The sequence below is a fragment of the Monodon monoceros genome, unplaced genomic scaffold, assembly GCF_005190385.1.
Source record: "Monodon monoceros isolate NGI ecotype Baffin Bay Population unplaced genomic scaffold, NGI_Narwhal_1 Super_Scaffold_18, whole genome shotgun sequence".
NCBI classification, from domain to species: domain Eukaryota; kingdom Metazoa; phylum Chordata; class Mammalia; order Artiodactyla; family Monodontidae; genus Monodon; species Monodon monoceros.
In genome coordinates this window covers 21,410,411-21,554,589 of record NW_021703774.1, presented here as the reverse complement: position 1 = coordinate 21,554,589, position 144,179 = coordinate 21,410,411, and the positions used below count along the sequence as shown (strand labels likewise).

Here is a 144,179-nt window from a genome sequence, read left to right as displayed (position 1 = left end):
CAAGGGAAAAAAATACAATGCAGAGCTTCTCATGTTTTTTCTTCGCTTACATTTAATTACTTAAAATTGGATTGTGCGTTGCATCGTTGGGTGACAACTAAGACTAGAAGGTCCCTCGAGAGTAGAGTTGTAGCCCACACGCCTTCTAGAGTGCTAGGTTCAACGACCATTTATTGGCCTGGAAAATACAGTATGAATACTGTAGCAGGAACAGCGATACAAAATGCCGAAGTTTTAAACATGGGTCGACACAGAAAAGTGTAAAAGCTGATAAACGACTGAGAACTAAATTACGTGTATAGTTACTGAATTTACAGGTCTGCAACCGACGGGAGCAACCGAAATAATCAGCTGCAGCTGGTTTCTAAAACAAACCCTTCCCAACGCTCCCTACAAAAAGGCATCGCGAAGGAAACACTTCACCCGTTTTTGAAATGACTCAACTCCTGGACGTGAAAGGTCGCTACAAGTTCCAACACCCGCGAGAACAAAGGGGAGGGCAGCGGGGGTGTTGCCCAGAGAATGACAAGAGGCGCCAAATCGCCTCCGCCGAGCTCAGCGCGGGACAGACCACTAGCGACCACCCCTGGGACGTGAGCCGTCGTTCTCGGGACCCCCAGCATCCGGCGAAGGGCCCGGCCTAAGGGAGCTGCAAGAAAAACCACAACCCTGATCTCTCCAGGACCCAAAAGGAGGAAAACCGCGACCCCTCTCTCCTGAGGACCACAAGGGGAGGCCAAGTGCCAGCCCCCGTGCAGGGCAGAGCGGGTCCGGGCGTCACAGGGGCGAGCGGCGGCGGGCAGGCCGGGCCGGGGCGCTTCAAGAGAAAGGCCCGCTCGGACCCCCGGGTGAGGGGCGAAGTTGGGCAGCCGGGGTCCTCCTCCCGCCCGGGCTCGCCACATCGGTCCGGCGGGCCGGGCCAGCGCCCACGGTACCCGCGCCGGCCGCCGGCCGCCTGCCTTGCTCCCTCGCACCTGCCCTGGCCCCCACCCAGGCCCACCCCCAGCCTGCTCCCTCGGGTGGAGGGCCCCAGGTCGGCCTCCGCCCGCCTCAGGCAAGGATACGAAGTACACTGAGAGGAAGATAAGCGCGCAACAGTCAAGGAGAGAGAAGACGAACACCACCGCCTCCATTCTACTCCGCCACCGCCGCGCCGCTCCTTCCGTCTAACTGGCTGTGGTGCCCGGACCAGCCCCGCCCCGCCCCCTGATAGGCCCTTACCCCTGCTTGTTGGAGCAACACAGTCCACTCCGCCGGGACGCGGCATGCCGGGAGTTGTAGTCTTTTATTTTCCAAAAAACTCTACCGCCGTGAGTCTGATGCATGCTGGGAAATGTAGTTCAGTAGTACGAATACCTATCAAAGCGGTGGGCCGAGTCTCTATCCTAAATCTGATTGATTATTTCCAAAAATGTGACAAGCAATTAGTCAACGAGTATTTACTGATCGCTTGTAATCTTCTGGATACGCAGTAGAACTTCTTTGCCATGTGCTAAATTTTCTTTCGATTCCGCACTGGACCCACTGGATCCCTGACTTGGGAATGGTAAGAGGTTTTCAAGCCACTCCACGCGGCTTCTGGGATCTTAGTTGTGGCTCATGGGCTTAGTTGCTCTGAGGCATGTGGGATCTTCCCGGCAGGGATCGAACCTGTGTCCCCTGAATTGGCAGGTGTATTCTTAACCACTGCACCACCAGGGAAGTCCATTATCCCTCTGTTCTTGCACGTTGTCTACTTTTTCCAGTAGTTCCTTAGCTTATTAATCATAGTTGTTTTAAATTCATAGTCTGATAATTATAACATCCCTGCCACAACTGAGTCTGGATCTGGTTCTTGCTCTGTCTCTTCAGACTGTGTTTTTTTGCCTGTTAGTATGCTTTGTACTAGAGCCATCTGATGGAAAAAACCAAATGAACCTTTTGGACGACCCAATGCATCTTTCTCCATCCCTATCCCCTTGCTTTTTTTTCCCTCTAATTTTATGAGATATAATTGACATATAACATTGTGTAAGTTTAAGGTTTACAGTGTGATGATTTGATGCACATATATACTGCAACATAATTACCACAATAAGGTTAGTGAACACATCCTTTGCTTCACATAATTACCATTTTGTTGTTGTTATAGTGAGAACATTAAAGCTCTAATGTCATAGCAACCATGCCTTTACTTTTCATCTATATGTGTTTTTATATTGAAAGTGGGTTTCTTGTAGATGATATATAGTTGGGTTGTATTTTTGGGGAATTCCCTGGTGGTCCAGTGGTTAGGACCCTGCGCTTTCACTGCTGAGGGCATGGGTTCAATCCCTGGTCAGGGAACTAAAATCCCACAAGCTGTGCTTTGCGGCCAAAAAAAAATTTTTTAAGTGATTATTGATATAGTTGGACCAATATTATATGGGACTCATATTTGTTACTGTTTTATTTTCATATATATATAAATTTATTTATTTATTTATTTATTGGCTGCATTGGGTCTTCATTGCTGTGCTCAGGCTTTCTCTAGTACAGCAGTGGGGGCTACTCTTCACTGTGGTGCACGGGCTTCTCACTGCTGTGGCTTCTCTTGTTGTGGAGCACTTTTAAATAACATTATACCATTTTGTGGCTAATGCAAGTATCTTATAATAAATTATTCCTAACTCCTCTCTCCTGTCCCTTGTATCATTTTCTTTTTTTGAGTCTTTTTTAATTTTTATTGAATGAAACAATAGTGCTTTACAATTTTCAAAAGTTTCACACACGTGATTTCATATAATCCCATAATAACCCTTTTTTAATCCCATAACCCTTTATTGCCCCTCCCCCCTTCCATACCCACTGATAACCCCTAGTTTGTGCTCTGTATCTGTGAGTCTGCTTTTTTGTTTGCTTTCCTTTTCCTTTTTTTTAACATCTTTATTGGAGTATAATTGCTTTACAATGGTGTGTTAGTTTCTGCTTTATAACAAAGTGAATCAGCTATACATATACATATATCTGCATATCCCCGCCCTCTTGCTTCTCCCTCCCACCCTCCCTATCCCACTCCTCTAGGTGGTCACAAAGCACCGAGCTGATCTCCCTGTGCTTAGCTGCTTCCCACTAGCTATCTACTTTACATTTGGTAGTGTATATATGTCCATGCCACTCTCTCTCTTAGTCCCAGCTTGTCCTTCCCCCTCCCCACGTACTCAGGTCCATTCTCTACATCTGCATCTTTATTGCTGTCCTGCCCCTAGGTTTTTCGGAACCTTTTTTTTTTTTAGATTCCATATATATGTATTAACATAGAGTATTTGTTTTTCTCTTTCTGATTTACTTCACTCTGTATGACAGACTCTAGGTCCATCCACCTCACTACAAATAACTCAATTTCGATTCTTTTTATGGCTCAGTAATATTCCATTGTATATATGTGCCACATCTTCTTTTATCCATTCATGTGTCAAAGGACACTTAGGTTGCTTCCATGTTCTGGCTATCGTAAATAGAGCTGCAATGAAAATTGTGATACATGACTCTTTGAATTATGGTTTTCTCAGGGTATATGCCCAGTAGTGGGATTGCTGGCTTATACGGTAGTTCTATTTTTAGTTTTTTAAGGAACCTCCACACTGTTCTCCATAGTGGCTGTATCAATTTGTACACCCACCAACAGTGCAAGAGGGTTCCCTTTACTCCACACCCTCTCCAGCATTTATTGTTTGTAGATTTTTTGATGATGGCCATTCTGACAGGTGTGAGGTGATATCTCATTGTAGTTTTGATTTGCATTTCTCTAATGATTAGTAATGTTGAGCATCCCTTCATGTGTTTGTTGCAATCTGTATGTCTTCTTTGGAGAAATGTCTATTTAGGTCTTCTGCCCATTTTTGGATTGGGTTGTTTGTTTTTCTGTTATTGAGCTGCATGAGCTGCTTGTAAATTCTGGAGATTAATCCACTGTCAGTTGCTTCATTTGCAAATATTTTCTCCCATTCTGAAGGTTGTCTTTTGGTCTTGTTTATGACCTTGCTGTGCAAAAGCTTTGAAGTTTCATTAGGTCCCATTTGTTTATTTTTGTTTTTCTTTCCATTTCTCTAGGAGGTGGGTCAAAAAGGATCTTGCTGTGATTTATGTCATAGAGTGTTGTGCCTATGTTTTCCTCTAAGAGTTTGATAGTTTCTGGCCTTACATTTAGGTCTTTAATCCATTTTGAGCTTATTTTTGTGTATGGTGTTAGGGAGTGATCTAATCGCATACTTTTACATGTACCTGTCCAGTTTTCCCAGCACCACTTATTGAAGAGGCTGTCCTTTCTCCACTGTACATTCCTGCCTCGTTCACCGAAGATAAGGTGACCATATGTGTGTGGGTTTATCTCTGGGCTTTCTATCCTGTTCCACTGATCTATATTTCTGTTTCTGTGCCAGTACCATACTGTCTTGATTACTGTAGCTTTGTAGTATAGTCTGAAGTCCAGGAGCCTGATTCCTCCAGCTCCATTTTTCTTTCTCAGGACTGCTTTAGCTATTAGGGGTCTTTTGTGTTTCCATACAAAATGTGAAATTTTTTGTTCTAGTTCTGTGAAAAATGCCATTGGTAGTTTGATAGGGATTGCCTTGAATCTGTTGATTGCTTTGGGTAGTATAGTCATTTTCACAATGTTGATTCTTCCAATCCAAAAACATGGTATATCTCTCCATCTGTTTGTATCATCTTTAATATCTTTCATGAAAGTCTTATAGTTTTCTGCATACAGGTCTTTTGTCTCCTTAGGTAGGTTGATTCCTAGGTATTTTATTCTTTTTGTTGCAATGGTAAATGGGAGTGTTTCCTTAATTTCTCTTTCAGATTTTTCATCATTAGTGTATAGGAATGCCAGAGATTTCTGTGCATTAATTTTGTATCCTGCTACTTTACCAACTTCATTGATTAGCTCTAGTAGTTTTCTGATAGCATCTTTAGGATGCTTTGTGTATAGTATCAGTCATCTGCAAACAGTGACAGCTTTACTTCTTCTTTTCTGATTTGGATTCCTTTTATTTCTTTTTCTTCTCTGATTGCTGTGGCTAAAACTTCAAAAACTATGTTGAATAACAGAAGTGAGAGTGGACAACCTTGTCTTGTTCCTGATCTTAGAGGATATGGTTTCAGTTTTTCACCATTGAGAACAATGTTGGCTGTGGGCTTGTCATATATGGCCTTTATTATGTTCAGGTAAGTTCCCTCTATGCCTACTTTCTAGAGGGTTTTTATCATCAATGCGTGTTGAATTTTGTCAAAAGATTTTTCTCCATCTATTGAGATGATTATATGGCTTTTCTACTTCAATTTGTTAAGATGGTTTATCACATTGATTGATTTGCGTATATTGAAGAATCCTTGTATTCCTGGAATAAACCCCACTTGATCATGATGTATGATCCTTTTAATGGGCTGTAGGTTTCTGTTTGCTAGTATTTTGGTGAGGATTTTTGCATCTATGTTCATCAGTGATATTGGCCTGTAGTTTTCCTTTTCTGTGGCATCTGGTTTTGGTATCAGGGTTATGGTGGCTTCGTAGAATGAGTTTGGGTGTATTCCTCCCTCTGCTATATTTTGGAAGAGTTTGAGAAGGATAGGTGTTAGCTCTTTTCTAAATGTTTGATAGAATTCACCTGTGAAGCCATCTGGTCCTGGGCTTTTGTTTGTTGGAAGATTTTTAATCATAGTCTCAATTTCAGTGCTTGTGACTGGTCTGTTTAAATTTTCTATTTCTTCCTGGTTCAGTCTTGGAAGGTTGTGCTTTTCTAAGAATTTGTCCATTTCTTCCAGATTGTCCATTTTATTGGCATAGAGTTGCTTGTAGTAATCTCTCATGATCCTTTGTATTTCTGCAATGTCAGTTGTTACTTCTCCTTTTCATTTCTAACTGTTGATTTGAGTCTTCTCCCTATTTTTCTTGATGAGTCTGGCTAATGATTTATCAATTTTGTTCACCTTCTCAAAGAACCAGCTTTTAGTTTTATTGATCTTTGCTATCGTTTCCTTCATTTCTTTTTCATATATTTCTGATCTGATCCTTATGATTTCTTTCCTTCTGCTAACTTCGGGAGTTTTTTTGTTCTTCTTTCTCTAATTGCTTTAGGTGTAAGGTTAGGTTGTTTATTTGAGATATTTCTTGTTTCTTGAGGTAGGATTCTATTGCTATAAACTTCCCTCTTAGAAGAGCTTTTTCTGAATCCCATAGGTTTTGTGTCTTCGTGTTTTCATTGTCATTTGTTTCTAGGTAATTTTTGATTTCCTTTTTGATTTCTTCAGTGATGTCTTGGTTATTTAGTAGTGTACTGTTTAGCCTCCATGTGTTTGTATGTTTTACAGATTTTTCCTGTAATTGATATCTACTCTCATAGCATTGTGGTCAGAAAAGATACTTGATACGATTTCAATTTTCTTAAATTTACCATGATTTGATTTGTGACCCAAGATATGATCTATCCTGGAGAATGTTCCATGAGCACTTGAGAAGAAAGTGTATTCTGTTGTTTTTGGATGGAATGTCCGATAAATATCAATTAAGTCCATCTTGTTTAATATATCATTCATTTAAAGCTTGTGTTTCCTTATTTATTTTCATTTTGGATGATCTGTCCATTGGTGAAAGTGGGGTGTTAAAGTCCCCTACTATGATTGTGTTACTGTCGATTTCCCCATTTATGGCTGTTAGCATTTGCCTTATGTATTGAGGTGCTCCTATGTTGGGTGCATAAATATGTACAATTGTTATATCTTCTTCTTGGATCAATCCCTTGATCATTATGTAGTGTTCTTCTTTGTCTCTTGTAATAGTCTTTATTTTAAAGTCTATTTTGTCTGATATGAGAATTGCTATTCCAGCTTTCTTTTGATTTCCATTTGCATGGAATATCTTTTTCCATCCCTTCACTTTCAGTCTGTATGTGTCCCTAGGTCTGAAGGGGGTCTCTTGTAGACAGCATGTATACGTGTCTTGTTTTTGTATCCATTCAGCCAGTCTATATCTTTTGGATGGAGCATTTAATCCATTTACATTTAAGGTAATTATTGATATGTGTGACCCTATTACCATTTTCTTAATTGTTTTGGGTTTGTTATTGTAGGTCTTTTCCTTCTCTTGTGTTTCCTGCCTGGAGAAGTTCCTTTAGCATTTGTTGTAAAGCTAGTTTGGTGGTGCTGAATTCTCTTAGCTTTTGCTTGTCTGTAAAGGTTTTAATTTCTCCATCAACTCTGAATGAGATCCTTGCTGGGTAGAGTAATCTTGGTTGTAGGTTTTTCCCTTTCATCACTTTAAATATGTCCTGCCACTCCCTCCTGGCTTGCAGAGTTCCTGCTGAAAGGTCAGCTGTTAACCTTATGGGGATTCCCTTTTATGTTATTTGTTGTTTTTCCCTTGCTGCTTTCAATATTTTTTCTTTGTATTTAATTTTTGATAGTTTGAGTAATATGTGTCTTGGCATGTTTCTCCTTGGATTTATACTGTATGGGACTCTCTGCACTTCCTGGACTTGATTGACTATTTCCTTTCCCATATTAGGGAAGTTTTCAACTATAATCTCTTTAAATATTTTCTCAGTCCCTTTGTTTTTCTCTTCTTCTTCTGGGACCCCTATAATTTGAATGTTCGTGCATTTAATGTTGTCCCAGAGGTCTCTAAGTCTGTCCTAAATTCTTTTCATTCTTTTTCTTTATTCTGCTCTGTGGTAGTTATTTCCATTATTTTATCTTCCAGATCACTTATCCATTCTTCTGCCTAAGTTATTCTGCTATTAATTCTTTCTAGAGAATTTTTAGTTTCATTTATTGTGCTGTTCATCATTTCTTGTTTGCTCTTTAGTTCTTCTAGGTCCTTGTTAAACATTTTTGTATTTTCTCCATTGTATTTCCAAGATTTTGGATCATCTTTCCTGTAATTACTCTGAATTCTTCTTCAGGTAGACTGCCTATTTCCTCTTCATTTGTTTGGTCTGGTAGATTTTTACCTTGCTCCTTCATCTGCTGTATATTTCTCTGTCTTCTCATTTTGCTTCACTTACTGTGTTTGCGATCTCCTTTTCTCAGGCTGCAGGTTCGTAGGTCCCATTGTTTTTGGTGTCTGTCCCCAGTGGCTAAGGTTGGTTCAGTGGGTTGTGTAGGCTTCCTGGTGGAGGGGACTAGTGCCTGTGTTCTGGTGGATGAGGCAGGTCCACGTCTGGTGGTGTGTTTTGGGGTGTCTGTGGACTTATTATGATTTTAGGCAGCCTCTCTGCTAATGGGTGGGGCTGTGTTCCTGTCTTGCTAGTTGTTTGGGATAGGGTGTCAAGCCCTGTACCTTGCTGGTCGTTGAGTGGAGCTGGGTCTTAGCGTTGAGATGGAGACCTCTGGGAGAGCTTTTGCTGTTTGATATTACATGGAGCTGGGAGGTCTCTGGTGGACCAATGTCCTGAACTCGGCTCTCGCACCTCAGAGGCACAGGCCTGACACCCAGCCACAGCACCAAGACTCTGTCAGCCACACGGCCAGGTATGTGGGAAGTTTCTTGCCTTTTGGGAAGTCTCAGGTCTTCTGCCAGCATTCAGTAGGTGTTCTGTAGGAGTTGTTCCACAAGTAGATGTATTTCTGATGTATTTGTGGGGAGTAAGGTGATCTCCATGTCTTACTCCTCCACCATCTTGAAGGTCTCTCCTCCCTTGTATCATTCTTGTCATTCATTTCACTTATACATAAGCATGTATGTATGTGTATATACTCATATATATGTATATATATATTTGAATACATTGTTGCTATTATTAGAACAAATCAAACTTAGAACAATCAAGAATAAGAAAAAGGTTTTATTTTCCTTCATTTATTCCTTCTCTAAAGATCTTCCTTTCTTTATATGCATCTGAGTTTCTGACTTATACTGGCTTCCTTCTCCCCGAAAAACTTCTTTTAACATTTCTTCCAAGGCAAGTCAACTGGCAACAAATTCTCTGTTTCTGTTTGTCTGAGAAAGTGTTTATTTCTCCCTCACATTTGAAGGATAATTTTGCAGGATACAGAATTCTAGGTTGGTGGTATTTTTCTCTCAACACTATTACTATGCTAACACTAATCAAAAGAAAGCAGGAGAAGCTATATTAATTTCAGACAGAGCAGGCTTCAGAGCAAGAAAAATTATCAGATATAAGAAAGAGCATTGCATGATGATAAAAGATCAAATCTCCAAGAAGACACAACAATATTTAATGTGTATGCACCTAACAACAGAGAATCAAAATATGTGAGCCAGAAATTGACAGAACTGCAAGGAGAAATACATGAATCTACTATTACAGTTGGAGACCTCAACAGCTCTCTAACGGAAATAGGTACAGCAGGCAGAAAATCAGTAAGGACATAGCTGATCCCAACAATACCATCAATCAACTGGATGTAATTGATATCTAAGATCACTTCAAGAGCAGAATATACATTTGCTTCTCAAATTGAACTGTTCCCTCACTTGCTGGATGGCTTCTTTCAGTAGATTCTGGAGAAAGGATACATGGATGTAAGGATACATAGAGGCATAGTATGTCTAAGGATAGCTTCGTTCTACTCCTACCTTGATTGATAGCTTGAATTAGTACAGAATTATAGGTTGAAAATTATTTTCCAGAATAATTTTGACACCATTGCTCTACTGTTTTCTAGTTTGTATTAGTGCACACATTGAAAATTTTGTGCCGTTCTAAAATTCTTGATACTATGGATGTATCCTATTTGTTTTCCCTGGAAGATTTAGGATCTTCTCTTAGGCCTGACCTTCTGAAATGTCATGATAACATGTCTTCTTCATTCTGCAAGGCACTCAGTAGGCTTGTTGAATATAAATACTCATGCCTTCCAGTTTTGATACATTTCAAGGGTTGCTTCTTTAATTATTTTTTTAAATAGTTCATTTGTTTTCTTTTTTAATAAATTTATTTATTTTATTTATTTATTTTTGGGTCTTCGTTGCTGCACATGGGCTTTTTCTAGTTGTGACGAGCAGGGGTACTCTTCGTTGTGGTGCGCAGGCTTCTCCTTGCAGTGGCTTCTCTTGTCGCAGAGCACAGGCTCTAGGTGTGTGGGCTTCGGTAGTTGTGGCATGAGGGCTTAGTAGTTGTGGCTCGTGGGCTGTAGAGTGCAGGCTCAGTAGTTGTGGCTTACGGGCTTAGTTGCTCCGTGGCATGTGGGATTTTCCTGGACCAAGACTCGAACCCATGTCCCCTGCATTGGCAAGCAGATTCTTCACCACTGTACCACCAGGGAAGTCCGTACTTCTTTGATTATTATTTTTTATTTCTGCTTTCTCCCTTCTAGCTTCATAAAACTTCTTTTAATTATAATTGAGACCTCCTAGCCTGAGGCTATTTCCTCTCCTCTTTCCATCCCTGCTGTATTTTGTGTTTTGTCCTCTGATTGCTCTTTTTTATAGCATCCTCTTCTTATTTCAGTGATACAGAATCTTCTCATTTCTATGAGGGTATAAATTTTAGTATACTTTAAATATTTTGCTCTGTGCTTTGCCTGTTTCCTCTCTTCTCTTCCCCCATTACTTTGTTTTGGTCTGTTCAGTTCATGTTGCTGATTACTGGCAAGCACACTTTGATCCTTGACAGTCTTTGCATATGCTAAAAAAAAACCCAAACACTAAAAAGGTGGTTGGGGGAATTCCCTGGCAGTCCAGTGGTTAGGACTCCATGCCTTCACTGCTGAGGGCCCAGGTTCGAGCCCTGGTCAGGGAACTAAGATCCCACAAGACATGCGGCATGGCCAAAAGAAAAAAAAAGGTGGTTGGAAGCTCAGTGTGGCTGGGCAGGGCTGGTTGATTAATGGTTTCATGTGTGTTGATCAGTCATGACCTAGTTGATCAGTGATTGACTCTCACCTCCTCAAATGTGGATCTTTTCCCTAGGGCCCTGCAGTTATTCCAGAAAACAATCCAAGCTCTTGACTATAGTAGTATAAGCCAGGCTGCTAGTGTTCTGAGAGACAAATGGGGAAATGGAACTGTGGTTTCATATTTGAAGATTTTCACTTAATCTTCTTGTTTTCAGTGTTGTGCCTCCTTTCTGTTCTCTGCTATGTCTAGTCAGTACAATAAGGGAAGAAAAAATACTTATGGGCTGGAAAGGAGGATATTAATTTTGTCTGTGTAGATTGTTTTATTAACAAGGTTGGAGGACACAAAGTTAATACACAAGAACCAAGTGCATTTTTATATACTACCAATTAACAGTTAGAAATGAAAATTTTAAAACAGTACCACTTATAATATCACCAGAAAAGCATGAGATATTTAGGGATAAATCTAATAAATTACCTCCAGGATCTTTTTGTGATAATTACAAAACATTCATGAAATAAATCAAACATTAAATGAATAGAGAGATAAAGCATGTTGTGGATTAGAATACTCAAAATGGTTAAAATGTCAATTCCTCCAAAACTGGTCTATAGGTTCAATGAAATTCTAATCAAAAGCATAGCAGAGGGACTTCCCTGGTGGCACAGTGGTTAAGAATCTGCCTGCCAATGCAGGAGACACAGGTTCAATCCCTGGTCGGGGAAGATCCCACATGCCATGGAGCAACTAAGCCCGTGTGCCACAACTACTGAGCCTGTGTGCCACAACTACTGAGCCCGCATGCCTAGAGCCCATGCTCCGCAACAAGAGAAGCCACCGCAATAAGAAGCCTGCGCACTGCAATGGAGAGTAGCCCCCGCTCGCCACAACTAGAGAAAGCCTGTGTGTAGCAATGAAGACCCAATGCAGCCAAAAATAAAATTAAAATTAAAAAGAAAAAATAGCAGGATTTCTTTTATAGAAATATCAACCTTATACTAAAATGTATGTGAAAATGCAAAGGAAATATAATAGCCAAGACAATTTTGAAAAACAAAAACAAAGTTGAAGAATTCACATTACCTGATTTCAAGATATGTTAAAATCTATAGCAATCAAGACTTTGTGGGACTTCCTAGTGGCACAGTGTTAAGAATCTGCCTGCCAATGCAGGGGACATGGGTTCGAGCCCTGGTCCGGGAAGATCCCACATGCTGCGGAGCAACTAAGCCCATGCACCACAACTACTGAGCCTGAATGCTGCAACTACTGAAGCCCATGTGCCTAGAGCCTGTGCTCTGCAACAAGAGAAGCCACTGCAATGAGAAGCCCACGCACCGCAACAAAGAGTAGCCTCTGCTTGCCGCAACTAGAAAAACCTGCATGCAGCAACAAAGACCCAACACAGCCAAAAATAAATAAATAAATAGATAAAATTTTTAAAAAGGACATTGTGATATTAATAAAAATAGAGACACATAGGTAAATGGAACAAAATAGAATATTCATAAAAAGACACACATATATGTGGTCAATATATCTTTTTTGATAAAGATGCAAAGACAATTCAATAACCTTTTCCAGAACATGTTATTCTGTAACTATTGGATATCCATAGGCAAAAAATGAACCTTGGCCCATAATCCTCACCTCATTCACAAATTAACTCAAAATGGAACCAGACCTAACTATAAAACCTAAAAGACTGTGATGAAACTTTTCATTGGTGACCCCATACGCAGTAAAGCAGGAACGCAACATCCTCAATCTTCTAAGGGAAAAATTCAATTGATATTGATTGAACATTATATCAATTAACCAGGCTGACACATAACTTACATGTCTTCCATCTAGTGCCAAACACAAAGAAATGTCACAGAAAATGAAGCATAAAAAATAAACACTAAGGTAATAAATTAAAAGGTGGGATTACCCTAGTTTCATAAACCCAAATCAGAGTAAAGCACTAAAACAGGGCTGAAAATTTCATGAGAGAATTTTAGCTATGTATAGACTGCAATCATCGCAAGCTGAGACTTCAATGTCCAACTAGGAAAGTAAATCTAAGACCAAAACCTCATATGCAGGAGAGGAATGGCATAAATTACAGGAATCCTATAGAACAGCTCCATTTATAAGCAGAGTTGAGGATTAATAGAGACATAAAAAGCATATAGAAGTATCAAGGAAGCTTTACTTTGGATAGAAAAAAGAGTCACCCAAAAGGAATCAGAATTCCCATTCAGGGCCATGCTTGTATTTGATCTCATTCACACTCACATTTACATTACACACACAGGATAGATTTCTAAGGTCTGAACTTAATAGGGAAAAAATTTGTTCATGAATGAGGGAAGCACTGACAGAAGCAAACTACCAACTGAACAAAATAAAATATAAAGAAAAGACATTCGAATATCTGAGGTAATGTAATATTAAAAAGGTGCACTTTAAAATAGTGGAGAGGGACTTCCCTGGTGGTGCAGTTGTTAAGAATCCACCTACCAAGGCAGGGGACACGGGTTCCAGCCCGTCCGGGAAGATCCCACATGCCGCGGAGCAGCTAAGCCCGTGAGCCACGACTACTGAGCCTGCGCTCTAGAGCCCATGAGCCACAACTTTTGAGCCAATGTGCCACAACTACTGAAGCCCACACACCTAGAGCCTGTGCTCCGCAACAAGAGAAGCCACCGCAATGAGAAGCCCGCGCACCGCAACAAAGAGCAGCCTCCACTTGCCGCAACTAGAGAAGGCCCACGTGCAGCAACAAAGACCCAATGCAGCCAAAAATAAAAATAAATAAATAAATAATAAATTTAATAAATAAATAAATAAATAAATATAAAATAGTGGAGAAAGTCAAAAAAATAGAAATCACCCAACAATTGTGAATAGACAAATGGGTAAGAAAAAATTGTGGTGTAAACATACGATGGAATACTACCCAGCAATAAAAACAACAAACTACTGATATTATGCAAAACATGGATAAATCTCAAAGATATTACACTGAGCAAAAGAAATCAGAAACAAAAGAATACGTACTATATGATTCCATTATATGAAACTTGACAAATTAAAATCTAATATAAAGTAACAGAAAACATTTCACTGGTGGCCTATATCTAGGGGACAGTGGATTGACTGGGATGAGGCATAAGGTAACATTTCAGGGTTGATAGAAATGATCTCTATCTTTGTACTGATTATACAGGTCCACATATTGTCAATACCAATCGAATTTGAGTGACATCAGTAAAGCTGGCGGAGTAAGGAACTCCAAAAATATCTCTCTCCACAAAATATCCAAAAATAAACTGGCAAAAACTGTCAGAATCAACTTATCAAAACCTCAGAAACTAGTCAGAAGGTTACAGCACTGAGACAAAAACAACAAGAAAAAAACAGCTAAATTTTGGCAGTTAAGAAAATCTCTGTTGAATCACTAGCTGGCCACTAAACTAAAGGAACAGAGACCTTAGTTGCCACACACAACAAAGAATACAGACTTAATAAAATTAGTTCAGAAAAGTACTAAACAAGCAAATAACAATTACAGTAAGCTGCAACAATAAAACCTGGGGAGGGAGTTGTCATATTATAACATCCAAAATGTCCAGTTTTCAACAACAACAACAAAAAAAACGAGGCATGCAAAGAAATAAGAAAGTAGGCCAATACACAAGATGCAAAGAAATTAACAGAAACTGTCTCTGAGGAAGCCCAGACACTGGATTTAATAAACAAAGACTTTAGGGACTTGCCTGTGTGGCGCAGTGGTTAAGAATCTGCCTGCCAATGCAGGGGACACAGGTTCGAGCCCTGGTCCGGGAAGATCCCATATGCCGCAGAGCAACTAAGCCCGTGTGCCACAACTACTGAGCTTGTACTCTAGAGCCTGTGAGCCACAACTACTGAGCCCACGTTACAAATACTGAAGCCCACGTGCCACAACTACTGAAGCCTGCGTGCCTAGAGCCCGTGCTCCGAAACAAGAGAAGCCACCGCAATGAGAAGCCTGCACATCACAACCAAGAGTAGCCCCTGCTAGCCGTAACTAGAAAAAGCCTGCGCACAGCAATGAAGACCCAATGCAGTCAAAAGTAACTAAAATAAAATAAATAAATTCTTTAAAATAAAAAAAGATTTTAAATAAACTATTTAAAACATGCTCAAAAATCTAAAGAAAACCATTTACAAAAACACTAAAGGACACTGTGAGAATGATGGCTCACCAAATACAAAAATTAATAAAGAGATAGAAATTATGAAAAAGAATCAAATGGAAATTAAGGAGTTGAAAAGTAAAATAACTGAAATGAAAAATTCACTGGAGGGTTTTAACAGCAGATTTAGGTAGGCAGAAAAAAAAATCTGCAAACTTAAAAAAAAGTCAGTTGAAATTACCTACTTTGAGAGGCAGAAAGAAATATGAATAAAGGAAACTAGTCAGCTTATATGAAACATGTGGGACATTATCAAAGGTACTTAGCATGTATAATGGTAGTTCCAGAAGAGGAGAGAGAGAAAAGAATAGGAAGTATATTTCAAAAAATACTGACCGGGCTTCCCTGGTGGTGCAGTGGTTGAGAGTCCGCCTGCTGATGCAGGGGACATGGGTTTGTGCCCTGGTCTGGGAAGAGCCCACATGCCGCGGAGCGGCTGGGCCCGTGAGCCATGGCCGCTGAGCCTGCGCGTCTGGAGCCTGTGCTCCACAACGGGAGAGGCCACAACAGTGAGAGGCCCGTGTACCACAAAAAAAAAAAAAAAATACTGACCAATGACTTCTCTACTTTGACAAAAGACATGAATCTACACATCCAGGGACTTCCCTGGTGGTGCAGTGGTTAAGAATCTGCCTAACAATGCAGGGGACACAGGCTCGATCCCTGGTCCAGGAAGATCCCATGTGCCGCGGAGCAACTAAGCCCATGTGCCACAACTACTGAGCCTGCACTCTAGAGCCCACAAGCCACAACTACTGAGCTCACGCACCACAACTACTGAAGCCCACGCGCCCTAGAGCCTGCACGCCACAACTATTGAGCCCACACGCTGCAACTACTGAATCCTGCGTGCTCTAGGTCCCACGTGCTGCACCTACTGAGCCCGGGTGCTGCAACTACTGAAGCCATGCACCTAGAGCCCGTGATCTGCAACAAGAGAAGCCACCACAGCAAGAAGCCTGTGCAACACAACGAAGAGCATCCCTCACTCACTGCAGCTACAGAAAACCCACATGCAGCAACGAAGACCCAACACAGCCAAAAAAAAATACACATTCAACAAGCGCATCAAATACCAAGTAGAAACTCTGAAAGAAAACTCAAAGAGATTCACACCAAGACACATTGTAATCAAATTATTTAAAGCCAAAGGTGGAATTCCAAAATCAGCAAGAGAGAAGTGACTAGTCTTGTACAAGGGAGCCTCAATAAGATGAACAGCTGATTTCTGATCAAAAAAATCACAGACACCAAAAGACACTGGGATAACATAATTAAAGTACTGAAAGAAAAGAAACAAAACACAACAAAATTCTAAATGAAGAATTCTAGATCCAACAAAACTATCCTTAAAAAGTAAAACATAAGACCTAAAAATATAAAATGCCTAGAAGAAAACATATAGGAAAGCTTCATGACATTGGATTTGGCAAAGATTTCTTGCATATGACACCAAAAGCACAGGGGAAAAAAGCAAAAAAATAAACAAATGGAACTATATCAAACTTTAAAACTTTTGTGTTTTAAAGGAAACACAGTGCATCAAAGGAAACAACAGAGTGAAAAGGTAACCAATGGAATGGAAGAAAATATTTGAAATCATATATCTGATAAGGGATTAACATCGAGAATATATAAAGAACTGCAAATCAACAACACAAAACCAAATAACCCAATTACAAAATAGGCAAGAACTCAAATAGACATTTCTCCAAAGAAGATATACAAATAGCCAACAAGCATATGAAAGGATACTCGACATCATTAATAATCAGTATATGGTAAATCAAAACCATAATGAGATATTTCTTCACACCCACTAGGTTGACCACTGTCAAAAAAAAAAGGGAAAAAAACAGAAAATACCAAGTATTGGTGAAGATATGGAGAAAATGGAACTCTTGTGTACTGTTGATGAGAATGTAAAATGGTGCAGCCCTTATAAAAAATAGAATGGTGGTTTCTTAAAAAATTCAAAATAGAATTACCATATGATCCAGCAATTTCACTTCTGGGTATATATACAAAAGAATTGAAAGCAAAATCTTGAAGGGATATTTGCACACCACTGCAGTATTTTTCACAGTAGCAAAGAGGTGACAACAACCCAAATGTCCCTTGACAGATAAATGGATAAAGAAAATGTGGTATACAATAGAACATTATTCAGCCTTTCAAAAGAAGGATACCCTGTCACATGCTATGACATGGATAAACCTTTAGGATATTATGCTAAATTGAAATAAGCCACCACAAAAAGACAAATACTGATTGATTCCACTTATATGAGATACTCTAGTAGTCAAACTCATAGAAACAGAGAGTAGAATGGTGGTTTCCAGCGGCTGGGTTGAAGAGGAAATGGGGACTTTTTGTTCAATGCATACAGAGTTTCAGTTTTGCAAGAGGAAAAAGTTCTAGAGATGTGTTGCCCAACAATGTTAATATGACTAACACTACTAAAATATACACTTAGAAATGGTTAAGATGGTAAACTCTGTTACACGTTTTTTACTGAAATTTTAAATGTTTTTAAATGAAGCAAGAATAAAGACATTCCCAGATAAACAAAAACTGAGAGATTTCTTTGCCAGTAGACCTGCCCTACAAAAAAGGTAAATGGTGTCAGTCCTTTAGGCTGAAATGAAGGACATTAACTTGAAACCATATGAGGAAATAAAGAATTCCAGTAAAAGTAACTACATAAGTAAATTTAAAAGTCGGTATTAATTTAATTTTGGTTTGTAATTCTTCTTTCTTTCCTATATGATTTAAAATACAACTACATAAAACTATAATTATAAAGCTATTGATGGGCACACAATGTATAAATATGTAACATGTGACAAGGTAATGAGGGGGACAAAGCTATATATATAGTAGCAGCAAAGTTTATTCAAAGTAAATTGTTATAAATTAACATGTTTAATTGTACTTTCCAGGGCAGCCATTAAGAAATTAACTTTAGGGAAATGCAAATCAAAATCACAATGAGATTATCATTTCACACCCACTAGGATGGCTGTAATTAAGAAAATAAAAAGACAGAAAAAAGGTTTGGGCAGGATATGGAGAAACTGGAACCTTCATACACTGCTGGTGGGAATGTAAAATAGTGCAGCTCCTGTGGAAAACAGTTTGGTTGTTTTTCAAAAAGATAAACATTGAATGCCCACATGACCTAGCAATCCCAATCTTAGGTATATACCCAAAAAAACTGAAACCAGGTATTCAAAGAAAAATTTGTATACAAATGCTCATAGCAGCATTATTCTTACAAGCTAAAAAGATGAAATAATCCTAAATGTCAACCAACTGATTAACTGATAAGTAAAATGTGACATATCTATACAATGAAATCTTATTCAACCACAAAAAGGAATGAAAAAAAAAAAAAAGGAATGAAGTACCAGTACATGCTACAACCTGGATAAACCTTGGAAAGAAACTGCTGAGTGAAAGAAGCCAGACACAAAAAGTCACATATTGTATGATTCCATGCATATGAAATGTCCATAATAGGCAAATCCATAGAGATAAAAAGTAGCTCAGGGCTTCCCTGGTGGTGTAGTGGTTAAGAATCCGCCTGCCAATGCAGGGGACACAGGTTCAAGCCCTGGTCCGGGAAGATCCCACATGCTGCAGAGCAACTAAGCCCGTGCGCCACAACTACTGAGCCTGTGCGCCACAACTACTGAGCCCATGTGCCACAACTACTGAAGCCTGTGCGCCTAGAGCCCGTGCTCCACAAGAAGAGAAGCCACTGCAATGAGAAGCCCGCGCACCGCAATGAAGAGTAGCCCCCACTCGCCACAACTAGAGAAAGCCCGCGCACAGCAACGAAGACCAAACACAGCCAAAATAAATAAATAAAATAAACAAGTTTATTAAAAAAAAAAAAAAGTAGCTTAGTGTTTTCCAGGGGCTGGGGAAAGGGAGGAACTGGGAGTGATGGGTTAAGGTATATGGAGCTTCTTTTGGGGATGATGAAAATGTTCTCGAACTGTGTATTCATGATACTGGCCCAACACTGTAAATATACTAAAAGCCACTAAATTTTATCTGTGATATAGTTTAAATGGTGAATTTTATGTTAATTTTACCTCAATTTTTAAAATATTGAACAATACACTAAAATGGACACATTTTATTATAGATAAAAGATACATCAATAGAGTTTTTTTTAAAAAAAGAGTAATGATATTGAATTCTTATTCAAGAATCTTTTGCTCTTCTTGACCATTTGTTCTTTCACATTAATCTTAGACTCAACTTTTGAAATTCCTCCAAATTACCCATATCCACTCAAATTAATGTTGGTTGTGAATGACATAAACCTCAAATACTGGTGATTTAAACAAGAAAGAAGTATATTTTCTCTCTTTCTCTTCCTAGAACAGGTCAACATCTTTCCTGCTTTAGGGACTTTGCACACTCTCTCTATCTGAAATTCTCTTTCAGCAACCATTCTGCTATCCTTAAGGTTCTCACATGTCACATTTTCAGAAATTCTTCTGCTAACTACTGAGACTGAGGTAGGCTGCTTTTGCTATTCTTTATCACAGTATCCTGATTATTTATGTCACAATTTTCATTCATTTACTTAGCAATCATTCACTGAAAACCTTCTATATAAAAGGTACAGTTCCAAGGGCTATGAAATCCTCATTATTTGTCATTTTTGTAATTATATGTTAATTGTTTTGCCAGCTCACCGCTTGACCCTCTCACTAGAACATTAAGTTCCCAGACCATATCTGTTTGATCATCACTGTATCCTCTGACTTTAGCATAGTAACTGCTATATAGTAGACAAACATTTGTAGATCGAATGCATAAAATGCCAGCTCAGATATTATTTTTATTCTATTCAAGATTAGAGACATGAATGAGGCATTCATCTCAAAGGAGAACAAACTTGATTAGAAATCGGAATTATTGGCCTTTACAAAATAAATCAAATCAACGATTTTTTTTCTTAACCTCAGGAAACATGGATACAGACTCAGTCTCCAGCTCCCAGCAAGCAGGCAACCTCCTTTTTGAACCTTGGTAAGGAACCTCGGTCATGCACACTCTCACCATTTTTCTCCATGTTCCTACTATACATTGATGACCATATAATTAATTGTCCAAACTGGAACCCTTATGAGAGATAAAGATGAGAAACTGAATATACAAATAAACAATGGCCAGACCCTGTAAAAAAAATAAAAAACAAAACAATACTCTGACTTATAATCTGTAGCAACCAGTCCAGGAAACCAACCTACTATCTGCAGGTACCAAACCAGGAAGCCAGCCTGCTATCTACAGGGTGGACTTGTAGGAAGTCGGAACAATATCTCTAGCAAACAATCCGGGAAGCCAAACAATAAACCCTGTAGCATTGGCCCCAAATGTCCAGAACTCCATTGACAGCTTCTCTAATTTTCGTCCCTGCTTCAAACTTAGGACTCACCAGAGAAAGCCAAATATACTCCCCTAACTAGTCACATAGGATGCCCTGCTTTTAGTTAGCTCTCCTACAGCTTCCCCATACCAACAGTCTTCAATCAGGGCATATCTGAAACCTTCCTTTTTCAGCTATAAAGCTTTCCCAATCCTTTACCTGCCTTTGAGTCTCTGCCAAAATGCAAGTGATGGTGGCCAACTCCCTTGCTTTTATTGCAAGCTCTGAATAGTCTTTGCCTGTTCTCATTTGGGTGACTTTCATTTATTTCCACAAAAGGAATACTGTTAATAATTGTGCTTGATCAAGAGGCAAAAATCGGGACTGTCTTGAGTAAATCAGGACATAGATCACCCTAATTAAGAAGCACAATTAGACAAGAGGCTGTTTGCTAGTGAGATACAAAATTTGGGAGGGCAAAGGTATGATGAACAGAAGGTGAAATGTGCCACTACCACTAGGTGGGGTTGCACCATTAAAGAATGGAGGACAATTCAATTACTGCAGGAAGTTCTTGAGATGTATATGCACTCACGTTACTATTCAGTAATGTTTTTGGTTTAGGTGTATGGTACTGTAAAATCTAAACACTGGAATTAAGGTAAAATTGTCTTCAGGGCAATGATTACTGGAAATAATTCCAATGGAAAATGTTCTAGCCTACAGTTATTGATGCCTAGTATTAACTTACTTTCAGTTATCGCCTACTGCACCTGATGCAGTAAATAGGTGAAAAACACACTGCTTGCCCTCAACAAGTTTGCATTCTAGAGTACTTAAGGTCCAAATGAGTTACATAATTTTCAGGGCCCAATGCAAAATTAAAATAAGGGGCCACTTGTTCAAACAGTATTAAGAATTTCAAGATAGCAACTGCAGAGCATTAAACCAAGCGTGGAGCCCTTCTGAGCACAAAGCCCTTTGCGGCTGCACAGATCACACATCCATGAAGCTGACCCTAAGTGTAGAATGGTACACTCTCCAACAAATTATAGACTAATACACTATGCTGCTTGGTATATGTTGTAATGCTGCTGGGCCCTTTAGCCTGTTTTATTCTATGTGGTACATTTGGTATGCACAGAATAAAATTACATTTAAAAAGTTACTGGGCAACGAGTATATGTGTGCTATTTGCTGTAAGGAATCTTCACTAAAGTTTAATCAAGCACGTAAATACTTAATCTAATTTAAAATATTATAAAAGTTACAATTATTTTGCTTTTCCCCACAAGACTCAAGGGCAGGGCAGGGACTTATACTGGTAGGTATTCAGTAAATATTTGTTGAATGAATGAAAGGAGGCTTCACTGGGTGGAGATTTTAATAAAAGGAAACATCAGGAAAGGCTGTAAGGGAATGGTTAGCTAGGATGCTGAAACTCATAGGCTGGCCAGGAAGGACATTGTAGAAAAGAGGAAATGTCAGTGAAAGCAAAGTGCTGTGTATAATTTATTTATCTGTTTATCATTATTACCTTCCAACAGAACTATAAGTCCCATAGAAGCAGGAATCTTTTCTGTTTCTTCATAGCTGTACTCAGTGTCTGTGACATAGTAGGTCTTCAATAAATATTCATTGGCTGAATAAATGCAGGCAATGCTGCTTAGCTAAAAGCAGAGTACCTATATAGTGAAGAAGTAGGAAATGAAGTTGGAGCCACATTGCCCAATGTTTTGAATATCAGAGTGAGAATCTATACTTCATCCAGTGTACAGATAACAACCATTAAAAGGAACAGTGTTATACTCTAAACTCTGAACAGAAAGTAAGTCAGTGGTACCCTGGCTAGAAGATTATCTGTTGTCGACTGAAAAAATGCATACCCTAAAAGTTGAGGATTATGTTTTATTTGGCAGACTTACTGAGGACTATACCCCTGGGAACCAGCCTCTGCGATAGCTGTGTGATCCAAAGAGGTAAGGGAGGAGCCAGGATGCATAGGAAGTTTTGCTGAAAAAAGAAACAAAAACCTTTAGTTGAACATCAAAAGATTACCGCTAATCACAAAAAACAGACACCTCAAGTCAATGATTTTAGTGCTTTTTTACGTACGGGAAGATGCAAGAGTCTGGCCTTATTGAAATTATGCCTTTGATATGCACCTTAACTATCTAGGGTCAGTATCCTGTTTTTCTCCATCCTGAATTCCTCTCAGGGTGCACCACTGGGGGCAGCAAGAGTGGCTGATGGCTTTATGGCCACAATATCCTTTGTTTACTAAAATGGCAGGCAACATGCTTTATCCACACTGTCAACATCTCACCATCTTCTCTTAATTCCATCACTACTTAGGCCACACTTAATATTGTCATAAGCCAAGTAAGACCTCAAATAAGAATACTGAAAACACGATTAAAACAAGCAAACAAACAGAAACTAAAGCCAGTAAATTTTTTGATAATGGTTCCTTTATTTGTGTCTCCTTCGCTGCAAGATGAACTTCTTGCGGGCAAACACATACGTTTAATAAAATTCTGGGCAGTTTCTAAGCCAAGATGGAGTCTGCCACTGGATGTGCTCAATGAATTATCTGTCGAAAATACCATAATAGCAAGGGATTTCCAAATGTAACAGATGGTTTGGTTATCTGCGTAAGCTAATCTTTCCTTCTCTTTTGACACCAAGCCCCTTTGTCGGGTCTCAGTAATGCGCGTCACTGGGTGGGAAAGAAAGCAGGGTGGCGGTGTGTTTTTATCCTGATCTAATCGTCCCAAGTATCTAGTTTTTGTTTTGTTAAGATTCTAAGTCAAGATTAACTTTACATTCGCAAACGGTGCGCCTGGAACGCCTAGAATCTGACAACCGAAACCGGCTACAAACAGATGCGTGGGACCAGGAGCCCGCACTAACCTCCCCGCAGCCGCCTATGCGCTTCACCTCACAGTTGGGAACAATAAAGTTGAGCGTGTTCAAACGGGTCCTTGTCTTCCAGGGCCTCTCGGACAAGCCTGTAAGATAAGACTCCTAGAAACTCCCTACTGCTTTCAAGTCTTCTCCGTGTGTTTTCGGTAGTTTTTTTTCCTCACTCATACAAAACTCCTGAGGGGAACGGCACGGGCTAGGCCGGCTTGGGGAGCATTTCTGGGGGAAGCCGGCCCGGCGTTCGCCGCGGGCAGCCTCGGGGAGGCCCTCGGTTCACGTGAAGCCCAGGCTGCGGCGACGGAAGCAGAAGCTATGAAGCCCAGGCCCGCGAGGTTTGTGGATAATAAGCTGAAGCAGCGCGTCGTCCAGGTGTGTATCCCGAACGGCCAGGCCTCACAGTGGTCCGCGTTCGGTGCCCAGCGTCACCGCAGGCCCCTTCTCGGGGGGCTCCCAGCTCGAACCCGATTAGCCGCCTGCTCTAGTCTGGGTGCGGGCGTGGGGCTGTTGACAACTCCGCTTCTTTGCGAGCGGTTCGAGGCCTTCCCTTCTCACTGTGGGTCGGGGTTTCACGGAGCAGCCCGAGACCGTGGGAGGCTGCGGCTTGATGGGGCCCAGCCCGGATCTGCTTGACCTCAGTGCAGATCAGCAAGGAGAGTGCAGATGGCCTTTGAGTTTAAATCTTCCTGTCTTGTGAAGTAGGGACGGAAACATTCTTCGAAAGCCAGTGTGGGCGAAGCGCTTTGGGGGCCATGAAGAATACGTTAATTTCCATTCTCAGGAAATTTGGGGTCAGGTTGGGACACAGTAAAAACAGGTACTCTGGATCTGACTTTATAATGGGCACTTTACCTACGGTTTTTTTTTTCATTTTCATAATCACCAGTGGAATGCATTGTGTGGTAAATGTCTTGGAATGGTATAGTCAGCACGCAATCTTAGTTAGAAAGAGAGACAGATACTTTAAGAGCTATATACTCTCCTGTCTCTTTTACTTTTCCGGCCACTGTACAGTCTCCTTTTTGGATCTGTCTCTTCCTACCATCTGTAGGAAGTGCCTTTGAGCACCTGTGCTCTTATCTTCTCTTTCGTTATCCTCGTACTTCTCTCTTATCCATCCACACTTCTAGGTGATCTCATGCAGTCTAGTACCTTTAAATACTATTTACACATTCATGACTTCTAAATTTATATTATAATCCAATGCAGATTTTATCTTGAATTCCAGATTGATACGTCTAGCTGCCTACTCAACATCTCCTCTCGAGTGTCTGATAGATATTTCAACTTAACGTATCCAAACTAAACTTTTGATATTCTCCTCCAAACCTGTCCTTTCGTAGTGTTCTTTGTCTCAGTAAATAACATCCATTTGTTAAGGCCAAAAACCTTAAGACTCATTCTGACTTTTGCTTCCTGTAACCAGTTAATCAGCAACCTATTTGGCTTTACCTTCAAAACATACTTCAAACCTGACCACTTTTTACCATCTCCTCCAACATGCTAGTCCATACCACACTCCCTATTAGAGTATTGCAGTAGCTTCCTAATTGATCTCTCTGATTCTGGTTTTACTTAAAGTCTGTTCCCCACAGAGCAGCCAGGAAGATCCTTTTAGAGGGAAAATTGGAGTTTGCCAGGGCCCTGCTCAAAACCCTGTGGTGGACTTTCAGACGTTTGGAGTAAAATCCATCTGAAATAGCCCTATGTACTTTGGCCCCATCTACCTTTTTGTCCCTTTTGATCTCTCCCTTGATTACATTGTCTTACATACACGGACCTTCTCAAACATGCCAAGCACAGGACTTTCGCTGTTGTAGTTCACTCCATCTCAATTACTCTTCCGCTGGATGTTTGCACAACTTGCTCCTTCACTTTATTCAGGTCTCTGAGCAGTGACTCCTAATGGCTAAATCCAGTGGCCTCTTCTCAGTCCTTGCCACACTTGACTGCTCTTCAGCGTTTAACATTAGCAGTTTTCCTCTCTTGCTTTTACTTTGGTTCATTATAAAAGTAGTAGGTTCTTATGGTTTAAAATAAAACCATAAGAGGGAGGGTATAAAATGAAAAGAAAGAATTCCTTTCATCTCCACTCCATTTCTCCACAGGTAATCAGGGAGAATTTCTGTTGTATCTTTCTTAAAATTTTGTATGCATATATGCACTTATAGATGTATTAATTTTTTTTAATCACACACATGGGCTCATCTGCATCTGTTCTGCTGCCTGCTTGTTTCACTTAGCAGTAGTACACAAGCAGTACACTTGCCTCCTTTTAACTAGCATATTAGTTACCTATTGCTGTATAACAAATTACTCTAAGACTTAGCAGATTAAAGTGGTTTTAGTTCTGTTGCGTTTTGGTTTGCAGTGGGTATGAGATATACATGTATATGTATAATTCAAGATTAACTGTGGTAAATGACAGCATGTTATAGAAGTTCAGAGAAGGGGTAGATTAACAAGAACGGTCCAGCTGTGGATACCTAGTCTCTTGTCATTGGAGGCATTTATGCAGAGACTGTTCTTATGTGTTAGGGATCCTTGAGAAGAAATTGCTGTATGAAATGGGGAACCTAGACTGGATAACTAGCAAGTAGTGAAACTTGAGAGTTGATGGTTAGACATTCCAGGTTTGAAATCTGGCCGTGTAACTTATGTGCTGGTGAGCAAGTAACTAACCTTTTAAAGCCTCCTATAAGATGGGGGGATTGACATCTACCTCATAGCATTGTGAGTACTAAAAGAGATAATGTGTAAAAGGCCCCTAGAACAGGTTTACCAGGCCCTTAGTTTCTTAGTAATTTTTTTCACGATGCTCCTAGGCCCAAAGTAATACCTAATGGGTTTGTTTATTAAGTAGTTAGGTTCAAGCAACTTAATAACTATTTAGTCCAAATAACTTATTAGCTTTTTGAACAAATAATACAAAAAGTGCAAGGAAAGTTAATGCATTTGTATTTCATTCTTAAAATAACCACACTTATTTACTAGTGGGATTTGTGAGTCCATTGGGCACAGCACAACTTCTCATACCTTCGGATCAGATTGACACTGTTCCTCTCATTTCGTGTTCCACCTTGATTTTTTCTTTTCTTTTTTAAAATTAATTAATTTATTTATTTATTTACTTTTGGCCGCATCGGGTGTTCGTTGCTGAGCATGGGCTTTCTCTAGTTGCGGCGAGCGGGGGCCACTCTTCGTTGCGGTGCGCGGGCTTCTCATTGCGGTGGCTTCTCTTGTTGCGGAGCACGGCCACTTTGATTTTTATTACAGCAAATGCTTAAAAAGCCAGTTTTGCAAAGATATGACATCATCAAAAGGTGATTTAATATTGCAGCTGTGAATTGTGTCAGGCTGGTACAGTGGACCCTGGAACAATCCGGGGGTGTGGTGCTGACCACCTCCCCCCACCCCCACCCCTACTCAGTTGAAAATCTGTGTATAAGTGTACAGTTGGCCCTCCATGTGTGGTTCTGCGTTGACATATTCAACCAGCCCTGGGTCACCCAGTACTGTAATACGTATTTATTAAAAAAAATCTGCTGTAAGTGGACTGGTGCAGTTCAAACCCGTGCTGTTCAAGGGGCAACTGTAGTTCCTGCACTGTTGGACAGATACCGAATATTACTGTGTTCCCTCAAATTTAAATTATCCCTCGGTGCTCTCACAAGTTGAGTGCTTTGTTCTGGTATATTTGGGAACCTAGGGTATAAGAAGCCCTCACCTACTTACTGCCTTATAGCTATCCTAGTTATTATTGTTGTGTTGTCATAGTGATTAATAATGTTAATTAAATTCTTTGATTCATATTTGATAATTATTTGGTGATTTTTATTTATATTTCCAGTATACTTTATTAATGGAGAGTTTACATTAACATATGACATGTTTGAGTAGCTCAGTCGCTTACTTGTTGATTAAAGTCACTGAGTTTGAACTATTGTCTTGTATTTATCATGTTTTCTGTTTTAGTACCTCACCAGTAACCGATGTGGCAAATATGTGGACACTGGAGTCTTAGCATTCGATTTACAAAGAATGTACAGGTAAAGAAATGTAGTCTCCAGATTCTTGCTTTTCTTTCCTACCATTTTTAAAGTTTACATCCTACCTAAATTCAGATGGCTGTCTTCTCCCTGTGTCTTTACATGGTCTTTCCTCTGTGTGTGTCTGTATCCTAATCTCTTATTCTTATAAAGACACCAGTCATGTTGGATTAGGGCCCACCCATATGACTTCATTTTACGTTATTTACCTCTTAAAAGGCCATGTCTCTGAATGCAGTCACATCCTGAGGTGTTGGGGGTTAGGACTTAAAACATATGAATTTTGGAGGGACACAGTTCAGCCCATAACACTCTGCGCTCTTGCCCCCCACATTCATGTCTTTATTGTTTGCACATATACTCCCTCCATCCCAGCGGCCCTGGAAGTCTTAACCAATTTCAACATCAACTCTAAATCCACAGTCTCATCTGAATATCATCTAACTCAGGTATGAGTGTGACTGGAAGTACGATTCCTCCTGAGGCGAAATTCCTCTCCAGCTGTGAACTTGTGAAGTCAGGCAACAAGTTATCTGTTCCCAAAATATGATGATGGGACAGGCATACGATAGACATTCTCATTCCAGAGCGGGGAAATTGGGAAGAAGAAAGGGGTCATGGTCTCAAGGAAGTCCGAAACCTAGCAGGGGAAATTCCACTAAACTTTAAGAATAATCCTCTTTGACTCAGTGCTCTGTCCTGTGGGCTCACTGGGATGACTGCCCTGCCATTTGGAACCGAGTGGGAGACTGTGCCTCTCCCTGGACCTGTGTCGTCTGGGCGCATGGTATCAGTGGCAACCCTGACACCTTCGGAGCCTCCTTTGTAGTCATTCTTTCCTTTTTTTGAAGGATAAATGTGTTCACAGCTGCATTCCTCTTTTGGCCTGCCCTGTGGAATCCAAGAAGTCCAATGGCCTTCCTTCATTTCATCCCTTCTCTGTCTTCTTCAGTACAAGCTGGCAATGTTGCTGCTGCTATAACCCTATTTCTAATCTAGAAAAATTACAGTTGTAAAAATATAAACTCAGAAGTTGTTTGAAAATAGGTTTATGGTCAGTGTGAATACAGTGACATAATTATATATTCATGCAAATTTATGTTCTCAATTTAGATTGAGCTTAACAGGAAAATATTGGTGGAGACCACTGTACTAAACTTCTGGTTATGTTTTTCAGTATAGACTATGGTCGAAGAAAAAGAAATGCTTTTAGGATTCAGGTAGAAAAAGGTGAGTCTTTTAGTGTTAGAGCTGCATTATTAATAAAGTCATAGAAAGAATTGTTTTAGCTCATGGCATTTTTCTTTTCGTTTCAGTATTTAGCATAATTAGTAGTGAGAAGGAACTTAAGGATCTACCAGAATTAGAAGATGAACATCTGGCTAAAAGAGCAAGACACGGTGAAGAGGATAATGAGTAAGGATTATAGAACGGAGACATTTTTCCTAAAACATGAACCTGATCACGTTACATTCCTACTTGTAAAACTTCAGTGGCTCTTCATTGCCAGTGAGGCCCAGCATAATACTTACCTGTCCAGACTTTTACCTCAGACCACTGAATGCTCACTGTTCCCCAGAGAGGTCAGCTTCTTTCTTTGTGCCTTTGTGTGGGTGGTTTTCTGTAGCTGGAGTGTTCATTACCCCTTTTTGAACTTTCATTCAGCCTTCAAGAGTTAGCTTGCTTTTTTGGGGTGGGGGGGTTATAACATCTTTATCGGAGTATAATTGCTTTACAATGGTGTGTTAGTTTCTGCAGGAGTCAGCTTTCAAAAGGCTATGTTATTGCTTTTTCATGCCTTTTTGGACTCCTCCTTTCTCAGCATTTCCTTAACTCCTAGTTATATAGTGTAGCATGTCTATCATATTATATTGAGAGTATTTGTTTACGTGTTTGCGTTACTAACAGAACTGTCTCATTAGCTCTCTTTTTCTCTGCCCTGATACAATGCCACGTACATAAAAAGGTGCCAATTAATTTTGTGTTTAAGAAGTAATATTATTGGGGCTTCCCTGGTGGTGCAGTGGTTGGGGGTCCGCCTGCCGATGCAGGGGACATGGGTTCGTGCCCCGGTCTGGGAGGATCCCACGTGCCGTGGAGCGGCTGGGCCCGTGAGCCATGGCTGCTGGGCCTGTGCGTCCGGAGCCTGTTGCTCCGCAACGGGAGAGGCCGTGACGGTGAGAGGCCTGCGTACTGCAAAAAAAAAAAAAAAAAAGAAGTGATATTGTTGAGTTTTTTATGACTATGTTGCAGTAAAATTGACATACAGTAAGCTGTACTTTTTTTTTTAAGTTCCTTTACTCTTTTTTTAAATTAACCTATTTATTTTTCGCTGCGCTGGGTCTTGGTTGCTGTGTGTGGGCTTTCTCTAGTTGCAGCAAGCAGGGCTACTCTTTGTTGTGGTGCGCGGGCTTCTCATTGCGGTGGCTTCTCTTGTTGCGGAGCACGGGCTGTAGGCACGTGAGCTTCAGTAGTTGTGGCTCGCGGGCTCTAGGGCGCAGGCTCAGTAGTTGTGGCACACGGGCTTAGTTGCTCCGAGGCATGTGGGATCTTCCCAGACCAGGCCTCGAACCCGTGTCCCCTGCATTGGCAGGCAGATTCTTAACCACTGCACCACCAGGGAAGTCCTAAGCTGTACATTTTTAAAATGTACAATTTGTTGGGTTTTGACATGAGTATATACTCATTAAACCATCACCATAAGCAAGTTACTGAACATATCCAGCCTCACAGGTTTTTTTTGCCCACTTGCAATTTGTTTCTCCTTGCATCCCTGTTCCGAGACAGCCGTTGATTTGCTTTCTGTCACTATATGTTTACATTTTCTAGAATTTTATATAAATGGAATCATAGAGTATGTACTTTAAAAATTTGGATTCTTTCAGGATAATGATTTTGAGGTTTATCAATGTTGTGTGTATCAATATTTCATTGCTTTTTATTGCTCTGTATGTATGTATATGCCACTATTTTTTTACCCGTCTACCTGCTGTTGGACAGTTGGGTTGTTTCTACTTTTTGGTTATTACAGATAAAGCTACTGTGATAACTTATGTCCAGGAATTTGTGTGGAAAGTGTTTTCATTTCCCTTCGTAAATACCTGAGAGTGGAATAGCTGAGTCACCTGGTAACTGCATATTTAACTTTATAAGAAACTGCCAGACTGTTTCCAAAGTGTTTGTGCCATTTTACCTTTATATCAGCAGTATGTGAGAGTTCCACTAGTTCCACATATTACCAACATTTGGTATGGTCAGTTTTTGACTTTAGATAGTCTGTAAGTATAATGTTGGCTGTAGGTTTTTTAAATAGGTACCCTTTATCGGATTGAGAAAATTTCCTAATATTCCTAGTTTGCTCAGAGTTTTTATCATGAATGGGTATAACATTTGTCTAATGCTTTTTATGCAGGTATTGAAAGATTTTATTATTGGCTTTCTCCCCTTATTAATTTGGTGAATTACATTGATTTTTGAGTGTTAAGCCAGTCTTGCCTTCTTGGGATAAACCCTACTTGGTTCTAATATAGTATTCTTTTTATATATTTAAATTTTTTTTAAAAAATTTATTTATTTATTTTTTGGCTGCATTGGGTCTTCATTGCTGTGCGTGGGCTTTCTCTAGTTGCGGCAGGCAGGGCCTACTCTTCGTCGTGGTGCGCGTGCTTCTCTTTGCGGTGGCTTCTCTTATTGCGGAGCATGGGCTCTAGGCACAGGCTTCAGTAGTTGTGGCACGCGGGCTCAGTAGTTGTGGCGCAGGGGCTTAGTTGCTCCACAGCATGTGGGATCTTCCCAGACCAGGGATCAAACCTGAGCCCCCTGCATTGGGAGCGTGAAGTCTTATCCACTGTACCACCAGGGAAGTCCCGATTTTTGCCAGTTTTATGGGCAAAAAAATTGATTGTATTATTTTTATTTGTAATTTTTTGAAAACTAATGAGGTTAAGTTTTTTCATGTTTCCTTTGTGAATTTCTTGTTTATGGGTTTTATCTCTCATCTGAGAGCTATTTGAATTTTCCTTATTAGTTGTCAGAGCTCTTTGTATAAAATAGCACCTCTTTTTATATGTATTACAAATGCTTGTCACAGTTTGCCATTTGCCTTTTATTTTTGTTTATGGCATCTTTTAATTAGAGGAGTTTTGCATCTTTACCTAGTCAAGTCTTTCTACCTATTTCTTTATGGTTTGTTTATGCTGATGTACTTAGAAAGACCTCTGTCACAAGAGTGTATAGAATAATTATACATTTTTCTTGTGTCTTTATGGTATTTCATTTAACTCTTTATAATTAATTTTGTTAACTTATAATTAATTTTATTTGTAGGGCATGAATTGTAGAGCAAAACATTTTTTTTCCAAGTATTTGAATAATCCACCTTTTTTAACTTGATTAGAAATGCCCCAGATTATACTAATTGAATTTAATGAATAACAAAAGAATTCATGTCTTAATTATAAAGGTGGGCATAGAATTTATATAAATCTTTTTACTTAGGAAAGGTCCATTTCTTGTTTATTTTCTAAAGAAACTATATTAAATGGTAACAGAGTCCTGTAGTTACTTGAAGCTATTAGATATCAGCTGTTATAATGAACTGAGATTGCAACTTCAGTTTGTAGTTACTAGGATTTATAGTTGTTTTTGGCCGTATTATATGAAAAACTCTTTGTACCTTCATTTCTCATGAATGGACTTGGAGAAGTTGCATTTGGTTACATGGCTTGGTCCTGTTGAATTTGTTGCTCAAACTGCTTTATCATGGCTTGCTGGAATATTTCTTCTACTGGCATCTCACGTTCCTAAATGAGACCCTCGGATCTGATGGGAATTTGTATGTCACTTTGCTAGAATAAAGATAACCACAATTTATTAGGCGTTTACTATGTGCTAAGGACTTTGCAAGCTTTCATTTAATCCTCTGTTAAGCCAGTGAGATAGACATTATTTATTATCTCCATTTTATAGATAAGGAAGCTGAGGCTCAGAGAGGTTAAGTAGAAGCTAGTAACTTCTAGAAGCTGGAAGCTAGTAAAGCTGGATTTTGAATCCAGATTTCTCTAATTCCAAAGCCTGGACTCTCACTACCATAGTATTTTGCCTCAGTATATTTTCTTGTTTTGGGAAGTAATTTTTTGGGGATGTGGGAGAAAAGCCTTTACAATGTTTCTTTTCTTCTTTTTACTGAGGTATAATGAAAGCTATTCTGATGATGATTCAAATATAGAAGATTACCCAGATCCACAGGTAAGTCAGATATTTAATGGACCAGCTTTGATTTTTAAAAAATCATTATGAATCCTTCTTAGAAAAGATCAATAAGGAATAGAATAAGAGACTTTGAACATCTTCACCAGTAAATAATTGAATATTTCTGTGTACAGCCTTGATGAACCCTTGGATTGGCCATCCTTCCAGTATTTGTGTGTATAGCCTATTATATAGTGGACAGAAGGGAAGAGAATGGCCAGAAATATGGGCAGACAAGAAAAGGACAGGCAATTAATAGTAAAAATGGAGGAAAGAATACCTTTTCTGCCAAAGAGCTGGCATTGCCAATAAATAGGCTTGGATTAAAGGGAAGTATGGGAATAATATGTGAAATTATTTATAATTTTCTTTTTTTTTCCATTGATAATTAAGCTTTTGAATTTATTAACTAAGTCATGATGATACTGTTATATTTGATCCAGTTTTGAATTGATATTTGATCCAACTCATTTTCATTATATTTCATTCTATTATATTTTTTAAAAACAACCATTCTTATTTGGTTTTATTTAACTGCTAATTATGAATTTGTACATTAACTTGGAGTGGAGGGGGTACATCTTTTTGAATAGTAAATGTTTGTGAATTATCCTATTGTAAACACCTGTATTTTCTGACTGTAGTTGTTTTGAGAAGAGGTGTTGAGAGGAAAAAGTAGAAAGCTTCTTAATATAGGTAATCAAACTTTCATGAGTGCCTATTGAGTAATTTATGCTAAAATCATGTTCCTACAGTCAGCAAATCAGATGAACAGTTCCCTGCTCTCCTTATATCGGAAAGGAAATCCTGATTCTGTTTCAAGTACTCCTGACATGGAGCGAAGAGAAACCACGATTTCAACACCACGGATAACTTCCAAAACAGGCTCCATTCCTTTGAAGACCCCTGCCAGAGGTTCTGAAGGAGGATGGTTTATTGACAAAACCCCGGGTGGGAAGAAAGACAGTTTTTTCTCAGACCTATCAGATGAGAAAAGTAATGATAAGAAGCCGATCTCTGAGATAGAGGTATTTTTATAGTGGAATTTTAGCCCCACGTAGTTCGAGCACATTACACCCTTTTCATTAAACATAATATCAGGCAGATTCTTTTGTTTTGTAAAAGACTTAGGAACTTTGAGATACATGTAGAATTTGATCACTTCCCACTACCGTCATCATTTTCATCCTAGTCCAAGCCTCTACTCTTTCTTTCCTTAACTATTGAAATAACCTTCCAACTGGAGTCTGCTTCCATTCTTGTTCCCCTAGTTTATTCTTCACACAGAGATAACTTTTTTACAAGTTAAGTCCGATCATTGTCATTCTTTTATTAAAAACTCTCCAGTGGCTTCATTCATTCTACGGTCAGAGATCTTGCAGTTGCCAGGAAAGCCCTGTATGATTTGGCTGCCCTGCTGCCCTCCTCCCCCACCTCCCAGCGTTGCTTCAACCACAGCTGGGCTGTTTCTAGAATATACCAACCAGGGGACTTCCCTGGTGGCGCAGTGGTTAAGAATCCGCCTGCCAATGCAGGGGACACGGGTTTGAGCCCTGCTCCGGGAAGATCCCACATGCCACGGAGCAGCTAAGCCCGTGTGCCACAACTACTGAGCTTGTGCTCTAGAGCCCACAAGCCACAACTACTGAAGCCCGTGTGCCTAGAGCCTGTGCTCTGCAGCAAGAGAAGCCCACAACAAAGAGTAGCCCCCGCTTGCCACAGTTAGAGAAAGCCCGCGCACGGCGACAGAGACCCAACGCAGCCGTAAATAAATAAATAAATTTATTTATTTATTTTTTAAAAAAGAAAGAATATACCAAACCTTCTCTCACTTGGGGCATTCATACTTGTACTTTCTGTTTAGAACATCTTTCCTGAGATTCCTGTGGCTCACTCCATCATTTCTTCACATCTCTTTTCACATGTAATCTTCGCAGAAAGGCCTTCCCTGACATGTAAACTAGCACATCATTGGATACTCTGTTTCCTAACCCTGCTTTATTTCTTTAATTTTAAAGTACTTAAAAAATTACTTATTAATCCCTTGAGGGATTAATGACATAAATGGATACACTATGAAAATGGACAAAATAAGTAGACACTTTTTTTAATCTTTTTAAATTGAAATATACCATATATAAAGAAAAGTAAACCTTGATGGATTATCACAAAGCTAGCATAATTGGACATAATTCTTTTTTTTTAAATTTATTTATTTTGGCTGCACCGGGTCTTAGTTACAGTATGTGGGATCTTTAGTTGTGGCATGCGGACTTCTTAGTTGCGGCATGCAGCCTCTTAGTTGTGGCATGTGTGCGGGATCTAGTTCCCCGACCAGGGATTGAACCCGGGCTCCCTGCACTGGGAGTGTGGAGTCTTACCCACTGGACCACCAGGGAAGTCCCCTGGACATCATTCCTACCTGATTCTTTTAATGCATGGCAAAGAGGGGGTTTAAGGTAATCTGTCTCCCGGTAGAGTGGCTGTCTGTGCTCTGGGGCTTGCTGTCCAGTGTGGGAGATATTAGCTACATGTGACTGTTGAGCCTTTGAAATGCGGTTAGTGCAAATGAGGAACTGAGTTTTTAATTTAAATTTAAAAACTAATAGTTCAGTTATTAGAAAACTTCTAAGTATACTTAGAATAACTTCTACTTTTTCAGCTGTAAATTTTATAAAATCTAAATACAAAGTATTTCCCATGAAAATTTAGTGTCTGACTTGAGATGTGCAGTAAGCATGAAGTATCCATTGGACTTTGACGACTTACTACAATGTTTTACAAAAACAATGTAAAACATCTCAATTTTTATACTGACTATATGTTGAAATAATGTTTTGAATATATTTGGTTAAATAAAATAGATTATTAATTTCCCCCCAAAATTATTTTCCCTTGTTTCTTTTTTCCTTTTTTAAATGTGGCTACTAGAATATTTAAAATTACATATGTGGATGGTATTATATTTCTGTTGGATGATGCTGCTCTAAGTGGTTTTCAAGCACCAAGCCCTTTGATTTGGCAAAACCTCTCCCCTCCCCTTTTGAATTATTAGTGGGCCTTTTCCAAATCTATTTACTTTAGTCATTTGTCTCTAAAGAACATTATTATCGTTGGCAAGGTCAAGGGAAAAACTTGACCCTTATGTTGAATTATACTGTTTTATGGCTGTCAGAGCAGCTCTGTCATCATATTTAATTTAGTGATTGATCAGACATCAAATGAACACCAACTGTGTAAAAGGCTCAGTGAGAAATAAAAGATGAACGTTAGTGTCTTAACTTCAACTCCAGAAGCACACAATTCAGTGACGGAGACATAGACAGGTGAGTCACTCAAATACAAGGCCGACTGTGGTAGGCTGTACTACAGTTGCAAATTTAGTGTTCTGAGTGTGAAGAAGAGATTAATTCTAATTAGAAGAATCAGGAAAGGAGGTTTTCAAATGTTAGGATATAAAATGAGAATTAAGGCTATGGAAAAGGACATCCCCAGCAGAGATCAGCCTTAAGCAAATAGGTTGGGAATAGCTAACAGGTGAAAGTGCTAGGGCAGGAATGATTTTTTTAATAATGCCCATCTTTTAAAAAAATATATTGGCATTATAATTCCAAGCATGGCACATTTAAATTTCCTTCTCCCCCCCACCCCACCCGCAGAATTCAAAAGATTCTTCTCTTCTGGAGAGTAATAAAAAAAGAAAAGGTAGGCTAAACAGCAAAAGAGGCAAAAGGAAGAAAGAAGATCTTCAGGAAGTAGATGGAGAAATAGAGGCTGTCCTGCAAAAGAAAGGTGAGACGCCAGTCTTGTGGGTGGCGGCAGCTGTGTTTGCTCTGAGAGAGGCATCATGATTCCAAGCTATTTTGCATGGGGGACCTTCTGTGTGCAGAGACATTTACTAGAATTGTTTACATAAAGATTATTCAATATAGTTCTCATTTGCTACTGAATCACTAATCTTTTCACCTCCTTTTTTGTTTACCAGCTAAAGCCAGAGGGCTAGAATTGCAGATCTCCAAGGTGAAGTTTGAAGATGTTGGAGGCAATGATACGACATTAAAAGTTAGTTCAAATTCAGAATTTCTACCTTAGATGGATATGGCCAGTCAGTTATTCAAACAAAGCCTTTCTCTTTTTATCTAATAGGAACTGAGTATAGAAAAGGAAGCCAGGAAGGTGAGAAGGGCAAGCCTGGCTGTACTCTGCAGGGTAGTGAGGGATAAAAGAAACATGTCTTCAACTTTTTTCACCATTTTAATTATAGTGTACATAAGATACATGCTTTATAAGGAGTATTACTTTAACAGTTGTAAAAGTTACTATTTTTTGGTGTTTGTTTCAGTTACAATCTAGTTACTATTCATTGTAGTTGCAAGGTAGATATTATTACAGCTTAGGAAATGGAAGCTCAGAGAGGGTATTGCAAAAGTCACAGGACAGGTACTAGAGCTGGGATTCAGTCTCAGGTGTAAGCCTAACGCCTGTTCTCTGTCTGCTGTACTTTGCTGCTCCAAAGAACAGGTCCTTTCATTCCACATTGATCCTTTCTCTTTGGGGCTGTGAAGATCATCGTTCCTATTTATTCCCTAACAGGAGGTCTGCAAGATGCTCATACACATGCGTCACCCAGAGGTGTACCACCACCTGGGCGTCATACCCCCGCGCGGAGTTCTTCTTCATGGACCACCCGGCTGTGGGAAGACGTTGCTTGCACATGCAATTGCTGGGGTGAGGTTTGCTGACACTTGGTTGCTTTTGTAATTTTTGTTGTTACTTGTTTTTATTTTTTCTCTTTGGTCACCTTGAACCACACTTGGCATATTCTCAGGAGGACTGATCCTTTCTTCATTTTTTTATCTCTTTTCATGCTGCTATGTGTGAGATGCTGTTTTAACGTATCCAATTATTTATATGGCAGGGGTTGGGTGGGAAGCAAAATAATACAGCTGTAAACAACTCTTTTTTTAACCACATAGTTTACATTTTAGTCACTTCTCTTTCTCTTTAAGCCAGTGGTTCTCAAGAGCAGTAAAATAAGAAAACTGAAGATTGTATTGTCCATAGAACTAAATATTCAGAATTTCCATTCAGAGTCATGTTTTTATCCTTTTTAGTGTTAAAATATCTTTTCTAAAATGGTGATAATAGGTACTCACTTGGCAAAATAAAAAGCAATCTTAATTTTAGTCCCATCAGATTTCTTGGAAACTGTGTTGGATGGTAAAATGCAAAATGTCCAAGTAACTTCAGTTTGAAGAATAGCATACTATGCCAATCATTAACAGATAGTGCTCTATGAAAGCAAATTATTTTTATAGGAGAACTTGATTGATTTGCCTCATTTATTCATTTACTGAATAAATCTTTTGTGTGACTGCTGCATGCCGGACATTGAAATAGAGTGATAAGTAAAACAAACTCGGTTGTTATCTTTAAGGAGTTTTTCGATCAAATATGAGAGACGGACGTTAAACAGTCTTTCACACAAATAAATGTTGCTCATGATTACAATTACAGTGAGTGAGTGGGAGACAGAAGTGCAGAATGCTATGTGGTATGTTGTTGGGATGTTGTCTTGAGCCAAGTTAAGAGTTAGGATCAAAGAGAATATCATTGAGGAAGTGAAATTTCAAGATAGCCAGAAGAATAGTAGGGGTTAGGCAGGGTTGCTGCCATTTGTATTGGTGGGACAGTGGTAGTTTCTCTTCCTTTACTTTAAGAACCTGCCTCCTCTGACTAGTAACTGGCTATTTCTGTGGGTTCAGGGAGGGAGAAACGCTGGTGGGGTGTGTGGGAGACCACTGTGTCACACCCCCCTGCTATTTCCTTTCCAGCAGATAAATAACAGATGAAGTTGTTTTGGCTCAGCTCTAAGTGGGGGCAAACATATTTCTTAAGATTCAAGATCCTTTATTCAGAAGAGATAATAACAGTTTTATAGTGGTATCTACAGAGTAAAAACAAGTAGAAGGTATCCAGTCATAAAGAAGATGTGGCACATATATACAATGGAATATTACTCAGCCATAAAAAGAAACGAAATTGAGCTATTTGTAATGAGGTGGATAGACCTAGAGCCTGTCATACAGAGTGAAGTAAGTCAGAAAGAGAAAGACAAATACTGTATGCTAACACATATATATGGAATTTAAGAAAAAAAAAATGTCATGAAGAACCTAGGGGTAAGACAGGAATAAAGACACAGGCCTACTAGAGAATGGACTTGAGGATATGGGGAGGGGGAAGGGTAAGCTGGGACAAAGTGAGAGAGTGGCATGGACATACATACACTACCAAACGTAAAATAGATAGCTAGTGGGAAGCAGCCGTATAGCACAGGGAGATCATCTCGGTGCTTTGTGACCACCTGGAGGGGTGGGATAGGGAGGGTGGGAGGGAGGGAGACGCAAGAGGGAAGAGATGTGGGAACATATGTATATGTATAACTGATTCACTTTGTTATAAAGCAGAAACTAACGCACCATTGTAAAAAAAAAAAGAATAAACCATTTCTCTATCATCAAAAAAAAAAGGTATCCAGTCAAAGTGTTTGGATTAAATTTTAGATTTTTAGGTAATGTTTTTCATTGGACCAACACAAGATGAGGTTCCTCAGAAAATTGGTCATTTAAAAAATGTAATTTTGAGAGAGGGACTGAGTGAGGAAAAAGTAGGGAAGTGAAAATTTGACAATTTGGTCATTCTTTTATATATCTGTGCATAGGAACTTGACCTTCCAATATTGAAAGTAGCTGCTACAGAGGTTGTATCTGGAGTATCTGGAGAATCGGAACAGAAGCTGAGAGAGCTATTTGAACAAGCTGTGGTGAGTCAGCTAATGGCTCTAATTTTAGGTGTTCAAATATAAGGCTACGTGGAAGATCCTGTTTTCTCTAACGCTGGTATTTGTTAACCTGTTCACTGGCTATTCTTTTCTTTTTTCTTTTTTTTTCTTTTGCGGTACGTGGGCCTCTCACTGTTGTGGCCTCTCCCGTTGCGGAACACAGGCTCCGGACGTGCAGGCTCAGCGGCCATGGCTCACGGGTCCAGCCGCTCCGCGGCATGTGGGATCTTCCCAGGCCGGGGCACGAACCCGTGTCCCCTGCATCGGCAGGCGGACTCTCAACCACTGCGCCACCAGGGAAGCCCACTGGCCATTCTTTTCTAAACATGGTAGTTTGTTACTCATGGTGGCTAAATGTTTAAAGTAGATTAACTAACAGACTGTTGGATAAAATAATCTGTTTAATCTGAAAATAACGTAATTGGTGAGAAGTTCTGGGCTGTCATACCCAATAGCGATACGCTGAAAGGAGATTATCTTTGTGATACTTTTTTCACTTTTACTTTCCTTAACATAGGTTTGACCGAACAACCTGTAAGCAGTGTGAACATTTTTAACATTTAAGGATTATCACATTATAAAAGCACCCATGGACATGCCAGGATAAACTCTTCTCTATTGATATAATTGAAGCTGTGAAAAGAAAATTCTGTTACCAGAGAAATTACAGATTGGATTTTATTCTGATTATAATTCATGTTATCAAAATTTGGAAGCTTAAGAACTTATGAGGAAGATGACATTTGTATCTCATGAAAGTTTTATCTTCAGTGTAGTGTTATGGTTAAATGTACTTTCAAGTCAGAAACATGGGTTCAGTTCCTTATGCCACCACATACTAATTGTGTAATCTTGGGCAAGAGATTTAACCACTCTAACCCTTAGTTTCCTCACTAATAAACTGTTAATAATACTACTTAAATCTCATGAGGTTGTTGATTGTATTAAATGAGAGGGTTCATATAAAATCTTTAATGTAGTGTTTAGCACACAGCAAAAGCCAAAAATGTTAGCTATGACATGCTCACTTGAGCAGTCACTAGTCATCACTGGTTGAAAACTAAAAAATAGCAAAAAGTTTAAATTTATGTTGTCATCATTTGCACCGCAATTATATAGGGCCTGGTGAACATGGCCAGTGCATCTGAAATGCAAAGCTGATGGGAAATTAGAAGAGAAAGTGTATTTTATCAGTACTTGAAAATGTTTTTTAAATGGCAAGAATGTAGCAAAATTCGTTACCTAGTCCAAGCTAGTATTGTTTGCTGCCGTAGGCCAGTAAATGGGGAGACAAGTTGTTGGAGCAAGGAATAGAGACTTTATTTGGAAAGCCAGCCAACGAAGAAGAAGGCTTCTTTTATTCTAAAATGGGGAAGAGGTAAAGTCCTGATTCTGGTCAGACCCCAGAAGGGATGTGTTGATTTTTTCCTTCCTGCAGTTATTCACACAGGTGAGCCTGGTCAGGATGTTTCCTGTGACTTAAACATAGACTGTCATTGGAAAAGCTGTGGATGCACAAGGAAGGTGCAGAGGAAAGGTGGGAAGGGTACTGTGCAGAGCAAAGCTAAATTCTTTCAGGTGTTACCTGTTTTCCAAAATGAGCTTGATTTGATTGTTAATTGGCATACAGCTGGAAGACAAGTAATAACTTTCGTGTTTATGGTAAACACAATGATGAATGAGGATAAAAGAGACAAAGGGCAAAATTAGGTTGTTAGTTGTGTGTTTATATCTCTCTCGAACCAGTACTGAGCTGGTACTGTGCCTAACAGCAGATGCTCAGTAAATGTATGGTCTAGCTCCCCTCTTTCCTGGACCCCCTGTTTCCTAATGAAAGTCAGTACAATAAGGTATGTGTGAATCAGAGAACAAAAAGGTAAAATCAGATCAAATCGTTCTTTGTTGAAAACTACATGCTTGCTTTAGGCTAAATTCTGATGACCATCATTTATTCTTTTTTCCTTTTTTTCTCATTCAGTTTTCCAGAACATTGACAAATACTATTGCCCTTGCTTTCTGAGACCTTTGCTGTCTGTAACTTTACTCTTTTGTAACTGGGTAATGTGTCGAGCAGTCAGAGGTTCTCCTTTGCAAACATTATCATGAAGAGGATTGGAAAGAGAGGCAGCTAGTGGCAGGCCAAATTTCTTTCCCTTTAAAATGCAGTGGTTCACACACTTTTTAGATATCTTAGCCAGGCTGACAGTCTGACTCTTAGCATAATCAGTGTCGCTCCTAACTAAATAACTAAGGATGAGCTGTGCTTTAGATTGTAAATCTACATCTTTTTATTTAAATTCCTCATTTTAACTGATTCTTAATCTGTGTGTTTTTTATTGTGGTAAAATATATTTAACATAAAACGTGCCATTTTAAACATTTTTACAGTTTGGTGGCATTAAGCACACTCATATTGTTATGTGACCATCACCCCCATCCATCTCCAGAACTTTCCATCTTCCCAAGCTGAAACTCTGTACCCAGTGATCACTAACTTTTCATTTTCCCCTGCCCCTAGCCCCTGGCAACTGCTGTGCTACTTTCCGCCTCTGTGAATTTGACTATTCCAGGTAGTTGTTGCTTATATTGTATCTTAACTTAACTCTCTCTGAACTCTATCTAGTTTATGTTTAAAAAAAGACTGAAGGTGATCGTTGTCCACACTGAATGTATTGGAACTTTATCCTCCTTTCTTACTCAATGTAGTCTTCAAACTAAGCCTCTGGTAGTTTCAGTTGGGGATGATGAAAACAACGTAAACGTATTTAATGCCACTAAACCATACACTTAAAATGGTTAAGATGGTACCACAATAAAAAAAATAAAAGCAAAGCCTCTGGTGCTTCTTAAATTCCTCTTATAGCAGATTCTAGGGAAAAGCTTGGATGTTTTTATGTTGGTAGGAACATTCATGAAACGTTTGTAGTGAACTTAGTTTTTCTAGTTTAAAATTTATAAACTTACTATTTTTAAATTTCAGAACATAGCAAATGTGCCTAATTTACAAAAGAATTTCAGTAGTTTTATCATCACAGAACATGGATTGATGAGAAGACTATAACATGGATTGATAAGAAGACTATAAATGTGTTATCCTATATGTAGTCTCTTACTGTTCTCTTTTAATCCTTTCAGTTCTCCTAAGTCAGATAAAAATCAGAAGTAAATCACTGTGAACTGCCTTCTTTAGGGTTATTCTTTTGGTGAATGATCCTTGAACTTTAAGATTGAAAAAAATGTATATACTTAACCATGCTGCAGTACAGGGAATACATTTATGATTGTCTTTTTGTGATATTCTTATTTCTAGTCAAATGCACCATGTATCCTTTTTATTGATGAAATTGATGCTATTACCCCCAAAAGAGAAGTTGCTTCAAAAGATATGGAACGAAGAATTGTAGCCCAGCTCCTAACCTGCATGGACGGTCAGTTTGAAATAATGAATTCATTTTAAGAAAATGAATTTTCTTTTTTTAGTGTAAGATGTGAAGATATGAAACATTCAAGTAGCATAAAAGAGTAAAAACAGAAATCTTTTTCTTTTCATAAAAGATTGCATCGTTAATTTTTGGAGTATATCTTACAGTTATTTTTAATGCATTTACACACATGTATAAATACAGTAACATTGTTTTGCTTTTTACAACTCTGATTGCACCATACACACTATTCTATAACCTGCTCTTTGTATCTTAATATTTCTTGGAAATGTTGCCACTTTAATGCATTTGTACTCTTTTTAATTGCTGCTTGGTATCCTTTAGGATAAATTTATCACATTGTACTTAAATATTTCCATTTTGATGGATATTCAAGTTGTTTTGGTTTTTGCTTTACAACAAGTTGTAGGGAATATCCTTAAATGGTCCTTTTTGATACACATGTATTTTTCTAAGACGAAGCAATGGTTAAAGAGTGTACATTTAAAATTTTTATAGGAAATGGCAAATTGCCTTCCAAAAAGACTTTGCCATTTACATCTTTACCGGCGCCATACGAGAATCACTCTTTCTCCAGATCCTTCACAACATTGAATTGTTTTAATTTTTGCCAGTCTGAGGGATGAAAATTGGTATCTTTGTTGTAATTTGCATTTCCCTGATTACCATTGATGTAGATCATCTTTCCATACTTTTTTGGCTATTCATATTATTTCCAAAGTCCCTTTTCTCATCCTTTTCCCATTGTTTTATTGAATTTAAAAAGAAATTTGAGTGAATATTATATTTTAATATATTATGGAAACAAATCTTTTGTTAAATATACTGCAATTACTTCCTATCTGTAATTTGTTTTTCAATTTTGTTTAATGGTTTTCGGATACAAATTTGGAGGAAAGGACTCAGCACGAGTAGAACTTTTGGAACTAAATCTTACCTACTGTGAAATAGCATGTTTTATGTACATAAGAAAATTTGAAGTAATACATATTTTGCATTCCTTGGGATGCTAGGTTGTAGATTGCTTATTCTGCTGTTTTATTTTTATGTAAAATTTTCTTGACATGTTTTAAGGACTGTGTTCTTTTTTTTAAATATCTGCATCAATTCTTTTTTTTAAATTAATTTATTCATTTATTTATTTTTGGCTGCATTGGGTCTTCATTGCTGCATGCGGGCTTTCTCTAGTTGTGGCGAGCGGGGGCTACTCATCGTTGTGGGGCGCAGGCTTCTCATTGCGGTGGCTTCTCTTGTTGTGGAGCACGGGTTCTAGGCAAGTGGGCTTTGGTAGTTGTGGCACGTGGGCTCAGTAGTTGTGGCTTGCAGGCTCTAGAGCGCAGGCTCAGTCGTTGTGGCACACGGGCTTACTTGCTCCGCGGCATGTGGGATCTTCCTGGACCAGGACTCGAACCCTTGTCCCCTGCACTGGCAGGCGGATTCTTAACCACTGCACCACCAGGGAAGTCCCAGGACTGTGTTCTGAATTATCATTATTTTATTGAAGCTAATTTGTTATCAGTTATAAGATACACCATTATTTTATGTACCTCTGAGAAGGAAAATGGCAAAACACCAATCAAAGTATGACATAACGCTTATCACATTGATAGTATAAGCATTCTGATTTCAGAGATATTAAAATGTGGAAAAATGAACAAGTACAGGAATTAAGCAGACTACTTATTACTAGAACATTACTGAAAGCCCTGTTAGTTGGGATTTTTGGTGTGTCTTTGTGTGTGTTTTAAGTTTTCCCTTTATAAACCAAAGTAAGGAAAACAGTAAATAATTCAACTTACATAGTCATCCTTTTACTGAACTGAACTTGGATCCAGTTGCCCAATGCCCAGCAAAGCCAATTTACTGACACTGGGTTGTGGTGAAGGAAAGCACAGTGTTTATTGCAGGGCACCAAGCAAGGAGAGTAGGCAGCTAATGCTTAAAAGACCTGAAGTCCTGATGCTTTCAGGCAAGGTTTTTTTTTAAACATCTTTATTGGGGTATAATTGCTTTACAGTGGTGTGTTAGTTTCTGCTTTATAACAAAGTGAATCAGTTATACATATACATGTGTTCCCATATGTCTTCCCTCTTGCGTCTCCCTCCCTCCCTCAGGCAAGGTTTTTTAAAGGCGATATTAGGAGAGGGTCTCAGGGTACCTCATCAGCTCCTGGGCATTTTTCTGATTGGTTGGTGGAAAGGTAACAGGGTGATGTTTCGGGAATTTTAATCGCCAGCCAGTCTGGGGGCTCTGTGCTTGTGGTCAGCATGTAGTTACCATCCTCCACTGGGTGGAGGGTCTTAGTTTCTGTAGAACCACTGAAAGGTATGCGTCAGATTGTTATCTATATATCCCTTCTGGAGGAACTGCAAGTCCTGTGACTCTGTTGTTGTAATTGTTAGCTGCTTGGGTTCACTTTTTAGAACTCTGCAAAGGCCAAACAAGAAGCAGAGGACACAGAGGGGCTTGTACGCAGGAGGGCTCTGCAGAGTCCTGCTCGGTCTCAGTTCTCCCTTTTCTTTGATACTCCTTAATCCTGAGGGGAACAGGGGTGGGACAAGAAAGGGAATAAAGTTTTGCATAGAGATGTCAATCATAAACTCAGTGGAGGAACTCGGTTTTACGGGGACTTGTTTCTTTCTCTCTCCCCAAATAGCCTGTACCATGTGGTCATTTTTTTCCCTACAGTTTGAGAATTTTGTAAAACCTTATTATTAAATCAGAGTTTATAAATCTGAAATTGTAAGAAGTTAACACTTTTAGGTAAATTAATATGAACAAGATAATTAAGGAGACCACTTAAAAAAAACTAATTTCACCTAATTTTAAAAACTTAAACTCAGACATAATTCTAATTATTAAGAGCTGCGAAGGATCTTAAAATATCATCATTTGTTTATGAGGAAACTGATGCACAGAGAGCTAAGGGCCAGATACATACAGTGAGTCATTAGCAAAGCATAGGCCAGAATCCAGATGTTTATTTATACATATGCAATTAATGAGCTACCACAAGTGCTTTATTTATGAGAGCTATTATCCCAGAAACACGTTAACTAGTTTTTGTTTTTGTTTTTTTTACTCTTGTGTAAAAACAAGTAAGACTTCATTTTTTTAATAATCAGAAATTCATACTTTTGACTAATGTAACTTCAATTTAAAATGATCAGATCCTCTAAAAGTGAGAAAAAGAATGGGATTTATCTTGTAGTAAGTGGCCAATCGTAGCTAGGGTCTGATTTTTATCTTTCTAGCTTTTGAAACAGCACTTGTGTTACTAAGTATTGACTTCCTGTGGAAGGATATTTTCATTACTGAAGATTTAACAGATTTCCATGATTGTTCTTGTTGAATTCTGTTATTAACCCTTGCTATGTTCAGAGCATATCACCAAGACTGTAGTGTCTGAGCAATGTGAACTAGAAAAAGGAAGCAGACTCCTACCCTTGGTCATTGTTTTAGCTGTGAGACGGAAAGCATCCCTGAATCAGCAGTGGAACGGCTTTGGCTCTATACCAGCATTAGTGCAGGGAGGGTTCAGCATAGGAACATCTTCCTGGGACTGCAAGTTTGTAGCCCGTGGTGCTATGTCAATTCTAAGGTGTCACCTCATTTTCTGTAAAGTAGTTCTGCTTGTTCAGGGATCTCCTTTTGTAGTGTGAGTCTCTTTTTTAGCTGATTCCTTTTATTCAGTTTTCAAAAAGTATTAAAGAGCTTTTTGTGTCGCTCAAACGTATACCTTATGCCTCTTTTCTTTTCAATTCAACTTTATCCAAAGAGTAGTCACTGCCAATTAAATATGTTTCTATTTCAGTTCTATTCTGTAACCCCACCCCTAGTTGTCTCTCTGCCTCTACCATTCCACTGAAACAGTCATAGAAAACCCGTTGATGATCACCGTTGGCCACATCTTTTGGTTTGCTCTTAGCCCTCACCCCTCTGAACCCACTTCTTACAGTTGTTATCTGGGGGTAGCGATTGTACCTAGAGTAGTTCCTGGCACAGGGTGAGCACCCAGTGAGTGTTACTGGTGGTGGTTGAGAGCATTTGATACTGTGATCGCCTTGTCCTTGTTGTTGTTATCACACTTGGCTTGAGTAACACTCTCTGTCCTTCTGTTCTCTGACAACTCCCTACTGCTTTCCTTTACTTACTTGCCTCCTTTTCTCCATCCCTTAAAGAAAGATATCCCATAAGGATTTACACTTGATCTTCTTTTCTTCTTGCCCTCCCCACTTCCCAACTATCTCCTGTTCAGTGCATTGAAAAACTGTCAAATTACATCTCTAACCTTCATTTCTGGTAGGCTTGCAACCCATCTTCGCAGCTGCCTGTCAGATACTTGCAGGTGACTGTCCCACGTCCCCTCACACTCGGTGTGTCCAGAGCTCCACTGGCTTCCCCTGTGGCCCTTTCTGCATGTCTGACCTCCCTCCTGTATTTCATATTTAAGTTAACAGCATCCAAACTGAGTTGTCTTTGTCTCTTCCTTCTCTTCCGCCTTCACATTGAATCATTTGCTTAGTGCTTTTGATTCTATCTACAACTTGGACCTTAAACTGGGCTTTTCGTTTCCATCTCCTATGTTCCTCCCTTCACTCATCTCTCACCTGATTATTGCATTCAAATCACAACAAACTCTTTTTGCATTTATTCCTCTTTACTCGATTCAAAATTATTATTAGAGTTATCTTTCTAAAATACAAATCTTACCAGAGGAACCTTTCATGGCTTCCTGTTGGCAAAAGAATATACTCTAAATTCCTCACGACTTGGCTGATAGAGGACTTAGTTACCTGTGAGGGGGTGTAACCTCAGACTCTCTGCTAGTCACCCCTGGTTCAGTTGAGAGAAATAATACTTGTGGAAAATACACTTTAGGCCCTGCATTCTGTCCATTAATAAAAATCTGTATCTGGATTAGGCCAGAGCAACTGGAGACTATATTGTATTCCCCGATCTCAGTGCCGTGAGTCTGTTTTGAGATACATACTACTCCGTCTTGCCAAGGCTCCCTATTGGTGGACCACTCACCTTGTCTTAACATGCCACACCTGTTTGTACCTCTGTGCTTTTCACTCATTCCATTTCTTCCATGTAAAATTTCATTAACCTATGTTTCAGCTTATCAATATCCTATTTACCCTTCAAGCCTTTTCTAGAATGTTACCTCCTCCCTAAGTTCTCCCTGATTCCTCAGTCTGAATTCATATCTTCCATCGTATCACTGTGGTGCTTTGTTTATGCTTACTGTGCTTCAAATAGATTGAGCTGCTTGAGGACAAAGTTTGTATTTTCCTTACATCTTTCCCATACTAGACATTTAGTGAATGTTAGTTTTATATACATATATATATATTGCTATCAGTGTGTAATACTCTCTCTCTAACCACGTAAATGACTTGTGTAAGCATTATTATCCTTAATGTCAAGTGTCTTGTTCACCACTCATCCTGTGTCTGGTTCTTACTAGATCTGAATGACATGGCCGCTACAGCTCGGGTCCTAGTCATCGGAGCTACTAACCGACCAGACTCCTTAGACCCTGCTTTGAGACGTGCAGGAAGGTTCGACCGAGAGATATGCCTAGGTATCCCAGATGAAGCATCCAGGGAAAGGTATACTCTTAGAGAATGAAGTTTATATGCCACTACATCATCTGAACTGAATGCTTTGAAAATGAGGGTTGAGAAATATGATGTAGCCTTTTCTTTCTCTCTCTCTTTATGTGTCAGTGAAATTGATTTGGAAAGGAAAAAGCCCACATTAAATTAATGCTTAAGAAAACAATTTACGCATTAATACGGCAGTTGTTTCAGGCTGCTTTTTTCAATAGTGATATTGGACTTATGTATCCATACTCATTTATCTGGTCTTATTAACAGTGTCTTGTGTTTTTTAGGTGGCCGATCAGCCTAGGGAGAGTGTCTAGAGCTATGGAATAGTGCTCACTGGTCCACATGCAGGCTAAATCTGAGTTTAACAAGTATTTTAACTTGTTGCACTAATCTGCCTAAGGTCACAGGTTCCCTGACAAATAATTAAATGGTAGCCAGAGAGTTGAAAGCTGTCTGTTTGCTCTAGGACCAACCTTTCCTAGTAATTGGGGTTGAATGTCCATAGAGCAAAGAAACATCCACCAATATCTCAGTAACAAAAATATCTCGGGAGGCACTGTTCAGGCAATGGAGTAAAGAAAATCTAGTAATGTGCTGAAGTACCGTATTTTTTTTTTTAGCTGAGTTGGGTCTTCGTTGCTGCGCGCGGACTTTTTCTAGTTGCGGTGAGCAGGGGCTGCTCTCCATTGTGGTGCGCAGGCTTCTAATCGTGGTGGCGTCTCGGATTCTTAATCACTGTGCCACCAGGGAAGCCCTGAAATACCGCATTTACAATGACTTTCGGCTTAAGTTAGACACTGAATTGCTGTACACGATCGCCAGTGGCTTTTAGAGAAAGTGGTATGTAGTGAAAGGATAGTTAAGGGGACAGTGGAGAAGGGAAGAGGTGAAGGACAGGAGACTTCATGAATGCAGGACATAAAAGTGATCAGAAGACACTTTGGACAGGAGAAAGCATTCAAAAGGAACAGGTCATCCTTACTTTCTTCCCAGTGATTAATGTGACTTCAACTTTTCATTCATTGACATTTTCTTCTTAAGCTGTTGTATTCAGTGTCATCTATAGGTATGCTCATTGCATTCTCACATATATAATCTTTAAATAGTTACTCAACCATTCAGGTTTCTTTACTAACATGTTTATACCCACAGCAAAATAATATTATTTAGTATTTAAGTTGTTTGTATTTATTCAGCAAACATGTATTGAGCATATAGTATATGTATATACCACTGGGGTAGGTAATATGAGGAATACAAAAAATTGTAAGTCCTTGCTTTCAGGATGCTTACAGTACAGAAAGAGAAATAAGGCCTGTATCCTTTATCAAGCCTTTTTTTGATTAAGTGCCAAACTTAATGGTAGAGACATAGACACAGTGGAGCCCATCATCCCTGCTAGATAAAATCCTTTGTCCATTGATCACTATTCCATCATCAACAAAGTTCGTAAAGGGCTTTCCTAGATAGCCATATTTTGAAAATTTTCAAGCCTACGGAAAAGTTGAAAAAATAATACAATAAATATGTGTCCTTTAGCTGAATTTACCACTTGTTAACATTTTACCATATTTACTTTCACTCTGTATATAAAAACGTCAGGGCTTCCCTGGTGGCGCAGTGGTTGAGAGTCCGCCTGCCGATGCAGGGGACACGGGTTTGTGCCCCGGTCCGGGAGGATCCCACATGCCGCTGAGCCTGCACGTCTGGCGCCTGTGCTCCGCAACGGGAGAGGCCACAACAGTGAGAGGCCCGCATACTGCAAAAAGAAAACAAAAAAACACAAAATGTCATATATTTGTGTGTGTGTGTATATTTTATTTAATTTTTATTTTATTTATTTATTTTTTTTTTTGCGGTACACGGGCCTCTCACTGTTGTGGCCTCTCCCGTTGCGGAGCACAGGCTCCGGATGCGCAGGCTCAGTGGCAATGGCTCACAGGCCTAGCCGCTTCGCGGCATGTGGGATCCTCCCGGACCGGGGCACGAACCCATGTCCCCTGCATTGGCAGGCGGACTCTCAACTGCTGCGCCACCAGGGAAGCCCTATTTTATTTTTTTGGCCAGCCCATTTGAAGGATAGTTGAAGACATCGTGACACTTTAGCTGTAAATACTTCTCCTGTGTAACTATCATACCATTTTCCATACTAAAGCAATTTAACACTGACAGTAGTATTATTTAATACACAATCTATTCTAATTTTCCCAGTTGCCCCAAAACTGTCCGTTGTACCTTTAATCTTTCATTTTGTTTAGCTTTTTTTTTTTTACCCTAGATTCAATAAAGAGCAAACCTGCTGTGTAGTTGGCATGTCCCTTTAATCTCCTTGAATCTGCCTTTTTGGGGGAGAGAGTACTTTCATGACATCGACGTTTTTGAATTGTCTAGATAAGTCTTTTGTAGATCACTCTACAACTTAAATTTATCTGATTGCTTTTTCACGATTAGATTCGGGTTAAATATTTTGAGCAAGAATGCTACATTTGTGGTGAGGTGTCTCAGAACATATCAGGAAGTTCGTAGTGTCAGTTTGTATCGTTGTTGATGTTAAGCTTGATCACTTGAAAAATTTGTCAGAGTTCTCTCCTCTAAAGGTACCTTTTCTTTTGTACTTAATAAATAAAATCCATCTGTTTCTGGTATCTACAGTTATTTATGATTGCCTTTTGTTGGTTTGTTCAAACTCCATTTTAGATTCAGGAAGTAAATTCTATAGGCATACATTGGTGTTTTATGTAGGCTGTAATCGTCTAGCTAAGTCTTAGACGGCTAGGGGAAGAATTTTTCTGAGACTAAAGAGGGGTATTAAATGTTTACTATGTTTAAGGCCAATTGGGAAGAGCAAGGTCAAGCCTGAAAGAAGATAGCTCTTGAATATAATTATGAGGTAGAATTTTTTAAGGAAGAAGTTTTGGGTTTTTTTTAAATTTTTTGTGGTAAAAAAACACAAACTTTGCTATCTTAACCTTTTTTTTTTTTTTTTTTTGCGGTACGCGGGCCTCTCACAGCTGTGGCCCCTCCCACTGCGGAGCACAGGCTCCGGACGCCCAGGCCCAGCAGCCATGGCTCACGGGCCCAGCCGCTCCTCGGCATGTGGGATCCTCCCAGACCAGGGCACGAACCTGCGCCCCCTGCATTGGCAGGCGGACTCTCAGCCACTGCGCCACCAGGGAAGCCCTTAACCATTTTTAAGAGTACAGTTTGGTAGTGTTATGTATACTCACATTGTAGTGAATCTCTAGAACTTTTTCTGTCTTACAAAACTGAAACTCCATACCCATTAAACACTAATTTCCCCTCCTAAGGAAGTGTATCTCTCTTTTTCTTTCTTTTTTTTAATAGTTTTAAAAAATTAATTTATTTATTTTGGCTGCGCTGGGTCTTTGTTGGGGCTCTCGGGCTCTTTGTTGCAGTGCACAGGCTTCTCTAGTTGCAGTGCGCGGGCTCAGTAGTTGTGGTGTGTGGGCTTAGTTGCCATATGTGGGATCTTAGTTTGCCGACCAGGAATCGAACCTGGGCCCGCTGCATTGGGAGCGCAGAGTCTAAACCACTGGACCACCAGGGAAGTCCCGGAATAGTATTTCTGATTGAGTCTTTGACAAAGGCAGAATACAGTTTTCTTATTTTTATACTTTTGTCGAGCTCTGAAGGCAGAAGCAAACTAGTTATATTACTATATGCAGATGTTAATGAGTTAAATTCTAAGATGGGGAAATTATATAAATAGAATTAATATATTAATAGAATTACATCAGTGTTTATCAATAATTCTTAGAAATAATAATTCTTAGGAAGTCATTAATTGAAGAAATATTTAAGCACCTGTTGTTTACCAAGGAGATACAATGGTTGGCACTTCAGTCACCACTTTAAACAATCAGAAGTGTGATGAGTACAAAAAGACAAAGACAGGGTCTTAGGGAGGATATATATATCAGGCAAAGCTAACATGGTCTGGAGGTTCTCTTTTTTTTTAATTTAATTTAATTTAATGTTTTTTAAATTTATTTGTTGTTTATTTGGCTGCACCTGGTCTTAGTTGTGGCATGCAGAATCTAGTTTCCTGACCAGGGATCGAACCCAGGCCCCCTGCATTGGGAGGGCGGAGTCTTAGCCACTTGACCACCAGGGAAGTCGCGGTCTGGCGGTTCTTAGGTTCTTAAAGGCGTCTCTGAGGAAGCTGAGATTCAAAGAATAAATAGCAATTAACTGATCACATGGTGAGAGTGATGAGAGTATTGGTAGGAATAGCATGTGTAAAGGCCCTAAGGTGACTGAGAGCTCAGTATGTCCAGGGAACTAGAAGAAGAATATGGCTATAGAAGTAGAGATAGGATGTGGAAAGGCTGCAGAGGTGTACAGAATCCAGCTCACAGATACCTTGGTAAGGGTTTTGGACTTATTCTGTAAGTGGTAGGAAGCAATTAAATTAAGCAGGACAGTGATAGAAACAGATTTTTGTTTTGAGAAGGTCGCTGTAGCTGCAGTGTGAATAAGGAATGACAGGAGAGCAAGATGGGTTGTGGTAGCCCAGTGAGGGAGCTGTTATGATATCCAGAGGCAATGGTGGGTGGGCTTAAAGAGGTTGGAGTGCAAATCGAGATAACTGGAGACATTTAGGAAGTAGAATCAATAAGTTATGTTTATCAATAGAATATATGTGTGGAGAGGTGGGGGCTATGAACAAGAGGGAAATATTCCCAGATTTCTCGCTTAAGCACCTGATGGTTTTCAGGTGCTTAAGGGGTGGGAAATACTGGAGGATAAGCAGATTTTGGAAGAGGATTTAGGGATAGATGGAGTTTAGAGGCAATTGCAGGATGTCCAAGTAGAGATGTCAAGTTGGCAATTGGACAAATGAGTCTGGATCTCCAGAGAAGCCAACATTTAGGAATCATCAATGTATTGATGGCAGTTGGAGTTAAGAAAGTAGATGAGATTGTCCAGAGAGAGTGTGAAGAGAACATGTCAGAGGTTCTGGGACAGGCCTGAAGAGGCTAACAGGCTCAGGATGTAGGAAGATCAGCCAGAAGCATTGGGAAAATGAAGAGAAAGTTGTGTAATGGAAGCCAAGAGAAGTCTGTGTTTCCAGAGGGAGGAATGAGAGGTCCAGGGAGGGAGGGCTGAAAAAGTGTCTTTGAATTGAGCAGCCTAGAGGTCACCAGTGACCTTAACAAAAAGCTGTTTGAGTGGAATGGTAGAGGTAAACTCCAGGTTGGAATGGTTGAGGAGTAAAGGGAAACTGAAAAAGCGAGAGCAGCAGACTTCCACGGTTCACTCAGGAGAGTCTGCAGCGAGGGAGAAGGCAGAAGGTTGTGGTGGCTTCATGAGGTGGTAATGGGGTGTCTAGAGAGGACTTTTCTAAGGTGGGAGAAGCTTGAGTGGTGTCCTTACGGGTTGATGGGAAGGAGAAATGGGAGGAGCAGGGAGTCAGAGCTTATGTATCGGTGCTGGCCTTAGAACGAGGGTTAATTTGTTGACATGATAGTAAAGGGAGAAAGAATGGATATGCAGGCAAGAAGGATTATCAGTTTGGTACTAGAAAATTGAGGGCGTTGTCTCTATGAATTAAAAAGCGAGATCTTCAGATGAAAGTGAGGCTCATGATGGATAGGTTAGAGGTTTGAGGAGGATGAAGATCTGAAATTACTTCTTTGGCTAATTTGAGATGACCTGGCTGGGGTAACAGGATTTTCAGGTAGTGTTTAGGATTGGGGTATGGAATGGTACCAGTAGGGCTGGTTTAATGATTTTTTTTTCCCATAGCAATGCTCAACGTTCTAGGTTCAGGCACGGAGAAAGCAGAGATTTAGAATTTAGATTAAGAAAGAAAAAAAGAGACTATGGACTCTTAAATTGTAAAAATAGGACTATTTGATGAGGTGAATCCGAGAACCTACTGAGGTTTGAAAACAGGTGTGTGGGAGACTGAGCGAAGAGGAGATGCTGGAGCTAGTGATTTCAGAGGTGGGACAGATCCAGGTGCTGATAAGGTCCAGGGCATGACGGTCCATGAAGTGGAGAAGAGGGCAGAGGCAGGTGAGACGGGGGTGCAGAGGCCTTCAGTAGGTGCTGGAACTTTGAGTCATTGAAGGAAATTATCTGGGAATCCAAGCGCTGTCCGTATGTCCTGTGCTTTTTTCTAGATGTTTAACATTTCCCAGCTTTAGTTTATTTATCTGAAATACAGTAATAGTAATAATAACAAGACCTTACGTGATCTGTAAAACGATAATAATACTTTAACTTGAAGGCTTCTCGTAAGAATTAAATCAGTGGACCTAGCATAACATTTGGCACATAGCAAGAAAAGAAGTTTTTGAGGTAGTTATTGGTATTTTTCTGAACTTTAAAAGCATTTTATTATGTAAAATGTGTACACAGAAGGAGTCTAATATAATTGTTTCGGTTTCTATTCTTGCAAAACAAAGCACCCCCAAGTTTATTTTTATTGTTTCTCACCATTTCTGTGGATAAAGAATTCAGAGAGGCTCAGCCAGCTGGTTATGTCTCAGGGTCTCCCGTGGCTGCAGAGACTCTATCTGGAGCTAGAACATGTGGAGGATTGGGGCAGCGGGGCTGTGCTTGTCTGCCTACTTAGCTATCTGTATACCTATCATTTGATCTTGTCTGTTCCTTGCCTCCTGCCCCCCCAACGCCTTTCTCGTCTTGTCCGCTGAAGGCCTCTCACATGGCACCCTTTACAGGGTAGTGTGGGCTTGCTCAGAGTCGGGCAGCCTCAGGGTGGAAGGGTTCTTCCATGGCAGGTTAGGGCTGCAGCATGAGGATTGCAGGGAACAGGCTGAAGTGACACTGCTGTTCATTTTATGTTATGTTATGTTATAGTTGTGCTGGGTCTTAGTTGCAGTTCGTGGGCTCCTTAGTTGCAGCTCACCGGTTCCTTAGTCATGGCATGCAAACTCTTAGTTGCAGCATGCATGTGGGATCTAGTTCCCTGATCAGGGATGGAACCCGGGCCCCCTGCATTGGGAGCTTGGGCAGCACTGCTGTTCTTGACCTCAGGATTTGTAAAACATTACATCAAAGGGAGGAAAAAACAGCAGTCAAAACCAGCCACTCTTAACACACCCCAGCTCTGTCACCTGGGCGTGTGACTCTCCCCCAGGAGGCCGGGGGAGAGGCAGGTCCTGGGAGCAAGGATCTGCATCCTCCGGTCACCAGTCCACCCGGGGCCATGCTGGAGGGGGTGGCCTGGACTTGGACACTGAGGTCTAAGCTCTTTCTACAGCATATCTTCTAGCCTTGGAAGTGAGGTCACATAGCGTCAATTCCACTATTCTCTGTTGGTTGATTGCTCACTCAGGTCAGCCCAGATTTGAGAAGAGGAGTCATACATAGCCCCACCTCCCACTGAGAGGAGGGTTGAGAATTTACAAACATGCTTTTTAGAACGGTCACAATAATGAAACCCCATGTTTTTATCACCCAGTTTCAATAATTATCAACATTTTCACAGTTTTATTTATCCCCCACTTTTTTTTTCTTGGAGTGTTTTAATGCAAATCCCAGGCATTATATCATTTCAGCTATAAATACGTCCATATCTAATGAATAAAGACTTTTTATTTAGCATTACACAATGCCTTTATATACCTAACAAATAATAATTTATCTGATATCCAAACGTGTTCATATATTTGTAGTATGTAGTTGTATTATGATGTTTGACTATATCCATATTTAGCATTTTCATTTCTCATCTTTATAAATATTGTTCCTATATGAGGATCACATGTCATTTATTCACCTTTGTAACTTTTCTGAAATTCATGATTGCCAAATTTTTTTCATTTGCTAGCCCTCTTACAATTTTTTCTGCACTGTTTCCTCCAAGTTTTTTTTTTTTTCCTTTGTGTATGTATATGTGTGTATATGTGTTTGTTTGGGTCTGTATGTTATACTGCACTGAGAAATGCTATCTTTATAAAGTCATAATAACAGGACCTGGCATGTGGTAAGTCTTGACAGTTGAGAGCTGTTACTATTACTATTTCATGCTGGCAGCTTAAGAGTGAGGCTAATTGCATGTGTACAATACAGGCTACTTTGTTGAAGTGTGAGTGCCATTGTAAAGCAGTCATATGACCAGCTAAATTTTGAGCTAGAAAACTCCAAATATCTATTTCTGTAGATTCTTTTTGTTGAACCAATTCAGATTTTTCAGAAAAAGATCTTCAGACAACACCATGGGGCTGTCTGTCTAGCTGCTGGTCTTCTGACAGGGGCAGGGGCAGGGGCAGGGGCAGGAGGTTGAGCGACTGGACACAGACTTTGACCTTTTTTTCTGATGGAGTTGATCTTAACTGTTGTCTACAAACCTGGGGCTTCCCTCTCCTGGTTCAGTTTCACCAGAGGGTACATTGCTGGTCTCCTGCTGGTTGACAGGGTGGAGGGTATGTGGCGTTTTCGGACTTCTTATGCAGATTTTCAGATAATTTCTGTGTTTTGGCTCCCTGCTGTGGCCCTAATTTCTGTAGTTCAACACTTTGGTGCCTCTGGTTCATGGTCTTTGAGGTTCCACCAGACAAATATACTTCCTTCTCAATAGTGCACCTTTCTGCAAAACGTTAATTTTGACTTTGTGCCCTCTGCAGGGTCATTTACCATTCTCCACAAGTTTCTTCATAAATTTTGGTTCAAGATTACAGATAGTCAAGTATTTGTTAGCCTATACTGATAGAAATAAATGATTGAATAAATAAATGGGTGAGAATAGGCAACTCTCTGATGCAAAAGAATTTCAAATAATTTATGTGGTTGCATTGCCCTTAAGGAGGTGGAGTATAGCTCCCTATTTCTTAAATGTGAGCCAGACGTAAGTGACTTACTTCCAGAGAGTGTAGTATGGAAAGGGAGGGAAGAGTAACTTCAAAGTGAAAACCCTTTCAAACACCGTCTCAAACCTGGTAGTCAAGGTTCACTACAAGGTTCATCTACAACAATAAGTTGTGTTGACAGTATGTATCCTTGATAATGATATGATGAGAATGACACTTTACCTCTGTGGCCTTCTTCCCAAAAATGCTTTACTCTAGTCTAATTGTGACAAAAATATCAGACCAATCCCAGTTGAAGGACATTCTACAAAATACTGGGCCAGTAATCCTGAAAATTTTCCTTAATGACAGGAGAGGTGTATGAGGTGTACAGAGTTCTCGGAACTATCTTCGCACTAATTCTATAAATCTAAAACTTTATAAAATAAAAGGTTTATTTTTTAAAACTCACCCCATTTACAGTCAGCTATATTATTAAACCTGAGTTTTTATTCTGGGAATTCCTAATACTTGAATCTTTATAGGGATTTGTAGTTCTTAGGGCACCAGCTAGAGCTGACACGGAGAGACCCATGTTGGGTGGCCTTTGTCTTCTCTGGTAGTAAAATATGCATATATCAGCACCCCCCCCTCCACAAATATCTGTTTCCTTCAGTATCTCATATCAGTGTAGATACCTGTCTTTATTATAGAGCCATACTGAAGCCTATAGCCTAAGACAAGTGTTGATAGCTTTTTAAAGACCTCACGGAGATAAAGACTGATCCTCTTGTTGCAAATTCTTTGCCGTACTTCCAGGATAGGATGGGGGGGTTTGGGGTGAGGGAGTAGAGTACAGATAATTTCCTAGGTTCTTTGACCATGGAGTTTGTGTTCCTGTTTGTTGTTCTTGTTTTGTTTGTTTGTTTTTGTTTTGGAGGTGGGGTGGGGAGGAAATATTGCTGAAACACTTTTACTCAACTGTGTTGAAACTGGAAATCTCTTAATGGTTATTTTCTCCTCCTGTGGAGTTATAGTATGATGACCAAAATTACATTTTTTCACGAGTAGACTGTAACTGAAAAAAAGGATGATATTTATTTTATCTTAGCTAGTTTTCTTAACATTCTAAATTTCTTAGTATTCTTATGCATAGCAGCAAATCAGGTCTGTATCTTTAGGAAGTAGTTCTATAATGGGACTTCTTCTTGGCTCCCATTGTTTACAGTATCAAAGTGAATTATTTTTCATTTGTCAGAAATGTTTATCTGCTTCTATTCTATTCACTTACATGATCCCAAATGACATTTGTATAGTAACTTATTCTCCAGTAACTTGACATTTGAAAATATTAGTCTCCTACAAATTTGGAAATTTCAAAATATATTTTCTTGTCCAAGTTAATTTATAATATCACAATATGTAACTAATAATAATAACAAACATTTATTGGGCACTTATTGTGGATCAGTCACTGTTCTAGGAGCTTTGCATGTATTCACTTAACAGCCCTACTATTAAGTGCTACTGCAATATATATTTAACAAATGGAAAAACTGGAGCACAAAAACGAAATAACAGAGAGTGACAGAGCTGGCATTCAGACTCAAGTGGTCTGGCGTCAGACCTTTTTTTTTTTTTTTCCGCTGCCTTGGATCTTAGTTGTGGCATGCGGGATCTTTCGTTGCAGCGTGTGGGCTTCTCTTTAGTTGTGGCACATAGGCTTCTCTCTGGTTGTGGCACGTGGGCTCTGTAGTTGCGGCATGCGGGCTCTCTAGTTGTGGTGCATGGGCTTAGTTGCCCCACGGCATGTGGGATCTTAGTTCCCTGACCAGGGATCGAACTGGCGTCCTCTGCATTGCAAGATGGATTCTTAACCACTGGACCACCAGGGAAGTCCCTGGCATCAGACCTTTTGTCCTGAATATCTTTACTGCTTTTAAGTTTTATTCAGTAAATCTTACCAGAAATTGTTTAAGGTATTCCTTTAATAATAATAATTATCCAGAGTCCATATTTCATTGACACATACCATGTTGCCAGTTCAGTTGAGCAAAATTTTTCACACATAAGTACAAAGGATGAGCAGTAAATAAAGATGAAGTTGGAGAAATAACTGTCCTAATATAAAATCGGATATTAAAGTTTGTATCAGCATAACTTTTCGTGATGAATAAAATTAATGGTTGATTTTGAGTTTAGAGACTTTTTTATTGCTGGCAGATGTCCATTTAAACTACTCTAAAAGTAGAATTTACCTTATATCCTCATAAATCATTTGTCTTATTTTCCTCTATAATACTGTAAAATTCTTAAAGGCAGAATATTTTTTAAAAACCAATATTTTATTCTTCACAGAATTTAATAACGTTTCTAAAAAAGCAGATATGTGTATGTATTAACCCCTATTGGAATAAGGTAGGATATATTATAGCGATTTAGCATTTGCTGAATGAGTGAGCTATTTGATCTTACTACCTATTATGATACCACTGACAGAGAGGAAAGGCTTCAAATAAATATATTCCGTGACTTGTTTTTACTAGTAGGTTAGGAATCTGAATTTCTTTTCCTTGTCTTTTCTACAGAATACTTCAAACTTTGTGCAGAAAAGTAAGACTTCCCGAAACTTTTCATTTTCGTCACTTAGCACACCTAACACCGGGCTTTGTTGGTGCTGACCTGATGGCACTCTGCCGAGAGGCAGCCATGTGTGCAGTCAACAGGGTCTTAATGAAGCTGCAGGAGCAGCAGCAGAAGAATCCTGAGATTGAAGGTTTGCCCTCTGAAGGAGGCCAGGAAGAAAGGATTGGAACTGAACCCACTTCTAAAACACAGGTGCTTTCTCTATAGGTACCTTAAACTGTCATTTAAACATTTTTAATATGTGTTATCTTACAAGCAGGCAAGTGTCAATATAGTTGAGGTTTATGATTTTTTGTTTCATTGGCATTGTATCTTTAGAGTAATTATCAGTTACACCCAGAGTGTCTATAATTTCAAAAGTACAAGTTGTTTTACTTTTTTCAGTTGATTCTGAATAAATTCCTTTTACAATAATGATTATGAAATCTACAGCAGGTGTTGGCAAACTATGGCCCACCTGCTCACTGCCTGTTTTTGTAAACTAAAGTTATATTGGAGCACAGCCATGCTCCTTTATTTTTTATTTTATTTTTTAATACTTTTTTTTTTTCTTTTTGGTTGCGCCAGGTCTTAATTGCGGCTCGCGGGCTCCTCAGTTGTGGCATGTGAACTCTTAGTTGTGGCAGGCATGTGGGATCTAGTTCCCTGACCAGGATCCAACCTGGGCCCCCTGTGTTGAAGCGCAGAGTCTTAACCACTGTGCCACCAGGGAGGTCCCCATGCACCTTTATTGACGCGGAGTCTTTTTCTACTTTCACACTTCACAGCTGAATTCGCATAGACATCCATACAGCAGAAACCGCATGGCCCATAAAGCCTTTGGTGTTTACTCTAATACTTTACACAAAATGTTTTCCAGCTCTTATGAGAACACTGGCATTTTGTTATATTTCCAGGTTACCTTTTGGTTTGATATACTAAGATAGTCTGCTGATGCAACCATATCCTTGTCCCTAGCTGCAAATGGTGCTGGAGGACAGTGCTGAGAATGTGAGAGGGACATTTATTATCCAAGATCTGTTAAAATTTTGAGTTTTGTGAGTCATGAATACTCAGTATAACATTTATATAGCATTTTATAGCTGGCACAGGGCACTTTTACATATTATATAACTTGCTCCATATAACTTTGTTAAGTAAATATCATTACTTTTCCCATTTCATAATCAAAGAAACTAAGCTTAAGAGATTGTGACTTGCCCGAGGCCACACGACCTCTACTTTCCAGAGCAGGAACTTAGATCTAAGTCTTTTGTTTTCAAATCATTTGTTTGTTCCGTACTCATTTGGAACCACAATGATATCTGTTAAAAATAATAGTAAACTCATTCCTTTTATAATATTGCATATAAATTAGGCTTTTATAAGTTGAATTATTCAGAGTTACTTTCTACACCTGTTCTTTCATATTCCTCGCAAAGCAAGAAATCTGCCTTTGAAGTTCAAGATTCATTCGTACTAGGAAAATTGCCTGCTTTCTGTTTAGTTGATAAACTGTCACAGAGCCATATTATTAAATTAAACTGCCGCCAGAGTAACTTTGTTTTAATTTCGTCAAAATTCAGCTGTTTCATGAATATTTGTAAATGAAGAATGGAAGTAACATGATTGTTGAAATGAATATTTGCCAACTGCTTATGTTTGCTATAGCTAGCCCTAGTAGAGTAAATAAAAATCATTCTTCTATAGTTGATGATAGTCGATGTATTTTTGCTTGACTAAATCAAATAATCCATTTGGAGCAAAATAAGTGACCTCTGTCAATAGAGAAAATTATTTTAATGCATAGAAGTTCGTGTAGTTTACAGAAATATTGGAGTAATAATTTTTTAAAGTACAAACAATAACGTTTTCAACAAACTTTGTGGTTTTTCATTTTTTCCCCCTCATTTGTTCCCTTTCAGGATGAATTGCAAAGGCTCTTGGGGTTGCTGAGGAACCAAGATCCCCTCTCAGAGGAGCAGCTGCAAGGGCTGTGCCTTGAGTTGAATGATTTCATTGTTGCTCTATCCTCTGTCCAACCCTCTGCTAAAAGGGAAGGCTTTGTCACTGTCCCTAATGTGACATGGGCAGATATTGGTGCCCTGGAAGACATTAGAGAGGAGCTCACCATGGCAATATTGGTAGGTATATCTGCCGCTAACTGTTGTTGGCGTGTGTGATGGGTAAACGACCATGCGTGTGTACTAGGTTGTATGTCTAAATTGGCTTAACTGTATATTTTCTTTTATCTGTTGTATTATTATTAAGCCCCCAATGATGGTTTTTCATTCTTCTGAGATCTGCTTTAGATTTTTTCTTTTAGTTGTGCTTGAATTCTATGGCAGTGAGTTTAAAGAAGAAAAGAAAAGATTTTAGGTTTTAACCGAGAATAAATTATTTGAGAAATACTTTCTGAACTTGATCACGCTCATAAGGGTCAAAGCAGTTCTAATGCCCGTGAAACTTTGGATTTTCATTTACTCTTACTTTTCCACTTCCCTGATCATTTCATGGTTCATTAATGATGTATGATCCCTTTAGAGGTGTGTAACTACTGAAAGAGAAAATTCGTGGAGATGATAGTGAACAGGTGTCTCTTGCTTTTGATTACATAGAGTACCACTGCTTCTGATTTCTTAAAGGGGGCCATTGCTTAAAATCTTTATAACCTAGAAATCTAGGTTATAGATTTAGATTATAGATTTAGAAAATCTACGTTTTCTAATAATTGAGTTTAAAATGTTGAAATACTGTATCTAAAATGTTTTCAGAACTTACATTTAAGTATGAATTTTTCAAGAGCAGGGATTTTAAATTTATCACCACTTACCTCATGGTTGAAACAGAGGCAAGCAGTCTGTGCCAGGCACTGTTCTTATCTTCAGGCCTCACAATCAGTGTTGAAAATAGGCATCTAGAGATGATGTGAATATGCAGTAGGAAGTGGACATTTGTAACACATTGATGTTGGGATTGTTTTTTCCAGGCACCAGTACGTAACCCAGATCAGTTCAAAGCTCTTGGGTTGGAGACTCCAGCTGGAGTCCTCCTTGCTGGTCCCCCTGGCTGTGGGAAAACTCTGCTGGCAAAGGTATGGAATAATTCAACTGCATGTATTTTATTTCTTACTATCAGTTAGGATAACATGGATTTAACTTTAAATGTTACAGTGAGATATTTTTGCATATTTTCATATTATTAGAATTTCATTTTGGAAAGACTGACAATTTTCTTCAGGAAAGTTTCCCACTTTAATTTTAATTACACAAGGTATATCATTGCAAATTTGGAAAAGAAAATTTTAAATCTACCATAACCCCATTGATTTTAACACAGAAATTTTCATGTTTTCCGTGTATTATATTCTGAGTTTTTAATGAACATTATTGCATAGTTGTAGTTTATAGCTGACCTTGTTTCCTGCTTTGATATGGTTATTATTTATAAGTTAAGTATTTTACATTCCTTATTACAAATGTTATTTTGAAAAATTAGTTTTTTACAATAGAAAATATATATAAGCAAAAGGGAAAAGCATCACTTATAATCCTCTCACTATTGCCTGCTAGTAACCACTGTTTCATTTTGTTCTTAGTCCTTCCAGATGTTCTTTTGTACATATATATCAAGATAATATGAATAACTTTTATACATATATTTACAACTATAAGGTTTTTAAACATGCATTTCTCACTTATCAATATTTCTTGAACATCTTCCCATGTCAGTATATACAGATACACATCGGTATTTTTAATGCCTGTGTAGTATTCTGCCATAAAGATGCTCTATAATTGGGCTCCCCTGGTGGCGCAGTGGTTGAGAGTCCGCCTGCCAATGCAGGGGACACGGGTTCATGCCCTGGTCTGGGAAGATCCCACATGCCGCGGAGCAGCTGGGCCTGTGAGCCATGGCCACTGAGCCTGTGCGTCCAGAGCCTGTGCTCCGCAACGGGAGAGGCCACGACAGTGAGAGGCCCGCGTACCACAAAAAAAAAAAGATGCTCTATAATTTATGGAAATGATTCCCCTATTAAAACAACACTGCATGAAACAGTCGTGTGCTTACATTTTTGTACCTCGACGGGTAATTTTAATAGAATGCATTCCTAAATAATTTTTTAATAAAAAGAATGCATGTATTTAAAGCTTTTGATCCATTACCACTCGATCAAAATGATCCATTACCCAGTTACACTTGATCTGTTACCAAAGTGTCTTCCAAAAAGTCTGTACCAGTTTCATCCATATAGGGTATGAGTATCCATTTCCCCAACACCCCAGATTAGCAATAGCCATTAACATTGTTTTTAATATTTGACTAATAGGTAAAAATGGTTACCTTACAGTTTTTAAGTTATGTTTTAAAAGCTACTAGTGGGCTTTTAAAAATAATATGTGTTTATTGGCTTTTTTCTTTATGAATTGTCTGTTTGTATCCTTTGTTTTCTTAACATGCTTGTGATTTTCTTATTTATAATCACTCTTCATATAGTAAGATCTGTTACATTTGTAGTTTGTCAGTGTTTTTGGCATTCTTACTTTATTGATCATAGTTTTGACACTTTTGTTTTGGGGTTTTTTTCATATTTATGTGGGCGAATTTCTTAGTCTTTTGTGATTTTTTTCCTTTGGAATCATGCTTACTAGAACCATTTTTCTTGTCTGTATCTTATATTAGTCATCATTTTTAATGTCTGTATAATATTCCATCTATAATTTACTTAACCCTTATCAACTTTTAAAAATATTTGGATTGTGCTTCCCTGGTGGCGCAGTGGTTGAGAGTCCGCCTGCCGATGCAGGGGACATGGGTTCGTGCCCCGGACCAGGAAGATCCCACATACCGCGGAGCGGCTGGGCCCGTGAGTCATGGCTGCTGAGCCTGCGCGTCCGGAGCCTGTGCTCCGCAATGGGAGAGGCCACAACAGTGAGAGGCCCGCATACCGCAAAAAAAAAAAAATTTGGATTACTTGTAAATAAGAAATCAAAATTAATGGCATTTTTAATAAGTTTCACAGCAGCCGAATAATCTGCGGCTCCTCAGTAAATACCAAATATCCACAGTGCCATTTGCCCTATATAATATACATGTACATTTTAAAAAACATTTTTACTTATATTACTAAATTTCCTTGCTTAATGCTTTCAGTACTCTCACAAGGCATTGCTGTAAAGGAGTTTGGAAACAAAGGAGGGAAAGGAGAACACCACAGTTGCTGGTCTATGTTTTTTCACAACAGTTTTAGAAAATCGTAGCCAGAAAGAAGGTCCTGCAAGCTAATATGTGAATTCACTGGGTGGATGCAGTTCCCTTGCCTGAGTGCCTTGTAATGTTTGTTTGTGTTTTAATTATATCTGCCTTTGACTATTTCTGCTCACAGCAGAAAGGAGTTAGCTTAGATCATTTGAAATCCCTAAATAATGTTAAGGCATCATAGATCACATTTTTCCTCTTCTTCCCACCCGCCGCCTCCCCAAATTGCCAACATTTTGGTCCCTCTCTGTTCAGTCAGATTTCTGGTATCTGACCATTTAGAGCAGGGAATCTTACCTAGGACTCCATGGATGGACTTCAACAGCTCACTGGATCCATGAGCCCAGGCAATATATTATGAGTATATGTATTTTTTCTAGGGAGAGAGTTCACACTTTTATTAGATGCTTCAAGAGATTCATGACTACATGCCCTAGAATCTAGAAGTAATAGAAAATGTCCTGGAATGGCAGAAGCAAAGTGTTACTGGAGTAAAGTTATGGAACCACTTATGAGTCAGAACCTGGCAACCTAGAATTGGTTATAAAATTAAGATTTTGGATGACCTTGGTTGTTTTGTTTACTCATGATAACAATAACATAATGAAAAATTTCTAAGCACTAGCACATATTATATAAATAGCATCAAGTAAAGGCATGTGATTGCTGGGGGGCCAACACACTGAAAATTGGTGACTAATAAGAAGGAAACTGGAAAGAGAACAGTAAAAATCATTTAGTCATCTGCAACTATATAGTATGGAAGCAAACAGCTCCTAACACTGAGTACAAGATTCATGATGATATCCATGAAAAAATTAAATTATATTCACCGTATTTCATTTATCAATAGAAGACAAAAGATTTCTGATAATTTCAGGAACTCTGTTGGGTGTTTTAATGGGTGAAATCTTAGTTATCTCACATATGGATGTTGAAAACCTAATGTAGATGAATCATGCTTTATTAGATGTGTATCCTGACTCTACTTAGAACGTGAGAGGTAGGAAAGTTAAGAAATTGGCAGCCGGAAAGACAGAGATTTCGAGATGTGGATAAGCTACATGTTGAGCAGTTTTTGCCTGGCAGCGCCTGCATGCATTCATTTATTCAACCAGTATTTGTTGAGCTACATACACTTTGCCAGAACTTGTGCAAGGTGCTAGGGATAAACTAGCGAACATGACACCTACTCTAATGGAATTTATTGTCTGTCTTGAAGAGGCAGGCAGTAAACAAAACAATAAAATTGCAGATTCAGCTAAGTTATGATGGAAATAAACTGTTGTGGCTATTTTAGGTTTGGTATTCAGGGGATGGTGATATTTAACAGAGTCCTGAAGGACTAGATAGCCACATGAAGAGGCAGAGAAAGAAGGGGAAGAGTCTTCCAGATAGAGGGAACAGCAGTTGCAAAATCCCGGAGTGGGAAAGGGCTTGGTGAATTCGAGAACCAGAGAAAGATCTAGTGGCTGGACTAAGAAGAAACTGTCATGTCACAAAATACAGGCTTGCAAGCCATGGTGAATATTTCAATTTGTACTTGAAAATAAATGAGAAACATAGTAAAACTAGATGATCTCATTTACATTTAAAAAAAATCTTTTATTGGATTATAGTTGATTTACAGTGTTGTGTTAGTTTTAGGTGTCAGCAGAGTGAATCAGTTATACATATATATATATCCACTCTTTTTTTTTAGATTCTTTTCCCATATAGGCCATTACAGAGTATTCAGTAGAGTTCCCTGTGCTATACAGCAGGTTCTTATTAGTTATCTATTTTATATATAGTAATGTGTATATGTCAGCCCCAATCTCCCAGTTTATCCCTCCCCCCTTCATTTACATTTTTGAGTTAAGTGGAGAATGGATTGGAGGAAAGCAAAGAGAGAGAGGAAGCCAGTTAGGGTTTTTTTGGTTTGGTTTGGTTTGGTTTTTTTACATCTCCAGACAGTAGGTGATGATGATCTGGATGAGGATTGTGGTATAGTGGAGAAATAGGAAGTATCAGACTCACCTACATTTTAGCATTAGAGCTAATAGAACTTACAGATGGATTGGCTGACCTGACAAGACAAGAGATCAAGGGGAGACACCGTGGTTTTGGCTTAGAAAATATATTTACTGGGATAGGGAGAAAAAGAGTTTGGGGTGTGGGATTTGGGGAGAGTTGGGAGAAATTCAGGAGTCCTGCTTTGGAAACAACAGATTTTAAAATCCTATGAGATCCAAATGTGAAATGAAAAAAAGAAAAAAAAAAATCCAAGGGGAGATGCTGAGGAATGTGTTGAACATAAATCTTGAGCTCAGATATCAGGTTCTAAGAATAGGAAAGAACTTTATTCCCTGATCATTTTGAAGTTGTGAGTGATTTTATTCGGGTTTCATCTCTACATTCTCAGTGTAATTTTTGTATTCTTCTACACATATAACCATATATTTCTCCTTTGTTATTTTCTTTGGCTTTCAGCCATGCAGTTTAATCTTTCTTTATTAAACAAAATAACCTGTAAATACTGTAAAGACTGATACCGATGCTTTTGACTTCTGGTTTATGAATGAATGAATGAATGATTGCTTTCATTGGGCACAGCATTTGTTTATACAGAGATTATGATTTCACTAGGATTCTAAGCTAAGGCTACAAATATACTTACCTATACCATGTTTATGTAAACAAAACATTTACATAAATGTTTCAAGTCATTTCCATCTGATTTCTAGTCTGATTTCTAGTCTGTGGAAAGTTTTACGTTCACATTTACTTCCTTTGATTTTCTTTTTATTCCCATTTGTCTCCTCTCCTTGAGAAAGAGGCAGCTATAAAAAGGGGGAACTAGAGTATAAACCACAAAAAGTTCTTGTATTATCACAAATTATTGTTATTATTATTTTATTATATGTTTGTCTTGTGTCTTTTTTCTCTTACTAGGCTGTTGCAAATGAGTCTGGGTTAAATTTTATATCTGTCAAGGGGCCTGAGTTACTAAATATGGTAAGTTGTTGTGGCATTAGCCATTATTTTTGATTAGGAAAAGTAATGGTCATTCAAATTACAGGGTCCTCAGATCATTGAAACAGTCGAGTTTTTTGGTAAAATCACTGCAATAGGAGTGAAGAGATTGAGCTTTGCTCTGCTGTACTATTTACTGTGTATAAATGCTTTCTTAATTAAGTCTGTTAACCTCTGAGCCTAAGTTTTCTCACCAGCAAAATGGAAATAATCAAAATAGTCAACATTTAAAGTGTTAACTCTGAATTTGTCAAGCCCTTTATATATATTATTCTTCAACACCCTGTGAGATACAAATTGTTTTTTTCTCTGATTCACAGATGAGGAAACTTAAGTTTGGAGGGGTCGTATAACTTGGCCAATGTCCAACAGCTTGGGGATAGTGGAGGTGACATTTGATCTGCTTTCCTTGTCCTGTTGTTGTATAACTCAAATGAGTTAAGGATTAATAAATAAAAATACTTGGGAAAGAAATCACTAAACTACTATATAATATCTTCTTTCTGCATTTAAGCAGCTTATATCTTAAATTTAAGAGACTTTGAATTTCTTGTTTCTTGTTCATGCCTATGAAGAGTAAAATGCCATTCCATAATATTCAAACAAAGGAGAAATGAAAGTGTTATCATTTGTTTTAAAAGGCTTTTTCAATTTATCCCCCCTCTAATTTTTTTTGTTTCCTATTAAATATGTTAGTTTGCTCCTAAAATAAGGATTTGTACTTTTATCTTGACTCTTCTTACACTTCATTTTGGCTTTCTAGTGGAGGAGGTACTCAAAATAAGCGCTGAGGGGAAGGGATTGATGGGGGGTGAAGGGTGAGGCTGGAAAAAAAGTAATAGCCAGGCAGTGCAGGGCCTTCATACCAAGCTAGAGTCAAAATGTTACCTTTAGCATATTAGAGAGCTAACAGAATGTAACTTTTTTTTTAAGAGTGTAATATTTTTAAAATTTTACTATGAAATATTTCAAGCATATAACAAGTTATAAAGAGTAATATAATGACCCCTCCATGTATCTAACATCCAGCCTTAAAAAAAAAACCCAATATATACTCAAAGCCCCCTGCAAACCTTCCCTAATCATGTCCTCCATTCTCTTTCCCATAGAATTTACTATAATCCTGAATTTGGTGTTTATTAATTCTGTACACTTCTTTCTACATTTACTGTAAATGTTATATATTTATCCCTAAATAACATGTAGTATTATTTTACATGTTTCAAAAAATAAGTTTATGAGAATTGGAAATGTGAACACCTACCGGACAGTTTATATTAAGAAAATAACTTTTAAGTGTGATAATGATGTAGTTAGGTTAAAACCATTATCTTTGGACTTCCCTGGTGGCTCAGTGGTTAAGAATCCGCCTGCCAATGCAGGGGACACAGATGCGAGCCCTGGTCCGGGAAGATCCCACGTGCCACAGAGCAACTAAGCCCCGTGTGCCACAACTACTGAGCCCACGTGCCACAACTACTGCAGCCCATGCACCTAGAGCCCGTGCTCTGCAACAAGAGAAGCCACCACAATGAGAAGCCCACGCACCACAACAAAGAGTAGCCCCCGCTCGCCGCAACTAGAGAAAGCCTGCACACAGCAACGAAGACCCAACACAGCCATAAATAAATAAATAAATACATTTATAAATGATGGGATTTTAAAAATATATATATATTTTAAAACATTATCTTTTAGAGACAATGAAATATTTACAAATAAAGTTATGATGTCTTGGTTTTCCATCAAAATATCAAGTAGAAAGAAAAGTGGACAGAGTATAGATAAAGCAAGTTGATCATGAATTGAGCTGATAATAATGAAGCAGGGTGATGGGTATATCTGGGGTTTATTAAACTATTATATCTACTTTTATTATATGTTTGGAACTCCTTTTATAAATGGTAAAGCAAAAACAAAGCCACTTTATATAAATGGTATGTGTTCTTTTGTAACTTGATTTTATTGTTATTTTTGTTGAACATTATATTTATAATATTTATCTTTATTGATATATTTACCTCTAGTTATTAATTCTCTGTGCAATAGTCCATTGAATGAGTATAACCACACTTTTAAAAAAATCAGGTTTTTTTTTCTTTTTTAAAAAAAAAAAAAATTATTTATTTATTTGGTTGCACCAGGTGTTAGTTGCGGCAGGCGGGCTCCTTAGTTGCTGCTCGCCAGCTCCTTAGTTGTGGCATGCGAACTCTTAGTTGCAGTGTGCATGTGGGATCTAGTTCCCTGACCAGAGATGGAACCCAGGCCCCCTGCACTGGGAGCACAGAGTCTTAACCACTGTGCCACCAGGGAAGTCCCTTAAAAACATCAGTTTTTTTCTTGATTCATGTTTAGGTTGAACATTATATACATATATCCTTACGCATATTTGTGAGATATTTTCACCCTAGGGTATGTACTCAGCAGTAGAATTGCTGTATCTTACAGTATATACACTTTCAAAAATATTAAGTATTGCCCACTTTTTTCCCAAAGTGGTTCTTATTGAGTTTTACTTTCACCAGCAGTGAATGAAAGTTACTTACGTTTTTGCCAGTCTGATGAGTATGAAATTTTATCTCATTGTCATCTGGTTTGTTTTTTAGAGGTAAATGTGGGAAGAGTTCTGTGGAAGAGTCCAGAATGACTCTGAGAGATTAAGTGATCTAATGAGGAAGATAGACATCTTGGGGTTAGAAAATGAGTTTGCTCTAGGACGTTTTAGATTTAAAGAGCCATTTGGAGGGATTCAGCAAACTATAGGAAATGTGAATCTGGAGCTCTGAAGAGATTTGGGAGTAAGTATCAATCTAAATGGCACCTAAAACCTAGGGAATGGGTAAGGTTGAGTAGTATTGTAAGGTGGTCTCTGACAGAACCTTGGAAGACACCAACATTTACGGGCCAGGAAAGGAAAAGCTGGCAAAGGAGACTGTTCCGAAGGTGGAGGACGCCCAAGACTTTCTAAGCCTGAAAACCTAGGGAAGATCATTTTTTCCACCTGTCAATATAACCAAACAATAGAAAAGAAATTGAAAGTAGGGCTCTGGATTTAGCAATTAGAATGTCACCAGTGACTTTAGGGAAAATATTTTCAATAATTATGTTTGCAAAAGCCAGATTATAATGGTTGAAAACTGATGGCAAATAAGGAATTAGAAATAATAAGTATAGGATCCTTACTTGAAATAGTTCTTAAAGGCCAAGGTAGTGGGAATTTTAATCATTGTTACATTTCTTAAGATGAATTGATTTTAATCTGTCCTTTTGAAACTTTAGGTTTACCTTCTCCTAAATTAAATTTCCTTTTACTTAGTCATTTTGGTTAGCTATATCCAAAGTCCCTTTGCCGGCTGTATTGATTCTTGTCTTTCATCCCTGTTTGAAACTCTGTCCCAACCCCCTGATATCTTTTCTTTAAAAATATCTACTGAATGTCTTTTCAGCATTCCAAATATAATTTTTGCTGATTTAGATTTTTCAGGAAACTAAATAGGTCTGCTGTATTTGTACATGAGCAGGATGTTATGATCAGAGAAAAATTTGAAACTGTCATGACTTCTGCTTTCCAAGGACTTTATGAGGTAATATAGTGAAGGTAGAATAGCTCAGAAGTTATAATAGTAGGAAGTGCTGTAAGAGCAAAGAAGAGAGGGTGGTGGGAAGAAAGATTAGTGATCTTGATCTAGAATGCAAGAGCTGTTTTAGAGGTAGGTTGGAGAAGCAATTGAAGTGAGAGAAGCAGAATAAGCAAAAGTACAAAGAAAAGTTACAGGACAGATCTGAGGAAAAGAAGTTCTACTCAAATAGAAAATAAAAATAATCATTGTCATCTGTGATGTATTCTGTGCCTTAATTACTTTATTATGACCATATAGTCATAACATAAAAATAACCTCATGATATAATTGGCACCGTAAAGACATTTTCAAATTGTCTTATTTAGCAGTATTATTATGAGAAACAAAGCTTTTCTTAGTTAACTAATTTGAAATTTTACAAGAACAATTTCTTGTGCTTAGCTGAAAGTAAAGCTGTATTTTTACATATAACTTTTTATATTAATTAGTCCTCATGTTATAGCTGCTTGTGAATTGCTTTGTATTTTGATTTTACCGTGCATTATGCATTATGAAACCTGGTAGATGTCTAACTGGCTCATTTTGCTTCCTCTGATGTTGTATGACCGTTAGCTCTTCCTTTAGCAAGATGACTTGTGTAGAAACGGCAGTAGAACAGTAAATTGTCTTGTTCACATTTAAAATACTGTTGAATTAATGAAAATTACTGCTGGGTATTTTATATGCATAAAGCTTTGATCCGTTCTAAGATACCATAAAATTGTGGAATTCTTTTGAGCTAGAGGAGACCTTTCATTCTATTTAGTCTTCATTTTATAAATGAGGAAATTTATAATCTTAAGTAATAGCTAATCTTATTAAGTTGAACCACATATAACTGGCTATTTTTGACCTAGTACTTTTTGGACTCTGGCTCATAAATGTCATTTAAAACTAGTACTACTATAATTTGGCCCAAACTCCAAAGTTGAAACATCTCTACGTTTTATTTCCTTTCTGTATATGGCTAGTATGTTGGTGAAAGCGAGCGTGCTGTGCGACAGGTTTTTCAGCGAGCCAAGAATTCAGCACCCTGCGTGATATTCTTTGATGAAGTGGATGCCTTATGTCCTCGAAGATCAGTCCGAGAGGTAGGTATCATAGTTTGGTGATTACAGATTTTTTTTTAAGCACCATAAACCTTTTGTAAGTTCTTACAAAGTTACGTAAAGTTCAAATAGTTCTTATAAAGTCATTCATTGAGAACACTGAGACTCTTTAAGTGAAGAAACCTAGTAATTTGAAAACAGGGCCTAGGGATAACAATTGTGTTTTTATTACCCTCTGTACGCATTTTTCTTTCTGTGTATTATTTTGGTTGCACATATCTGATTCACACAAATGAGTTTTTGGGAATGGAAATGATTATTAGTTTTGGATAGCCTACCTTGTAATCGTATGATTGTCTTCAGAGTTCTTGGAGAAAATATAATTTAAGACACCATGCACTCAAAGTAGGGTCAGATGATATGCTTTAAGACGCAGCACCATTTCTATCTGGGGAAGATATAAATTGGTGTGCATTAAAGACCACTTGCATTACTACACTGAGTCACCATTCTTAGAAATTTTGGTACAGTGATTACCTGGAAAACAGTTATCAGGAATACTGTTTGAATCATAGTGAAGCATAATATAAAGAATATATTTTAAATATATATATATAACCTTTTGAAGAGGATAGCAAAGACTGTGTAGTAAGTACATTTATTACAAGATGATTGAGGAAATGATTATATTTCTTATGTGATTTGTTTTCACATAGTTACTCTGTGTGTGTTCTTGGGTTGTGAAACATTTATTAGGTGCCTCGTTTTGCTTAAAATTCCCAGCATTCAGAAGTTGCAAAACAAAACTTGACTAGGATAAGTGTGCTTTATATCATAGCAATTTTGTTTGCTCACCCAGCAGTCAGCAATATCACAGAAAATCCTTATTACAGTCTTATCTCTGATAGTGATGTCAGTGGCCAGGGCAGAGATCCTTCCCGGGTTCTCCTGCCGGCCGTCACGTTCCAAAATCTAATGTGGGATCCAGAGCAAAATCCTACACACTATATGCAGCTGGTGGGGGCATGGTATGCTCTGGAATTTACTCCTTTTTATTTATTCCCTTTTGCTGTGAATTAAACCCTTTGTTCATTGATAGCCCATTTCACTGGTTTGCATCTCTCTGTTATCAAGTGGTAATTTAAATTAGGAGGTATATCCAGTCAACTCCTTGCCCTCAGAGAAGTCTGCATTCTTATGAACTACATTTCTAACTTCTAGGTTATCTCTCTTGGCTGTCAGCTACCACACATCCCTGTAATCAGATATATGTGTTTTGCTTTAACATTTTCACCTGAAGGGGATTCTGAAAATATTTTTAAATTGAACATATTCTTTTTTTAATGATGCAAGTTATTCATGAATACATGCTTGCGAAAAATGCAAATAAATACAAGTATAGAGTCAAGTCTTTCTTCCAGTTCTCCTCCCTGTTACTCTTCTTGGAGGTTACTTCTGCTGACAGTTTAGTGTTTTGCATTTGTGGTCTAGAACTTTTTCTATAAGCTTAAAAACATGTATGATTTAAACTTATTTTTTTTATATAAATGTGGTCATTCTATCTGACACTTTACCCATGTACTTAATAACTTATTTTGTAACTATTGAATAAATATTCCACAGTCTGGATAGGGAAGAATTAATTCAACAATTCCCCTGTTTTGGACATTTACATTGTTTCCAGTTGTTTCCCCTATAAACACAACTGTATTAAACATTCTTATCACATATTTTTGTGCACATGTGGGAATATGTGAGAGTTTTGGAAGTAGAATTTCTGGGTAGAAGATGCATACAAATATTTTGAAAGCTAACACAGTCATTCTTTGCAAAAACTACCAGTTACATACACCTACCAACTAACAATAACCATTTTCTACACCTTTGTCAACAATGGGTAATACCCATCTTTTTATTTTTCTCAATTTTATTGGCAAAACATGATGTTAAATTTTAGTATTCATGTCTCTGACCCTTTTGCTGTTGAAATGTTTTTCTGTGCTCACTTTGGCAGCACATACACTGAAAATGAAATGTTCCCCCCCCCTTTTTTTAAGATTTTTTTTTTTTTTTGGATGTGGACCATTTTTAAAGTCTCAATTTATTGAATTTGTTACAGTATTGCTTCTGTTTGATGTTTTGGTTTTTTGGCCCCAAGGTACGTGGGATCTTAGCTCCCGCACCAGGGATTGAACCCACACCCCCTGCATTGGAAGGCAAAGTCTTAACCACTGGACCGCCAGGGAAGTTCCATCTTCCCCTTTTTTTTGTTGTTAATTTATAAGAGCTTTTTATATGTGATGGAAATTAGTCTATTGTCCAATTATGTGTGTTGGTACTATTTTTCCCAGTTTTATCACTTATCTTTTTTTATTATATAAAATTTTATATATAGTGAAGTCTGTCAGCCTTTTCCTGAATTGATTGTGAGGTTTTTGTCTTGCTTAGGTAGGACAGTGTTTTGGGTTTTTTTTGTTTGCTTGTTTTTTTAAAACCAGTACCTCTTTATTTTTTTGAGTCCTGATTATAATTCTTTTAAGCTCCTAACGGTTAATACTGTGTCTCCAAGGGGTGATAATAAGGTGCACCAAATTTTTTTTCTGGAGAAATCAGTATGTTAAACTCATTACCACCTCTGTACATGAAATTTATGTTGAAGAAAGGCAATTAATGACAAAAAGAAACACAACACCACTTTTCTCATTTCCTACATTGTGCATTTTAAAACTTTCTGCATTTAAGGGGTAAACATCCCCCTATTCACCAACTCCTTGAACGTCTTAGATATTGCCCTGAGGTAGTTCAAGTTTGTACTGCATGCTTCAAGGAAAAGAGAAAAGGCCTCAGTGTCCCAGCTGAAAGCTCTGGAATATCCAGTATCCTGGGGAGTCTGATCTGGCATTCAAAAGCTGAGTCTAGATTTGCCCAAAGGGAAATTCGTTGTGGCTATTAGATCTTTTTTTAAAAATTTATTTTATTGGAGTATAATTGATTTACAATGTGTTAATTTCTACTGTACAGCAAATTGATTCAGTTAGACACATACATATTCTTTTTCATATTCATTTCCATTATGGTTTATCACAGGATATTGAATATAATTCTCAGTTCTTAGATCTTTGGATAGCTCAGAGGCATAAGACTGGGATCAGCTAAGCCTGAGATTGAATTTCATCTCTACCCTTATGTAGCTTTGAGACCTTGGACAAATAGCCTCTCTAAGCCTCAGTTTCCTCATCTGAATTGTGGATGATAGCAGGATTGCTGGGGAAGCACACTGATGAGAATATGTTTTGCACAGTGCTTAGATATAGTGACTTCTCAGGAAATAATTGTTATATCTTTTGACAAAAGCTTTCATTCAAGTTAGCAAATGTATTATTTTGCATGGAAAAAAAAAATTGGTGATGTATTTTTCTTTTATTGGGAGCTGATGTAGCTGTATTTATTTGTTTTTAGACAGGGGCAAGTGTCCGGGTGGTAAATCAGCTACTTACAGAGATGGATGGTCTGGAAACACGTCAGCAGGTTTTTATTATGGCAGCCACTAACAGACCAGGTAAGAAAGAAGAATATAAAACAGATGAGTCTAAAAACTTACAGCGTTTACGAACAGTATAATTTATATACGTCCTAGTAAAGGAAGAATAAGTTTGGGAAATCCCTTTTTGGTTCATAAGTTGGAATAAAACCTTAGAAAGCTTTTATGTAAGCTATAGTAAAAACAAAAAACAAAAAAAACAGTATAACATTATTGCTTGGATTCTGTAAGATTTTTTTTCTGTGTTGGTGCATAGAAAATTGTCTTGTTAGCAGAGAACCCTTGTAACATACACTTTTGACCACAAAGTATTATCAGAATTTATGTCCTATGGTTTCTCTCAAGCTTATAGGAGGCAAGAACCAGTCTCTTTTTCAGTGTTATCTGAAGGTTAAAGATAGGTTTTTAAGGTTTTATACTGGAAGCATGTCCATATACCTGCACTTAACTATTTTTTTAAATTGTTAAAAAGCCTAAGTACTAGTGAGGGATTTAGAAAAAGTTTCAAAACTTCAAAAGTACCGAAGGTGGCTTTTACTTTGGGTCCTCAGTTCTCTTCATATTGTTTAATACTTTGCCATCCATATGCGCCACTGTATCATAGCTGCTCCTGCATTGATATTTGTGTTAACTATGTCTACCGGCAGTGACTTGGGACTTTAACTGCTTAAATGGATTTTTCAGTTTTCAAGCTGATGTAATTTTTCTTGTAAGTTAGTACAGATACTAAAACCTTCATGAATTATATACCATTTCCTTTTAAAATGAAAAATCGAAAGGTTTGAATTAGACTCTTATCTTTGAATTAGAAATACTCTGAGTTAGGCAGAACTGGGTTTGAGTCCTCGCTCTAGCACTTCATATCTTACTGACTGTTCTCTTTCAACCCTAACTAGTGTATACCAACTGAGTAGGTTATAATTCAGGTCTGACACTAACCACCTGAAGTTAATGTCAGAACCTGCAGGTTAAGGGGTCAGTTGTCTACAAGACTGCCCTACGTCAGATACCAGATGCAAGTGGTGTCTCCAGGACACACGCACTTCTGACCAGCCTGCTACAAACTTGGGGATTCCCGTCACCCCTTTCAGGTTCACTAATTTGCTAAAAAGACTAACAAAATGAAGAAAAGCACTATACTTACAATTACAGTTTATTATAAAGGGTACACTTAGGACTAGGTCTCAGAGGGAGTGCAGAGCTTCCATGCCCTCTCTCCATGGAGTCAGGGCACATCACCCTCCTGGCACATCACTGTGTTCATCAGCGAGGAATCTCCCTCAAGCTTGATGTCCAGAGTTTTTATTGGGATTTTGTTATGTATCCATGATTGACTGACTCATTGGCCATGTGACTGAACTCAGTCTCCAGCCCCGCCCTACCTCCCCAGATGTCTGGCTCCAAGTTCCAACCCTCTAATCAGATGGTAAGTTGTTCTGGTAACCAGCCCCATCCTGAAGTTATCTGCAGGGCCAACCCTGAGTCATCTCATTAGCACAATAAAGACACTCCTGTTACTCAGAAAGCTCTAGCCAGGAACCAGGGGCAAAGACCAAATGTATTTATTCCTTATTATGCCACATTAATCCTGGGCATGTATTACTTCATCTTGCTAACCAGTACTTCCTCATCTATAAAATGAGGATAATAACACCAAATAGGCAGTATTGTCCCAAAGCTTAAGTGGTATTGGTAATGTAGCTATCACAGTGCGTGGCAAGTAGCTGTTTAGTAGTATTGTCATTATCATGAGCACTTTTGGTATTAGCAGTAGGAGCAGTCATTAGGTCATAAAATCAGAGAGTCATCCTCGAAGAAAGCTTGAAAGTCTATCAGATTTGGACAGAATCACATCCTACCTTTCCTGAGCAGCTACAGATTTTTCTAGTAGATTTCAAGAAGACAGTCTTTGGTGTGCTCTAATAACCTATTCTGTCTTTAACCGTACTCACCATTTTTCATATTTGTTTATTGTAAACACTCTTATCTTTTAGTTTAATCTCTGTAGATTAGAAAATAACAGGTCCTTCAGTGTTACTCAAATAATAGGTCCTTCAATGTTACTACTAGGTTTTACTTAAATCCCTTCCTTCAAAAGGGTTCAGGTACGTTACCTTTCCTCATGGTTTGTTTTTTTTTCCTCCGATCTCTTTATTCATCTTTGAATTCCTTAGGATTCTCCAGCTTCTCCTTAGTTGTAAAACCCGGAACTGAGTACAGTAGCCTCTTGAGTTTAGCCAGTGAATGACAGGATGAATGTGGTACCTCTGTTTCGTTCTTTCCAGTGTTCTCGAGTATTGTCTTCCTCTCCACTGCACCTCACCCATCCCTTTCTCCCCATAACAAACCCCATTACGTTGAGGATCCGCATAAATTTAAAAATAGATGTTTTAGATCTTTTCACTTGTATTGATGCCTATTTGGCAGTTCTGTTCCATTGTATTCTATCCTGTGATATTTTGTTTGATTGTTTATAACTTGGATTCTGCTCAGCTTTAAGAAACCCCTTCTTGCCCGATGTCCTGGTCAGCTCTTGCTGCATGGTGAACTACTGCGATACTCAGTGGCTTAAAATCACCATTTTTGCATTTTTCATAATTTTGTAGGTCAGGAATTCAGGGAGGGCTTGTCCAGGTGGTTCGTCTCTGATCCACATGCCACCAGCAGGCATGGCTGGGCCAGAGGATCCCCTTTCGAGGTCACTTCTTTACTCACATGTCTGGTGCTTTGGTGCGCCTCGGCATTCTGCACACCCCCTCCCCCCAGCCCATCCCCACCACCAGTTGTCATCTTCCAGGGCCTCTCCATGTGGCTTGGCTTCCATTAGAATGGTTCTCTGAGTACTCACATTTCGTACTTGACAGCTGGATTCCAAGAGATAAAGGTGGAAGCTGCCATTCCTTTGAAGGCAAGGCCCAGAATACACAAATTCTCTTGGTCGGGGCAGTGACAGGAAGGGCCAGATTCGAAAGGAGAGAAGTAGAAAGGTAAAAAAAGGGGGAGTTATCTTTAATCCTTCTTATGTATATTTTTCTTTTATCACATTCTTTGCTTTATGGTGCAAGTTATACATTCCGCCTTACAGCTTGGTGTTGTAGGTCAGTCATACCAGTATAATTTTCTTTAGTCTCTCAGGTTTACTCCTTCACTCATCAGATATTTATTGAATTTTTATTATATACCTGATCCTACTGAACTTTGGGAATTCAAAAGTTAACAATTCAGAAAAATTCTTTGCCTGCACGTATTCTGATTTGGGGCTGGGGAACAGGGGGTAAATAATAGGCAATCAAATAAATAAAATAAAACAGGGTAAGAGGATGGAGAATGACTGGTGTTTGGGGAGAGGAATGCTAATTTAGATATCGTAGTCTGGGAAAGCTTCTTCTTCAGAAGTAATGTCAGCGCGCACCCAAATAATGTGAAGTATCAAGCCATGCAGAAATCTGGGAGAAGGCATTCCAGGCGGAGAACAAACAATAAGTATAAAGGCCCTGAAGCGAGAAGAAGTTTGGAGAACCAGCAAGAAGGCCAGTGCGTCTAGAGTGAAAACAGTTGGGGGGCAGTGATGGAGAAGTGCAAGGGGCCTTTTAGGCCACAGTAAGGGGTGTGGATTTTATTCTGCCATGAAGGGTTTTTAAAATAAATTTATTTATTTATTTATTTTTGGGCTGCGTTGGGTCTTCGTTGCTGTGCACGGGCTTTCTCTAGTTGCGGCAGGCAGGGGCTACTCTTTGTTGTGGTGTGCAGCCTTCTCATTGTGGTGGCTTCTCTTTGTTGCGGAGCATGGGCTCTAGGCATAACACGGGCTGCAGTAGCTGTGGCTCGTGGGCTCTAGAGCTCAGGCTCAGTAGTTGTGGCACACAGGCTTAGTTGCTCCACGGCATGTGGGATCTTCCCGGACCACCTGTGTCCCCTGCATTGGCAGGTGGATTCTTAACCACTGCACCACCAGGGAAGTCCCATGAACATTTTCTAAGTGGGCGAGTGAAGTGATCTGATTTTCTTTTTCTTTTTATAAAAGATGTGACTTTTAGTTTTACTTTGTATTTTGAAACAATTATAAATTCACAAGAAATTAGAAAAATAATGCACAGGAGTTCCATGTACCCAGTTTAACTCAGTTGTTACATTTTACATAACTATGGTACAAAATCAAAACCAGGAAATAGACATTTGTGTAATTTGTCTATTTTGTTGCCATTTTAGCACACGTGTAGATTCATGTGATCACCACTGCAGTCAATACAGGAACTATTCCATCACCACAAAGATCTCCCTCATGCTATCCCTTTATAGTAACAACCACCTCTCTCCCACCATGTCTAACTCAAGGCAACTGCTAATCTGTTCTCCATCTCTATAATTGTGTCACTTTAAGAATTTTATATAAAAGTAATCGTACAAAATGTGACCTTTATGTTGGCTTTATTCACCTATTCTAACGCCCTTGAAATCTGTTCAAATACTTGTGTGTATCAGTAGATTGCTCCTTTTCAGTACTGCGTAGTCTGTGGTGTGGAGGTTCTAGTTTGTTTAACCATTCTCTTCTGGGGGCATTATGATCATTTCCAGTTTTTGACTGTTTCGTATAAAGCTACTCTGAACATCTACATATAGGTTCTTATGCGGACATAAGGTTTCAATTCTTTGGGATAGATGCCCAGGAGCATGATTGCTGGGTCGTATGTTAAGTATATGTTCAGTTTTTTAAAGAGGTTGTCAAAGTCTTCCTGAGTGGCTATAATTTCTATCAGTAATGCTAAGGGAGATTCAGCGTCTTTGCATCTTTGCTGGTATTTTGTATTGTCACTGTTTTTATTTTATCTTTTCCAAGAGATGTATAGTGATATCTCATCATGGTTTTATTTGTATTTCTCTGATGGCCGATAAGAACTTCTTTTCATGTGTTTCTTTGCCATCCTTATATCTTCTTCAGTGAATTGTCTCTTTGTGTCCTTTGCCCATTTTCTAAAATTGGAATGTGTATTCTTTTTTATTGTTGAGTTTTGAGAGTTCTGTATATATTCTAGATGTGAGTCCTTTGTCAGATATGTAATTTGCAACTTTTTGTCCCAGTCTGCATCTTGTCTTTTCACCTTCTTAATCACAGAGATCCAAATTATTAATATTTCCTTTTATATATTACACTCTGCGGACCATGTCTAAAATCTGGTTTTCAAAACTATGTCCCAAAGATTTTCTCCACTGTTTCCTTCTAAAAGTTTTATGGTTTTATGTTTTACATTTAAACCTGTGGTCTATTTTTAGGTAACATTTATGTGAGGTGCAAAGTTTAGGTCGAGAGGTTTTTTTCCTATGGGTATCCAATTGCTCCACCATCGTTCACTGAAAAGACTATCCTTCCTCCACTGAATCACTTTTGTACCTTTTTCAAAAATCAGTTGGTAGGGCTTCCCTGGTGGCGCAGTGGTTGAGAGTCTGCCTGCTGATGCAGGGGACACAGGTTCATGCCCCGGTCCGGGAAGATCCCACATGCCACGGAGCGGCTGGGCCCGTGAGCCATGGCTGCTGAGCCTGCGCGTCCGGAGCCTGTGCTCCGCAACGGGAGAGGCTGCAACAGTGAGAGGCCCGCATACCGCAAAAAAAAAAAAAAAAAAAATCAAAAATCAGTTGGTAAATACTAGCAATGAACAATTGGAGTTTGAAATTAAAAACACAATACCATTTATATCTGCACCAAAAAGAAAGAAAGAGACAGACAGACTTGACTTAGGTATAAATCTAACAAAATATGTACAAGATCTATATGAGGCAAACCATGACACTCTGATGGAAGGAATCAAAGAAGATCTGAATAAATGGAAAGATATTCCTTGTATATGATGGGAAAACGCAGTACTGTCAAGATGTCAGTCTTCCCAGTTTGTTCTGTAGATTCAGAGCAATCCTAGTCAAAATCCGAGCGAGTGTTTTTTTGTGAATATCAACAAATATTCTGAAGTTTATATGGAAAGGCAAAAGACCCAGAAAAGCCACCACAGTATTGAAGGAGAGAATAGAGTTGGAGGACTGACATTACCCAACTTCAAGACTTACCGTAAAGCTACAGTAGTCAAGAGAGTGTAGGGGACTTCCCTGATGGCCAAGTGGTTAGCATTCCAGGCTTTCACTGCTGTGGCCTGGGTTCAATCCCTGCTCGGGGAACTGAGATCCCACAAGCCATGTGGGGCAGGAAAAAAAAAAAAAAAGAGCGATTTATTTAAAAAAACGAAAAAAGTGTAATATTGATGAAAGAATAAGGTAAATAAATCAATGGAACAAAACAGAGGCCAGAAATAGACCCACACAAATACAGTCGACTGATCTTTGACAAAGGAGCAAAGGCAACACAACGGAGAAAGAACAGTCTTTTCAACAAATGGTGCTACAACAGCTGCATACTCACATGCCAAAAAAAAAAAATCTAGACACAGACCTTATACCTTTTACAAAAATTAACCAGAAATGGTGTTCTTAACCTTGGGGATCTGTGGTTAGAATTTAGGGGGTCTGTGAACCTGAATGTGAAAAACTTTCATCTCAGTTTCACCAACCCCTAACTGAAATTTAGCATCTCCTTGAATTATGAATGTTGGCAACGAGCCCAAGTAGTGCCTGCAGCCGTCAACCAGTAAAATCGTAGCTATTTCTCTGTCACCTTACAGTCTTTGCAGATATCACAAAATACTGTTTATACCCATACTACTCCAAAATTACAATTCTATCAGACCTGCTGCTTAAGGTTATCAATAAGGAAGTACATATATTATTAATATCAAATTTTTGTTTTTCTAGCAGTTTGATAACTCTTAGTACCATTGATTTCTTTGTAGTCCTATGCATTTTGCCTTATGCATTTAAAAACACTTTTTTTGACAAGGAGTCCATAAACTTTGCTATATTCCCAGAGGAGTTCTTGACACAAAGGAGTTAGAAGATCCATGGTCCAAGGGAGAATTGATGTGGGCTTGGTGGGAGAAGTAAGAAGTGATCAGTGGGGAGCTGACCCCGCTTTGGGATATATTTTGAAGGTAAAACCTATAGAAAGTGCTGGAATTAGATGTGGATGTGAGAAAGAGAATAAACAAAGGTTACTGTTAGATTTCTTTTTTGCCTAAAAAACTAGGTAAAAGGTTTTGCTACTTCCTGAGATGGAGAGCACTTGGAGAGAAGTACACAGGTGTCTTCAGTTCTAAAGTATCTCTAAACGGGGGTGAAAATAAATCCATCCCATTTTCTTTACTTAAAACTCATCAAATCAACTATACTCCAGTAAAAAAAAATTTTAATTAAAAGAAAAAACTCATCAGTGATAATAACTGGAGTTCATGGAGCTTTGCTAAATAAATGCTAAGCACTTTGTTAACACATTTTTGACCAGAGATGTATTATGGCCACAGGCAGCAGTTTCTGCAAAAATCCCCCAGTCAGTAATGTGTTAAGTGTTCACCTTGTTAAACCTCACAACAACCCTGTGAGGAAAGTACCATGATGTATATACTTACTGTTGCAAAAGTTAAATTATTTTAATTTAATTAAATTAGGTTAACTTATTTGCCCAAGTAGAAGTGACAGGGGTGGAGCAGCAATTTGAATCTCAGTCTGCCTGAGTCCAAATAATCATAATTATCGTGTGAGCACTTGTATTCCAACCACTGCAGTGAGTGCTTCCCATGTTCTGTCAGGTAATCCTCACTGTAAAGCTCACAGTAATTAGTAGATTTCAATTAGTTTGCCACCAGATAAGTTAGCAGTGGCAAAACCAAGATTTGACCCTCAGGCACCCACCGAATTATATTTTCTTTAAAGCACAAGTTCATTTCCTCTACATTCTGTACCATAGTCACCTCTGCATACTGAAGTTTGTTTTGTTATGTCTCAGATTTTGAACAGTGTTTGTTTTGTGTGACACGGCTCTGGTAAATTGACAAACTCCGTAAGAGAATGGCCATAATAAGCCGTGAGGTTGTGGATCCAGTTGGTGAATGGCACGAAAAAGAAAAACCCACACAGGGAGATATCAGTTAAACATCAAATGACACCGAAAAGCTGGGCTTCCCTGGTGGCGCAGTGGTTGAGAGTCCGCCTGCCGATGCAGGGGACACGGGTTCGTGCCCCGGTCCAGGAAGATCCCACATGCCGCGAAGCGCCTGGACCCGTGAGCCATGGCCGCTGAGCTTGCCCATCCGGAGCCTTTGCTGCGCAACGGGAGAGGCCACAACAGTGACAGGCCCGCGTACCGCAAAACAAAACAAAAAAAACCAAATGACACCGAAAAGCTTATAATAAAAACTGTTGGTCCTCTGCGTACCCCAGCCCCCATCCCAGAGGCTTCTACTGGTAAAATCCTTGAGCTATTTTATTTTTTTTTGCTGTGTTTCCTCCATATTTTCAAATAATATGCTCATACTGCTATGTCTTATCAATTTCACACACTACCCATTAACTTCTTTTCAATGAATGAAGATTCATTATCTTACATTCACCCTTTCTCCACACACATAGCCCAGCCCACCATCACTGCCACACCATGCCCACCATCTGTTCTCGCCACTCCAGCCTCCCAATATTATAATATAGATTTATTATAACTTCTGGTTAAATCACTAGTCAACACTTACATTACCATGACTTTGAAAAAATTTCTCTCCGCTGACCCAAGAATCACAGCATGATTAGGTTTCCTTCTCGTAAAACCTTTTTTATTCTTAGATTTAGTAACCCTCATTTTTTTCTTTTGCTGTGTTTTCTGTGTTCCCATTCTTCATCAACTATGTTATACATCAGTCAGTATTATTTATCTAGATGATGTATCAATTCCATTTGACGTTTTGTTTGCTTTTGGAGATCTCCCTTCTGGAGCTTTCTATCATGCTCCAGTCTGGACTGGTGCCATCTAGGTCTGTGATATAAATGGCTGTCATTTCAAGACTTCCCTTTCCTGCTTTCCTTTGTTTTGCACTGTTTCTGATCTTATGTTTGTCTCTTGCTTTACTCTTAAATTTTGCTAGAGCTTATCTTTCAGTGGCTTTCTTAAGAAAGGTCATGTAGGAGGTAAATTTTTTTTGAATTCTTATATATGTGAAAATATCTTTAGTCTCATTATTGATTGGTAGCCTGGCTGGATATAGAATTTTGAGTTGAAAATTTTGTTTTTTGTAATTTGTAGGCATTGCTTTTTTTAAAAGTCCTATGTCATTCTGATCCTTTTTATGTGACTTTTTTGTTTGTTTCACTTGTATGCTTCGCACTTGGTGGGTTTTAAGCCTCGTGAATTGATCTACTAAAGTTCTTCTTTTCACCTATTTTCCATCTCTGTCTTTATCCTTTTTCCCTAATTTTTGAGGTACTGATTTTTAGGAAGTAAATTAAAATCCTGTCCTCTCACCATTCTACCTCTGGTTGTTCTGAGAAACTGTGACAGCCTTCTTCTAATGTGTGGTATACCAAAGTCCATACCCTCTTCTGGAAATAAACCAGTTCCCTGTGCTCAGCCAAAGGAGATGGAGCTCCTGGTGCAAATTACATCTTGAGCACAGATGCCCTAAATTTAACTCTCCTGTACACATCTTTGCATTGCATTCTTCAGGTACCAAGTCCTGTAAAGGATGTTCTCATTTGAGGAACAGTTCCCACTTAACCCCTGTCTCGCTGGTTAAAAACACTCCTGAGCAGCACGCATAGGTTATGTAACCCAGATGGCCACACTAGCTTATTACTTTTTCTTCTATTGAGTAGGTGTCTGTTTCTTACCAGTAGCAATTCAGTATCTAGAATGAGTGTCTGCTCTCCATATATGGTGCAGTCCAAAAAATAAATAAGTAAATTATGATGTGTAAGCTTCTTCTAGGCAAGGAGTAAGTCTGCAGTCTTATATTTGAGAGAGAGCTTCAAGTTCAGGGTTTCTACCTATTGTAAGCCCACAGTTATTTGTCAGATGAAAGAGTGGGTGACTTAAAAGAAGATACTGATTTTATTATAGTAAGATATTCAGCCACTTAAGTACCAAGTCAAATGCAATGCTCCCTTACCTATTTATTCTGAATGGCCTTGGATTATGGTTGAATGCTTCTTGAAGGCAGTTGAACAATGACTTGGTGCCATGGTCAAGCCAGTATATCTTGCCCTTTGGTAAGTACTGCCCTTATAAAATTCACATAGGCCCTGGCATTACTTCTGCTGATATACAGGTACCCTGGTGCATCCTAGAACTCAGTAAATATTTGTTTATGAATCATAAGAAGAGATCTACTTTGATTCATGAAGGCTGTCTGATCTTATAATAACTTTTATTTCACTGGACATACTGATAATCTCTTTAGTCTGAGGATCTAATTTTTTAAAAAAAATAGCTTTATTTAGATATGTGGTATACCATAAATTTTCCCCATTTTAAGTATACAATTCAGTGGTTTTGCGTATATTTACAGAGTTGTGCAGCCATACCAATAATCTAATTTTAGAACACTTCCATCACCCTAAGAAGAAAATCTGTGTCTGTTAGCAGTCACTCCCTATTCTTCCCCCACTGCCAGCCCTAGGCAACCATTAGTCTACTTACTGTCTCTGTAGATTTCCCTCTTCTGGATATTTTATGTAAATGGAATCATATACAGTATGTGGGCTGTTGTATCTAGCTTCTTTCACTCAGCATGCCTTCAAGTTTCATCCATGTTATAGAATATATCAATACTTCATTCCTTTTTATTGCTGGGTAATATTCCAGTGTATGGATATACCACATACTGTTTATTCACCAGTTGATGGACATTTAGGTTGTTTGTACTTTTTAGCTATTATGATAATGCTGCTATGAACATTCATGTACAAGTTTTTGTCTGGATATATGTTATAATTTATCTTAGGCAGATACCCAAGAGTGGAATTGCTGGGTCATATGGTAACTCTATGTTTACCATTTCGAGAAACTGCCAAATTCTTTTCCAAAATGTCTGAATCGTTTTATATTTGCACTAGTAATTGTGACAAGGCAGTGTATGAGGCTTCCAGTTTCTCCACACCAACACCTGTTATCGTCTTTTTTATTATAGCCATGTAGTAGATGTGAGGAAGTATTTCATTGTGGTTTGATTTGCATTCCCCTGATAATTAATGATGCTGAACATCTTTTCTTTTGCTTGTTGGCCGTTTATATATCTTCTTTGGAGAAATGTCTGTTGGAATCCTTCCCCCAGTTTTTAATTGGGTTAATGCCTTCTTGTCATTGAGTAGTAAGAGTTCTTTATTTATTCTAGATACAAGTCCATAATCAGATATGTGATTAGCATATATATTTTCTCCCAGTCTGTGAGTTGTCTGTTTACTTTCTTGATGGTATCATTTGAAGAACAAAAGTTTTAAATTGGTAAAGTTCAATTTATTTATTTCTTTTTTTAATCACATGTACTTTTGATGTCATACCTAAGAAATCACTGTGTAACCCAGGGTCATGTTTTCTTACAAGAGTTTTAAACTTTTAGTGCTCACATTTAGGTCTTTGATCCACTTTGAGTTAATTTTTTGTATGTTGTGAAGGTGTCCATTCATCCTTTTTTATGTGGATAGTCACGTGTCTCAGCATCCTTTGTTGCAAAGACTGATCTTTTCCCCATAGAATTGTCTTGGCACCATTGTTGAAAATTGAGGGTCCATTTGTAACAAAATACTGTTTTCCTAAAGTTGAAAGTTGCTACCATTAGCTCTTAAATTTTAGCGCTTTTTTGGTACTTAATAGAATAGTAGTTGCTTTTTAATCAGCAGATCTGAGGGAGAGTTCCTCCTCTTCAGGCATCTGTCTCATTTGTAAGTGAATGGACTTTGTCCTTAGATCTTTGGAATTGTTGGTGACTTCTTCATTGCAAAGATAAGAATTGTTATCTTGAGTCTTCCACCTAAAATTCTGACACAATTAGGTAGGGAACCACTTAGGAAGCTGTAAAAATAATCTAAGTGCTGCAAGATACTTTGAACCAGGTGACACCTGGGAATGTAGAAGGAATCTGAATATACTGTGTCATACAGTTGACAGGATTTGCTAATGGATTGGATATAGATGTGGGAGAATGGAATCAAACATGACTCCAAGTTTTAGGCCTGAAAAACTGGAAGGATGAATTGCCATTAACCAAGATGGGAAGAACAATGGTAGGGCCCTGTTTGGGGAGGTGATGGGAAAAGATCTGGATCTCAGTCTTAAATATGCCGTGTTTAAGATGCCTGTTAGTGGGCTTCCCTGGGTGGCGCAGTGGTTGAGAGTCCGCCTGCTGATGCAGGGGACACAGGTTCATGCCCCGGTCCGGGAAGATCCCACATGCCACTGAGCCTGCGCGTCCGGAGCCTGTGCTCCGCAACGGGAGAGGCCACAACAGTGAGAGGCCCGCGTACTGCAAAAAAAAAAAAAAAAAAAAGATGCCTGTTAGTGAAACAGAATTGTTGAGTATGAGCCAGCTTTTCTTTGAGAAAAGATGTAATACGTAGAATTTTGTAAGAGCTTCTGGTAGAGCATAGTTTAAATCATCTAACACATATATACACACACATACTTTATGGTATATAGATTACTCAGGATGCTTTTTACTGTAATTAAAATAAGTAAATAATTTCTTAAAATAATAAACAACAAAATACTAAATGTGATGTTGTCAGAGAATTTAAATGATTATAAAAGTCCTAAACTAAGAATGCTTTCTACGTACAATTGGGATTCTTTATATCAAGCTTTATTTTGGGGCATGCAGATCTGGCTTTAAGATCTCTGTTTGTATATTTAAGATAAAAGGTGTTTTCACAGCATGGTATTGGCATAGACATAGACATATAGATCATTGGATAGTAGAATTTAAAAATGTTCCCACAAATATCTGGACAATTGATTTTTTTTTTTATAGAGCACAAAGGCAATACAGTGGAAAAAGGATAGCCTTTTCAATAGTTGCTGGAACAGTTGGATATCCATAGGCAAGAAAAATGAACTTTAATCCCTATCTTTTACCATATGCAAAAATTAACTCAAATGAATCAAAGACCAATGAAAACCCATAGCTATAAAACTGCTGGAAGAAAACACAGGAGAAAATTTTTTCTATCTTGGATTAAGCAAAGATTTCTTGGATGGATAAATTGAACTGCTCTTCAAAAGATGCCACTAAGAGAATACAGAGACAAACCACAGACTGAGGGAAAATACTTGCAAAGTATATTATTTCTTAAAGAATATATAATGAACTCAACAACACAACTCAAAACTCAACAACAACAAAAAAGGCATTAAAAATAGGCAAAAGAATTGTACAGACACCTCACCATAGAAAGTATACAGGTGGCAAATAAACACATGAAAAGGTGCTCAACATCGTTAGTCATCAAGGAAATGCAAATTAAAGCCTCAGTGAGATATCACTGCAAACCTTAGAATGACTGACTAAAATGAAAAAGACTAACTATAGGTCATTTCATGGACGCTGGGTTTGCGAGAGCATCTGCGGGTGCCTGGCGGGAGGGAACCGGAAAGACCCAGCTGAGGGCGTGTGGATTTGAGCCTCCGTGTTTCTAGCCCAGGATCTTGAAATGCATTGTGATTCCTGTCCATTAGACTGTAAGCTTTATGTAGGTAATCTTAGAAACAATGGTAGTGACCGAATTGGAACAAGCTTTTGGCCATTGTGGACCCATCCAAAATGTGTGGGTTGCTAGAAACCCTTCTGGCTTTGCTTTTGTTGAATCTGAAGATCCCAGAGAGGCAGAGCTAGATGGGAGAACACTTTGTGGCGGCCGAGTAAGAGTGGAACTGTTTTTGTTTGTTTGTTTGTTTGTTTGTTGCGGTACGCGGGCCTCTCACTGCTGTGGCCTCTCCCGTTGCGGAGCACAGGCTCCGGACATGCAGGCTCAGCAGCCATGGCTCACGGGCCTAGCCGCTCCACGGCATGTGGGATCCTCCCGAACCGGGGCACGAACCCGTGTCCCCTGCATTGGCAGGCGGACTCTCAACCACTGTGCCACCAGGGAAGCCCAAGAGTGGAACTGTTGAATGGTGAAAAGAGAAGTCGAAATCTTGGCCCACCTCCTTCTTGGGGTCGTCACCCTCAAGATGATGATTATTTTTATTTATTTATTTTTGGCTGCATTGGGTCTTCGTTGGTGCACGCGGGCTTTCTCTAGTTGGGGTGAGCGGGGGCTACTCTTTGTTGCGGTGCACAGGCTTCTCATTGTGGCGGCTTCTCTTGCTGTGGAGCACAGGCTCTAGACGCGCGGGCTTCAGTAGTTGTGGCACGTGGGCTCAGTAGTTGTGGCTCGCGGGCTCTAGAGTGCAGGCTTAGTAGTTGTGCTGCATGGGCTTAGTTGCTCTGCAGCATGTGGGATCCTCCTGGACCAGGGATCGAACCTGTGTCCCCTGCATTGGCAGGTGGATTCTTAACCACCGTGCCACCAGGGAAGTCCCTCAAGATGATTATTGAAGGAGGAGGCCTCCCTTGCCGCAGATCCACAGATCTCCAAGACAGAGAACCTTCTCCTACAGCTGGAGCAGGTCCCTTTCTAGAGATAGGAGAAGAGAGAGAAATTGCCGTTCTGGGAGAGAAATCACAAGCCGTCCCGAACTTTCTCTGTGTCTCGTAGCCGATCTAGGTCAAATGAAAGGAAATAGAAGACCAGTTTGCAAGAGGAGGAGTGTTGGACAGGAAATAACTTCATTTGACAGGAGTATGTACAGAAAAGTCAAGTTTTGTTTGAGAATTCATAAGCTTGGTGCATTTCTTTTTTAATAAATTTATTTATTTTTGGCTGCATTGGGTCTTCGTTGCTGCGCACAGGCTTTCTCTAGCTGCGGCCAGTGAGGGCTACTCTTCGTTGTGGTGTGCAGACTTATTTCGGTGGCTTCTGTTTTGCGGAGCACGGACTGTAGGCGCACGGGCTTCAGTAGTTGTGGCTCGCGGGCTTAGTTGCTCCGCGGCATGTGGGATCTTCCCAGACCAGGGCTCGAACTCGTGTCCCCTGCATTGGCAGGCGGATTCTTAACACTGGGCCACCAGGGAAGTCCAAGCTTGGTGCATTTTTAAGATGTTTTAGCTGTTCACATTTGTCTGTCTGTTGGCACAGTGACGCATAAAGGTGTATTCTCTATGGTTTGAAATGGACTATATGAGGCATGTAATATCAAGAATTGTTACTTTACAATGTTCCCTTAAGCAAAATTGAATTTGCTTTGAATTTTAGTCTTGCGTAGACTGATAATAAATCTCCAACTCCTGCCCAGCTAAAGTATGATGTTTAATATGGAAACAAAACTGGCAAAAATTGAAAAGACTTTTTCCATAGCTGGGATATAGTATGCAGCTGTAGTTAAGCAAGCAGTCTTTCAAACCTACTGTGAACACAAGCGAGCAGGTAAAAATTAAAGCTGCGCCTTTAACCTAGATTAGAGGTTTAAAAGTTCCACTAGTGTTCACACTGGACAAGAGGTTGTCCAGTTGGTGTAGAATCGAAGAAGTTTCAAGAAATTAGTTTACCTTTGCTTTAGGTCAGAAGTTCCTTCTGTGATTGCTGTATATGAATACATAGCTCTTTGTAACATGATTTATTTGGAAATTTGAGACTATTTAAGATACCAGTGTCCTGCCAGTTTAAGGGTACATTGTAGAGCTGAACTTTGAGTTGCTGTGCAAGATTTTTTTTCATGCTGTCATTTGTTGTATGTTTTGTGAGAATCCTTGGGATTAAAGTTTTGGTTACAAATTGTTGTTTAACCTGAAAGCCTGGTTTTCCTTGCAAAACTAAAATTTGAGCTTGGTACCAAGTCCAGGTATAACATTCCTATTGGAAGCCATACTTATATTTTCTTGTACAGTACTTCTGAAAATAAAATATTAGCATAACTGTGTAATAGTTGAACCCACCATTACCATAGATAGTTCTTGTCCCATAGAAGGCAGTTGGTTACACAAATCTTATTTTGTAAGAAACAGAGTTGCAGCTTTTGAAGTGAAGGGAGTTTTTGGTTGTCCACCTAAGTGATGATACATTTTTAGGAGTAGAAGCCAGTTCAAAGTCCATGATATTCAGTGATCAACATTTTAAGGTAGAGCCATCTGATACATTATAATCCAAAGTTGCCCATTAAAAAAAAGGCTTTTATCATTAGCATGAAAGCTTTACACAAAGCTTTAAAAATTGCTTCCATTTTATATAATTTGAGGTGTTTCATGGGAATTCGAAGTTGATCCATCATGATGTAAAATTCACTATATGGTTCAAATGTAACAGTGCAGAATTGAATAGGGAGGTATGCATAACCTTGCTTTTAGAAATCTAGAGGAGGTGTAATTTCAAATTTTTGTGCCATTAGATTAAATCATAATGCAGCAACAACACCAAAAGACTAACGTATTGACAAGGATATAGAGGATCTTGAACTCTCATATACTACTGCTGTTGGGAGTGTAAAATAGTACAACTCATTTGGAAAATAGCTTGTTGATTTTTTAAAGTTAAATGTACACCTACAGGGTGTTATAGCTGTACTGCTTTGCATCCCACACTTAGGTATTTACTAAAGAGAGATGAAAGCATATACAAAGACTTGTACTTGAGCGTTCATAGCAGCTCTATTTGTAGTAGTTCAAAACTAGAAACAAACCAAATGTTTGTCACCAGAAGAACTAAAAAACAAAGGTGGCATACCCATACAATGGAATGCTGCTCAGCAATAAAGAATTAAATACTAATACAAATAACAACCTAGGTGAATCTCAAAATAAGTATGTTGAGTAAAAGAAAGCCAATAGTATATGCTGTATGATAAAGTGCAAAGGTTTCCTGAGACCAGAATTTTGAGAACCTTTGCCCTGTAGAGTCAGGTGACCCTTAGACTTGTCAGAGACATGAGGGTGCAAGTGTTAGGCTTCAATCTGCAGTGGGAAGCGGGAGTTGAGAGAATTGAATATGTATTTTAGGAAGATAACCTTGGCAGCATTCTAAGGGGTCCCAGAGAGGGGAAGTTTAGAAATACGACCAGTTACGGGGGCATTACATTTGGCCTTGACTTAGGGTCTAGGTAATGGGAGGCGGACTCGATAGAATTGATAGAATGTATCTCCAGTTAGAGGGAAGGGAGAAACCTGCCTGGTATGTGGGGGGGCAGGTGGGGGTCTTCATCTGAGATTGAGAATCCTGAAGGAAAAGTAGGTTTGAGGCAGGAAGGAGGCGGGTGGACTTCACTTTCTTAAGGATGAGCAGAATCTTTTAACTGTAAAAAAGTCTAAATTATCAACTTTTTCTCTTAAAAATGTAGTCTTCCTGTCTCTCATGTTAATTATATTTTGTAAAAGATTCTGTTTCATTTATTTAAGCCTTTTTCCTCCCTTCGTCTCTAGATATCATTGACCCTGCAATCCTGCGCCCAGGCCGCCTGGACAAAACACTCTTTGTGGGTTTGCCACCCCCAGCAGATCGTCTCGCCATCTTAAAAACTATCACAAAAGTGGGTAAAGGAAATGGTACATTTTTGTGTATGTTTCTTGCATTTTAAATACAGATAACTAATCATTTACGGTGCCTAATCACTGTAGCTCTGTAGCTTTAAATATTTGCCCAGCCTATAAGATCTTTGTTACTTTAAAGGAATTGTTCTCAGAGCATATTTGAAATGGAATAGAAGCTTTTGGAGATGAAAAGTAAATAGATATAGGCCCATTTTAAGTATCCAGAGAAAAATTGAGTTTTGAAGCCACAATGTTGAATTCTGTCCTCCATGTTGGTATATGCCAACTTTTAAGATGCTGTACAGTATTGACTTTGCTCTTTTTATAAAAATCATAAGTAGTGAATACAAAGAAGAAAGCAGATCACCCTAAATTGAACTACTGCAAAATAATCTGCATTAACATTTAGTGCAGACATCATTCCAAACATCTTTATGCACAATGGGTTGTTGGATGGGTGGATGGTTGAGTGAATGAGAAGGAGGAAGGGGAATAAATTTAACACATTATTTAAATAAAGTTAAATTTATTTGAAATTTAACAGAAAACAAAACTAAAGGAATTATTAAACTTCCAAGTACACGTTTCATTTTAGATGGCATCAGTTTAATTTCTGCTCTGAAAGTTAGATAATTAGCATTCTTATATTTCCCTTTTTCCACTTACCAGCTTTTCTTCCCTGTATATTTTTTATTTGCCCAGTGTCATCAAGTTTACATTCTGTTCTAGAGTCATATTCTTAGTTTCACATTTATATAGATACAGTACTCACAACCAGCACTTTTGCCACAGCTTTTATGTTTTCTAGTTTAGTTCATTTCGTCATTTGGTTGACTATATTTCATCATCCGGTTTATTCCATTTATTAATAGTTTATTCAACTGTATTCCTCAAGTTCTTTTCATGATTAAGAATGTCTGCCTGTTGTCTTTATAATTAAATGATATATTAGCTTTATACTTAAATGATATATTAAATGATATAATTTTTCCTTGGTCACACAGTCTTTCTGGTCTTTGTAGAAATTGCAGCATGAGTTTGGGCATTGAATGTGTTTGTAAAATGTCTGAGGTCAGTCTGATCTTTGTTTTCTCTTTGGTAGGTGACTTGCTTTTTCTGCTTGGATCCCTGAAAAATTCTTTATCTCTGAAGTTTAATAACTGAAATAAGATATGCCCCTGTCAATTTTTTGTTGTTGCTGTTGCTGGTGGTGGTGATAGTGGGGTTTTATTTTGACTAGTGAAGAACTAAAGTCTGGTGTGCCTTTTTATTTTGTAGGTGCAATTCTTCCTTCATTCCAGGGAAATGTTTCTGTGTTGTATGTATGAATACTTTTTCTGTATCATTTGTTGGATTTATTTCTTCAAGGTCACTGATTATTCTTATATTAGATACCCTTTGTCTTCTGTATCTTTTGTCTACTTGTTTTATTTTTTATTTACTTTTTAAATTAATTTATTTAATTTTATTTTTGGCTGCATTGGGTCTTTGCTGCTGCACACAGGCTTTCTTCAGTTGAGGCGAGCTGGGGCTACTCTTCGTTGTGCGCAGGCTTCTCATTGTGGTGGCTTCTCCTGCCGCGGAGCATGGGCTCCAGGTGTGTGTGTTTCAGTAGTTGTGGCACGTGGGCTCAGTAGTTGTGGCTCACGGGCTCTAGAGTGCAGGATCAGTAGTTGTGGCGCAAGGGCTCAGCTGCTCCGTGGCATGTGGGATCTTCCCAGACCAGGGCTCGAACCCATGTCCCCCGCATTGGCAGGCAGACTCTTAACCACTGCGCCACCAGGGAAGCCCCTGTCTACTTGCTTTAATTTGTCTTTTTCTACTGCACTCACTGTGATTAAGCTTGAAGTCTTCTCTTTTTTTCCTTTTTTCCTTCCTTTCATTGGAACCCCCAAGTTCATGAAATGAACTTGATGGTTACTGATGGTTACTTCATCCATACCTTCTCTTTGTCCCAGTGTAGAGTGAATGAGTTCTCTCATCACCCTCTCACTCTACCTGGAACTAGTTTTCCTACACTTCACACATTACAATTTGAGGTCTGGTTAATTGCTTTCTGTCCACATTTTTATAGCCTGGGGGTTGGGAAAGAGAGCTAAGCTGGTACTGATTTGACCATTATAAGGAAGCCTGAACTTATTCTCTTCTGAAAGAGACCCTGTGAAATGCCTGATTCCTGGACCTGCTCTCTTCATGCAGAGCGTGTCTCATTCCCATGTGCTTGTGCCCCCAGTGCTGCACAGCTCCTGGGGAATGGCATACCTTGGCGTTTCTTCCTGATTCTGCTGAAATCCCCTGATAGTATATCTGAAGGTTTGTGTTTAGCTTTTCCCAGGGATATCTGCTCCAAAGACTGCTTCTCTCCAGATTGGAATCTTAATGGACATTCATAAGATTTTGTTAGCTTCTTTCCTCAGTGCTGCTTCCCAGGAATGGAGGCCTAATTAATAGCTACTCCAGAATGATCTCTTTCCTTGGAACCCACTTTTCAACATTTACAACATAAGGTTTACCCCCTTTCTTTATTTGGTTGCCACTGGTAAATTTTTAAACTTAACTTTTTTTTTCAGTATTTTCTTTCTGTGTTGGCAAAGGAAGATTCTGTGTTCCTACTTCACTGGGCCACCCTTACTTAAAAGTGCATAGAGTAGTGTTCATAACTGTCTCCCGCAGGAGCGGAAACAGGAGGATAATCAGCTCTGTGGGTTAACAAGACCCCACTGCCAGCAGTATGGAAGCCAACTTGGAGAAAGGTGAAAGTCAAGGTTGTAAAATGAGGCATGCCGGAACTAAGGCAGTATCAGGGGAATAGCAAAGAGGACATAGATGTGGGGACTATTTAAAGGTTTTAGTTAATAGGACATTGGATTAACTATAGAGTTAGGGGGGTAAAGGAAAAGGAAGATGATTTCTCAGCTTGAGCAGCTGAATCGATGGTGGTGTCTATCAACACAAGAGATTGAGGAATGAGGAGGTGAGGTCATTTGAGTTTCAGGTGCTTGGGCACTATCCAAGGGGAGACGTGTAGCAGGATGTTAGTCCTGTGGTTGGCAGTTCAGAGGAGTCCTCTGGCTGGGTTATGGTTTCTCCTGTCATCAGTACATAGCTGGTGGTCAAAGCCATGAAAACACATTGCTTTAGTTCAGTGGCTCTCAACCTAGGGCAGTTTTACCATCACCAACAATCCATCTCACCCCAAGGGCAATGTCTCGGGACATTTGTTTATCACCAAGGCAGGGGAGTGATGGTGCTACTGGACATCCTACAACATACAAAACAGCCCCACAACAAAGAATTTTCCAACTCAAAATATCAATAATGCCAAAGTTAAGAACCTCTTCTTTAGTTATATGTACTTGTTTCTTTGTATCAATCGAGTTTGATAATGATGCATCAAGGCACTTCTCTCCCTTTCCTTGGCTCTGTCATTAGAGACTATGATAGTGAGATTCTGTTTGCTTTGGTTAATGTCTATTTAGATCTTCCGCCCATTTTTTCTTTGGGTTGTTTGTTTTTTTGATATTGAGCTTCATGAGCTGTCTGTATATTTTGGAGATTAATCCCTTGTCGGTTGCTTCATTTGCAAATATTTTCTCCCATTCTGAAGGTTGTCTTTTTGTTTTGTTTACAGTTTCCTTTGCTGTGCAAAAACTTTTATGTTTAGTTAGATTTGTTTATTTTCGTTTTTGTTTCCATTACTCTAGGAGGTGGACCAAAAAAGATCTTGCTGCAATTTATGTCAAAGTGTGTTCTGCCTATGTTTTCCTCTAAGAGTTTTATAGTGTCCAGCCTTCCATTTAGGTCTTTAATCCATTTTGAGTTTACTTTTGTGTATGGTGTTAGGGAGTGTTCTGATTTCATTCTTTTACATGTAGCTGTCCAGTTTTCTCAGGACCACTTATTGAAGAGACTGTCTTCTCCATTGTATATTCTTGCCTCCTTTGTCATAGATTAGGTGACCATAGGTACGTGGGTTTATCTCTGGGCTTTCTGTCCTGTTCCATGGATCTGTATTTCTGTTTTTATGCCAGTACCATATTGTTTTGATTGCTTTGGTTAACGTATGTGTGTATGTATACACACACAAGCACATTTATACAATCCTAATTTGTTTCTGTAAATTTCTTATAATGATATAATGATGATACTTTCACACTTGCCTGTGGGAGATCACTAATTAAAGGCAAAGATTGGAGTAATAATTCATGAGGTATTTGGTGTTGAGGGCCTTACAGATTTGGACCCAGAAGAATGACTGGCTCATTCTTCCAGACGTATGTCATCCACTGTATGGTACTCAGCACTGTGGAACAACTTTACACTTCCTTCATCTAGAATTTCAGCTCTATTTGCTAAAATTGTTAGCTCTTGGACTCAGGGGTAAAGGCCCCACTTCAAAGATAAAATTATTAGGAAAATAAGATACTAGAATATTAACCTAAATGAATGATCTTCTAGTCAGTCAACAAGTATTTATTGTAAACTAAATATATCCCTGGTTGTGTGTATACCATGGGGAGACTAAGACACATAAGACATAGTCCTTATAAGGAGCTCCTTATAAGGAGCTTTTCTTCTAGATGAAAAGAGAATATGAATGTTTCTAAAACAACAACAGGCATATTAATTCATTCCTGAGAAAGGGAGAAAAATGAAGGCAACTGAGTAACCTAGAGATTTCAACTATATAAAGAAATATAAAGAAAAAAGTCAAGAAGAAAACATAGCAAAATATGAACAGTGCTTGCCTCTTGGGGATGGGCTTACAGTTTACTTCTTCTGCCTTCTCAGTGCCCTCCAGTCAGACACCAGGAACACACTTGGAGTTGAACAAGCAGGGCTCGTTTCTCTTTGAAGTGAGGGAGGACCCGTACCACAGAGAACTGTAGGAGTGGGGTGTCTCAGTAAGAGGATGTTAGAAAGGACTTCAGTGATTTGTGTTTGTGTTAGGTTTGGGAAGAGTTTAAGGGGCTTTGCTCTGAATTGCTTTCAAAAACCAGGCATTATTCTGTGATTGAGGGTCTTAATAAATCTTACCAAGAAGGAAGACTAGACCAAGGCTAAGGCTGTGATTGGGAAAGAAGCAGCTGTCATTTACATTAGCCGGGACAGGCAATGTTTGACCATTCTGTGGTTTGGACAGTGTTCACGTTTTATCTGTGTTCAGACATGATTATGCAGGAATCTTGTTTTTCTCTTGATCCATCCTGGTCACAGAGTGGCCTTCTCTGATGTTGATGTTCTGTGAAATTGTTTATGTTCAACAGGAGAGCAGCACTGCCTAGCTGTGAGGGCCCAGCCAGCTCGTAGCAACACCAAGGCCTACTTGCTGGATGTCAGGGCCTGCTTGTCTCTGTCTCAGTGGCTTTATATTTCCAAATTTTCTATCATGAGCATATATGCATATAGCGGGGGGAGGGGTATGGAGAATGTTTTGTGGTTTTTTTTTTTTTTTAAACAAAAACATAAATGTTGAGGTTAAGGAGGAAGGGCCTAGAATTAGATAGAAAGACCCTTTGGGCAGCCTCCATGCACAAAGTTGTGACTACAGAAAGAAAAGAAACCAGAAAAAGACATGTTGATAAAAATCTATTTGACTTTAAAAGCAACTTTTGTGATATTGTGGTTTAGACTGTTATGTAGTCAGTTCTCAGCATCTGTCTATGCTAAAGGCAAAGGAGGGCTTTTGGCTGTTTAGACTATTTTTGCAGCGGTTATGGGCGTGTCGTGTTCTCAGACCCGCTCCAGAGGAAGGGGCCCACACAGGCCTGAGTGACGGTGCACTTGCTGTTGCCCTCTGAGGAGAGCTGCTTGCACTGCATTTCACATCCTTATCTTACTTTTTCAAACCTCCAGAGGCCTTGAATGTTTTTGCTTAAAGATCTTTGTTGATGGCTAAAGCTAAAGCAGGGTAGAGGGAGAGGAAGCAGAATCTCTAATTTCAGGGCAGAGTCCACGAGGCAGACCTCTTCCTCATGGCAGTCTTTATGAAGACTCAGCCAAAAGTGAGAAAAATTGGCCTTTTTAATCTTTAATAAACCTTTCTATTTCAAAGTTTGCTGGCTTTTTACTCAAATTCCCCAGATTGTTTTATATATACTATTTCCTCTTTTTCCAATTAATACTTGAAATATTTTGGGGAGATTAGAATAAAATTCTTTAGTCTGGGTCCTAAAAATCTAAAGATCTGTGGGTCAGAGCAACTTCTCAGTATCTTTTGGAGTCTAAGTTTCTTAAGAGAAAAACGAGCAATGACGTACTGCTTTTTTATATATTCTATTTGGTGTTTCTGGTAATGTTGTGGTAATAAGAGGTTTATCACTAAAAACCCCTTGGACAAGTAGAACATTTTTTTCTTAATTTCTGTTTCTTCCTGTAAATGTCATTAAAACTTGCCCTTATCTCAGAAAGCCAGAAAGGTTATTTGGTGTCTGCCAAGTGCTTTGAGGTAATATGCAGTCTTTAAAATAGTGATAAAAATTCCACTAAGAGACCCAAAATTCTCAATATGTTTTTTAAAATGTGCCCCGTAAGACTAAAACATACAACATCTCACCAAGAAACATATCTGTTAAATTTTCATGAGCTAAGATAAGAATATCTGATATAATAAAAAGTGATATTTATTAAGCACTTACTGTGTTCTAGGTACTTTACAGATATGAATATGCTTAATCCTTGCAACTGCCTTTTGAACTGTTTGAATTGAATATTTAAATATTCAAATGAATATTATTTCCATTTTACTGATGAGCAAACTTTATCTCATAAAAACAGGATACAAAGATGTGTTTTTTTCTTTTTTCTTTTATTGAAGAAATATAGTTGATTTACAATGTTGTGTTAATTTCTGCTATACAGCAAAGTGATTCAGTTCTTTATATATATAAAAGAATATATATATATATATTCTTTTTCATATTCTTTTCCATTATGGTTTATCACAGGATATTGAATATAATTCCCTGTGCTATACAGTAGGACCTTGTTGTTTATCCATTCTGTATATAATAGTTTGCATCTGCTAATCCCAAACTCCCAATCCATCACTCCCCCACCTCCCTTGGCAACCACAAGTCTATTCTCTATGTCTGTGAGTCTGTTTCTGTTTCATAGATAAGTTCATTTGTATCATATTTTATTTTATTATTTTTTATTTATTTATTTAAAAAAAATTTTTTTTTTCTGTACGCGGGCCTCTCACTGTTGTGGCCTTTCCCGTCGCGGAGCACAGGCTCCGGACGTGCAGGCCCAGTGGCCATGGCTTATGGGCCCAGCCGCTCCGCGGCATGTGGGATCTTCCCGGACCGGGGCACAAACCCGTGTCCCCTGCATCGGCAGGCGGACTCCCAACCACTGCGCCACCAGGGAAGCCCCCATTTTACTTCTTACTGCCACATTTCAGTTAAGAATAATTAGATTTTAATGATACAGAGATTCCTCAGCCCTTATTTCTACTAATTGGAAAGTAATGTTGCTATTGAAACGTTTGGAAGTATCCTATGTAGACCACACTCCCCAAAAAAAGGCAGTTTGTTACTTTCTTTCAATTGATAGTATTTGGGGGGTTTATTTTTCTAAAAAACTAATCTCCTAAGAATTAGAAAATTTCTGAGAATCTAAATTTCTAAGAATTAATTATTTTTCTAAAATATTACTTTTAGATAAGCATTTGTTTATTGTGTTCCTTTATATATTGAGCTTTCTCAAAAGATTTAACTTAAAGAGTGCCCTAAATATGGCAAGTTGGCAATTGCTCCCCGTATGCAGTTGTGAGAAAAATTTCTCCTCTGGATTCTCATACAGAAGACACTCAGTTGTGATAGACGTTTTTACCAATATCCCTATCATAAACACAATAATAAGCCTTTCAGGACTGAAGCTGGTGGTTCTCCTAATGTAAGCTGCGGACATAACTAAAAGCCAATTCATTAAAAACAACTTCATGAGAGGTCAAAGAAATGCACTTCGAGGATGTGTGAGCCTTTATGAAAGTCCGGCTTGACCCAAGAATAGAATTTAGATATTGAGAAGTATAAAAGAATTATCCTCAGGCAGTCCTCCATGAATCAATTGCTTATGATTGAGCTTTTGATTAAAACAGGACAGTAGGGACTTCCCTGGTAGCACAGTGGTTAAGAATCCACCTGCCAATGCAGGGACACAGGTTCGATCCCTGGTCCGGGAAGATCCCACATGACGCAGAGCAACTAAGCCTGTGCGCCACGACTACTGAGCCTGCGCTCTAGAGCCCACGAGCCACACTACTGAGCCCACGTGCCACAACTACTGAAGCCCACACGCTCTAGGGCCCGAGAGTCGCAACTACTGAGCCCGAGTGCCTCAACTACTGAAGCCCGCATGCCTAGAGCCTGTGCTCCACAACAAGAGAAGCCCCCTCTTGCCACAACTAGAGAAAGCCCGCACGCAGCAGCAAAGACCCAACACAGCCAAAAATAAATTAAAAAAAAAAAAAAAAAACAAGACAGTAGATAGTTTGAGGTAAAATTCTCTAGCAGCACAGGGAACATCCATGTGCTGGGTGACCATCAAGGTAGGGTTGATAGTTCCTTCCTTCCTTCCTTGCTTCCTTCCTTCCTTCCTTTCTCATTGCGGTGGCTTCTCTTGTTGCGGAGCACGGGCTCTAGGCGCGTGAGCTTCAGTAGTTGTGGCGCGTGGGCTCAGTAGTTGTGGCTCATGGGCTGTAGAGTGCAGGCTCAGTAGTTATTGCACACGGGCTTAGTTGCCCCATGCATGTGAGATCTTCCCAGGCCAGGGCTCGAACCCGTGTCCCCTGCATTCGCAGGCGGATTCTTAACCACTGTGCCACCAGGGAAGCCCTAATAGTTTCTTAAGAACATTAAAGAATCTCAAAAGGGTTCATGCCTGATGAGGTAGCCTCTTGCCCCACCTCCTGCCTCCTCCTACTGGTAGATTGAGGGACTCAACAGGGCAATGTCCTCAGGCTTTCCCACTTCTGACATAGTTTGGAAAGTCCAAACATTTCTATTCTCCATCATGATAAATCCTTATTACCTGTTCATCATCACTATTTAAACAAGACTTCCCCTCCCCCTCCCCCTTCCCCTCCCAAATATAGCACCAAATTATCTCTCCTTATCTGGAGATAAGATACTGGGTTTTGGGGGGAATTCCTGGTGGTCCAGTGGTTAGGACTCAGTATTGTGAACCTGGGTTCAATCCCTGGTCAGGGAACTAAGATCCCACAAGATGCGTGGCCAAAAATAAAATTTTTTTAAAATTAAAAAAAAAGATGCTGGGTTTTTTTAATTATGAAAATACGCAATAAAGATTTGGGGCCTTACCAAATGTCCGTTCAGTTGCAGATTTGAACTTCAGAACTCAAGTTTTTAAATTCCTGGTTCAGTGTTATTTCCACTTTTCAGACCTTTTTATTAAAGTATAATGCACGTACAGAAAAGTGGACATATCATTAAATGTCCAACTTCATGCGTTTTTATAAACAAAACCTTCAAGAAAGAATATTAGCAGTTAATTTCATGGAGACAGAAAGTAGAATGGCGGCTGCCAGGGGCTGATGGAGGGGGAGTGGAGTAGGGGAGGGTAGGGTTGTCCCTTAACACAAACAAAGTTCCATTTTGGGAAGGTGGCTGGTTATGTTTTAGAGATTGATGGTTGCACAGTAACAATGTAATTAATGCCACTAAACTGTACATTTTTAAATGGTTAAAATGATAAATTTTGTTACGTAAATTTTACCACAGTAAAAGAGAGAACATTACCAGAGCCACAGAAGCTGGCCTCCTGCTTCCTTCAGGCACTGCCCACCTCTACGCGCACACGGTTAACTGATGAGATTGAAGGAAACTTAGGGATCACACAGTCTGACCATCTAGTTTTACACACAACCAGAGGGAGAAAAGAAAAAAGCACAAAGATTGTTTCCTAAGGTCGCACAGAAAGTTTATTTTCCCATGTTTATTTCGCAGGTCGAAGTGGATTGAATGGGAAACATAACTGTTTCTTGAACCTGTGTTAGATGAACATTTGCATTTTATCAAATAATAGCAGCTAGCAGATGTACAGTTGATTAAATTCTTAAACATGCCCAGATGGGAGGACATGAGAGGACACCCTCTGAGCATGGACCAGACAGAAGCAGGTGATAGCTCAAGGTGCTGGGTCGTCTGACCCTCTGTTTGGAGCACCTGCCTAGCTAATATTTACATTTGAGGCTTAATGACATATGTTTATTTACTTTTTTCCTGTGTGTCTCTTCTTAAACTGTTTATTTCCATGTAATATTTGCTACCAAGGAAAGACAATATGCAATGTAGATTTAAGTTGTGAATCAGAATAATAAAGCACATACTCACAAACCTACCATCTTAACAATGTCCTGTACTTTAAGTCACTAAGAACTGTTTTGTTTGCCTCTGCAGTTTAAGTCACTAAAAATGTTATTAAGTATATACTGTATGCATGCAAGGTACCGTGTTAGGTGTTGTTGGAATTCTAAGGCTGTTCTGATACATGTCCTTTCTAGCATCTCTTGGTATGAGCTGAAGGGGAATTGGCACCAAAGTCAGCGTTGAGTTTTAGTTAAGGGTTAGGAAGGAACACATTGAGCACAGAGGGCTTTTGGCTTTCTTTTGTAGAACACTTTGCTGATTGTTCTCTCCTGGCCACGTTCAATGTTATTTCTCCCTTCCTAGCCCGCCTCACACCAAAACTAAGCACATATGCACGTCAAAACTTATCACTGCTTATGTACTTGCCATATTTAATCAGGCAAAGGAAATGTGATTCTTCACCATTGGAAAGATTGAGGGTGGTGGGTTTTGTTCTTGGTGTTTTGTTTTTGCTATAGTACTTACAGATTCTTCAGACTTCACCAGCATAAATTGTTTGCCTTCAGCTTTCCCCAGTTTGGGATCTACTTCTTAACCTCATTTCTCAAAATTGAAATTTGTAAAAATCTGTTATACTAGTCTGGGAGTCAATTATATTCATTTAGTCAAGCAGCCATTACTATTTATTTAGAACCTATTATGTGGGAAAATATAGATCTTTAAAGCCTCAATGAAAGTGGATTTTTCTCTCTTACTCAGAATGGCACCAAACCCCCACTGGATGCAGATGTAAATTTGGAAGCAGTTGCTGGTGACCTTCGCTGTGATTGCTATACGTGAGTATCTCCATCTCCAGTCAGTTAACTCTCTGAGGCTCAGTTTTCTCATGTGCAAAATGAGGGAGAATGATGTTCGGAGGGTTAAATTAGGAATCCTGGAAAGCACCCAGCGTCTGGCTTTTCCTCCTTCTTTCTTCTTAGGGAAGGGACCACCCATTTTGGGGCTCTGAGGAGTTCCCAGGAGTACGGGGAATCCTCTCATATGTTCACTCTTGGTACTCAGCTACCCTGACCACCATCGCTGCCTTTCACAAATTGTCTCTGTCGTTCCAGAATATTAAAGCAGACATTTCATTACCAGCTGCCAAATTATCGAGGTGCTTCAGCACTTAAAATAATCTACAGGTTTTTCAAGGCTCAGAATGCATTTTTCACAGCACACCTGTTAATATTCACACAGCCTGTAGTAAAAGCAGGAGGTCAAATATTTCTGCCTTCAGCTTTCATATGTGTGTGGTGGTGGTTGATTTTGTTGTTTCCTTCATGTGTTTTTAAGTAAATTTGTTAACTTTCCTAATTTTGGTTCACAGGGAAGAAAATGAAATTCACGTTGGACTAACAGGGGACATCTCTCCCTCTGGCTTATTTAAAAAGCCCTGTTGATTGTCCACAATATACTAGGGTGATCATGATATTCCTCTAGGTCAAGGTCAAATAATGTGCTTTCTGAAGCTAAGTCAGTCAAGGAGAGCAGTGTTTTAATCTTTGAGGTCTTCAGGAGTCTATTGTTCAGCAGTGTAAATTTATATCCAAGGAACATAGCCACTGGTACTGATAATAGGCACTCAGTTCTTTCCAGTTCTGGTTGAAGAATTTCACATAACTGTCTGTCTCTCTTTTTTTTTTTTTTAATACATTTATTTATTTATTTATTCATTTTTGTCCGCGTTGGGTCTTCGTTGCTGTGCACGGGCTTTCTCTAGTTGTGGTGAGCGGGGGCTACTCTTCATTGTGGTGTGCGGGCTTCTCATTGCATTGGCTTCTCTTGTTGTGGAGCATGGGCTCTAGGCACACAGGCTGCAGTAGTTGTGGCATGTGGGTTCAGTAGTTGTGGCATACGGGCTTCGTTGCTTCGCGGCATGTGGGATCTTCCCGGACCAGGGCTCGAACCCGTGTCCCCTGCATTGGCAGGCGGATTCTTAACCATTGCGCCACCAGGGAAGCCCACATAACCGTCTCTTATTAAGATGATTCCACTTGAAACCATGCTGGTCATTTTTAGGGCGTGTGGCCAGGATCCAAAATTTAATGTCCAGTTTTTTCATATATGAACATCTAGGGATCTGAGTCTTGATCTTTGTTCTGCCACCTCAACCCCAACGCACTCTGGTCAGGACTCTTGGCTCACTTAAGAAAGCAGTGACTGTCTCAGTGAAAGGGAAATGGTCCCCCAGGCCGTGGTGGTGAGGGGCGTATGTAAAAGCCCTACCTTACCTTTAAGGAGAATGTCTCTCTTCCCCTCATTGGGAGTCAAATGCATGCCAGTCTATAATTAATGAACTTACTGCTAAAGAAAATAAGACTTAAGTGAGTAGTTTACATGTTTGAGTGCTAAAATCTGAAAAGATTTTCAGTTGGTAGCAGAGGCAGTTTTGATGGCAGAACCTTCCCTGGGCCAAATCTTCTGGATTATACCACGTAAGGAGTCAGTTAATAAATGGGTTAGGGTTAAAGTTGAATGTTGTATGTTTTGAGTTTTAATGCCACTGTCTTCACAGTTTGAAAGGCAGTATAATACTACAGTCTTCAGCTACTTGTTACATTATTGGTTAATGTGTGTGATTATTAAATAATGTTACAAACCTAACACGTAACCAACAGAAAGATTGGATTCAATTAATAATGTAAACTCTGTGGGTCTTTAATTTTATTGGTTATGTGTGTTGTCACATTATATGTTAAACGTTTGTCTAGAAATGAGGTTCTTATCCCCCAATTCAAAATCTTTCTCAAAGCATCTGTAAGAATCCTGTTAAAGATGTAATGTATTGAAACACCAGTCAGCCCCAATGTCTTTCATTGAACTCAAGAACCATGCTGACTCAGCATATTACACAGAACCATTAAATGAAGGTTTGTTAGTTCTTGTCATATTTTAAGTAATTTATGATGTATCCATTCAGCTTGAGCTTGAATCAAGTGCATCAAAGACTTTTTAGCCTTTGTATTTTCCTTTTTTGAACTAAGGGTCATAAATGATTTCTTATATAAGCTTAGTTTAGACATTAGGTAATATACTATTGGTATATACTGGTAATGGGCCAGTTAGCACTTTAGCATGGGCCTTGTGAATGAAAATTTTACAATAAATAATGTATAAGTTGCTTTCTACTGACTGGTTGTTTTAGACTTTTTATATTATCATTAGTATCTATAGTGATTAGCATGGGAATATTTATGATTCATTGCATTGTTTCCTTCATAATTTCCTTTCTTCTGAAAGTTAGAAATATTTTAGGTGAAAGCTAAAAGCTCTTTCCTACTGACCATGATCAGTTTATCCCACCGTTATTGGTTAGTGTCTTTCCTGATTGTTTAATATGTGACTTAAAAAGAAATTGCTGTCAGACTTTTTTCTGGGCTTTTGCAGTGTCTAAGAATAAATGAATAAGAATGGTTCTTTTATTACAGGGGTGCAGATCTCTCTGCTTTGGTACGGGAGGCTTCTATCTGTGCCTTGAAGCAGGAAATGGCAAGACAGAAGAGTGGAAGTGAAAAAGGTACAGTTCTCTACACAATCTCTCAGTCCTAGTTAATTATGACTCTGGATACCTAAAATCACTGTTAACCTGGAAAATGTCCATTTTCTAACATCTATCATCTGTGATACTAAAACTGACATTTTTCTGATGAGACCTTTAACAGCTGTTCTGGAATATTACATAACCTCTGTGGCTGACAACTATAATAATAGCAAAGTTATTTGGTGCCTAATAAAATGTTTTCTATCTTTCCTTATCATCATATACAAATGTTTAGAGTTAGGCAAGTAGGTCCATTTACTGTCTTCATCACGAGTTTGGTCTATTTATCTATACTGGAAAACTTTCTCATTCTTTTTCTAAGGTGATACCTACTTTCATGTTAAAATGTGGCCTAAATTGAAGAGCTTAGAAAACACACAAACAAGAAGTAAAAATTGAAATAACTTTCCATATACTTACATTTTCCTTGGGGGCCATGTCAGCAGCTTTGCATTCATTGTTCTTCACATTTGACAGTGTCTTTGATTGTATTATTTGGGTTACAAAACAATTCATTTGTGACCTGCAGGCCGACCATGCCAAGTACAGAAATAGCCTCTACTTTGCTTGGTTCCTGGGACAGTTGTTTGATCTGTTGCAGTTGCAGTTGCAGTGTGTGGCTATCTTCCTTACAGTACTGTCGAATACCTTCTTCAAAAGACCTGCCTTGTCCTCAAAACCTGTACTTTGATCTGAAGTTCAAGTCTAGGTTGATCTCCTTTTATTCAGTAGATTTCCCAGAAGATGTCTTTCTTTATTCATATTTATTTCTTTTATTCTTTTCCCTTTTTTCTTTGGCTACCAGGAATCTTGGAGCTAAATTTTCTTTACAGTTGCAGCAGCATATGCTTAGCTTAGATTTGTCAACACATGTATCTTGATTGTGAAGTCCCTCATTTTTTTGGTTGTTTAAGATTCAGTTATCTGAACTTCTTTTATTGTAAGCTATTTTAAGTTCATTTTGGAAGTGGGTGGGATATAATTAGCAAAATTAGTATGTCTTATAAGAAATCATTATGTGGTAGTATGCTACCTGAGAGCTGAATCTGATGACTATCTTTGGATTTGTTTGTCACTAAAAATTAGCAGGCCTCTGTATATGTATTGGCTGCTACTAATAATTCTGATTGGGGACTTCCCTAGTGTTCTAGTGGTTAAGACTTCATGCTCCCAATGCATGGGGCCCAGGTTTGATCCCTCGTCAGGGAACTAGATTCCGCATGCTGCAACCAAAGATCCCACATGCCACAATGAAGATCCCACACATGGCAACGAAGATCCTGCGTGCCGCAACTGAGACCCGGCACAGCCAAATAAATAAATAAATGGTTTCAAAAAATAATAATAATAATTCTGATTGGATGTTACTTTATAAACATGTATAGCAAATTTTGACATCCCTGCTTTGCTACAGTTTGCATTTGCAGCTGCCTATCCTTCAGGGACTTTTTTTTTTTTTTTTTTTTTTTTGCAGTATGCGGGCCTCTCACTGTTGTGGCCTCTCCTGTTACGGAGCACAGGCTCCGGATGCGCAGGCTCAGCGGCCGTGGCTCACAGGCCCAGCTGCTCCACAGCATGTGGGATCTTCCCGGACCGGGTCACGAACCCGTGTCTCTTGCATCAGCAGGCGGACTCTCAACCATTGCGCCACCAGGGAAGTCCCTTCAGGGACTTTTCATTGATATCTTACAGAACCTGAAATCAGTAATGCCATTCAACTTCCATTTGACCTGTTCAGCAACACATTGTATTTTACTTTTAAATACACTATCTTAATATCTGTATACAAGTTTACTGTTTTAAGTATAAATTGTCATCACTTAAGTTGTCATACTAAAATTGTAAACCAAGGCTTATTTAGTTATTAAATTTCTCTTACTGTGTGATGGCATAACCTTTTAAGGAATTAAAACACCCTTCTATTCCAGTGTTGTGATATGACCTATATATATTATGATATAATTCCATAGCATCTAATTACGTGTATGCACTCTTGAATACTATGGAATTCTACTTTCCATTCTTAGTTAAATTTATTTGAATTATCCTGAAAGAGAACAGTTCTACTTCTTCTTCATGAACATTGCCATTAAGTTAAAGTAAACAGTACAAAGATAAAAAAGGATTATCTGTTTATGAGTGATAGTTTTCTTTGGGTGGTACTGCATTAAAATCTGAGGAGCAGAATGTGGGGAAAATGGGGAGATACTGGTCAAAGGTTACAAACTTCCTGCTACAAGATGAGTAAGTTCTGAGGATCCAGTGTAATAATTAGCAATACTATGTTATATACAGTTAACCCTTGAACAACATGGGTTTGAACTGTGCAGATCCACTTACACGTGGATTCTTTTCAGTAAATATGTAGTATAGCACTACACAATCGACAATCAGTTGAATCCGCAGATAATGGAACCGCAGATTCAGAGGGCCAACTTTAACATTATATGCAGATTTTTGACTGAGGGTCACCACTCCTAACCCTGGCATTGTTCAAGTGTGAGCTGTACTTGAAAGTTGTTTGGAAAGTAGATCTTAAAAATTATCACCACAAAAATAAAAAAGCTATCATGAGGGGATAGAGTTGTTAACTGACCCTACTGTGATAACTATTTTGCAATATATTCACCCATCATATCATCATGTTGTACTCCTTAAACTTGAATGTGTTATATGCCAACAATATCTCAGTAAAGCTGGGGAGAAAAACAAAGTAACAAAACACATGAACTGTTTTCTTTAAAGGATAAGAATCTTTATCTAATTAAGTCTGGACAAAGTACTTTCTGGTATAATTTGTTCCACAATAAACTGTTTTGATTGCTGGGGGAAAAAAGATTACACTTTTTAATATAGGATATTATAAACATTACACATTTATGTAAAGTTAAATGTGGTCAGGTATTTGTAAATTAAATTAAGATTTAAAAATGTCTAAAAACTTGAGAATATATCTGGCTTGAGTATCGTTCTGAAAAAGAGTAGAACCAGTGTCATCATTAATTTCCTCAGTGTTCCCCTTGAATGCTTAGAAGTCTCTCAAGAGAAATTAAGTTGTAAATCACAATTAGCATACTGTACCCAGATATGTATATTTATGCATTTGCTCCACAGGTGAACTCAAGATTAGTCAGAAGCACTTTGAAGAAGCTTTCAAGAAAGTAAAGTCATCTGTATCAAAAGAGGTAAGCAGTGCTGTTTTTTTTTAACATCTTTATTGGGGTATACTTGCTTTACAATGGTGTGTTAGTTTCTGCTTTATAACAAAGTGAATCAGTTATACATATACGTATGCTCCCATATCTCTTCCCTCTTGCGTCTCCCTCCCTCCCACCCTCCCTATCCCACCCCTCTAGGTGGTCACAAACCACCTAGTTGGTCTCCCTGTGCTATGTGGCTGCTTCCCACTAGCTATCTACCTTACGTTTGGTAGTGTATGTATGTCCATGCCTCTCTCTCGCTTTGTCACAGCTCACCCTTCCCCTTCCCCATATCCTCAAGTCCGTTCTCTAGTAGGTCTGTGTCTTTATTCCTGTCTTACCCCTAGGTTCTTCATGACATTTTTTTTTCTTAAATTCCATATATATGTGTTAGCATACAGTATTTGTCTTTCTCTTTCTGACTTACTTCACTCTGTATGACAGACTCTAGGTCTATCCACCTCATTACAAATAGCTCAATTTCGTTTCTTTTTATGGCTGAGTAATATTCCATTGTATATATGTGCCACATCTTCTTTATCCATTCATCCGATGATGGGCACTTAGGTTGTTTCCATCTCTGGGCTATTGTAAATAGAGCTGGAATGAACATTTTGGTACATGACTCTTTTTGAATTATGGTTTTCTCAGGGTATATGCCCAGTAGTGGGATTGCTGTGTTGTGTGGTAAGTCTATATTTAGTTTTTTAAGGAACCTCCATACTGTTCTCCATAGTGGCTGTATCAATTCACATTCCCTCCAGCAGTGCAAGAGTGTTCCCTTTTCTCCACACCCTCTCCAGCATTTATTGTTTGTAGATTTTTTGATGATGGCCATTCTGACCGGTGTGAGATGATACCTCATTGTAGTTTTGATTTGCATTTCTCTAATGATTAGTGATGTTGAGCATCATTTCATGTGTTTGTTGGCAGTCTGTAAATCTTCTTTGGAGAAATGTCTATTTAGGTCTTCTGCCCATTTTTGGATTGGGTTGTAAGCAGTGCTCTTAAAGGTATAAGAGAAAAGCGACTAGAATTGAGAGTAGTAGGTATGTGAACTCATGAAAACGAGCAAAACACTTGCCTTTGTGAGAGTGTTCTTGAGAGACTGCAATGTTGAATGTTTTTAGAGACTAAACACAAAGAGAAAATGACCTCTTGTGTCTGTTTCCACAAGCTCAGAATTTTTAATCAGTCTCATTCAAGTATTATTGGACCTGCTTCATTTCACCCTTTTAAACAAATAATTTCTTATCTTCTTCAACCTAAGCCGCCTAGACTAAGCACTACGGACTTAACCCGTAGTTTCAGGAGACTAAAAATACCTTCACCGTAAGGTCAGAGAAGGGTTAAAAATCACAGTGACTTGTCCTTACAAAAACTACCAGATTTTCCCATATTTATTTCTTACTGTGTTGAGGTATTCTGTTTGTAATAAGTTAAATATTTGCTATTAAGTGAAGTCAGGTTACTATGACACTTACAAAGAGAGCAACAAAATATCCAACCCTAAGAAATGCATAAATTGAAAACTGTTGTGATAAGTTTTGTTCACTTGGATATCTTGTGTTTCTGAACTCCTAGAATGTGCCTTAGCCACGAGATCCTGTTTATTGACTGTACTAAAAGTTCCTTTAAGTCGTTTGCCATTTATTACTCCAGGCTCAGTGTTTATGATTACTCATTGAAAACACTTAAGTCCAAGTTCAAACACTTACTGGGTTGGCCAAAAAAGTTCGTTCAGGTTTTTCCATAACATCTTACAGAAAAACCCGAACGAACTTTTTTGGCCAACCCAATATATGCGATGGGTTGTTTTGTTCCAGTGCCTCCGGTCTTGGTGTAAATGCTCTAAGTTAGTTGACCATTTTATCACTTTTAACTAAAATAATCAGTTAAGGGGTTTGGGCTGGTGGTGGTATCTTTTAGGCCTATGACTTACTTCCTTTTCTGCTAGAGTAAAGTCAAGTCTGCTGAACTTGGACTGGTTCTTCTACCATATTTGGAGAAACGAAAGTCTGCTTTGACCTCTCAGGCATTTTTGTATACTGGAGGAAATGTTTTTATTTTACTGAATATCTTTGAATAAGATAATCTTATTAATTAAAATCAGAAACAGTTTTACAGTTCATCTTACTAGAAGTTTTCATTCTGATCATCAAGAGAGTACTGATATGTGTCCTCCCAAAGATTTAGTCATTAAAAAAATCTTTTTAATTGAAATTGTTTCTTATCTACAGCCAAGTTTTGAGGCTTTTCAGGAATTAGGACATACTGACATAGCTCTACATTTGGCACTCTCATCCTGTAACCTTACTTTTTTTAATTGAAATTTAATGTACCTATGTAATGCACAAGTACAGTTCTGTAAGTTTTGGCAAATGTAACCAGCACTACAATCAATATAGAGGACATTTTAATCACTTCACAAAGTCCCTTGTGTTCTTTTGTAGTTGCCAGTCCCTTTCTAAACGCTGCTCTAGGTAACCCCTGATCTGACTTCTGTCATCATGCTCAAACTTTGCCTGTTTTAGAACTTTATGTAAATGCAGTCATACATGCAGTCATACAATATATACTCATTTGTCTGGCTTCTTTTGCTCAGTTTATTGTTTTAGAGACTCATCCACTTTGCTCTGTTTTTCACTAGCTTGATCTGTCCTCTTGCTGAGTAGTTTCCCATTATATGAATATACCACAATTTGCTTATCCTTTCCCCTGTTGGTGGACACTTCAGTTGTTTCCAGTTTTTGGCTTTTATGGATAATGGTGCTCTGAATGTGTGTGGGGTTTTTTTTGGGGGGGGAACATGTGTTTTTATTTCTCTTGAGTAAATAACCAAGAGAGGGGACTTCCTTGGTGGTCCAGTGGCTAAGACCATGCTCCCAACGCAGGGGGCCCCAGTTCGATCCCTGGTCAGGGAACTAGATCCCACGTGCTGCAACTAAGAGTTCACATACCACAACTAAAAAATCCCAGATGCCGCAACTAAGTCCCGATGCAGCCAAACAAATAAATAAATACATATTAAAGGAAAAAAATGACCAGGAGAGGAATTGGTGGGTCTTATGGTGAATTTCTGTTTAACTTTATAGAGAACTGCCAGCCCTCTTTCCAAAGTGGCTGTAATACCGTTTTACATTTTATGAGAGTTCTAGTTGGCTCACAGTCTCACCAACACTTAAATATTTTCAGTCTTTTAATTTTAGCCATTCTACTGGATGTGGAATAGTATCCTTTTGTGGTCTAAATGTGTGTTTCCCTAATGACTAAAATGTTGAACATTTTTTCATATGCTTATTGGTCATTTGGATATCTTATTTTGTGTCCTCATCTTTTGCTCTTAAAAAATTGAGTTGTTTCCTTATTATTCAGTTGTACAAATTCTTAGTTCATCTTAGATAGAAGCCTTTTATCAGATATGCATATTGAGGATATTTTCTCCTAACCTGTTGTTGACCTTTTTATTTTCTAAAGGCATCTATTGAAGAGCAGAAGTTTTTAATTTAGATGAAGTTCAATTTATCTTTTTTCTTTTTTTTTTATAATTTGTGTGCTTCTGTCATAAGAAAACTTGACTATCCTAAGTTTGCAAAAATGTTCTCCTTTGCTTTTTTTCTGGTAGTTTTAATAGTTTCTGCTGTATAACAAAGTGAATCAGCTATACATATACATATATCCCCATATCTCCTCCCTCTTGCATCTCCCTCCCACCCTCTCTATCCCACCCCTCTAGGTGGTCACAACATCAATTGGTTTTTATATATTGACCTGGGATAGCTGATAGCTCCTCATTTGTCACTCTTTTTACTTTCTTTACCTCTAAAAAGATCACTTCAGTTCTCTAGAAACTTGTTTGTATTTGCTTGCTGTAATTTTTTTTTAACATCTTTATTGGAGTATAATTGCTTTACAATGGTATGTTAGTTTCTACCTTATAACAAAGTGAATCAGGGCTTCCCTGGTGGTGCAGTGGTAGAGAGTCCGCCTGCTGATGCAGGGGACACGGGTTCGTGCCCCGGTCCGGGAAGATCCCACATGCTGCAGAGCGGCTGGGCCTGTGAGCCATGGCCGCTGAGCCATGGCCGCTGAGCCTGCGCGTCCGGAGCCTGTGCTCCACAATGGACGAGGCCAAAACAGTGAGAGGCCCACGTACAGCCAAAAAAAAAAAACAAAAAACAAAGTGAATCAGTTATACATATACATATGTTCCCATATCTCTTCCCTCTTGCGTCTCCCTCCCTCCCACCCTCCCTATCCCACCCTTCTAGGTGGTCACAAACCACCGAGCTAATCTCCCTGTGCTATGCGGCTGCTTCCCACTAGCTATCTATTTTACGTTTGGTAGTGTATATGTGTCCGTGCCACTCTCTCACTTTGTCACAGCTTACCCTTCCCCCTCCCCATATCCTCAAGTCCATTCTCTAGTAGGTCTGTGTCTTTATTTACCCCTAGGTTCTTCATGACCTTTTATTTTTTTTCCTTAGATTCCATATATATGTGTTAGCATACAGTATTTGTTTTTCTCTTTCTGACTTACTTCACTCTGTATGACAGACTCTAGGTCCGTCCACCTCACAACAAATAGCTCAATTTCGTTTCTTTTTATGGCTGAGCAATATTCCATTGTATATATGTGCCACATCTTCTTTATCCATTCATCCGATGATGGACACTTAGGTTGCTTACATGTCCTGGCTATTGTAAATACAGCTGCAGTGAACATTTTGATACATGACTCTTTTTGAATTATGGTTTTCTCAGGGTATATGCCCAGTAGTGGGATTGCTGGGTCATATGGTAGTTCTATTTTTAGTTTTTTAAGGAACCTCCATACTGTTCTCCATAGTGGCTGTATCAATTTACATTCCCACCAACAGTTCAAGAGTGTTCCCTTTTCTCCACACCCTCTCCAGCATTTATTGTTTGTAGATTTTTTGATGATGGCCATTCTGAGCGGTGTGAGATGATATCTCATTGTAGTTTTGATTTGCATTTCTCTTATGATTAATGATGTTGAGCATTCTTTCATGTGTTTTTTTTTATATATCTTTATTGGGGTATAATTGCTTTACAATGGTGTGTTAGTTTCTGCTTTATAACAAAGTGAATCAGTTATACATATACATATGTTCCCATATCTCTTCCCTCTTGCGTCTCCCTCCCTCCCACCCTCCCTATCCCACCCCTCCAGGCGGTCACAAAACACCGAGCCGATGTCCCTGTGCCATGTGGCTGCTTCCCACTAGCTATCTACCTTACGTTTGTTAGTGTATATATGTCCATGACTCTCTCTCGCTTTGTCACAGCTCACCCTTCCCCCTCCCCTTATCCTCAAGTCCGTTCTCCAGTAGGTCTGTGTCTTTATTCCTGTCTTACCCCTAGGTTCTTCATGACATTTTTTTTTCTTAAATTCCACATATATGTGTTAGCATACGGTATTTGTCTTTTTCTTTCTGACTTACTTCACTCTGTATGACAGACTCTAGGTCTATCCGCCTCATTACAAATAGCTCAATTTCGGTTTTTTTATGGCTGAGTAATATTCCATTGTATATATGTGCCACATCTTCTTTATCCATTCATCTGATGATGGGCACTTAGGTTGTTTCCATCTCTGGGCTATTGTAAATAGAGCTGCAATGAACATTTTGGTACATGACTCTTTTTGAATTTTGGTTTACTCAGGGTATATGCCCAGTAGTGGGATTGCTGGGTCATATGTTAGTTCTATTTGTAGATTTTTAAGGAACCTCCATACTGTTCTCCATCATGGCTGAACCAATTCACATTCCCACCAACAGTTCAGGAGTGTTCCCTTTTCTCCACACCCTCTCCAGCATTTATTGTCTCTAGATTTTTTGATGATGGCCATTCTGACCGGTGTGAGATGATATCTCATTGTAGTTTTGATTTGCATTTCTCTAATAATTAATGATGTTGCACATTCTTTCATGTGTTTGTTGGCAATCTGTATATCTTCTTTGGAGAAATGTCTATTTAGGTCTTCTGCCCATTTTTGGATTGCGTTGTTTGTTCTTTTGTTATTGAGCTGCATGAGCTGCTTGTAAATTTTGGAGATTAATCCTTTAACAGTTGCTTCATTTGCAAATATTTTCTCCCATTCTGAGGGTTGTCTTTTGGTCTTGTTTATGGTTTCCTTTGCTGTGCAAAAGCTTTGAAGTTTCATTAGGTCCCATTTGTTTATTTTTGTTTTTCTTTCCATTTCTCTAGGAGGTGGGTCAAAAAGGATCTCGCTGTGATTTATGTCATAGAGTGTTCTGCCTATGTTTTCCTCTAAGAGTTTTATTGTGTCTGGCCTTACATTTAGGTCTTTAATCCATTTTGAATTTATTTTTTGTATGGTGTTAGGGAGTGTTCTAATTTCATATTTTTACATGTACCGTCCAGTATTCCCAGCACCACTTATTGAAGACACTGTCTTTTCTCCACTGTATATTCTTGCCTCCTTTATCAAAGATAAGGTGACCACATGTGTGTGGGTTTACCTCTGGGCTTTCTATCCTGTTCTGTTGATCAGTATTTCGGTTTTTGTGCCAGTACCACACTGTCTTTATTACTGTAGCTTTGTAGTATAGTCTGAAGTCAGGGAGCCTGATTCCTCCAGCTCCATTGTTCGTTCTCAAGATTGCTTTGGCTATTGGGGGTCTTTTGTGTTTCCATACAAATTGTGAAATTTTTTGTTCTAGTTCTGTGAAAAATGCCAGTGGTAGTTTGATAGGGATTGCATTGAATCTGTAGATTGCTTTGGGTAGTAGAGTCATTTTCACAATGTTGATTCTTCCAATCCAAGAACATGGTACATCTCTCCATCTGTTTGTATCATCTTTAATTTCTTTCATCAGCGTCTTATAGTTTTCTGCATACAGGTGTTTTGTCTCCTTAGGTAGGTTTATTCCTAGATATTTTATTCTTTTTGTTGCAATGGTAAATGGGAGTGTTTTCTTAATTTCACTTTCAGATTTTTCATCATTAGTGTATAGTAAGCCAGAGATTTCTGTGCATTAATTTTGTATCCTGCTACTTCACCAAATTCATTGATTAGCTCTAGCAGTTTTCTGGTAGCATCTTTAGGATTCTCTATGTATTGTATCATGTCATCTGCAAACAGTGACAGCTTTACTTCTTCTTTTCCAATTTGGATTCCTTTTATTTCCTTTTCTTCTCTGATTGCTGTGGCTGAAACTTCCAAAGCTATGTTGAATAATAGTGGTGAGAGTCGGCAACCTTGTCTTATTCCTGATCTTAGTGGAAATGGTTTCAGTTTTTCACCATTGAGGACAACGTTGGCTGTGGGTTTGTCATATATGGCCTTTATTATGTTGAGGAAAGTTCCCTCTATGCCTACTTTCTGCAGGGTTTTTATTATAAATGGGTGTTGAATTTTGTCGAAAGCTTTCTCTGCATCTATTGAGATGATCTTATGGTTTTTCTCCTTCAGTTTGTTAATATGGTGTATCACGTTGATTGGTTTGCATGTATTGAAGAATCCTTGCATTCCTGGAATAAACCCTACCTGTTCATGGTGTATGATCCTTTTAATGTGCTATTGGATTCTGTTTGCTAGTATTTTGTTGAGGATTTTTGCATCTGTGTTTATTAGTGATATTGGCCTGTAGTTTTCTTTTTTGTGACATCCTTGTCTGATTTTGGTATCAGGGTGATGGTGGCCTTATAGAATGAGTTTGGGAGTGTTCCTCCCTCTGCTGTATTTTGTAAGTTTGAGAAGGATAGGTGATAGTTCTTCTCTAAATGTTTGATAGAATTCGCCTGTGAAGCCATCTGGTCCTGGGCTTTTGTTTGTTGGAAGATTTTTAATCACAGTTTCAATTTCAGTGCTTGTGATTGGCCTGTTCATATTTTCTATTTCTTCTTGGTTCAGTCTTGGCAGGTTGTGCATTTCTAAGAATTTGTCCATTTCATCCAGGTTGTCCATTTTATTGGCATAGAGTTGCTTGTAGTAATCTCTCATGATCCTTTGTATTTCTGCAGTGTCAGTTGTTACTTCTCGTTTTTCATTTGTAGTTTTATTGATTTGAGTCTTCCTTTTTTTTCTTGATGAGTCTGGCTAATGGTTTATCAATTTAGTTTATCTTCTCAAAGAACCAGCTTTTAGTTTTATTGATCTTTGTTATCGTTTCCTTCATTTCTTTTTCATTTTTTTCTGATCTGATCTTTATGATTTCTTTCCTTCTGCTACCTTTGGGGTTTTTTTGTTCTTCTTTCTCTAATTTGCTTGCTGTAATTTTGAAAAGCTCCCATTTTCAATGTTCAAGTAATTTTATTACAGATGGCTACAAAAATGTCATGCAAAGTTTGAAAGTTGTTTGGCCTGTCCTTAAATTTGACCACGTTTTCATCCTTGCAGCTATAATAATTAAAGATTAAATCTTTATTTTACCACCTTTGCTTACTCTTTGCAGGTAAATTTGAAACCAGTGTTATGTTAATGTTTATTGGGGGCTCCGTCCTTTCTGGTTCTGGTTCTAGTCCTTCACAGTTCAAAGCCGTACCAAAGAACTTCTTCCTTCCTTAAATTTTTTTTTTAATTGAAGTATAGTTGATTTACAATGTTGTGTTAGTTTCTGGTGTTCAACAAAGTGATTCAGATATATATATATGTATATGTATTCTTTTTCATTTTCTTTTCCATTATGGTTTATTATAAGATACTAAATATAGTTCCCTGTGCTACACAGTAGGACCTTGTTGTTTATTTTATATATAGTAGTTTGTATCTGCAACCCCAAACTCCTAATTTATCCTTCCCCTTTATAGCCCCTTTGGTAGCCATAAGTTTGTTTTCTATGTCTGTGAGTGTTTCTGTTTTGTAAATAAGTTCATTTGTATCATATTTTAGGTTCTATATATAAGTAATATCATATGGTATTTGTCTTTATCTGACTTACCTCACTTAGTACGATAATCTCTAGGTGTATCCATGTTGCTTCAAATGGCATTATTTCATTCTTTTTTATGGCGGAGTAGTGTTCCATTGTATATATATACCACATCTTCTTTATCCATTCATCTGTTGATGGACATTTAGGTTGCATCCATGTCTTGATTGTTGTAAATAGTGCTGCTTTGAACATTGGGGTACATATATCTTTTCGAACTAGAGTTTTTTCTGGATATATGCCCAGGGGTGGGATTGCTGGATTATATGCCAGCTCTAGTTTTAGAAGAACTTCTTCCTTCTAATTTAGGAGAATTCAGTTGAAATTAGAGGAGTTGTATGGTCAAATAAAATCCATTTCAAAAATCAGACCAAAAGAAAAACACATCAAACCAATAGAAAGGTGTGGCATTTGTTGAGATGTTTTTCTGAACGTAAGGTTGAGCAGCTCATTTATCAGCCACCTCTTTCTACTTTTAATATTAGGGCTCTTTTAGTTGTAAATGACAGAAGCCCAACTCAGACTAATGTAAGTGGGAAAAAAGAGGAACTCATTGGTCCACATAACAAGGAAGTTGAGAGTACTGCTGGCTTCAGGCATGCTAGATCCGTAAACCTCATTGCTTCATCTCATGGGGGTAGATGGCTGTTTGCAGGCCCAGACATACAGACATACATACATAATCCCCAGAGAAAGAGAATTCCCTGAAAGCTCTGGCAGGAGAGTTTCAGGGAGCCTGTGATTAGTCCATCTCAGGTTAGAGCCCATGACAAAACCAATCACTATGACTCACTAGGAAATTAGTACTCTGGCCAGGCAGATTCTAAAGGGCATAGTTTTGTGAAGGTCATGACTTCAAGCCCTAGAATGAAAAGCTGTAGATAAGACACTGGCATCAAGTTAATTGACTTGTTAGCGGCAGGGTAGTCTTTTCACACTAAAAGAGAATCACTAGGTTTTGTTAAATGTAAAAGGAACACTTACTACATTTTAACATTTCAGACATACTTACAGAGATAGCAGTTGCTTTGAAGTGAGTTAACATTAAATAAATGATCAGTAGATGTCAAAAAAGGGAAAAGAAAACTGAAAGAAGGGTGTGCACATTCTCTCCCAAAGTCCGCAGAGCTGGTCTTTACAGTTCTGAAATATTCATCATGCTCTCCTGCCAGGTAAATCATTCCTACTAGCTGGTGCCTTCTTCCTTGAAGCAGTTGGCTCCCAGGTGCCACACGGTTGTTAATTTGAGGTTGGGCAACAACGGCATGTGAAGTGGATTCCGTGTCCAGCAACTGGCTGACATGATAGTAGGGTGTAGTTTAGAGGCCAAATGCAGCAACGTGTCACCTGACCCAGTAAATCCTTGGTAACCAGTTGAGGGTGGAAAGTAAACACATGAGCAAATATTCCTTCTCTGAGTCTCTACCCGTATTCCTCATTCATTCCCACTTCATTGGTACCAAACTTTTAGGCTCCATCTGAAGATACCTGCCCTGTCCTAGTTTCTGGTGAGAGGCCATGTCCTATTGTGGTCCTAAGAAGACTTAATAGACTGGTAATTTGTTATGACAGATATCCCAACAAAGAAGATTGAACTCTTTTTGCCAGTTGCTTCTCAGTCACTGTTAATTCTCTCCCCTCAATTAAGTCAAATTCTCTTGTCCAGCATGTGTCACTTCATAGACCTATGAAGCATAACTTATTTTGCTGGTTTGGTTTTTTCAGTAATAACTGCTCACCAGAGACCTGAGGCTAGGTTAACTATTAATAAATGTTGAGACCTTGAGATTATTTTCCCAGCTATTATCTCAAATTATAGCCTTTTCACTCTGCCTACTATTGCATTGTTCAGATGTCAGGAAGGAAACCTCACTCAAACATAAATTATAATTTTTTTTTCCTCCTCTACTAAAGCCACACCATAGAAACTCTCCTGTTTTAGTAACTCGTTGTTTTAGTGTTTTCCACACCCACTGGCCGGAACACATTGATTCTCTTCTTCACACTCAGGATTATATGGTTCATCCATTTGCTTGATCAAGCCTGTCACATTGACATTTATGAGAGAAAAACTTCCCAAGTATAGTCCCTCTTGCCTCTAGCTGTGTATTGAGTTGCCTAAGATCCCATCCATCCATAAATATCACATACCTACTGTACATATGCCAGCCTCTGTGCTAGACTCACAAGACATATTTAAAATCACATAAGATGTGGATTAGGAACCATTTTGAGCAATTAAGAGTTGTATGGTAAGCACTACCATAGATGTATACATAGAATACATATTAACCTGGTCACTCGATTCTGTTAATGTTAGAAAATTGTTTGCAAGCAGCTTTTGCTTCAGAGGTATCAACTACAGTATGACAAAGGCCATATGACTGATTTTATTAAAAAACTGGACCTATAATTCCACACAAGGTAGAATTTTTTTTATCCTCTTAGGAACATCCCTTGGAAGGCTACATGTATGCCCTAGTGATGCTACTTGATTCTAATATATTCTCTTTAATATTTTTGGTGATCATAAATCTTTAAGTATTTGATCTCTGGAAACTACACGAGTGAATAAGAAGATATAACTTCTCTTCTGGAGGTAGGCATGGTATGAATTTTGAGTAAATGATAAATGAGACAGATGACCAAGCTGATTATTACTTTGTTTGATCTTTTAAAAAAATAAGGCACAACATTAAGGTAAAGAGACTACTTTCCTTGTTTGGCATATTAACTGGCCCTTATGAAATTATTACTTATGAAACTAACAGTGGTTGCTTGTGGGAAAAGAAACTGAGTAACTGGAGGACAGAGGTGTGAAAGTTGACCTTTCATCCTGTTTGAATTTTGAACCATGTGAATGTATTACCTATCTTTAAAAATTAAATACTTAAAAAATAATAATTTAAAAGATCTGTAAGGCCAAAATAGTAATAATAGTTATCTTTGGAAATTAAGGATTAATTTTTTTTTTTGCTTATCTGTATTTTCTTTACATTTCTACAAAAATATTGTTTTATAACTTAAAATGTTATTTTATTATTAAAAAAGGAATTGCTTTAATCTGGCTGTAAGCAAAGCATGCTTAAAATGTCTTTACATACATTATTTAGCAGTGGTGTTGAAATACAGAGGCCCTTTTATCCTATTTCAGAGTTAATTCAGCATTTCACTAATACCTATTTTCTGTTCACCTTTGACACGGTTTGAGAGGTACTTGAGGGGAGTCGGTCCAGTGGTTAGGACTTGGTGCTTTCACTGCCGAGGGCCTGGGTTCGATTGCTGGTCAGGGAACATTACATTTATCGTGCACTTTATTTCTATTATTATTATATTGTAATATATAATGAAATAATTATACAACTCACCATAACGCTGACAGGAGGCGGAGCTCAGGCAGTAATGCAAGCGATGGGGAGCGGCTGCAAACACAGATGAAGCTTTGCTCGCTCACCTGCCGCTCACCTCCTGCTGTGTGGCCCAGTTCCTAACAGGCCACGGACCAGTACCAGGGGTTGGGGACCCCTGTTCTATGGGATTTGACAAATACGTAATGACATAAATCTACCACCATAGTGTCTTACAGTATAGTTTCACTGCTCTGTGCTCAACACTCCCTCCCCCAACCCCTGATATTTTTACTGTCTCTATAGCTTTGCCTTTTCCAGAATGTCCTACAGTTGGAATCATACATTTTCAGGTTGACTTCTTTCACAGTGATATGCATTTAAGGTTCCTCTCTGTCCTTCATGGCTTGATAGTCCACTTCTTTCTAGCACTAAATATTCCATTGTCTGGATGTGCCATAATTTATCCATTCACATACTGAAGGCCATCTTGGTTGCTTTCGGGTTTTGGCAATTATGAATAAAGCTGCTATGAACATTTGTATGCATGTTTTTGTGTGGACATACATTTTCAACTCAATTGGTTAAATACCATGGAGCATGATTTCTGGATTTTCTAGTAAGAGCATGTTTAGTTTGGTAAGAAATTGCCAAACTGTCTTCCAGAATGGCTGTACCATTTTGCATTCCCACCAGCAATCGATGAGAATTCTTGTTGCTCCACAGCCTCACCAAAAAAAAAAAAAAAAGTTAGTGTGACCACAGTGAGAATCCACTACACATCTACCAGAATGACTAAAATTTAAGGGACTGACAACAGGACTTCCCTGGTGGTTCAGTGGTTAAGAATCCTCCTGCCAATGAAGCGGGCATGGGTCCAGGAAGATCCCAAATGCTGCAGAGCAACTAAGCCCGTGTGCCACAACTACTGAAGCCCACGTGCCTAGAGCCCGTGCTCCTCAACAAAAGAAGCCACCGCAATGAGAAGCCCGCGCACCGCAACAAAGAGTAGCCCCCACTCGCGGCAACTAGAGAAAGCCCGCGCACAGGAACGAAGATCCAACGCAGCCAAACATATATACATAGATAAATAAAAGACTGACAGCACCAAATGGTGGCAGGGATGTGAAGCAACTAGAACTCTCATACATTGTTACTGAAAATGTAGAATGATACCACCAACTGGGAAATGCTGTGGCAGTTTCTTACAAATGTTAATGTAGTATAAGATGCCTCTGCTTCTGCCTCACATTCTCATCTGGACCCCATACAGTTTAGAATTTTGCTTTCTTCATTAAATAGATATAGACATAAGAATCTTTTAATCTGATTTTTACAGCAAACTTTAGTCAACAATTATGAGTCGTGGGCATTCCCTGTAGAAAGGAGTCTTTATGGACTTTAAATCAGGGAGGTAAGGCCACCTCTCTTTGTTTGCTCCGGTTGCTATAACAAAGTACCACCAACTGGGTGGCTTAAACCACAGAAATTTATTTTCTCACAGATCTGGAAATTAGAAGTCCAAGATCGAGGTACTGGCAGGGTTGGTTTCTTCTAGGCCCTGTTTGGAGATGACGGTCTTCTCCCTGTGTCTTTACATGGTCTTCCCTCTGTGCGTGTCTGTGTCTTAATCATCTCTTCTTTTTTTTTTTTTTTAATTAATTAATTTATTTATTTTTGGCTGTGTTGGGTCTTCGTTGCTGCGTGTGGGCTTTCTCTAGTTGTGGCGAGCGGGGGCTGTTCTTCATTGCCGCACGCAACTTCTCATTGTGGTGGCTTCTCGTTGCAGAGCATGGGCTCTAGGCACGCAGCCTTCAGTAGTTGTGGCTCGTGGGCTCTAGAGCACAGACTCAGTAGTTGTGGCGCACGGGCTTAGTTGCTCCGCGGCATGTGGGATCTCCCTGGACCAGGGCTCAAACCCATGTCCCCTGTATTGGCAGGAGGATTCTTAACCACTGCGCCACCAGGGAAGTCCTTAATCATATGTTCTTATAAAGACACCAAGTTGTGTTGGATGTAGTAGAGCCCACCCTAATGACTTCGTTTTAACTTAATCACCGCTTTTAAGACCCTGTCTCCAAATCCAGTCACACTCGGAGGTACTGGGGGTGAGGACTTCAACATCTGAATTTTGGGGAACACAGGTAAACCCATGTCATACAGTGACCAGCTCTATATTCTGTCCTCTCCTCTCAGGATCAAGCGATGTATGAAGCTCTGCAGTGGTCCCTCAGCCGGTGACTTCTCCAGCAGCAGGCCTTCAGGGAGTCCAGTGCATCGAGCTGCCAAAGATACCCACGTGCTCTGAGCTGTCCACTTTCAACTTGACACAGATGTGGTCTCATGTAAGCATTTTATGCTCAAATTAATGAGGCCAAGCCAGAGCTAAAGATTCTTCCCATCTGGCCAACCTTGTACGGAAACACCCTATACCTCCTGTTTAAGAAAAAGAAAATAATTTTTAACTGTCAAAATAAAATAAGATACCTTTTTTAAATAGAATGTTTATTTTGAAACAACCTTGACTCTACTACAGGAAAGTTGCAGTCACAATAGAAAGAACTCCCCCTCCCCCCGAACTGTCTGAGAGTATTGGCCAACCTGATGCCCCATCACCCCCAAATACTTTAATGTACACTTCCTACACACCAGGTTTCCCTACATAACCAGCCATCAACATCAGGACATCAGCTGTGATACTTTGCTACCATGTAATCCTCAGGCTCCATTCAGTTTTCTCCAGTTGTCCCAATAATGTCCTTTATAACAAAGGGATCTAGTTTAGAATTAGCTATTGCAGCCGGTTGCTGTTTCTCTTTAGTTTCCTTAAAGTCTGGAACAGCTCCTGTCTTGACTTTTGACACTCTTGAAGGTTATAGGCCAGTTACTTTGTAAAATGCCCTCAATCTGGATTTGTCTGATGTTTCCTCGTGATTAGACACAGGTTGTGCATCTTTGGCAGGGATATCATGAGGTGATGCTCTTCTCACTGTGTCAGTTGATGTGCAGTTTTGATTTGCCCCAATACTGGTGATGTTCACTTTGGTCACTTAATTAAGGTGGTTCTGCCAAGCTTCTTCCACTGTGAAGTTACTCTTTTCCTTTGTAATCCATACGTGTGTTGTGTGGAGGTACTTGGAAACTGTAACTATCCCATTCCTCATCAAGCTCAGGTATTACTACTTCTGCAGTGTGATTTCCATTACTCTCATTATATGATGTTCAGATTGTCTGAGATTCAGCCAGTTGGGAGCCCCTTCACACTGTCCTCTTTGCACCTTTCACAGGTCTCTAGCTGATACTTTTGGGAGGGTTTAATTTGTGTCATGTTTCATCTCATCCCTCATTTACAGTGCTGCTCACGGTGTATTCTTAGGTTGTATAGATGGCCTTGGTTACCTCCTTTTTTCCTTCCAAAATTTCTGCTCCACCTCAGTCTATAAAAATGTTTATGCTACTTTTCAGAATGTAATTGATGAGATGGAAAAAATATTAATAGATCAAAGCAAGTGAGGTAAGTAAGACACAGTGCTTTTTTTCAAGGAGTTCACAGATGGATACAGACATCTAAACAGAATATCACAATGCCCAAGGAAGGGGCATAGAAAGGAGGGTGCTGTAGGACCCCAGAGTAAGGAAGACCAAAAGAAAAAGCAAATCAGGATCATGTCCTAGGCATAGATGATTAGTAATGAAAGTTAAATTAGAAGGTGGGCCAGAAGGTCTTAAACAGTTATGAAATTTGAGGAGTAGATTTGATTGTGCATGATATCAGCCAGATCAAAAGAGAAACACGCGGAGCTCCCTGGTGGCCTCGTGGTTAGGATTCCGGGCTTTCACTGCCATGGCTCGGGTTCAATCCCTGGTTAGGGACCTGAGATCCTGCAAGCCACATGGTCAAAAAAGAGAGACACAGTCTGGTATATCATATATGTAGGTTATGAGGGATTTTCTTGACGATTGAATTTTCTTGACAATTTCTAGACAATTAGGTCTACCTACCGAACTTTCTGGTAGTTTAGCTTAGCCTAAACATAAAATGTCGACCGCATCAGAGATCAGATGGGCTGCGTGTCCATCAGCTTTTCAAATCAGCTGCTGTGTAGGTTGGACAGCGGCAGTTATTGGTCAGAAGGCTAACCAACTAATGTCTCAGTGGGTATCGCCAGCCCTTCTCCATAAGGAAGGAAAGATAACATGTTCTAAGTACCATCTGTGTGCTAGACACTGGCATACTCCCCATACAATGGGGATCGGATGGCATCCCCATTAAAAAGAATAAGGTTCAGAGCTTGTTCAAAGTCACCTGTGTATATACATGCATAAGAAGAGTCTGAATTCTGGTCTGCAGCTGTCCAGCTTTTCTTTCTTTTGTGAACAACGTCCAGTCCTGTGTTGAGAAGCATCTGGAGTTGTATCCTCTGTAGCATCGTGAAAAATTAGGCAGTTTCATTAAATGCTTTGTGCTGAGCACTGATAACATAATGGTGAACAAACTCAGAACTTACTGCCTAATTTGGCCTAGTTTGTTGCCTAGTTTCTGCCTAATTTGTTAGCAGAAATAGCTGATTGTCCCATAATATCCATTCATCCCTTCTTCCTTTTAGTAGGAGAGTGATTAAGTTCTGGCTAGTGTAATATGAACTCAGGTGATGAGTGCAGCTTCTGGTCACATCCTTACAAAGAAGCAGCAGCTTGGAGACTTGGCAGTCCGGTGGTTAGGACTCCGCATTTCCATTGCAGGGGGCGTGGGTTCAATCCCCGGTCGCAGCACTAAGATACCGTGTGCCGCCCAGCGAGGGCCACGACCCCCGCCCCCCCCCCCAAAAAAAAAGAAGCGGCTTGGACTGCGAACCCATTATTAACTGGGGGCAGCCTGCCTTGAACTCATGCATCTTAGCCCATAGGCAGACTCTGGGAATGTCCTCAGAAACCACAACTGGTTTAAAAAAGAGGAAAACTCTGCTTGCTCTCTTAATTCCACTTTTCCTTTTCCAGGGCTAGAATGTGATGAAGTGATGATGAACCAGCTTTGACCATATAAATGGAGACATTCTAGGGGGTGACAGAGCAATAAGACATAAAAAGCCAAGGTCCCTGGACACTTGTGGAGCAGTTTTCTCACTGCTCAGACACAGTTGGCCTAGACTTTTATATGTGACCTTTATCGTGCTTAAGCAATTATATTTTGATCTCTGTTAAAGCAGCCAAATTAATGTCCTAATTAATACAGTGAAACAAGTAAAGAGGCAGTTGCAAAACAGCCTGAGAATGACTGTGAAGGGATAAGAATAGATGCCATTCGTTAGGAGGAGCACAGAGGAAGGGCAGTGGCGTCCAGGGAGAGTTCTCCGGAGAAAATAATGCCTCAGCTGAGTCCTGAAGGCTGAGAGGGAAATGCAGGAAGGGAATACATGATCTAACTGACAATAGAGATCTGCAGATGGGAGAGGGGCTGGTGTCTGAGAAACTAAGGACGGGTGCGCTCTAACTTTCATCCACAGGATATTGCTGAAAACACATCAAAGTTGTGTTTACAGGAGCATCTTATTTCCAAAAGCTAAAATAGTTAGAAAGCACCTAGTTACATGTTAGGCGCAATCTTTAGTCATTGTTAATATCTCTCACTGTTGAAGTTCTCACTACCTGAACTCAGGAACTGAATGGATTTGGATACATTTTTGCGCTGCCCGTGTTCCAGAGCTGAGAGGCCAGATAGATTTGGGATAAAATGGAATCCCACATCATTCAGAGGCTACCCTTAACTCCATTGCTTTAGGTCCATGAGACCTATGCTTATCCCTGGCATCAGCATTTTTAATTTTCAACTTATTTTTACAAAATAAGGACAAACAAAAATATTCAGTTAAATGTGCAGGCATTATAGTTGTCTGACTTGGGGTGTCCTGCTAAGTTTCATGAGGAAGGGGTCCTGTCAGTCTTGTCTCCTTAGCATCCAGCCCAGTGCCTGGATCACAGGAAGCATTTAATAAATGTTAAATGAATTACCTTTCTTAGACAACGGGACTGTCAAAATTAGACTGCTGGCTGTGCCCAGCCCCTCCCTCCACGTGAGAACTAAAAATGTTGATTCATTGGGTAATAGAAATCTCACTTTGTCATATGAGAAAAGATAAAGGGACATGTGACTAGCCTATATAACCCAGCAGTTCCACTCTGACATATGTATCCAACAGAAGTGCACACACCAAAATAGCAAAATTCATAATTGACCAAAACTGGAAACAACCTAAACACCCATCAACCGTAGAATGGATAAACGTGGTGTTTTCATGCACTAGGATACTACACAGCAATGATGAACTGTATGCGACAGCACGGGTGATTCTCACAGATACTGAGAGGAAGACGCCAGTCTTCAAGTCATCTTGTGTGATTCTACTTATTAACGTATAAAATTCAAAAAGGCAACTGATCGATACCATTAGAAGTCAGGTTTATGGTTACTATTGGAGGGCAGTGCCTGGAAGGAGCACCAAGTGGGCCAGCCTCTGGGATGCTGGCCACGCCCTCCTTGATGTGGTGATGGCTTCATGCATGTGTTTTCTTACTGATGATTCATTGCACCGTGTGCTTATCATAGCTCTTTTCTATAAGTATGTTCACTTCAGTTAAAAAGATTTTTTAGGGCTTCCCTGGTGGCACAGTGGTTAAGAACCTGCCTGCCAACGCAGGGGACACGGGTTCGAGCCCTGGTTTGAGAAGATTCCGCATGCCGCGGAGCAACTAAGCCCGTGAGCCACAAATACTGAGCCCACGCACCGTAACTACTGAAGCCCACGTGCCTAGAGCCCGTGCTACGCAACAAGAGAAGCCACCGCAACCAGAAGCCTGCGCACCGCAACCAAGAGTAGCCCCCGCTCGCCGCAGCTAGAGAAAGCCCACGCGCAGCAACAAAGACTCAACACAGCCAAAAATAAATAAGTAAAAATAAATAAAATAAATTTATTGTAAAAAAAGGTTTTTTAAAAACTTATGAAATTTTTTTCTGTAATTCATGATTCTTCATCTGATTTTATTTATAATAAACATTTCAAAAATTTAAAACAATAGGAGTATCAATTATTGAAAACGTGGGTCACTTAAAAGTAAAGAGGTGCATAGAGCCCAGTATACTTGAGGATAAGCCAGCCACTCTTTTCTCTTTCTTTTTCCCCTAAAACATCAGGCGTTTTGCTCATACTATCCTCCCATCTGGTCAGTGGTGAGAAAATAAAGTTGAAGAGGTGAGTGGGAGTGGAATTTTGTTATTTAAATTAGCCCAACACTAATATTCTCTCTTCCTGGGAGAATATGAGCTTCAAAGATGCCTGCAGCCATCGAGGTTGTCTGGACCAATGCTGCCTTCGGGAATGTTTCCTTAGATGGCATGCTGGCCATGCAGTCTGGTTCCACTGCCAGGTAGGCCTTGCCCCTGAGACGGGGAGGGAGGGAGGAACTCACCAAAGTGTGTTCCAAAGAACTCCTTCTTAGGTGTGGAGATAAGCAGTCCACGTTACATCGCAGCCAAGGACGTTCTATTTTCCAAGACCACAGTAAGTGTCAAGAGGGAGAAACTCGACAGCTCCTTAGCTTCCCTTCCCTCTATCTGAACACCTGCTCTGTCTCCCACAGTCCTCATCACCCAAGCTAGGAAGGTGGAAGGCATCTTCAGTTCTTCTGTTCAGTGATCAGGCATTTATTACTTAGATGTACTTATTCTCACAGACACTGGCCTAGCTCAAGCTGTCTTTGTCTTTCATACGTTTACTTTGGCCTCCTATTTAATCTCCTATTCCAATCTCTTACACACTGAAACCGGGGTTGCCTTCAAAAGATACTAATTAATCATGTCACTTCTCAGTTTAGCATCCTCCTGTGGCCTAAACACATTGGTCTAATTATGCATGGGCCTTTGTAATCTGACATCAATCCACCTTTGGCACCTGTCCTGCCCCCTCTCCCCTGACTGGATATATTGCCATTCCAGTGGAACACCATGTTCTTTCACGTCTCAGGCCTGGCTCACAGTGTTCCCATTACCCACCTCCTCCCTCCACCCAAACACAAGACCCACTTCTGGGCTTGAAATACCCATCGTGAGAAGCCCTGCCCAATCCCTCACTCCACTTTCTGCTCAGACTGTGCTGACCTGGACTGTGGCCATTAAACAGCCTCTGCTTAAGTACTAGCTTCTCAGTGGCAGAGTCCTTAATTCATTTTTGCATTATAGCACTTGACACATAATAAGAACAAAGTAACTTTTTAATAGCACAATTGAATCACTTTGCCCTATGGCACAAAGCACAGCTAACATAGGGGAGATTTGCTGGAGATTTTATGTTGTTTCCACCCCAGGAATCTGCCAAACTGGAACTTCACGGCTCGTGGCTCTCTGAAGAGAAATCAGCAAAGCTTTGGAGGTGGGGCTTCCTCAGGCATTTAGTTATTGCTGATCAGAAGTCCTTTTAGCAATACTTCTCCGTGGCTAAGGAGCCCCTGAATGTGCTCAAGGCATTCAAAAGAAACTGGTTCTAAGAGCTTGGCCCACACAAGCATTCTCTCTCTAAAGCAGAAAGTTTTAAGGAGGAGATAATATATATTTATTACAACCAAAATTCTAATTACCGTCATTGCACAGACAGGAAAACCTCTGCTCCTCTGGCTAACTGAGTGAACCTGGTAAATGGACAATAGGTCTTCCTTACAGACTCCAGGAAGTTTTGCTAGCTTGGACTTTCTCAAAACTAATAATGCAGAAAGCTAAATGAGTTTCACAATAACCGAGGCCTTTAGAAGTGGAGATACCAGGTGACGGAAATAGATTAGGGAACTGTAGAAGCCCTGTTTTGCAGCGTATGTATAAGGAAGTCTGTTTTTCAAATTAAAAAGCCCTATCTGAAAAGGAGTCAAAAGCAAATTAATTAATTCGACAAATACTCTTTGAGCATCTACTTCATATCTGCTTTTTTCCAACTGCCTCCTTTATTACTCTCAGCTCACTTAGAACTTGGATGTTGAAGCAGCATTCAGATTCTCTGACCCTTTATTGCCAAACTCAGTTTGTAGTCCAGCTTAGATTCATTTATTAAAAATGACATTGTGCCACTTTAATTTTGCACCTTGCGCGGCACAAGTTTGGAGCATCTGTGCCTTGACACACAGAATGTCACAGGCTTTGTTATTATTGCCGGTGGCATGGGATGGGGGAAGAAGAGGAAGGTGGACTTATAAACTGTATCTTTACTAATACATTAAAACTGAGACATATAGTATCTTCACTTTATATTTGAGAAAACAGGCTCAGAGAGGTTGAACAACTTGTCTTGGTCACACAACTAATAAGTGGCATCTGGAAATTCAAACCCGAGACTGTCTTAACTCTAAAGACTTTGTCCTCCTACATCCTGCTGGCTTTAGGGGCAGGAGATGGATTTCTGTGTCATGTCCCCTGGGGAACTACCAAAATGCCTTCTAAATCATTAACTAGTGTGAGTTGTAATAATAATAATCTTTATTAAATAGTGAATAACATTTTTTTCTTTGAACTCAAGCAACTAGTATCAGAAACCTCTCTACACAGTTGCCGCTCAGTAAACTCTGATGTTCTGACAGACAAGATTTTATTCATTTATTTATTTATTTTTGATCGCACCACATGGCATGCGGAACTTCCCTGACCAGGGAACGAACCCATGCCCCCTGCAGTGGAAGTGCAGATTCTTAATCACTGAACCCCCAGGGAAAGTCCTGTCCATGTATATTTTAAATAGTGATTTTTAAGTGGCTAGGGTGGAGGCAAAGAAATAACTATTGTATTGCCCAGCCTCGGAAGTAAAAGATTTAAGAAAATGGGCAAATGTTTAACTCTAGGAACCTTAGAGTATGCTCACATCCCTCCTTAGTCATAATCAGAAGCCAATGTTTGCATTGTGCTTTTCAAATGCCTTTGAATCCTAGAGAACAATGGGTATTTCTCCACATCGCTGGGGATCTCAGGTTATCCAGCAACATTAGCATGTGTTTTATCTTGCAAAATATTACCTACAGTTTACTTACAGTCTCCTTCTCAAGACTATTGAATCGTAATGCTATAAAAGGCCTTTGAATCCTCTGTTAGGATTTCTCAACTCGATGACACAAGAATCAACTGACGCTCTTAAAAATAGGCTACCTGGCAGTCTCCCAAGTCAATAGAAATGAAAGCAAAAATAAACAAATGGGACCTAATCAAACTTACAAGCTTTTGCACAGCAAAGGAAACCATAAACAAAGTGAAAGACAACCTACGGACTGGGAGGAAATATTTGCAAATGTTGCAACCGACAAGGGTTTAATTTCCAAAATATATGAACAGCTCATACAATTCAGTAACAAAAAAACTCAAATGACCCAATCAAAAAATGTGCAAAAGACCTAAATAGACATTTCTCCAAAGAAGACATACAGATGGCCAATAGGCACATGAAAAGATGCTCATCGCTAATTATTACAGAAATGCAAATCAAAACAATAATGAGGTACCACCTCACACTGCACGAATGGCCATCATTAAAAAGTCTACAAATAATAAATGCCGGAGAGGCTGTGGAGAAAAGGGACCCGTCTTACACTGTTGGTGGGAATGTAAATTGGTACAGCCACTATGGAATACAGTATGGCAGTTCCTCAATAAACTAAAAATGGGAGTTGCCATATGATCCAGCAGTCCCAGTCCTGGGCATATATCCAGACAAAACCGTAATTCAAAATGATACATGCACCCCTATGTTCATAGCAGCAGTATTTACAATAGCCAAAACATGGAAACAACCTAAATGTCCATTGACAGATGAATGGATAAAGAAGATGTGGTACATATATACAATGGAATATTACTCAGCCATAAAAAAGAATGAAATAATGCCACTTGCAGCAACATGGATGGACCTAGAGATTGTCATAATAAGCAAAGAAGGTCAGAAAGAGAAAAACAAAATACCATATGATATCACTTATATGTGGAATCTAAAATACAACCCAAATGAGCATATCTACGAAAATGAAACAGACTCAGACATAGAGAACAGACTTGTGGTTGCCAAGGGTGGGGAGAATGGGGAAGGGAAGGATTGGAAGATTGAGATTAACAGACGCAAACTATCATATATAGATGGATAAACAACAAGGTCCTACTGGGTAGCACAGGGAACTATATTCAATATCCTGTGACAAACCAGAATGGAAAAGAATATGAAAAAGAATATATATATAACTAAATCACTTTGCTGTACAGAGAAATTGACACAACATTGTAATTCAACTTTACTTCAATAAAATTTTTTTTAAAAATGCTACCTAGGCCTCGCTGCAGACCTGTTGAATCAGAGTTCCTGGATGGGGCTTGGGTGATTTTTTTCTTTTATTGAAATATAGTTGACGTACAATATTATATTAGTTTTAGGTGTACAACGTAGTGCTCTGACATTTATATGCATTATGAATTGACCACCACAATGTCTAGTAAGCGTCTGTCACCATACAAAATTATTACAATATTATTGACTATATTCCGTGCTGTACTGAGGTAAATTACATGACCAGCTAAAGCCTCAGTCACGTTGAAAAAGAGAGGAAGCAGAAGCGAGATCTGCCAACGCTGGCTTCCTGATGATCTTGACTGAGCAAACGAAGCCGCCCTGGAGATCACGTGCAGTCCAGATGTGCCTGCCACCCTCGTTCTCAAGGTGAAGCCCCTGGAGAGTTGTTAGCCCAGTGACAGCTCTGGTGCCACACTTTCCCCCCTCCTTCCTTTCCTTCCCCTGCAGCCAAGTCCAAGCAGCTGGCTGTGGGATGAGCTGACACACAACAATGAAAATTTGCCCCGGTGGAACTTCACAGGCTCCTTCTATCCCTGCTGGAGAGCAGTAGAGGCATTTGAGGTCAAGAGGCTGAGCCGGGTAGGGAGCACAGCATGATTAGCAGCAAAGGGGATGAGGGACAAACGCCAGGAACCCTCCTTCCCGCTGCTTAGTGTGTGACAAAACTGGAAGAAAGGGAAGACTTTGGGATTTACGTGAGGTCTCAAATCTTGAAGGATGCTAAATTTGTTCTCACTTGGGACCTGTAACAGGTTCAGATGCCAGATGAAAATCAGGTTCATTTCAGGTGAGTCTAAAGATTGATTTTTTTTTTTAATTGGCATCAGGACACAATAGATATAGTAGTTTGCAGTCCATAGTCCACTCGTAACTTGAAATTAGAAACTGAAAAGCAGTCATGTAAGTGGGAGGAGAGATTTCATTAATTCATTCAACAAATATTTCTTAACCTGTAACTGAGCAGGTTCAGTGCTAGTTGCAGACAGTACAGCTCAGAGCAAAACTCAAGTCCCTCCCCCAAGGGCGTCTCCCCCTCCCACGGTGGGGGAGGGCATGGGGAGAAGAAAAGGGCAGAGTCAGTAAGTCCAGGTATGTCTATGTTATGCACACACACCAAATAGAACAAGTGGTAAGTGCTGTGAAAAAAAGGAGGGAAAGGGCTGGCGAGAGCTGTGCGTGGGTCTGTGGGTCGGTGGTTATTTTACGTGGTGGGAGGGGACAAGGAGTGAAAGAGAGGCAGGTAGCCTTTGGGGGAGAGGGTACTCTGCCCCACGAGACCACAGAACCTAAATGTCCGTCAGTCAAAGGCATCTACACCTAGCTGTGCCACCGTCCCTTCATGTGCTGCCAGCCTCTTCATCAGATCCATGACACCTGGTCAGCCTCTTCCAGGTTGACCGGCAGACCCTCGGGTACTTTCAAGCCCCATAACAGGCCAGGTTGGTGGTCTGGTCTTGCCTCTGTCCTCCTCACTCTCCAGGGCAGGACGTCGCAGCATTGCTCCTGTCCCAAGCTCCATCTGTGACATTGATGACCCCTAACCTCTGCAGAGGAGGGGCCGTGCAGAGCCATCATACCTGCACTCCCGGTGGCCTCACGGGTCATTACCTCGAGGCTGAGGGACAGTGGCTGTGAGCTGCCAGCCTTCCCACATTTTAACTCATTCACTTCTCACTGTAGCCCTGGGAGGGATGTGTGACTTTATCATCAGTTTGCAAATAAAGAGACTTGCCCATGGCTAGAGAGAGGCAGAGTTGGGCAAGTCTTATCCACTGAAAACCCCTTTCTTTAAGGAAACAGAGCACAATTATGGAAAGTTTAAACGTCTAGGGTTTAAATAACGCCCCAAGCGTAGTCACAAGGCAAAAAAACGGTGACTCAGGAAAGGAGAGAGGGCTTAAGTCCTCTTAAGTGCTGGCCATCGGTTGGCACAAAAAAGGATTAAGTGCAGAGCACTTCGCTATGGGAGAGAGCCATTTAATACACGTGTGGATAACTTCGTTCATTTTTCTGTTGCTAAAGGAACTTGTAGAAATGCACAGCAAGGCAGCAGAAAGGTATGTGAGTCATCCATAATCTTGCTTTTCAGAGACTGTTAACAGCTGTCAAATATCTGCCTCTGAGACTTTCTCTCATCACGTGGATCGGGGTGACTTTTGTCCCTGGTCAGATGTTAACATTACTTCCCCACGAAGCAGGCCTTTCTGGGGTCCTGTCCCAGTGACCCACCTTCATTCCTACAAAGAATGACTCCCCAAGGTGAAAGTGAGGCAGGAGATAGATGGGCTCCAGGCTAGACACTTACAACTGGCCTCCTGTTCACACTTCCTGGGGTGAGAAGAAGACGGGCTCCAGGCCGGACATTCACTACCAGCCCCCTGTTTACATTTCCTGAAGCAAGAGACAAACGGGCTCCAGGACTACATATTTATGACCAGACTCCTGTCTGTATTTCCAGATCTGCACCTCAATATAAAAACCAGCAACAGAAATAGGGTAAATAACCAGACATTGGACATTTTTATGGCAGGGATCGAGTGGGACTAATTAAAAGATCAAGAGGTCATACATTTCCCATCCTTGGGGCAAGGGAAACATTGCAGGTGCGCAGAAAGACTCCTTGGGGGCAAAAAGGAGAGGGCGCCACTCCATGATATGTGATGCTAAGGCCATCCATAGGCCTCTGGGCTATAATCCATCTTGGAAAAAAGTTGCGCATGCGTGTTCGAGAGGGTCCTGAGGCAGATCAGGTGTGGAAAAAGAAACCAGATAATTGGCCAAAGGTAAACAAAGACCCGGAAGAACTGCCTTATATAGATGACTTCAACGCCTCTTTACTGAGCTTCTCATTAGGGAGGATGCCCACACCCTTTCTCTCTGGGTGTGCATCTCTGCCTTGCTTCTGTCTTAAGTAAACAAACTGTTTCTCTGTGTGCTCTCCCACTCGTTGTGCTGTGTCTCTAATAATAAACTTTGTATCTGTTTTTACAGTTTTTGCCTCGTGAGAAATGCATTTTTCACTGGGGGCAGGAGCCAGGGGTTATGGAGGCTAGGATTCCTGGTTTGCCTCCAGGCTACCCAGGTTCCATTCCTGGGCAGGGAACTAAGATCTCACTTCACGCCACCACTCACTGCTGCCTCTCCGAGATCCAAAGGGCACCCTGGCGACACCTGACTCCAAGGCCCTGGGACCAGAATCCTTTTGCTCTGTCTCTTACTGGGAGGCCCATCTCTTAAGAAGCCCCTGCAGAGAAGGGCACCTCATTGCTTTGCAGGCCGGCCCAGGCCTTTCTGAGGCCATTCTGATTGTTGGAAAGCTTTTCTCTCTTAGAGGTAGACTCCAGGTGAGGTCTGATCATTAACACAGCATGCTGGATGGGTAACCCAAGTTGCACTAAGTTTCTTTTTTTTGTCTTTTTTTGTTTTTTAATCACCTTCCTTGCAGCCAGTTTTGAAAAATCCAAGATGTTTCTTACATGAACTACTTGATATCATCTTTCTCAGTCAGCTGTGGCTGCCTTAACAAAATAGCACCAACTGGGGGGCTTAAACAATAGACACTTATTTCTCACAGTGCTGGAGGCTGGAAGTCCAAGACCAAGGTGCCGGCAAGGTAGGTTTCATTCTGACACCTCCCCTCTCGGCTTGTGGAGGTCACCACCTCACCATGTGCTCACATGACCTCTTTTATGTGAGTGGAGAGAGGAAGCTCTGGTGTCTCCCCTCATAAGGGCGCTAATTCCATCATGAAGGCTCCCCACACCCACCTCACATCCTCATCTAAACTTTATACCTCTCGGACTTCCCTGGTGACACAGTGGTTAGGAATCTGCCTGCCAATGCAGGGGACACGGGTTCGAGCCGTGGCCTGGGAAGGTCCCACATGCTGCGGAGCAACTAAGCCTGTGCGCCACAACTACTGAAGCCCACGTGCCACAACTACTGAAGCCTACACACCTAGAGCCCGTGCTCCGCAACAAGAGAAACCACCACAATGAGAAGCCCGTGCACCGCAAGGAAGAGTAGCCCCTGCTCGCTGCAACTAGAGAAAGCCCACGCACAGCAACGAAGACCCAGCACAGCCAAAAATAAATAAATAATAAAATAAACTTAATACCTTTCAAGGCCCCACCACCTAGTGCCATCACATTGGGGCTTAGGGCTTCAACATATCAGTCTCAAGGGGACACAAACATTGAGTCCATAGCACCATGCCAGATCTGCCAACCCTGAATGATTTTGTGAACCAACCCTCATCAAGAAAGAATGACTTTTGAAAGGTCTGTAAAGTGAGGGCTGCCAACCAGCTTCTCTGGACTCCATTCTAGGATTGTCTGCCTTATGCTGGCCTTTCTGGGACAGACCCCTCCCACCCATGTCCTCTGCCTGGCTCTTGTTTATAGAAAAACTTTATCCTCCTAGGCCTTCCCTGAGTTCTAAAGAATAAATTTAATCAGAGAAGTGAGAAAATGCAGAAGCAAAGGAAGACAGTCAAGCAAGACAAAATAATAATAGTTTAGCCACTAAACAAGGTCAGGGATCTTTAGTTTCTCCTCAAGAGCTATAGATAATACTCTGGGCCATGTCGTTTGAGCTGTTTTGCAGATACTGAATCCCCACCAGGTGGAAGAAGTTAACTGGATGCTGCCCTCAAGCACGCAGACCCCAGAACCAGAAGGTGGGTGATGTTGACTCCTGATGACCTCACCACCAACCCATCAGAAGAATGTCCATGAGCTGATCGTGCACGCCACCCCAACCCTCCCTTATCCTGTCTAAAAACCTTTCCTGGGCTTCCCTGGTGGCGCAGTGGTTGAGAGTCCGCCTGCCGATGCAGGGGACACGGGTCCGTGCCCCGGTCCGGGAAGATCCCACATGCCGCGGAGCGGCTGGGCCCGTGAGCCATGGCCGCTGAGCCTGCGCGTCCGGAGCCTGTGCTCCGCAACGGGAGAGGCCACAACAGTGAGAGGCCTGCATAGCACACACACACAAAAAAACCTTTCCTGATAGCCTTCAGGTAGTGTGGGCCTTTTAAGCACTAACCACCTGGACTCCTTGCTTGGAGCCCAGCAGTAAATGCATACTTTCCTTCACCACAACCCTGTATCAGCATATTGGCTTTATTGGGTGAGCAGGCCCAAGTTTAGTTCGGTAACAATGCCGTGCTCCATGTATCCAAACCCTCTTGGAAGCCAGTTAAATACTTATTACTCAGCAAAAGTTTAGTGAGCACTTCCAGGCTCTGTAGGAGAGCTGGGGACACGGTGGCAAACAGACAAATACGGCTTCTGCTCTCACAAAGCCCATGTGATGGTTCATGACTGAACTGAACAAATATCTGGATAGGATGATTTCCGGTGGAGAGGCATACTAGGAAGAAAATAAGGGAAATGGGCACGGGCAGATCCCAGTTTTGGAGCCTGAAGCTTATTTGTGGACCCTCTTTTAGAAAAAGAATACATGGGCTATTAGCTTCCCAGGGCTGCCATAACAAAGTATCACAAACTGGGAGCCTCAACAATTCTCTCACGGTTCTGGAGGCTAGAAATCCAAGGTGTCGGTTCCTTCAGAGGGCTCTGAGGGCGCATGTGTTCAGGCCTCTCTCCAGTCATTCCTTAGCTGGTACATGCACCCCCCCGTCCTCACCTTCACATGGCATTGTCCCTGTGTTGACGTCTTCTTCTAAGTCTTGTTGGATCAGGGCCCCACTCCTCCAGCATGACCTTGTCTTTTTTATTTTTTTAATTTTTATTTTATGTTGAAGTATAGTTGATTAACAACGTTGTGTTAGTTTCAGGTGTACAGCAAAGTGATTCCGTTTTACATATACATGTATCTATTCTTTTTCAAATTCTTTTCCCATTTAGGATATTACAGAATACTGAGCAGCGTTCCCTGTGCTATACAGTAGGTCCTTGTTGGTCATCTATTTTATATATAGCAGTGTATATATGTCAGTCCCAAAGTCCCAATTTATTCCCACCCCCCGCCAGCATGACCTCATCTTGGCTAATCACATCCACAATGACCCTATGTCCAATAAGTTCCAATTCTGAGGTATGGGCGCTAGGACTTCAATGTGTCTTTTTTGGGGGGCACGATTCAACCCCCAACACAAGGCTAGGGCTCCTCCAGGGCTTGCAGGGGGCCTGTGCCAGCAGGGGGCTCTGAGGTGTAAGCTTCTTCAGCATGGCAGCAGCTCTACCCCTGGGATGTGGGTGGCAAACTGTGTGGCGAGGCGCCCAGCACACCCATCAGTGCCCCTCCTGTCCTCTCCACCCACTCTGGAGATCCCAGTCCCCCGTTTGCAGAAGCCCTCCTGGGTCTCTCAAGGGCTTCCTCTGCCCCCAGCCCCAGCAGACTAGAAGTGGCCTCAGGAGAATCCACCAGCCAGAGAGGAACAGGGGTTGGTGAATGTACACCTCAGCCTCTTCCTCCCTCAGACGGACTTTTTTTTTTTTTTTTTTGTGGTACGCGGGGCTCTCACCGCTGTGGCCCCTCCCGTTGCGGAGCACAGGCTCCGGACGCGCAGGCTCAGCGGCCATGGCTCACGGGCCCAGCCGCTCCGCGGCATGTGGGATCTTCCCAGACCGGGGCACGAACCCGCGTCCCCTGCATCGGCAGGCGGACTCCCAACCACTGCGCCACCAGGGAAGCCCCAGAGGGACTTTTGAAAAGATCTTTTATCGTAAGTGCAGATGCAGAAAAACACAGCGAAGACATCCAGGGCTTCTTGAACTACTCTAAGGCAGACACCCTGTAACCACTGGTGGGACATTCTGCGGTGTGGTCCGTCCAGTCTCAGGAGCCGCAGCACCAAGGTGACCTTTATCTGACTTATTTCCCCATCTCTTCGTCGTGCTCCTGGGACCACCTTCCAAATAACTGGCTTGCACCGAATTCTTGTCTCTGGGTCCGCTTTGGGGGAAACTCAAAAGCAGGCAGTTGGTAAGGAAAGGCCTCTTTAAAGAGATGGCATCTGAGGCGAGACCTGGGTGTTGAGAAGGCGTTGGCCATGCAGGGACGCGGCCTAGTGTTGGGGGGCGGCGGGGTGCGGGGAGGCGGGACACGACGACCGCAGAGGCCCCAGGACAGTGGGCCTGGGGGTGTACGGGGAACAAAAGGAAGCCCGGTGTGGCTGCAGCACAGGCACGGGAGAGGCAGCGGAAGCCTGGAAATCCTGCGTGTGTGTGTGTGTGTGTGTGTGTGTGTGTGTGTGTGTGTGTGTGTGCTGTGCGTCCGCAGGTATGCGAGTCACGTGGGAGGTGGGGTGAGGGCCCCTGTGGGGAGAGGCCGCCTCCTTCTTCCCTTTTCACCCCTGCGGCCTGACACGTCCCCACACACACAGGAAGCTGTGTTTTGAAAACCCCATTTCACGTACCCATTCGAGTCCCGCGACAAGCATCTATTCAGATCAGGTCGTTAGGAACCACATCGTCTCAACAGCTGCGCTCAGCGCGGAGAGCCCTGAGTAACCGGGACCCAGCTTCAGCTCCCCCGTGTTGGTTAATGATGGAAACACAGCTGCGGTTGCCCAATAGCGGCTGCGAAGCTGGGGCACCGCTTCCAGTAGAACAATTGGCATCTATTTAATAAGCCCCAGCTGCAAAGGGGGAATGAGTCAGGGTGTTGAAAGCTGCCCTCACCTGAAGCTGCGGTGGGTGTGGCTCCCTCTCTGACTAATTATTACCTGCCTTTGTTACTCTAGTGTGAGACAGGCCTGCTGTGGAATGCTGGTGGTGTGGATTGACAAACCCAGTGATGAGTTTTGCTGAAAAGAGGAAACCACTCGAGTCAAACTTATAGAGACAGGAAGTAGAATGACAGGTGCCAGGGGCTGGGGGAGGGTGACTTGTTCAATGGGTACAGACTTTCAGCTCTGTAAGATGAAACGGCTCAGGAGATTGGTTGTACAACAATGTGAATGTACTTAATACTACTTAAGAATGGTTAAGAAGGTAAATTTTGTTATGTGGACTTTACTACAATTAAACAGAAAAAATTCTTGGGCTTCCCTGGTGGCGCAGTGGTTGAGAGTCCGCCTGCTGATGCAGGGGACACGGGTTCGTGCCCCAGTCCGGGAAGATCCCACATGCCGCAGAGCGACTGGGCCCGTGAGCCATGGCCGCTGAGCCTGCGCGTCCGGAGCCTGTGCTCCGCAACGGGAGAGGCCACAACAGTGAGAGGCCCACGTACCGCAAAAAAAAAAAAAAAAAAAGTGAGCTCCAGGCCACAGGCTCCTGTTCTGACTTCTGCTTAAGCACCCTGTGGTCCCGTCAAATGTGGAAATAACTTGAGGGGGTTACAGGCTATGCCACCCATCCCCACTCCCACCCTTTTGGGTGCCACCATGTCGCTGGGCCTGCTGCCCAAATTCCTGGGAGTGTTGGAATTGATATTACCTGTAAAAAAACTTCACACATTACACTAATTAGGAGAGGGCTCTGAATTCAAGAAAAATGTTCATTGTAAATCCAAATGCAAAACTCACGGACTTTGAATTTAGACACTAGACTTGAGTTGACTGTGGCTTTAGACAAGTTACTTATGCTTTCCTATTCATTTGTTTTCTTGGCTGCGAAATGAGGCTGATACCAATGGGAAGATTAACAGGGCATGAAGAGACCAGCCCAGGCAACAGCCCAGTGCCTGGCACATGGCAGGACCCCCGTCAATATTGGCAGCCCCCCAGTTAGGGTTCTCTGGGAACAAGTAGGTTTATCGCCCTTTCGTCCTCAGAAAGTTTGGCTTCTTACCGTATCATTCTGTGAAGTAGATTAAATTCTTCCTACACCTGTGCTTACATTATGCATTTACTCAGTAAACGTTTACAGAGCCTGGGTAACCCTCAGGGCAGGCAGGTCCAAATGGGTCTGGAGCAATGTCACTTTTCCCTAGAAGTTCAACCATGGGCCTAAGCTAGTTGCAGAGACAGCTTGTGGCATCGTTAGGTGTTTCTCCCTGGAATATGAGGAGGAGAATGGGGGGCGGGTGGGTTTCAGCCTTTATGGTAGAGCATTCAGAGACCCCAGGATTCCAAACTGCATGGCACTGTAGCCCAACACCTTGCTTCACACACGAACAAACAGAGGTTCTTCAGAGATAAGTAAGTAATTTCAGTCATGAAGCCTCAACACTGTGTGGGCTAGGGCTTGGGCTTGGGAACAAGCTACTTAAGGTCTGGGTTCTGGGAGATAAAAAGCTGGCTAGCCTGAAGCAAGTTACCTAACTTCTTGGATTCTCTGTTTCCTCCTCCTGTAAATGGAAGTAAGATTACCGACTTTACATTGTGAGATTTAAAAGGAAATAATGATGCTAAATTGAAATAAGACACTGGGACTTCCCTGGTGGCACAGTGGTTAAGTAAGACTCCGAATTCCCAATGCAGGGGACCCGGGTTCTGCCCCTGGTCAGGGAACTAAGATCCCACATGCATGCTGCAACCAACAGTTCTCATGCCACAACTAAGGAGCCCATGAGCCGCAATTAAGGTGTCCACGTG

The 144,179-nt window shown here is 39.8% G+C and overlaps 2 protein-coding genes across 7 annotated transcripts in view; one reads left to right on the top strand and one right to left on the bottom strand.

The window, feature by feature from the left end:
• Positions 1 to 1,230, bottom strand: part of CNIH4 (cornichon family AMPA receptor auxiliary protein 4) — a 20,175-nt gene extending 18,945 nt beyond the window's left edge. Inside the window, exon 1 of one of the 2 annotated variants that reach the window (XM_029230944.1) lies at positions 1,065 to 1,230. In XM_029230944.1, the coding sequence (XP_029086777.1) occupies positions 1,065 to 1,133 (69 nt within the window). In that variant the 5' untranslated portion in view covers positions 1,134 to 1,230. The remainder of the gene's footprint in view (positions 1 to 1,064) is intronic. The other variant, XM_029230946.1, reaches the window with a different exon arrangement.
• Positions 1,231 to 23,675: 22,445 nt separating this feature from the next.
• On the top strand, positions 23,676 to 126,612 carry NVL (nuclear VCP like). Of its 5 annotated transcripts, none has more exons than XR_003794407.1 (23): positions 23,676 to 23,734; positions 27,338 to 27,411; positions 28,589 to 28,641; positions 28,728 to 28,827; positions 32,601 to 32,658; positions 33,417 to 33,689; positions 36,321 to 36,453; positions 36,647 to 36,723; positions 37,255 to 37,389; positions 39,386 to 39,487; positions 42,816 to 42,933; positions 48,422 to 48,566; positions 59,935 to 60,184; positions 61,897 to 62,115; positions 62,961 to 63,065; positions 68,165 to 68,227; positions 72,837 to 72,956; positions 76,374 to 76,473; positions 93,825 to 93,947; positions 105,026 to 105,102; positions 107,737 to 107,825; positions 110,964 to 111,034; positions 125,514 to 126,612. XR_003794407.1 is itself a non-coding variant. In XM_029228327.1 (23 exons), exons 1-23 carry the CDS (start codon positions 23,678 to 23,680, stop codon positions 125,556 to 125,558), a joined length of 2,571 nt encoding a protein of 856 aa, XP_029084160.1. In that variant the 5' UTR covers positions 23,676 to 23,677; the 3' UTR covers positions 125,559 to 126,602. The 5 variants fall into 5 exon arrangements, 3 of the variants coding, with proteins under 3 accessions (XP_029084160.1, XP_029084161.1, XP_029084162.1); XM_029228327.1 differs by having other exon boundaries at positions 93,825 to 93,931; positions 125,514 to 126,602; XM_029228329.1 differs by having other exon boundaries at positions 23,699 to 23,734; positions 28,594 to 28,641; positions 93,825 to 93,931; positions 125,514 to 126,599.
• Positions 126,613 to 144,179: the final 17,567 nt, after the last annotated feature.

Bases quoted from the DNA above. Each gene is read 5' to 3' on its own strand.
- NVL (XM_029228327.1), top strand. From the start codon at position 23,678: ATGAAGCCCAGGCCCGCGAGGTTTGTGGATAATAAGCTGAAGCAGCGC. The intron at 39,488-42,815 runs GTGAGTCAGCTA...TCTTATTTCTAG, and splicing joins AGCTATTTGAACAAGCTGTG to TCAAATGCACCATGTATCCT. The intron at 48,567-59,934 runs GTATACTCTTAG...TCTTTTCTACAG, and splicing joins GATGAAGCATCCAGGGAAAG to AATACTTCAAACTTTGTGCA.